General features: G+C 42.6%; 2 protein-coding genes across 7 annotated transcripts; one reads left to right on the top strand and one right to left on the bottom strand.

Annotated features, from left to right (window-relative positions):
- Positions 1-15,695: 15,695 nt before the first annotated feature.
- On the top strand, positions 15,696-18,245 carry LOC147633952 (pentatricopeptide repeat-containing protein At3g16610-like). The gene has a single exon (XM_086805608.1). It carries the CDS (start codon positions 15,696-15,698, stop codon positions 18,243-18,245), a length of 2,550 nt encoding a protein of 849 aa, XP_086661734.1.
- Positions 18,246-37,177: 18,932 nt separating this feature from the next.
- LOC147633951 (protein IQ-DOMAIN 5-like) lies at positions 37,178-86,022 on the bottom strand. 6 transcript variants are annotated; one of them, XM_086805030.1, is made up of 7 exons: positions 85,802-85,992; positions 85,443-85,456; positions 85,304-85,390; positions 84,664-84,882; positions 84,269-84,493; positions 55,263-55,385; positions 37,178-38,145 (listed from the first exon to the last, which is right to left on the bottom strand). In XM_086805030.1, the coding sequence occupies exons 3-7, from the start codon at positions 85,376-85,378 to the stop codon at positions 37,639-37,641; spliced, it is 1,149 nt and encodes a 382-aa protein (XP_086661156.1). In that variant the 5' UTR covers positions 85,379-85,390; positions 85,443-85,456; positions 85,802-85,992; the 3' UTR covers positions 37,178-37,638. The 6 variants fall into 6 exon arrangements, with proteins under 6 accessions (XP_086661156.1, XP_086661157.1, XP_086661153.1 ...); XM_086805031.1 differs by lacking the exon at positions 85,802-85,992 and adding an exon at positions 85,537-85,582; XM_086805027.1 differs by lacking the exon at positions 85,443-85,456 and having other exon boundaries at positions 85,304-85,414; positions 85,802-86,022.
- Positions 86,023-134,240: the final 48,218 nt, after the last annotated feature.

Here is a 134,240-nt window from a genome sequence, read left to right as displayed (position 1 = left end):
CCCTCAAAAGCACAAGAAAATTCAGAAAGCCTAGGATGCGGGTAAAAACTAGAACCTACTACTATCATCATGCTAGAGCTTTAGGGTTTGGGGAATTTCTAAGTAACAACATACACTTGTATGGTGATGGTGCCTTCTAGTTTTTGAACTCTCTTATTTCTCATGAGACTAGACACTGCCATTGTTTGGTAAGACCTTCTCATGGAGATGTCATCTCAAATCCTCATTAAAAAATTCAATGGCCATGACTTCCACACATGGCAAGTCAAAATGAAGTTTTTGTTGATGAAAGATGGTGTTTGGGGCATCGTCAATGGATCTATACCTAAGCCCAACACTAGAGAAGGGGAAATCTCATGGCAAACCAAGGATGAGAAAGCTCTTGCTCTCATTGCTCTTGGATTGGAAGATAGTTACATTCATTACATTGGTAATGGTAACTCGTCACAAATAGCTTGGAACACACTTGACAAATCTTTTGGAGCACAAGGTCTACACAGTAAAATCAGTTTAAAGGTTGACTTTTACAGCTTGGAGCTAAAAATGGAAGAGACACTTGCGTCTCATATCAACAAAATGAAGAGCATAATGGCTCAACTAGAAGCCATAAATGAAACAGTCAAAGAAAGTGATGCCATTGCTATACTTCTCAAATCTATGCCTCCTGAATATGACACCATAATGCCCACTTTGAAGTATATGCAAGATCCCACTTTAGAAGGCATTGAAAGTGTCCTTCTAGAAGAAGAAAAGAAACTTAAAGGAAGGGCCACCACAGAACTTATGACTCCTGCATATCTTGTTCAAAAACAAAATGGTAAAGCTCTTCAATGCTCACACTGTGGAAGAATGGGACACACCATAAAGAACTGCTACCACAAAGACAAACCAAAGCGTCAATGCACCATTTGTGGAAAGCCAGGACATCTAGCAGACAAATGCTACAACAAAGTGGAAGCAAACATTGCTAGCACTTCAACCAATGCAGCCAGCACTACTACCACCGAACAATGTAATCATATATCCACCTCTTATAATGATGAAGAGGTACCTGATGATGAATGGGCTTTCTAAAGCCATGATGATGCTCTCCTTTACTCAAGATGTATGTTCACCTCTGACCACCGATGATGTAGGTCATGTGATATGATGTATGCTCACAGTTCTCATACGTTGGCCATGTAGCCCACAAGGGGGGGATTGATGGGAGTTGGGTCTCCATGCTCAACACATGATGGTGCACATGAGGCACAATGTTCATGGATATGGAGTATTGGAGAGACATGTTTTCATGTTTATGTTTTTTTCAGTTTGTAGAGCTATGCTCCCTATGAGCTATGCTATCTCTTTCATGCAATGTAGAGCTATGCTCCCTATGAGCCATGCTATTTTCTTTTATGCAATGTATTGGTCAAGGAAGGGTATTACACTATGACATGCCTTGATCAAGGAAGGGTGTTAGAAGGAATGATCCAAAGTCATGTCAAATGAACTAAGGTTGAAGGGTACTTCATGGCCTAAGGTTAAAGGCAATGTAAAAGCTAGAGGATCAAGTAAATGAGGTAGATTCTGTCATGACATAACTGATGATGTATGTAGTACCTCTTGGGTGTGTGAAAGGACAATGACCTTTGGGGAGATGGAGAGATTTTAGGAGATGCCTTTTGGCTCTTTGTAAAGGTTGTATCATGCCTATTTAAGAGGCTATTCCTAATGAAGAAACACGAATTCTATTGCCCCATTTATGTTGTTATTATGCTGTGATTAAGTCTCCCTAATCATGCTTAACTAGTGCTTAATTACTAGTTTTATGATATGGCTCATTTCCATCCACCATAGCTCATCCATTGAGTATGAGATCAAGCTCATTCATACATTTAGTATTCTAACATGTAACTTTCAGATCTTGTTTATAGTTTCTTTTCTTTAGAGAAATGCTTGCATGAAGACTTTGGGAATATCAAGAACTCCAATGTATTCTATTGTATGCAGATGTTTTACCTTCAACATGTGTGGAATGGTAGCCTCTAGAATGTTTTACAGTAGGGACCTTCGAAGCATGCCATGTTGATCTAGGTAGGCTTATGTATGCTGGGGAAACAAGTTTGGAACTTGCAAATAGAGGAGCTATTTTCTTTGCAGCAACATATGTTGTGCCACAGAGAGGAAGGCTTGGAGCACTTGAGCCAATTTCTCCTCCTGCACTAAATAGCTCAGAATGGCCCATTCCAGACCCCACCACAATGGAGAGCTTTTAGCGCAGGATTTTCCATGACATTCAGTCAAGCCTAAAGGCTGCATATGGATCCCACAGTATAAGTGTATCTCTTTTCATGCCTTTACATGTGTTTATTGCTATTTTCAAAGTAGGCAAGTTCCATCGCACCCCAACAATGTGGATAAGCAAAGATGGGACCTTTGAAGCTCTAGATACATTTCTAAAAGGCGATTGGACCACCAAGGTGGCAGAACATCAGGGCGATGTAATAAAGGTAATGTCAATTGGTAAGATAGGCAAGCAAAATCTAACTATGGTGTACCCAATTAGAAGGTGGAAACGCTCGCATGGTGAATGGGAAGCTTTGGACTCTGATCTCTATACTAAGGAGGAGGTAGAACTTCATATTGAAGTTCACCCAGGAGAGGAGCATACAGTGGTAGTTAATGATGATTGGAATTTCGCTCAGTTGAGAGAGTGTATTGTCATGTCCTTTAATGTAAGGAACCAATTCAAGTTTGTTGTTTTTAATCGACCTGTGCATCACAGGTCAGAGAAACATACACTCTGTGTGTCATTGGAGCCCCCTAGGGTCCTTAGCTTGAAAGACTATTAAGTTGCAGACTTAGGTAACATTTTGAGTGATTTTTGGCGATAATTTGTAGTGGTGTACTTTTGAATACAAAAATTTTGATTGCACCATCGCCCCAATGTCCTCTGTTTTTCACTCCAATTTGGATTTTAATTTTGTTAATTTTGAAATTTTTAAGTATATTTTTAAAAATTTATTAAATGTTTAAATGGAATGCTTTATAAGAAAAAGTTTTGGTTTCTAAAGCTCATTTCATTCTTAAGATCTCACAATTTCTATTTCCCTTCAATATCCCACCATGGCTTCAAGCTCTAACTCGGTACGCACAAAGCTTGAGAAAATTGGGCTCTCAGCAGGTGCAGGTCAAAACATCCCCATTTTTGAGGGGGTGATTGATATGGAGAGAATTATAGACCTTCACGCAGAGGCTTTTCAAGAGCAGGTCTAGTACATGAATGATGTAGTGGCACAATATGTCGTGCGATTGCCTAATTCCACCACTAAATGGGTTCCAGTGGACTTAATCAGGCATCTGTACCATGGTGACAAGTCATTCCAATTCAGGCTCAACCGATTTTTGAAAGGGCTTACATCTAGCAATTACAGGGTCGAAGATGATGATACCGTTTATGAATTGCAGGTTGGTAATGTAGGCACCACCTTCCTTTTATCGGATATGACGTTAGCACTATTTCTGCAAGAAGCTAGGGATGCAGAAAAAAAGAAGGGAAAGGCAATGAGTAAAGAAGTAGCTCTTGTGAAGGAATCCAAAGGCGAGGTGGAAGAGGTTCTCTCAGATGAAGCTGAAGCATCCATGGCCTTGGTGCTTCTCCAACAAGGGTCAACTGAGGATGAAGAGCCTCAACGAAATTGTGGAAGAGATCGGATGTAACCACTTTGAATCCCATCATCATGGATAACAAGGAATTTCTTTTCCTTGATGACATTTGTAAATCCTTGGGGTTAAGGGAGGATGAGGCCCTAAGCATATTAGCAATTGGGTCTGGTTTCTGCAAAGAAGACACACCTGAGCAATAGACTGCAGGTGTACAGATAGATTTTGATGACCATGATCTTACCAAAGCGCTAGCATTCCAAGGTTATGATACAGAACGTACAATTGAGGAAATTGTTTCCAATGCTCTTGTTGCTATAGAAAATGTAGCAGCAGAGTATGAAAGTGTCCCTCAAGAAGCATTTCAACCGACTAGCCACCGGTAGACATGAACAATGTAGTACCATATACCCTCTGTGTTTAGTAGAGTAGGTAATAAAAGAACATCATGTTGTGTATGGACTAAAGCCTCTTTGTGTACATGACCTCAATATCCACCACCTATGGTAGAGCCTCTTTGTGTTGCTAAAGCACGTCTTTGATTTGGAGTTATTTGGTAGAGGGCTTGGGTCTCCTTACCCAAAGGATTCTAGCTCTCTAGAGGATTTGTGCTATCTCATGGAGAATCTTATGGATTATTGGTGCTAGCATGCCATGGGATTGGGTGCTCGCTTCATGGGGTCATTGGGCTCTATCACATGAGCTATTTGTCCTAGTGGGTCTCACATGTGATGTGAGTTAGGGCAAATGACCACTTAATTGTGAAATCCAAGATATCTAGCACAAAAGGCTATCCAATGGGTCGTCTGGCATCATTGCCACACCCAAATACAAATCTTGCTCCTTGGGTTATCTGGCATCCTAAAACTAGAGTATGCCCAATTAAACATTACATAAGCAAGATAATGATCAATTCCATTCAATATGAATATATACAATGAAGAGGGCTAGAGGTACAATCTGTAGCATTATATGGTAGTGATGTGTGTGAACACACTTAGGACTATCGAGGCACTTTTTCCCTCACTAGGAGGTTTCTTTTCCCGTGCGTATGTACACCCTCTTATCTACTCATTTTGGGGTGTGTACCTATCTTTTGTATCTAGCACACATTTGTTCATTCTAATCTAGTGAGTTTGTGTGCTCTCATTCTTCTCTACCTTGTATGTGTGCATTGTTACAACCCTAACCCTAATTCCAATGATTGGTATCAGAGCTAGCTTCCTTGACACTTGATCTAGTAGTCTGTCTCTCTCCTCACGACCCTATTTTTCTGTCTCCAATTAAGATACCCTCTTAGGAGAAGAAGGTATATACTCTAGTGTGTAGTATACGAAGTATACAAACTTTTGAGGTTCACGGTACGATTCGGGAACGTTTTGGGCACCGCAAGGTATATACTCTAGTGTGTAGTATACAAAGTATACAAATTTTTGAAGTTCGCGGCGGTACGATTTGGGTGCGTTTTGGGCACCGCAAGGTTTTTGTAGACGTTTTGGAGAGGCGTCATTTTGGATTGGTTTTGCTCGATTTTGGATGTTTGTGCTATGCAGCGGCAAAGATTTGGTGTGCAGCAGCATCTACAGTGTCTTCAATAACATCGACCATCATACTTTCTCTAGTAACACTCTATTCTCTACTCTGGGTTATTTTTCATACATTTTGCAGGTGATTCAGTCAGTTGGCAGCCATCCAAGGGTGAATACTGAGTACTTGTAGTGTGTTGAAAGATTTTGCATTTGGTAGATAGTTATGGCTGGCAGTAGTGATGTATTCAACATATTGTCTGCTGAGAACAAACTTGATCGGACTAACTACCCATTGCGGTCCTATATGATGAGGCATGTACTGGTTGCTAAAGGCCTTTGGAATGTGGTCAGTGATAGTGAAACTTGTCCTGTTTAACAACTTCCAATGCAACTAGGTGCTACAAGTATATCTAAAGTAGAATCTGATACAAATGTGGCTCCTCCACATGCACCACCAGTACCTCCCACTGCTGCTCAAACGAGATGGGATGGAAGAGATGCACAGGCATGCATTGCTTGCACTTTCTATGAAGCAAAGCATTATTCTTCATATTCGATCATGTAAGACTTTAAAACAGGCATGGGATGCACTTGCTACATTATACCAGGTGCGCAATGAAGCACGTGTTGCATATCTATAGAAACAGTTGGAGTCTGAGCACATGAATGAGGGAGACTCAATGGACACCTTCTTGACCAAGATCAAAGATTTTAAGGAGCAACTCACTAGTGTGGATGAGATTTATCTTGATAGTACATTGGTGCCCATAGTTCTTAATGCATTGCCGGATTCTTATCAAAGTTTTGTCTCTACCCTTAGACTCATGATGATGACTTACATTTGATGAGCTGGTTTCAGTACTCTTGCAAGAAGGACAATCTAGGCAAAATAGATCTGTTATGCAAGTTGGTGACCAAGCTTTTGTTGCTAGTCAGAAAGGCAAAGATAAAGCTTCTTCGCATGGTAGCTATAAGCCAAAATCTGAATCCTCTAGTAAGGATGCAAAGAAAGAAGGTGATAAGCCTAAAAAGAAGGGCAACTGTCACTATTGCAGGAAACCAGGGCACTACATAAATGAGTGCAAAAAAAGGCTAGAGAAGGAGAAAAAGAAAGAATCGGACATGGCTGTGGTGGCTGATGCATCTGTACTAAGTGCAAAGAAGAAGGAATCTGTAAATTTTACTCAAGATGATTGGGCATGGACTGTACATTGCAGTTATGACCCTTATATTCATGATGTATGCATGTCAGTGCAGAATCGGATGTTTGGCACAAGTGGTTCTCATCTCTGGAATTTGTCCCAAGTGCAGGAACCATCACATGTGCAAATGGTTCCTCATATCCTATCAAAGGAGTTGGTAGAGTTGTGCTCATCACTGCTGCTGCAAATGGGGGCGTATTTACTCTTTCTAAAGTTTTATATATGCCCAGGCATTAAGAAGAACTTGCTATCAGTTTTTTTCAGCCTTAGCCTTGTTAGGTTTGATGGTGAAATTTGTGGATGACAGATGTACAGTTCATGATAGAAATGATGGTTATTCTATCATTGTCTCAGGTACCTTGTTTCATGGCCTGTACAAGATGGATGTATTTGAGAAGTTGCAACATGATGCTTTCTCAATCTCTACAACTTGTGCTATGAGTGATGTAGAATTATGGCATGCACGATTTAGCCATCTAAATTATGGCAGTTTGTTATTCCTTCAAAGGCATGATATGGTGTCTGAGTTGCCAACTCTTGAGACCCCTGCTAGACATGTATGTGAGGGGTGTATTCTTGGTAAAATGCATTAGGTATCATTACCAAAGGATGGATCTGTGAGAGCTATTAATAAATTATAGCTTATACATAGTGATGTATGTGGTCCTACGAGGACAACATCTATTGGGGGATATCTCTACTTCGTCACTTTTATTGATGATTACTCCAGATATAGCAGGGTGTATCCATTAAAGCAAAAGTCAGAGGTTTTTATGTGCTTTAGGCACTTTGCATCCATGGTTGAAAATGCATATGAATGTAAAGTTGGCACCGTTCATTTAGATCGAGGGGGGGAGTATATGTCCAAGGAATTTCATGCATATATGGTTGAAAAAGGCATAAGGCATCAATGTACAGTGCCATACATACCTCAGCAAAATGGTGTGGCTGAGAGGAAGAACATGTCTCTCGAGGAGATGGCACAATGTGTATGGTGAAAGCCCAAGATTTACCGCATAGTTTTTGGTTAGAGGCAACTATGTGCGCAAACTGTGTTGAACAAATGCCCTACCAAGGCCTTACAGTCTAAAACTCCTTATGAAGCTTGGCATGGCAGGAAGCCTTTTGTGGCTCATTTGCATGTTTTTGGTTGTCTTGCTTATGCTCTTGTGCCTGAGCAACAACACGGTAAGCTTGATGTGATAAGGCAGTTAAATGCATATTTGTGGGATACAATTCAGAAAGCAAGGGATATAGACTCTACCATCCAGCCTCAAAGCGGATTTTGGTAAGTAGAGATGTTGTTTTTGTCGAAAACTCAGCTCAGCCCATGCTTTCATGCAAAAAAACAACAGAATGTATGCTCACATGACATGTTTGATTCGCTCCTACCTTTGTTTAATGGAGGGAAACCATATGTAGAGCAATTGAATGCTCAACCAAGTGCTGAAATTCAGCCTTTGGGGGTGCAAAATCAGCCTTTTGATGAGGAAATTATTGAGGATGTAGTTAATGACGAGAGAGTAGCCATAGAAGAATCTAGGCATATGCGAAAATGGCTTGTGCAGAAATTGAGGGATAGCAAGTTGGAAGCTCCTTTACCTAGCAGAACTCGTGCAGGTTCTCATCATGCATATTATTCTCATGTGTATCATGTTCTCATTTCTACTTTATGTAATGAGGAGGAACCTGATTCTTTTGAGGAAGCACATGATGATGATCATTGGATGCATGCTATGCAGGATGAGTATAACTCTATACTCAAGAATGACACCTCGTATTTGACAAATCAACCTCATGGCAAGAAGGCCATTGGTACTAAGTGGGTTTACAAGTTAAAACACAAAGCAGATGGTAGCATTGATCTCTACAAGGCCAGACTAGTTGCAAAGGGCATGATGAGACCTTTGCACCCACATCTCGTATGACTACCATTAGGTGTCTCATTGCTTTGGCAGCACATCATGGATGGAATGTACATCAGTTGGACATTCATTCTTGAATGGTGATTTACATGAGGAGGTGGGTGGAGTCTAATAGACTTAAGTGGATGGAGAGAGATATGGAGTTCAAAAAGTGTTGGATAGCCTTATAGAATCTAGTTAAGGAAAAATCCCCAGGGTGGGATGGATTGATTGTGGAGTTTTTCATTTCCTTTTGGCCATCCATAAAATATTTGGTGTGGGTCAAATGCAAGGAGGCCACAGGTATGATGGACAAAGATTTGAAAGAGGGGATTGTGAAGTTAATACCCAAACAGGCAGCTTGCCACATGTTTAGCCATTGGAGACCTATCACCTTGCTCACAGTTATCTATAAAATCTTGGCCAAGGTCATTGCTATGAGGATTGGCCCTATTCTATAAGAGGTGATATCCAAAAGGTAATATGGGTTTATAAAAGGGAGGTCTATCTATGAAAACATATTTGCTACTCTGATGGGAAAAGAAGTGGCTCAGAGGTTTGGACAAAATTGTGTGCTTCTACAATTGACTTTGGAAAAAGCTTATGATAGAGTGCATTGGTCCTTCTTGGATAGAACTATGAAGAAGTTGGGATTTGAAAGAAGAATGACCACAATCATCTACACTCTCACCACAGGGGCTCAATCTAAGTTATTGTTGAATGGAAGACTAGTAGGGGGTTTCATATTAATAGGTCAATAAGGCAAGGGTGTCCTTTGGCTCCTTTGTTATTTGCAATTATATCTATTTCTTTGATAGTGACTCTAGAAAATGCATGTGAGAAAGGTTTGTTGGTGACAGGTCTGAGAATGAGAAATAGGGAGTAATTGGTGGTACAATGTTTTATAGATGACTCATTGCTATTCTTAAAGGCTGATAATGACAATCTAAGACATGCCTTGAAAATAATACAGTTGTTGCTTCTAGATCCAAATGTAACATCCATAAGTCTAGAATTATTAGCTTGACTGAAGATGATGATTTTGATTTTGACATGGAGAGGTGGGGGTGTGAGGTTATAAGGAAGGGACAAGTTGTTAGGTATTTGGGGGTTCCTCTTGGGGTGGGGGTGACCAATAAAGATGTAGCTAACTGGGCAATAGAGAGGTTTTTGGGCAAAATAAAGAACTGGGAAGGAATTAAGGTGTCTTTTAGGATGGCTATAGTAAATTGAGTCTTGAATGCATATGTGATGTTTTTATGCACAATGGTTGATTTCAAAAAATGTCATTGGAAGAGGATTATGGCTCCAATTAGGAAGTTTATGGCTCCAATTAGGAAGTTTATCTCAAAAAGTAGCAGGGATGGCTGAGGATATCTAGCTTGGCTTGCTTGGGAGAAAGTTACCATGCCCAAAGACTTGAGAGGGCTTGGAATTTTGCATCTGCCCACTCATGCAAAGGCCTAAGTGGCCACTAGCCTACCTAAATGCTTATGCAAGAGGAAATCTGGACCAAAGTGGTAAGAGAGGTGATAGAGGAATCTAATGTTCAGTGCAAGGGGAAATGGACAGGATCAGATTGGAAAGAAAAGCTATTTTCACATGCTCCATTGAGGATTCAAAGCTCTCCCTTTTGCAAATTCCTTTTTCTCAACTCGAAGGAGGTGACGGGGTTGATGAAGTGGGAAGGATGTACAAGGATCATATGGAACTCTTTATTTAGTTTAGGGATATGGTTGTCACATAAATTTACTCCTCCCTTAGTCCAACTGAATGTAAGAATAACCATGAGATTGAATAATAAGGGATTGAGATGGATTGAATAATAAGGGATTGAATAATAAGGGATTGAGATGGATTGAGATGGATTGGAGACTAATGGGATAGGTCTCAGGTGGGGTGGAAAGGGATTGAATAATAAGGGATTGAGATGGATTGGAGACTAATGGGATAGGTCTCAGGTGGGGTGGAAAGAGTTGGGACAAATAAGGGATGAGTTTGGGATACATCAGAGTGACTTGCAAGTGGCAAGACAAACCTTGGAGAAGGTGGGGAAGGGCTAGATCTCTACATCCTTTAATGAGGCATGTTGGTTGAAGGATTAGACTTGGATTAATGGGGCCAAGCTGGTGAGGGTGACTACCAAAAAGTACTTGTATGAGGAGATGATTAAGAGTCAGCTGCTGCTGAAATGTGAATTACTGTAACAAAATCTAGAGGGTAAGGTGGATTATAGGCACTTGGAAGAAGAGGTGGAAATTGTTATGGGGTCTTAATATACTTTGAAAGCACATACCTATTATGGAGTATCTTGGATACAAATTGGTACACATAAACTTTACCTTAGGGATTTGTCCTAGTTGTGGATCAGTAGTTAAGGATGGTAGACATGCTTTCTAGGGATACCCTGCTATCAGGGGACTGTGGAGCAGAATCGATAAGTGGGTATTTACTAGTATAGGTGTAAGGGGGTCTTGGGGGGACTGGTTGGTGGGGAAGTTGACTGAACCAAAGGGGTCACTTGATTTGGTGTTTAACCTAGTTAGATATACTTGTAAAAGGGATATTTGGACCTCTAGAAATTGTCTAGTATTTTAAAAGGGATCAAGGTAGGGATTAGATACTGTAGAATTAATGTATAGGTGTGTGCATCACTGTTGGTCTGTATATATGTGAATAAGATGAATGAAAATACATTTGTAGAGTTGCTGCAGGCTTTACAAGTTGGAATAGGATGAGTCACTCACATGATGATGGGATGGATGCATAGATTGGGGTAACCTAACCATTTAATGGCATGTGGCAAGTATATGTAGGGAAATATTTGAAGAAGTTGGTGCCTAACAGGAATAATAGTATTGGTTTGCCAAAGTTTGAGCCTAAAACACAAAGATGATATTTGAAGGAGAAGCAACCTGTTCACACCTTTATGGCATTGATAGAGAACCCTATTGGAAGTAGGCCTAATGTGAAGATATGGACCAAGAAAGAGTTTATGGAGAAGAAGACCCCTGTGAGGGGTGTAGCTGGGTTGCCACATCAGTTGGGAAACACTCATCTTTATTGGGTTGGCTTGTAGTTGGGATGCCACATCAGTTGGGGAACACTCATCTTTTGTATGGGAGGATGAGAGGTGGTGTTACAGGACCATGGTGCATGGAGATTAGATTATTCTACAAATTAAATAATAAAAGAAATAAACCATAACATCAAAGCATAAAATCAAGAGGATGAGAGGTGGTGTTACAGGACCATGCTGCATGGAGATTAGATTATTCTACAAATTAAATAATAAAAGAAATAAACCATAACATCAAAGCATAAAATCAAGAGCATGAAAATCAAAGAACACAAGATTGGGTGCAATCTCCCCCCGACGTGTGTGGCTCCAATCCCACACGTAGTATTTAAATCATATTAATAAATTTAGCCCTTGGAGCCATAAATAGCGTAGCTTTTCCAAAATTGGGCTTTTTACAAAATTGAAACTTAGTCCAATGCTTTTAAAGCATCTCATCAAAAATAAACCTTGCCCAACATATATACAATGGGCCAAACCATACAAAATTAAATATTTAACATACATGTGCTTGGCTAGATAATCTCGTCCAATGTCCACCTTGGTTGTCTCGAACTCATGATCTATACTCAACATAGTCCACAATGTTAGATCGTAATTACATTAGAATCACTCACAAAAATAATTCTAACAAATGGAAATCATTCACTACCATGCTTCACACATGAACCATGCATCACACATAATTAATTGGATTCACTCCCATGATAAAATATTCAGAAAAATCTCACTCCCATGATAGCCCTCCCATTTGAGAAAACAATCGTCCTCGGTTGTAACTATTAGCACACACGATGGATTCACTCACAATGCCATTATGTATTTAAGTGGATTCACTCCCACATATCCTCACACGCATCACACGTGTCTTAGAGTTGATCGGATTCACTCACAATAAAATTCACAGAATCTTTACACGCATTACACGTGTCTTAGAGTTGATCGGATTCACTCACAATCAAATTCCTACATTGGATTCACTCACAATGTTTTCATACATGACACGTATTCACAGAGTACACTGAGCACGTCTCACATGTGTCATAGCTGGTTAGATTCACTCACAACTAACTAGGGTAACCCTCATCAAGAATTAATTCAAAAGAGTTGATTGGATTCACTCACAATCAAACTCACACATTTCTTACATGCGTCACACATGTCACAATTGGTTGGATTCACTCACAACAACCAAATTAATCACACTTGGGTCACCCAAGATATTCTTTTTACTTATTGGATCACCCAATAATAAATTAATTACCATAATAGGTGGGATCAAATCTTTGGTCTACTTAATAGTAGAAGTGAAGAGTTATCCTAGGTCTTCTGATGAGATATGATGAGTTATGAGTTGGCTTTTGTAAAAGGTGGATTGTTGTATATGTAGCTGGACGGCTTATAAATATAATTATAATTATATTCTCCAAAAAAGGCCAAGTTGGCCTTATCTTCAAAAAGAAATGAAACTTAAGAGGTGGTAAAGGTCAATATATAACCTTAGTGATATACATTCAAAGAGGGGGGTACACTAACGATGAGGTCCTATGGGTGATAAAGATCAATATGGCAGCTACGTGAACAAGATGAGGTGGTAGCGCTTAAAATTCCCAAGTTGGCCTTACTCTTCCAAAAGAAATCAACCTTAAGAGGTGGTATAGGACAATATATAACCTTAGGGATATGCAATAAAAAGAAGGGTTGTTCACACACTCACTCTTCTCATAGACTTGAGTAAAGAACACCCTCCTCCTTATGTACACAACCTATATCAACACCAAATTCATCTCCCTCGAAAAGGCACCCACCACAATGACCCCACACAATCATATATATAACAAGGTTCAAGTTCTCAACTTCGTAAAGCACATACGAGTCCTCCCTCACACTTATGATGCCAAAGAAAATGCTCATTTAAGATCTATACCCCCCAACCAGGGCGACCCAAAAGAAAAATTGGAATTATATGTACAAGTGCAAAGGCATGTAATTGAAGTCCACCCCCCCCCCCCAAAAAAAAACTACGAAGACAAGAAAAGAGAAGAACCTCTCTGTAGCCACCATAATCCAAATTCTATCAGGATCTATCATTCACTTTAGTCCCTGGAAGTTATCAGCTTTGCACTTCAATTTAAAAGAATCCAAGAAAATCCACAACCACAACTAACCACTTACACTATCCATTTCCTTGGATGCACCTCAATCACTACACTTGATTGAAGGAAAGCTCATGGATTACCCTTATGTGTGTCCTCCTTAGTAACACCTTGTGACTGTTATGCACCATAAAACCTTGGAAATCAAATATGTTTACACTCGCAAAATATTTCAAGCATAGAAAAGAAATCCCTCATACTTAGCCCCCCCCCCCCCCCCAAAAAAAGGCAACCGGGTAAAATCTTTGAGCTTGCAACCATGACAACAACCAATGAGCCGTAAAGCTTGGCTTTGGCCTCTACCCACCTAGTGGTTACAAGTAGATTGGTTGCATATATGCTCCTTCTCCTTTCTAAAGAAGAGTAGCACCAATTGCACCCGAACTGACACAAACATAGAAATCCTCTAACAAGCTAGGAAAGGCATAAGCTGTGAATAACTCAAGAAAATAAAATTCTTAGGTAACAAGTAAGACTAAAATCTCCTTACAACAAAGATCATGACAAACCCATATTTTCTATGTCTGAATAGTGAAGTTCATAAGCCATCATATGCCTTCTAGCAAAGTAGATCTGCTGCATATATCCTCCTTCTCCTCCTAGCAAAGTAGATCGACTGCACATGAGTGCCCACACTGACACTAACATAGAAATCATCTAGCTAGCTGGAAGACTCAATATTGGAGCTTGAGAAACTAGTTCCTTAGTTTCCTTGAAAGCAACTTGGTGCTCCTCTTCCCATACAAAAGCCTTCCCTTGGTGAGTGAGTTGATGAAGAGGATGAACTGCCTGCGCTAAAACAACCAAGATAATTAATCTTTTGCAACATGTACATGAGTTGTTTAGCTGTGGAGCGTGGCTCTAGAGCTAGAAATCATGGACTTTGTAACCTCCTTCTCCCTAGTGTGGCACTTCTCAAAGTTTAAAGAACCCAAAGCATCATTTAACCTCTTCAAAGCAAGGTAAATCTTTTCCATATAAGTCAATATTGAACTATAAACACAAGATTCATCAAGAAACACTCGTATATGAACTTATCCAAATATGGCCCAAAGATCCAATTCATACTCCTTTGGAAAGTGGATGTGGCATTGGTACGACCAAAAGGCATTACCTTGTAAGCAAAGGTGTCCCAAGGTGTCACAACCGTGGTTTTCCTTTGGTCCTCCTTAGCAATACGTATCTGAAAATACCCACTGAAACTATCACACGTAGTATACATTTCATGCCTAGCAACTTCATCCAATATCTCATCTTGGAATGGCAAAGGAGAATGTGCAGTCTTGGAGATTCGTGAGTTGGCTTTAGAGGCCTGAACCTACTTGATGATTACTAGGAGGAGCTTTAGGGCTCCTCTATGTCTGTATCTTTTTGGTTACTGTACAATGTGTTAGATTTGCTGGCCACTGGCCCATGTGAGACACTTTGCCATCATATTGACACAGCGTAAACAATGTGATTCAATACATCTTTGCATTTTGTGGTCTTTTCTTATTTCGTATTTGGTTTGCTAAAGACGTAATATAAGTTCTATTGTTTCAAAAAAAAAGAACAAAAGTAATTTTTGGAGAGGAAGTGTGGAAACTCTCTACCCACATGATCATGTATATATATACATATGCACTCATATATTAATGGTGTGTTCACTGTTGACAAGAAAATGTGTGTGCTAATACAAAGCTCTAATATTAATTTTAGATTACTTTATGAATTTGCTGAGTGTTGCTCTGATGTCATATTCATGTATGCCTTTTTGAAGCTCTCAGCTCTCATAGGTTGTGTTGGGCGTGGATGACCTGAGCGGACCGGGCCCGTAGCTATGGAAAAGTACGACACGAAGATGCTGTTCATTGTGTTCAACGGTCAAGCGTCTTCAGTTGGGCGTATGTAGTTAAGTTAAAACACTACTTAGGGTTACTTCAAACGTAGGAAACCTTCCTTCATGTTGGCATTTGGGCGCACCAGCTTGAGTTACGGTGTACAATTGGGCGCATATGAAACAGACATGGCATACAATTGGGCACATGTAAAGCCGACCCATTTCAGTACAAGTGATGCTGAGTGCAAAGGAGGTATCCATACACTTGGATCAATTGCCGTCAGTGGAGGTACTCATCAGCACTTTGCAAAAGTGCAGGAAGGAGAAGAACCTATCTTATGCCACCCACATACATGTGCTGATGTGTCACCATGGGCTGGAAGCACATGCTGCCCTCGGGAACCACCTAGTCCCAACGTTCGTTGAATGTGGAGGCATCTCTTCTGCCCTGCAGGTTTTCAACAGGCTGACTCTCAGAAATGAGCATTCTTGGACCTCTCTCATGCAAGGGTTTATTGAACTCGGGGAGTCGCAGCAAGCCCTCTCCCTCTATGAGGCAATGCAGGATGATTGCATACCCCCTAGCAAGCACACGTTTGTCGCCACACAGAAAGCATGTGCTAGGTTGAAATGTGTGGAAAAAGGCCATGAAATACACACATACATCACCAACAATGGTTTCGAAAGCGATATTTTTGTTGGAAACACATTGGTTGATATGTATGCAAGGTGTGGCCTACTTGTGGAAGCACAGGAAGTGTTTGACAAGCTGCGTGGTCGGGATGCAGTCACTTGGAATGCATTAGTCACAGGCTATGCTGAACAAAGGCATGGTAAGCAAGTGTTGGATTGTTTGGAAGAAATGGAGCTTGAAGGTGTGTCTCCTGATGCTGTCACTTATCTTTGCAGCTTAAGGGCGTGCAGCAGCATAGGAGCCATAGAGAAAGGTCGAGATATCCACTATCAGATCACCAAACGGGAACTTGAGAGTGATTCTTTTCTCAGCAACACATTGGTGGATATGTATGCCAAATGTGGATCACTTCTCGAAGCACGGGATGTCTTTGACGAGCTGCTGTATCGAGACGTTGTCTCATGGAACGCTCTTATCACACAGTATGCTGAGCAGGGGCATGGTCAGGAAGCATTGGACTCCTTAGTAGGAATGCAAGTGGAGGGTGTCTCTCCTGATCCTGTCACATTTACTGGCATCTTGAAAGCTTGTGGTGACATTGGAGCCTTAGAGAAAGGTGCAGAAATGCACAGTGACATAGTTAAGAGAGGATTTGAGTCAAATTCTTTTGTAAGAAATGCTTTGTTGGATATGTATGCCAAGCGTGGGGCACATGCAGAAGCAGGGAAAGTCTTTGACAAGCTACCTGTTCGTGATGTGATCCTATGGAACACGCTGATTGCAGGATATGCTGAACATGGTCTTGTGGAGGAAGTTTTAAACAGTTTGGAGGAAATGCGATTGGATGGTGTCTCTGCAGTTGCTATCACTTATCTTTGTTGCTTAAAAGCTTGTGGAAAAAAAGGAGCCATGGATAGGGGCCAAGAATTACACTCTGAGATAATCAAACAAGGAGTTGAAGGTGACTCCTGTATTGGCAACACTCTTGTGGATATGTATGTAAAATGTGGATTACCTGCAGAAGCAAGGGAAGTGTTTGACAAGTTGCCACTTCGGGATGTCATCTCCTGGAGTGCACTTATTACAGGGTATTCTGAAATGGATCTTGGTGAGATAGTGATGGACTGCTTTAAACAAATGCAACAAGAGGGCGTGTCAGGAGACGCTGTCACATATGTCCATGTTTTGAAAGCTTGTGTTAGCACAGGAAGTCTGAAGAGGGGTCAAGAAATGCACAGTGAGATTGTCAAGGAGGGATGGGAAAATGACTTTTGTGTTGGCAATGCTTTGGTGGCTACGTATTCAAAGTATGGCTCACTTTTGGAAGCGGGGAAAGTATTCAACAAGCTTCTTGTACGAGATGTAGTTGCATGGAACACACTAATCACAGGATTTGCTGAACACAGGCTTGGTGAGGAAGCTCATAGCTGTTTGAGGCAAATGCAACTAGAGGGCACCTCTCCAAACCTAGTCTCATGGAACATGGTGATATCGAGCTATGTGGAGCAAGGAGAAGGTGAAAAGGCTTTCGAACTTCTTGAGCAAATGCAAGAGCAAGGTCTGTTACTAAATCATCTAACCTATTTAAGCATATTGAAGGCATGTGGGGACATAGCAGCTCTTGACCATGGGAAAAGGATACATGCCCAAGTCTATAAAGTTGTGTTTGAGGCTACTGAAGCTATCCTAGGAACAGCCCTCATTGACATGTATGGGAAATGTGGGAGCATGATCAATGCTCAGCGTGTGTTTGATACAATGGACATTAGGACTCTAGTGACGTGGAATGCATTGATTATAGGGCACTCCCGCCAAGGAGAGACAGAGTTGGTCCTTTATTGGTTTGAGAGAATGAGGGAGGAAGGCCTACAGCCTGATGATGTCACATATCTAAGTATTCTCACTGCTTGCAGCCATGCAGGTTTAGTAGATACAAGCCAGAAGTACTTTCAGTCAATGAGAAGAGAGTATGGGATTGCGTCATCCGTCAAGCACTACACTTGCTTAGTTGATCTTTTTGGTCGCACAGGCCAGCTTGATGAGGCTGTGGCAATGTTGGAGAAGATGCCTCTTGAATCTGACTTTGCAATTTGGTGTACCGTGTTGGGTGCTTGCCAAAAGTGGGGAAACGTAGAGCTTGGAAGACAGGCCTTTGAATGTGCAGTAAGGCGGCATGAAGAACTTGGTCCAACATTTGTCTGTATGTCCAACATCTATGTGGATGCCAACATGTGTGAGGATCTGAATGATGTTGAGGCAGCTCAAGAAAATGTGTGAAAGAGTGGGATATGGAAATTGTTAAAGCTGTTTGCACGCTTGGAACATGTGGGATGGGGGTAATTGAAGACATCCTGAAGCAAACAAATCATGGGACGCTACAAGTGTGTTCTCCCAAAAGGTGCTTGTTAGACTTGGATTGTTTGATGTGGTGTATTTTGTACCGCCCTCGTGTAGGTAATTGGGATCAACCTGCATCCAGAACACACAAGAAATGCACACATACGCACGTTGCACAGAGAACACAAGACACGCAGTTGACCACCCTCGAGTGCAGGAGAGATGGAATGGGTGAATACAGCTGAGTGCAAGGCCTCCAGAACAGAGAACACCTTGCCCTTGGATGACCAATGACTAACGACTAACGACTACCGTTCGTGTCCCACGCAAGGCCTGGCAACCACTAGGGGATTTGGTAATCCTTTATCCACTCAGGGGCTAGATTGGATCCAGATTCATATTATATTTTGCACCACCCATGGAGCATTAACTCTAGCCCTTAGCTGATCCATGCCAAGATTGTAACATGTTTCATCATGTCGATACAGAAAGATGCTGAGTATCTCATTTAACCAGACAAGACACCTCTTGTGTTACCTGAATTGTTGGGTCTTTAGCAAAAACAACATTACCATCTTTAAAGACAAGTCATAACTTTGCTTCCTTCTCCATCTCATCTCTCCTTCGGGCACAAGTGCAGTGCAATACTTTCATGAAGGTGTGACTCTTAGTTGGAGAAGGCCTTCCACTGAATGAACAGGCCCACTTGACAGATAGTGCTGGAGTTGTTACTGTTAGAATTTGTGCATCTTTGTGTTTTGGGGCTTTACCATTTATTTGGTATTTTTTTGGATTTTCTCCTATTTATTTGTCCAGGGCCAGTCGGCCAGGTCCCTACTTTACTATATAAGGAGTTCCCCATTATGCACTCATTCATCCACTTCCCTTGCACATAGTTCAACACTCAGTTGCTAGTTGCTGGCTATTGCCATTGTAAAGCTTTATTGCTGTTATAAAAGGTGATCTTGTCCAACTCTCTCAATCTCCTTGGCACTCTCTCATACGTTTACTGTTTATGCTTCCGCCTGTGCTATCTCCTTCATGGTATCATACACTTAGGTCCAGGCTGCTCCAAACTCTGCAAATCTGCTCACCTTTCCCTCTGCTGCTGTGCGTTTTTCTCTCAGTTGCTAGCTATTGCCATTGTAAAGCTTTATTGCTGTTATAAAAGGTGATCTTGTCCAACTCTCTCAATCTCCTTTGCACTCTCTCATACGTTTACTGTTTATGCTTCCGCTTGTGCTATCTCCTTTATGGTATCATACACTTAGGTCCAGGCTGCTCCAAACTCTGCAAATCTGTCCACCTTTCCCTCTGGTGCTGTGCGTTTTTCTCCATATCTCTCTCGGCGGCAAATCCGGGACAACAAGTGGCTGTGTTTCACAACTGTGCTGCGTTTTCAAGTCCAACCAGCTGTCAGAATGCGCAGCGAAAGACTAACGCATGTAAGAGACGCATCACCATCGAGCTCCACGAACACCCCCAATGGGCACTGCAGCATCCCTCCACCGGACTCCAATCTCCCGGTGAGCTGCCTCCCAAAACACCGGCCTGAGGAGATGACTATGACAAGGTGCCACTCTAGTCTATATATGGCTGTTCAACTTTCCATGCTTCCACTTATGGGATAATCCAAGGCACCTTCTAGCCATAGATCACAAGCTCGAAATCGCCAACCTTCCAACACCCTTCCACGATTCAAGCTCCGCAAGTCACCGAGACGCGAGGGGGTCACCCAGGACTACACACGCCTGAGCCGCCCAGGACCACATACGCCCGGGCTCTGATACCATGTCAGAATGCGCAGCGGAAGACTTAACGCACGTAGGAGACGCATCACTATCGAGCTCCACGAACACCCCCAATGGGCATTGCAGCATCCCTCCACCGGGCTCCCATCTCTCGGTGAGCTGCCTCCCAAAACACCGGCCGAAGGAGATGACTATGACAAGGTGCCACTCTAGCCTATATATGGTTGTTTAACTTCCCATGCTTCCACTTATGGGATAATCAAAGGCACCTTCTAGCCATAGATCACAAGCTCGAATTGCCAACCTTCCAACACCAGCCTGCTATTTGCTGCCGGCCAGTTTGGTGGTTGTATTTTCTCCTACAGAGGCAAGCTGGCTAGTTTACTTGGCTGCGTTTTTTTCTACAGAGGCAAAAGGTGGAGTTGCGGCTGTGTTTTCTGCACTGGCATTTGTTTTTTGGTGAGTTCTTTGCATGGAACTTGGATTGTTTTGCTGCTGTCCCGTCTCTTTCTCTCTACGGTTGAGAGGGGGACTGATTGTTCTTGGTGTCTCGCTTTGTTGGAAAGCACTTGAGAGAAGTGTTTGAGAGCTTAGATTTGCTCTTTGCTATTGTGGATATGCTCTCCTCTGTACTATTGTGGATATGCTCTCCTCTGTACTTACGAACAAGGATGACAAGTTAAAAGGACCCAACTATGCTCATTGGAAGCTTTAGATTGCGGATCTGGTTCATCCACAAGGGTTTGTGGGACATTGTTCAGGGCACTAAAAGGAAGTCCGAGCATCCTCAAAACTCTAGGAGGTGGACTCAAGATCAGGAGGAATTTGCCGTGGAATTACAAGACTAGGAGAATCGGGACTCGAAGGTGCATTCTGTGCTTGTGCAGACCGTTACCAAGGTCTTCTCACCGTCGGCAGTGCAAACTCTCACCAGTGCTCAGGTATAGTCAAAATTAGAGGATCTCTTTGCACGAGATTTATCTATGAGGGCAGTTACCTTCCCTGAAGATAGATCCATGCAGTCTTTTCTCATGAAGGCCAAGGATATCCATGACCAGTTATACTGGCTATGGGTGCTGCTTTGTCCTCTTCTCAGCTGGCAGCACTGAAGCTTCCTCCAGACTATGATGTGATTTCTCGATCTTTGCGGTGCCAGGTCACATCCACTCAGTTGGATTTTGATTATCTTAGCTCCCTACTTTTGGAGGAGAACGGAATCCGTTGTCGTCTCACAGGGTAAATTGAAGGTGTCAGTCAACAGTTCTAACCGAGCACTTTCCTCAAATCAAAAGAAAGGTCTGAGTCATTGCTTTACTTGTGGACAAAGACGCCATCTGTTCAAAGATTGTTTGTCCAAGAAGAAGGACAAGACCAAGGGCAAGGCTTCATCTCAGAGAAAAGGCAAAGACACGACACAAGATAGTGATACAGATTCTAGTACCACTTCTAGGGCTCCCAGGGCGCTTCCGGCTCAAGAGAACCCAAATGGTGTACTTCTCTAGTACACATGCAGTTTGCTTCCAGCCAGAACATGCTTGTGGGCGGGAGAGGGGACTGATTATAGCTCCAATTACTAGTGCATGGGGACCGTGATTCGGAGTTCCAAGCATTAGACATCTGACAGGACATGGTTATCTTTGGTACAACAGAGATTATGAACTGGATCTGTTTCAATTTCATTGTTCGAGGCTTTTGGGACGTGATTTGTTCCGTCCACTGTTGGGGATTATGGGCGCAGTGTGTCCAACAGCTCATCATCTATTCTTGGAGTTCACTGCACACTTGTGTAGGAATTTATGGCCAAGTAAAGTTCCTTGTTGTTCGTGGTGGCATCTTGTTTCGAGGAAACAGGTTGACGGGTGCTCTCTGTGAGATGATTCCAGTATTCGCTGTGCTGGAGGGTCCATGGTTGCATATTCATCGACGTATCTTCTTTCGACTCTGTGAGATGATTCCAGTATTCACTGTGCTGGAGGGTCCATGGTTGCATATTCATCGACGTATCTTCTTTCGACTCTTGCACACTATGAGCTGTAGAGGGGATGTTAGAATTTCTGCATCTTTGTGTTTTGGGACTTTACCATTTATCTGGTATTTTACTGGATTTTCTCCTATTTGTTTGTCCAGGGCCAGTCTCGGCGAGGTCCCTACTACACTATATAAGGAGTTCCCTATTATTCACTCATTCATCCACTTCCCTTGCACATAGTTCAACACTCGGTTTGTTGGCTATTGCCATTGTAAACCTTTACTACTGTTATAAAAGGCGATCTTGTCTAACTCTCTTAATCTCCTTTGCACTCTCTCATACGTTTACTGTTTATGCTTCCAAATGTGCTATCTCCTTCAGTTACTAGACAAGCTAGGTGGACTAGGCAAAGTCTTTCATGATGTGTCTTTTGAAGCCATGAAGGGTACACTAGACAAAGTCTTTCATAATGTGTCTTTTGAAAAAGAACCACCTTTCAGGTATGCTAAATTCGATGATGTGTGGATTTGCCGGAGTGGTACTGGAGACCGATTCTCAATATATGGAAGGGAGATTAGCGGTTTGTTTGACAAAAGCTTAATGTTCCATTTCACTACGTTACAATGAAAGGGTTTTGAAAAATATCATACTTTTGTAATCAATGTTTATGAATTACAAAGGGGTATCGAGGATCATATAGGTTTTCTTGTCTGGTAGCTTATGTTTAGCTTGTGTGTATAACACGCAGACTTGAGAGTTAGAGTCTATGTTTGGACATGATTTTTCTTCATCTCAGACAATGAAATGCCGAGTCTTCAGTTTGTTTCTGTTGATATGCTGGTCCAAAGAGAGAAGAAAGAGAAGATATGCAGAAGTAAGACCTCTAAAGATGCTAGAGAGGACTGGCTTCATCAGCAGCAATCTCAAGACGTAAGCCAACAGAGGGAGAGAGATTACTAAGAAGTAAACTTTTGAGAAGATTTTTCAAAGTTCTTCTCTAATTTTTTGAACATGTTTACTTTAAGTTATTTTTTGAGAGGACTTTCACACACCAATTCTTTTCTTGAACCTTGTCGATGCAAGGGGTTGCAAGACTCCACTATAGCTACAAATTAGTGAAGCTTGGGTATCTTGGCATCTCATAGCAATACATACCACGAATGTTGCTAGGGTAGCAATTACTCTTAATGCTGTAGGAAACCCTCCAGCACTTTTTTTAAAGGACGTAGCTGTTGCTCTTCAAGTTGTAGAAAACACTCCAGCACGGTTGCTTTTAATGTTGTAGAAAACACTCCAACATGTTTAAAAAACTAGTGGGCTGACCTATGCTTCACACTTGTATAATTCTCAGCTTGATATTTTTCAAATTCCTTTTTCCTAGAGTAATAGAAGCTTACTTCTCCTGGAACTTCCCTCTCGAACCTTCAAATCCTTTTTGCCACATGGCAGTTTCGTGAAACTCTTTCTTTATACAATATATAGAGAAGTGGAGACTATGTAGAGATTGAAAAGCCCAGTTTTATGAACACTACATCTAGAATTCACCCTTGTGCCAACAAAAACATGGTCTAAACCTCTTGGCTTTAATGTAGCACCCATCTTTTTGGTGCATGCCAACAAGGTTTGTAGGACTCCTTGTATTAAGGGCTCGCAGTGATGTTCTCTATGGGACAATACCACATTGGGGTTAACGAAACCTCATTGCCCCCCGCTGCTCATAGCGTGACTATCATCAGGGCTCTTACAAGCAAGGCTGAAATTTGAAGGTCTACCCTAACCTTCAATTTGAAGGCCATAAACTAGGTTGACCTTCAAAATATATATATTTATGTTTAAAATTTTCAAAAATAGTGGCCTTTTTTATAACCTTATTTTTTAAGAGGCCTTCTCTAGAAGGTTCAAAGGGCTTTCACCCAAGCATACTAGAGAGGTGCCCCTTCAGTTCCCAGTTGATGTAGCACCTCCTCCCCCCGCACTTTGGCACAACCCTTTTTCGTCCTCACTCTTTTTGTCAGCCTCCCTTTCCTTGTCTTCATAGCTGCTTTTCAAGAGGCATCACGCTCGTTTTTGAGCATTTTGACCATAAAATACTTGTAAAACTTTCACCAAACCCATCAATAAGGTGCCCATCCTGCTCCCTTGATGAACCTACTCTACCACCTTTCTCTAGCCGTCGTGTCTCTTTCCCTTTCGTTTGCTACTTTTGAGTTGCACCCTGACTTCATGATCGACTCCGACAGATTCCATGCTAACATGGTTGAGCTCACTGATGAAATCAGTGAAGACATGGATACAATGCATCTTTATGTAGCCATAGCTGCTTCAAGCACATGATCGACTCCGACAGATTCCATGCTAACATGGTTGAGCTCACTGATGAAATCAGTGAAGACATGGATACAATGCATCTTTATGTAGCCATAGCTGCTTCAAGCACACCTGATCGCACCACTTGGTATCTCGATACTAGTGGCACACACAATATGACAGGTGAGCACGAGTGGTTGCATGTTAAGGGCCCTAGCCCATACTCGTTCCCTCGAGTTTAAGCCACTCTTGAGATTGCACCCTTCCTCACAACACTCTTTGGGCACTGCAATTGTTAACTAGGTTGTTTCAAGAACATGAGTGTCTTTCTAGAGGTTAGCCTCCACCGCCCCCCTAGCCAGTTAACTAGGTTGATTCGAGCACTTGTTTGACTAGGTTGTTTAGACCACACAAGTGTCTTTTTGGAGATTTGCAATTTCGTGGACAAGACCTAGACGACCTTGTTGCATCTACTTGTTCCTCCCTCTTCTAACTATCACTTAGGAGAGCTAGGACCATATACAAGGGGGGGGGGGGGGGTTGACAAAACCACGATCTTACCTCTCCTAGTCCTACTCTCTCCTCTTTCCTACCTACACTAAATGACAGCTAGTCCATCCTAACACTCCTATGCCACTCATTATAACATGCTGCAAAAGGGCATCGAAGATAGCACACAAGAGCCTTATTCTTAAGCCTACTTAAGGTATTAGTCTAGTACTACTTACAAGGGGTAATTCCTCCAAAGTTATAAGTCTTTGGATCCTTATAAACATGGAGAGCCATGAAGTAAGGATTTCATCAGGACATGTCCACCGTCCACCATTCAGAGAGTGAACATTTTCAAGCTTAATTTAAACCAAATTTAGTTCATCTCATGCTTGGGTGTGTAAGCAAGTAGATGGAGATTACAGATAGCTTGGTTTCATCATTGATGTAAAACCTTCTATAAATCTACATGCTCTATTGTTACATCGCCATAGCCGAGAAGGGCATGGAGCTCTAGTCACCACCTAACCATAGAGGGTAGTGTGGATAACTCCACACTCTCGGGCACTTATATAGGCTTGCCCGCCCATAAGTCTGCCCGACTGCCCAAGTGCTCCGACTTAGATGCCCTCACCCCTAGACCCCGGATGTACCGCGTCGTCCACACTCTGGTGTTTGGGCTTTGCATTTGGTCAAGCTCCCCACGCACCTTTATAGGCTACATGACATTACCCCTCCTTAAGAATAGTTTTCATCCACGAAAACAAACAGATTTGGTAAATGTTCTTAGCTGGTTCCAATTTGAGGATTCCTCCGGCCCATCCTTCCACTTAATAAGTACCTATCGATACACAGTATACCTTGTGTTCCAATCTCTAAACCCAAGAATCGTTCTTGGTTCATGTGGAAGTGACTGTGACTCCAAGAACTTAACCAAAATTTAGGATGAACTATGTTGTCTTGATGGATCACTGTTTTTTGCATTGTCATGAAAAACTGGATGAACTAGAGAGCTCTTCGATAACTCAAGTTTGTAGGCTATGCTACCATCTATAGCTCTATGGCTATACGAGATCTAGGCTAGAATCCATATATAAAATAAACGGAGTAAATCCAATCGCTCACTTTTCCAAATTACTCTAAGAAAATTCTAAATATGGTAAGCACTCCTTCCAATTGGGTTGCATGTTTGCTAACATATGCATGAAGCATATCCTCTAGCACTTGGTTGACTCTCTTTGCCTGACTTTTGAGCTACAAATGGTTAGCCATACTCATACTCAGAGTAGTTTCCAACTTTTTGAAGATTTCCTTTTAAAAGGACTATTGAACTTCCTATCTCTATCACACACTATATCTACATGCAGGCCATATAGTTTTTAGAGATGTTCAATAAAGACCTTAGCAAGCTTTGATGTTTTTACATCATTTTAAGTTGTAATAAACTTGGTCATCTTAGTCAACCTATTCATTTTTCCCTGCAAGAAGAGTTTTTGTCCGCAAAAATGGTCAAGAAACCATAAACAAGTGTTTGTGTGCAAACCGTATGGCCATCTATACATGTGACTTCCCTAAGAACTACGATAAGGAAAATAAGAAGCACAACTTGTATTTTCCTTAAGTACTACGACAAAGAAACATATAACGCTAGTGTTCCACTTGGAAGCACTAAGCCATAAGTGCCACTTGCAATGCAACACAAACCACTACTAAGGCATCGAATAACATCATGCCTATTGTGCCTTAGAAGTTTTCAAATTCTCAAAAACTTCACTGAATGTTCTTTGACATCCAAGAGATTTCTTTGCATATTCTGTGACATCAAAGATCTTTCTCTTGTGGTTAGAAACCACATTAGCACAACCAATTTGCGTGACTATTTACAAGCCTTTAGCAATTTGGATTGTATTGTGTGGTAAAATGTTCAATTAAAAAAGTACATAGTTTGAGGAAAGCTACACTTTTTCCTCTTTAAAAAAACATTCATGTGTTTCCCCAAGAATAGTTTTGAGTCCTTTGTTCCTTATAGGACCATGCACACATCTTACAATGAAGATGATGTCCACATAGACAACATCTATGTGATCTATAGTGTCTACGCACTACTAGAAATCAAGAGTAACATGCAAACAATGAGAGTAGTACAAACCCTTAAGCGATACATACCTATCTACATGTCTATATTGCAACCACTCTGGGTGCCTAACACTACAGCCATGCAGCTCCACAATCACCCATGTCTAGAAGACATGTATATGGGCTATCCATGCTCACATCTAAATGCTAGTAGTACTACGCTAGTAGTACTGTCCATACACACTTCTAGAAGTGTGGGCTCATCGGACACCTCAACCAAGTCAAACAATACACAAACAAACTGCAAACCATTCTCAACCACCACAAACAATGGTTTAGCAAGAATTGAGAATTCCTTTTTTGTTTAATCGGTTTGTATATACATATGCTACAATATGTGGTTTAGGTATGTCTCCAACACACCTTACACAGATAGACACATGGAACATACCAATTTTCAGGTATCTAGCTCATGTAGCTTTCCCATTATACACTCTAACTAAGAAGGATGCAATGTTTATATGGTCAGGAGAATCCAATTTTCACGTATCTAGCTCATGTAGCTTTCCCATTATACACTCTAAGAAGGATGCAATGTTTATATGGTCAGGAGAATACAAAAAAGCATTTCAAAATCTAAAAGATAATTTTCACAATGGCACCAATTATGCAACCCTTAGAGTGGGATAAAATATTCCACATGTTTGTCCATGCATCTAAGGTGGCCATCAAAAGTGTTCTTATATAGGAATTAGACAAAGGCTAAGGATGATTTTGACTAGTTTATTAAGTAGAATGCAATCTAGGGTTAAAAGGAATTACATAACAAAAAAGAAAGCTCTCGGACTGTGGTTTACTCTGCCAACAATTTAAGACATTGTTTATTGGGTAATAAGTTCATGTTTCATGTGAATCATCAAGTCTTGCTATATTTAATCAAGAAGCCGAATTTGATAGGTAAACTAGCAAGATGGATGCTACTATTGCAATACTGCACTTTGAGAATTCATTTCACAGTAATAGCATACACCAAGAAACGAGCATATGTTGTGGAAAATTTCTTATCTAGAATTGAGCCAAGAGAACAATCACAAAGGTGTTCCAAATCAACTAACACTAGATGTCGACTAGCTTGATGCGGAAGTTGGTACTATGACATGCTGGAGTTTATCACATAAGGGACATTTCCATCTAGTATCCATAGAAAGTAAATGGCTCTAAATAGAAAAATCTAGATATATTAAGTCAATTATGTAGAATGGAAATTAATCAAATCATCCAAAGGTTAGTGCTAGACCATGAACAAAAAGAACTCTTTGTGGTAACACATAAGGGAATAGCAAAGAAGTCACTTTTTCAGTGACATCACAAGCAAAGGTTAGTGCTAGACCATGAACAGAAAGAACTCTTTGTGGTAACACATAAGGGAATAGCAAAGAAGTCACTTTTTTAGTGACATCACAAGGAAGAAAATTCTGTGAGCCAGATTATGGTGGGGCCACCTCAATACTAAAAGTTACATGGGAGTCGCGGACTAGTAAAGCCATCATCTTAGAGAACATAGGTAAAATGCTCGTACATGTTGATCGCAAATAGATTATTACACAAAGTGGGTGGAAGCTAAAGTGTTGAGGGGTAATACAACCAGGTCAATAGAAAAATTCCCATGTGAAAATATCATGATAAGATTTGGATGTCTGATTGAGCTGGTAAGTGAACAAGGAGGACGATTTCTAATTAATGTGATTCAAAGCTTAATAGAATAACATATTTGCACTCATAAGAAGTCTGTAGTGTATTATCCTTAAAGCAAATAGACACGCAAAGTCCACTAATTAGAGGTGTTGTAGAGAATCATGAAGAAAATAATTGATGAAAATAGATTCGTGACACTGCGATCAAAAAACTACATTCAAAATTATTATGGGCTTTTCAAACATCTTATAAGGTGTTTACAAGGCACACACCCTTCTCATTAGTGTATGGACTAGAGACCATTGTGCCAATGGAGTTTTTAGTGCCAAGTCTAAGGAATATCGTGTCTAAAAGATTAAGTTCGGAGAAATCTTGAATCATAAAATGCAATAGTTGCCAAAGTTAGATGAAAAAAGGCTTAGAAGTGCGTGAACATAAAAAATAGTGCAACAAAGAGAAAAGCATGGGTTGAACGAAACAACAAATTTAAAATTTTTAAAGTCAAGACGATGTTTTAGTATTCAACTCAAAGCTCAAGATTATGTTGCAGTATTCAACTCAAAGCTCAAACCACACCCAGGTTAGTTTAAGCTCAGATGGATAGGACCTTATAGAATCAGTAAGACTATGGGCTCATGGACATTTTCAAGACAGTGACTAGTCTATATAGAATCAAGCTTTCAAATCCTATAACTGGTTTTAGAGTCAAGCCATACTATGGAAAAGTTTCATCAGATGACCTAACATTACATCTGTGTGCCATGTCATCACATGTCAAATTGACATCTCGGTCTCCCAAGATATACCTAAAGTTTCTGGAAGTATACATTGTGTGGGTGCGTGTTAGGCGCCAGAGAAAAATGCATGGGATGTAATGTCTCCATGTGAGTCGTTCATGCATGCATCTCCTTCTATTTTTGATATTTTTGCATCCGGAAAAGTGTAAATTTAATTTGCATATGGGAGTGTGCACTTTTATTGCCATTGAGCTCATATTTCAAAAAGATACCATTGTCGATGCGATTGTCTAAATGCTCATGCTCATATGTGGATCTCACCTGACAAGGGTCTTTAAGACCCCGTGGTCTATAGTGGCGGGGATGCACTATCCTTCTCAATGCATGAATCGAGAGTTCGAGTCGGTAAAGCTATCATTACCGATGTTGCCTTTCCGAATGCTTATGCCAGCTCTACCACGTGGTAGAGCACGTGGTAGAGCTGTATTCTACCTAGACCACATCGTAGAGCTGGAATTATTTGAGGTCTAGCTCTACCATGTGTTGGAGCTAATGCAAATCAATAAAACTAATTACTCCAAGAAGAGACCTACTTCACATGAGGAGGAACATAGAGGAGGAGCTCTAGCTACATGAACTGACCATAAACCATTCACTTCTGGAGCAAAGAAGGAAGAGAGAGTGGAGCTGACAGAGGCAGCTTGTGGCCAAAGTGTTTCAGTAGGCTACCTCTGGAAAAGAATTACCTGGATAAGCAAAAGAGTTTATAAAGAATACACAGCATAGATGCTTGCACAGATGAAGCCCAACAGCAGCAAAACTGGTGATACTATGGAAACATATAGTTGCTGCTGATCAAAGAGCTATACTGTGAGCAAAGTTGGCTACGTTCTGATCAAAGAAAACAGAAAAAGGCCACACCAGTGGCCCGGAGATACTCGTTGTTTGATGGTCTACCAAACTCAAAAATTATGAGGATGAAAATTAAGTAAAGAACAATAGAATGATGAACTGTAGCAGATGCTTAAAAAGCAAGAGGAAAAACTAAGTGAAGGAGAAATAAAATCTCTGATTCAGCAAGATGAGGAAGAAGAAGGAGTGCAAACTCAGATCAACAAGGAGTGCAAAACTCACCAGTAATAAGAAGAAGAGAGTACAAACCAAGAAAAAAGCATGCCCCCAAAACGTTCAAAGGATGCTTTAAGAATCAGAGAAAGTCATGCAAGGAGACCCTGAAGACTAGATTGAAATCTTCAAAAGGATTAATACTGGAGTCACAGTTATTGGACTTCCAGGACTGGTCTAGCAGTAGAAGTTTGTGTCCCAACTCTATCCTATGACGGTCCTTGTTATTAGTTAAAGTATATGTGATTTTTCCCATAGTTTTATGCAATCTTCTCTTATGTTCCTACTTGTTCTTCCTCATATAGTTTTTTATGTGTGCAAAAAATCATTGAGAGAGCCTAGCACTTAGTATCGGATTGTCTTGTCGTGTCCGATCATAGCCACTAAAAACCTTTGGTGAGCACTGTAAGAAGGTAGCACGAGCATTGACATTATACATGCACGATATACATGGAAACCTCATTTTGTGATGAATGTGGTCTTTTCCCTTTCTTCTAGTTCTATGCTAAGCTTATTATATCCATTGTAACCTTACATGAAACTTTACATCTCATGATCTTCTACTTCATCCAACATTGTGTTAATAAATGAAAGTGTGGGGAAAAAGATCTTTTACTATTTGTATATTCAACTTCCTATAATTTGTACTCTCAGCTTGCCATTTTTCTTTGGGACCACCAATATAAGGAAGAGCCAGCCACCACTACTGGTGGTGAGATACATTATGAATCTTACATTCTACAAGTTATCTATCTCTTCTTTCAATTTCTTCGCATCGTTCTAGTTCATCTTATATCTTTGCATTCGTATTGGCCTTGCATTAGGAAGTAGAGGATCCTACATTGACATATAGTTGGGTAAAGTCCTTGTAGATCTATGTTCCCAAGGGAACACATCTATGAACTCCCAAAAATAAGGCGTCTACTCCTTGCACCGAGGTACGGTTGGGTGGTGAGGTTTCATGTGCACCGGAGATATATGGAGTTAGTGGGTAGTAATTTTGTTAAGTCATCCAACAGTAAAACGACATGGAGCTAGTAGGTAGTAATTTTGTGAAGTCGTCTAGCAGTAAACGACATGGAGTCGATCAACGGTGACAACTTTAAGCAAATCAAGCCACTGGGATGGCTAGGATTATACCCGCCACCACCAGCAGTAAGGTTGGAAAAAAAACAGGAGCATGTTATCTAGGATCCCCTAAGGGAGGATAGTACTGGACCCAAGCTTGATGGGTGATTGTGATGGAATCTATTTTGTTGCATGCTCTTGTTTCTTTTTCATGGGTGTCAAAAGGGGAGTGGATACCATGCTTTACCACCATGAACCCTTGGTGTTATATCCGGATAGCCACTCGATGGTAGATGGCTGGAGCCAGAGTCTTGGTGTTATATCTTAACCCAAGATGGGATGTCGGGTTAGGCAAGTCTTGTGGTGATGGTCATAATCTAGGATGCTTGGGCTGAGAATTCTATATGGCTTAGACAGCCAATGGAGCTACAGGCTGGGTTATAGGGGGGAAAGTTAGCCATTCCACCTATGACCATGCTTAACGGAGGTGGAGTACAGGACGCCAAAGTGTATTCTCATGTAGGATCTCCCGAGGCTTCGTCGATTTCTTATCTGGGACACTCTGTGCTTTGGCATAGTTAACCTCTTGTAACTATAGGAGCAGTGCTAGTCTAAGAGTGACAATAAGATGAGGGACTTTCTTGGTTGTCTTAGCATTGCCATGTCACTCATAGGGTTACAAGTTTTACAATTCATCACACACTCTTTCGTGATGGCCAAATGATATTGATGCATGAGGCAGCCTCAAAATTGTACACGAGAGAGAGAAGTTTGGAACTACTCGGTCTTAGATTGAATATCTGGACCAAGACCATTTGTGCTTCAAGGTGGATGTAATTCCATGGGGTTATTTTGATTCTAATTTTTTGGAGTCATGTGGATTTTCCACCTATTCGATGTGGTGTAACCCATGGACATGTTAGAGGTGGAATACTATTGTTTAGGATCTTTGTTAATGGAATTAAGTGGACCTTTGGTTCATCCTAATTTGGTGGGGTGAAAGTGATTATTAGCCGTATGTTGTCTTTAGGCTATTCGAGGACGTAGTACATATGTAGAAGTTGATGGGAAGTTTTATGCTTGCCCTAGAGAGTAGATATAAGTATCCACTTGATGAGGCTTGGACAAGAGGATATATTGTACTAGAAAACACAATCTCCGTTCAATCTAAGATGAGGATTGGACATGGGATATATTTTACTAGAAGTACATGGCACTAGGACTTGGTTATGCATTCAATGGACTAGTGTTTGTCGATAAATAATGCAAGATGCCATTTCGTATGACACTTGAGGTGTGCTAGGGTTGTTTTTTACAGTAGAGCTTGTTGCACTTTCTGACTAGATGTCCTATTGAGATTCAGCTCTTGGAAGAGAGTAGGATTGACAGTAAGCAATTGGATCTTTATAGCACGATCTACAAAAAGAATCTTATACTGGCCTAGGTAAGAGGCAATATTACTTATGCTATGGATAGAAGTTTGGATCTGGGGACTTGCTTACATGGGCTTGTCTCCTTATGCATTCATGAGGATGTGAATTGAAAAGGAGGGAAGCATGGGCTTGTCTCCTTATGCATTCATAAGGATGTGAATTGAAAAGGAGGAGGGAAGCATGAGCTTGTCACCTTATACATTTACGAGGATGTGAATTGAACAGAAGGAGGGAAGCATGAGCTTGTCACCTTATACATTTACGAGGATGTGAATTGAACAGAAGGAGGGAAGCATGTTACATCCTAGCCTAAGATTAGGATTATAATTAACCCAAGATTATGGTTAAGAGCTGAGCTAGGGCATGGGGACCTGGAGAGTTCACACGTGGGCTAAGGGCACTCGTAAAAAAGATTTATATTGGCTAAAAGCTTATAATTAATAGCCTAGGACTAATAATGGCTAAAAGCTTATAATTAATTGCCTAGGACTAATAATAGCTAAAAGCTTATAAATCTAGCAGGAAGGCTAATAAATAAAGAAAAGGCCAAAAAAAGCATGGTTATTACTGTATAAGTGACCTTGGCGCCACTTATTAGACACAAGAGGTCAAGTAGTCACGCGGTGGCCTGTGTCTAATAAGTGACCTTGGGATCACTTATTAGACACAAGAGGTCAAGTCACGTGGCGGCCTGGGGCTACCAAGGAAGCGGGCAAGATCTTGTGGCCATAGAGCTGCAAGGTAGATGGTTCGGACTAGTGGTATAGGATGCTAGGTTGGGGCCATCGCTACCGAGCAGGCTCAAGGTAGACCTCAGGCTCAGGGGGTGGTTCGAGGTATTGAACCTATACAATTGAGTGGTGAGTTGCTAGCCACAATCCATCATGGTCATGCGATGTGTATGACAATGTCGGGTCTATGAAACCTTAATAGGGTTTCGATTCTAGGTAAGGTAATCCTTGGGCATGGTCTATGGAGACCTTAAACCGGCCAACCCCTTCAACCAAGCCACCATAGATTCGCCTCTTAAATGCACTCTCCTAAGCCCGCTACCCCCACAGCCCCTCCCCCGTGCTTTAGATACGCACGCCTAAGCCCACTACACCCAAATCCCTGCCTCATACTTCACCAGACCTACCCCAGCCATTCCCATACTCACCCCTAGAGCCCCGACCTACCTCTTCTCTCTACTAACAACCTAGCCCCCCGCCCTAGGAATGCCCGCTTAAATCCGCTACCCATAACCCGCCTAAACTCGCATACCCTACTACAAGGTTATGGTAACCCAAGATTGCGGTTAAGGGCTTAGCTAGGGCATGGGGACCTAGTGGAGAGTTCACATGTGTGCTAAGGGCGCTTATAAAAAAGGTTTATATGGGCTAAAGGCTTATAATTAATAGCCTAGGACTAATAATGGCTAAAAGCTTATAATTAACTGGAGACCTTAGGTCGGCCAAACCCCTTCAACCAAGCCATTGCAAATTTACCTCCTAAATACACCCTGCTAAACCCGCTACTCTCACAACCCCTCCCCCCTGCTATGGATACCATGCCTAAACCGACTACACCTAAACCCCTAGCTCGAACTTCTTCACCAGACCTACCTCAGCCATTCCCATACCCACCCATAGAGCCCCGACCCACCTCTTCTCCACCCAGCCGAGCCCCCCACCCTAGGAATGCCCACTTAAATCCGCTACCCACAATCCGCCTAAACTCGGATACCCTCCCAACTTGTTCCGGTCCCACCAACGATTCCCATGCCTAGTTGGAAAAGCATTTGCTCAATGCTCCACGCTCGTGTTGTCATTGTGGGTGAATGTGCTCTATTTTGTGATGAGCATCCGGGCACCCGATAGTTCAATTTAGACATTGATGGTGAATGGTAGACAAATTTGGCCAGATGGTCAAGAGATGGCTTATGTAGACTTGGCACTCTACCAAGTAAGATGCTCGTGTGGGCTATGTGACCACAATTGATTGCTAGATAGCAAACTAAGGACATTGTTCTCAAGTTGTGGGACTTGTTTAAGAGTCTATACAGTCTTAGTTGGCCATGGGAGCTATACGTGGTGTTCCCATGGTGCCTTGTTGTAGTCTAATATGGTCTCAATCAGATGACATGGTTAGTTGGTTGTTTTGGACCAATTGGTCAACGTGTCCAACTTACGTTCATGTTGACGTCCAACACTATATATAGTCTAGTTTGACAACCTTTGTTCATCATCGAGTCCATTGTGTTCAAGCACTCCCGTAAGCAAGACATCCTCCATCCAGAGTCTGTCAATAGATCACATGGATGGAAACGCAACCATTAGTTTGTAATAAAAAATTACAAGCAATAATATTGTTTACTCCACTTATTTCTTTACTCCACTTATTTCTGCAATTTAGCGCTTTATGTTGTGAAGATTATGCTTCTGCTTTATTGTGTGTTCTTACATACCCACCCCCTATCCCTATCTACCCACCTCTTAACTCTCAGCCAAAACTTACCCTAACTTACTCTTGCCCCCTCACTTAGCAAGAGGAGAGGAAGGAGAGGAGAAGATAGAAGAAGAAGAAGAAAAGAGAGAAGAAGAAGAAGAGGGGAAAGTCAGGAATAAAAGGGAAGAAGAAGAAAGAAAGGTGGAAGAAACAATGAAGAAGAAGAAAAGGAGGATCTCTCATTTTCACCCGGTCTTCAACGAGAACCGCGACACGAGCATGCCCAACATCAACAGACAAACAGATCTGAGTTGCAGCGACGATCATCATGGAGATCACCTTCTTCCTCCATTTCCAGAGTGGATACATTAGATTTTGTCAGATGCTTCGGTTATCTTGATGATTCACTGTTGTGGTTGCCATTGCAAGTGGATTTCCTAGGCCTATGTGAATGTCGACAACAGGTAGTTCGCAGCAAGGGGCGATTGTGGTCCCATAACCATTGATGGAAGATTTCCTACATATGTAATTCAGAGTAATTACTCCCACTCAATAGGGCTATATGTCTTAATTAGAGTGTGATCACAGAGTAATAATTCGCTCATTTAGATGTAATTTAATACTATAGCATATGTAATTAGAGTGAGATCACAGAGTAATTACTCCCACTCAATAGGGTGATCACAGAGTAATTATTCGCTCATTTAGATGTAATTTAATACTAAAGCAATAAAACAGCTTGTTGACCCGCACTCAATAGGGCTGTGTATTACGTCTTCAAAGCGCCCATATCGAGATCCCATTTTGGTTGGGAAACGGTTTTCTGGTAGTCTCTTGTTAAAGAAAGTGCAGCTAACTAACTGTTAACTGTCAGTATTTCCTACTGTGACTAGGTTTCACATGTGTCTGGACAGCTACTATGTGTCCGGATGGCCACATAGTGTCTGGACAGCTACTATGTGTCCGGACGGCCACCGTCAGCTAGCTGCATTAACATTTTGTCAGCAATATTGGGGAAAGAAGGTCAAGCTAGGAATCTCAGCAGAGAGATTACATAACATCATGATTGGCACAAACACCCCATTAACCTCTGAACCTGGTAGCAAACAACATCCAGTGTTACCTTATCAAGGACACTTGTATGTACTTGCATATAAAGTGGCAAGACTACAAATAAGAACTACCATGGTGTATGTGCTTTAGTCCAATTGGAAATTATGTGAAAAATCCAACTCTACATGACCATTTACATAGCAGACTCTTGGGAAGGAAAAAACACATACAGTTTGGAGCCCTTTGTCTCTCCCCATCCTTATGGTGTTATAAGAGCTTTTAGAAGATGCAGCTGGAAGATCAGATTCAATCAGAGCTTCAAGGTATTTGCCTAGATCCTTCATGATTGTACTCAGGTGGTTAAGCCCTAGATTGAATGTGTGTAGGCCAGGGTTTCATGCCTCTTCAAATGGTATGAATGTGGATAGTTGTATGTATACAAAACAGTATGATTTTTCTACATCACATGGTGAAGCAAAAATAAATAATTTAAATTTTAAGCACACCATGCAGTAAATCAATTAACGATATTTTGGCATGAGGGTCATATCCTTCATTCTGCCCACATTGCAACCAATAAATAGAATACATGTGGATGTCATCCACAAATCAATAACATCATGTGATAGTGTTAAGATTTTATTTATTTTTTAACTCATTTAAAAGATGGGCATCCATATGATTCGGAATGTCCATGATGGGGCCATAGAAAATGCATCCCAGTCCGCATGGCATCATTCAGTCTTTTCAAAATAAATAAATTATATAAACACACACCTTGGTGCAAGCCCAGTTCAAGAAAGCCGTTACTGTAGAAACAACATAATTGAAGTTACAAGCCCAGTGCCAAGGTGTGTGTTTATTTATAATTTATATAAATAAATTATATAAACACACACCTTGGTGCAAGCCCAGTTTAAGAAAGCCGTTACTGTAGAAACAACATAATTGAAGTTACAAGCCCAGTGCCAAGTAGTAGAACAACCTGCAAGCACTCTCATGATGCTAGCTAGCTTTGCATCCAAATCATCAGCTTGAAACCTAACATGCCTCCTGACATGTGCCACTACACAATCATCACTACACAATATGATTGGCCACAACACTCTGTTCATAACATGTTATAGACGTCGTGGACTGCTACTTCTCTTGCATTTCAATGGTGCATTCTTTTCTTTCTTCCTCAGACTAAAGGGCACCATTTCAGGCTTGGTCATGGACTGCAGATTGCGGAGTTGCGGGTTTCTGGACAGGACTGGGTAGCGAATACCTCCTTTTCACATCCTTACTAGGCCGCTGCTTTGGGTTACTCAAAGATCTCCATTCACGCCCTCTGGATGGTAGCTCACCATTGGGCTTTGCGGCCTGTTTTTTGGCATATGGTTTGTTTGCAAGTGATGTTTGAAGACTGCTTCCTGTTCCATGTGACCTTGCCCTTGCAAGTGCACTATGATTTCCCTTGGATGCATCAAGGGCGACTTTGGAATTAGCAGGTTTTTTCATACCGAGAGAGGTAGACTTTTTCAGTATGAAATTTTTCCCTGCAGTGTCTTCCACTGTCTGTTCATCTTGCTTGGAGATTGGATTTGTAGAATGACAGTCACCAGATTGACTGCTTATCCAACGATCTAACCAAATCCAGCTCCACGTAGAGTTATCAAGTTCATAGTCAAACAACGAATCCATATTTAACTTTGAATTTGCCCGCCACTGTGACAAGTTCAACTTACACATTAGAAAACTCTCTCCCTCTCTCTCTCTCTCTCTCTCTCTCTCAACCTTCTGGGTCTTTTGAAGATGTTAATCTCTCCATGGGCCATCATAGAGGAGGCAAGGTCACAGAAACAGCATGTATACTACTGCTTTGTGGATTTTCACGAAGCTTTGATTCCGTTCCCTAATCAGTTCGGACGTTTGCAGGACCTTCAGCTTCCACCTGACATGATTTGGGTGTGATGGGCTTATATCAAGCAGTGACTGGCCGATTCATTGAGATGCCAAGATACATACATATACATATGTCACATGCCATGCATATCATGATTGGCCAACTCAGGGTACCCTCTCATCGCCTCAGAATCGAGACTGGCAAGCCTCACATGAGGAGTGGATATGCAGAGTATGCAACACAGGATAGGTGGAAGATGAACTCGCTGGGGCTCAGACATTATAGGGATGTAGTGCTGAGACAACATACCGAGATGCAGACCCCTCCCCAACCCAGAGCATTCAACCCTCCGCCCCACAGATATGGATCCAGGAGGCTCTTTGTTTTGATGCCATCACATGTTTCCATCACATATGCCTGGTATTCTCTTAGCCATCAAATCGGTATTGGCTGAGGTGGGCATTACCGTTAGTTGATCATGGCTAGTTTACCTCATATGGAGGGTCATATGCTGATATCACATGTATATATATACACTAGTGATAGTTGTTTTTCATTTACTTTTCCCATGGCTCAGTATACCCACCACTGTCGGCGAAGTTAATGACAAAAGCATTTCTCTGTTCAAGTCCAGGGACGGCTCTGGCCGCCCGTGACCCCGGCTCAAAAAAAAAAAAAAAGTATACCCATGGTCTCATAGACCCTTGGAGGCTTTTGTAGACGTTAAAATTACTTTCTCTCCTCTCTCTCTCTCTCTCTCTCTCTCTCTCTCTCTCTCATAGACCGTTTTTTTGGCTTTAGAAGACGTTAATAAAATATATCTTTCTCTCTCTCTCTCTCTCTCTCTCTCTCTCTCTCTCTCTCTCTCTCTCTCTGTGTGTGTTCGTGCTGTTCACTGTTCGTTGTTCGTGCTGCTTGCTTGCTCCTCGCCCACCCACCTCGCCCTCCCCTCTCGCCCTTCGCCCTCCCCCACCCCCTTGCCCTCGCCCACGCTCCTCGCCCTCCCATTCGCCTACCCTCCTCACACTCCCCTCTCGCCCAGCCCCTCCCTCGCCCTCGCCTACCCTCCGCCCCTCCCCTCCTGCCCAGCAACACACCCCCCCCTCACCTACCCTCTTCCCTCCCCCCCTCTCGCCCTTGCCCCTAGTCGCCAGCCCTCTCCCCTCTCTCCTCTCTCACACAAGCACTCCTACCTCGCCTGCTATGCCCAGCCCACCCCGCCATCTCTCTCTCTCTCTCAAAGGAGCCACCAACGTTGAAGAGGAGCAGCCAATGCTGAGGAAGTAACAACATGGACGAAGAGGAGATTGCCGCCGAACTCGGAGGAGCCGCCGATGCTGCATTTCATACACCGGTAAAGTCCCCTTCTGTTAAGAAATTTTATGTGAGAAAAGGTAGGGAATGGACACTCTCCCCAGGGTCAAAGCGACTGGGGAAGACATCCAAGAGAATCGATGAAGCAATGTATGATGAGATACACAGATTGGTCAGGACAGAGATACGCCTCCTGCGTGAGGAAGTTAAGCAAGAAATGCACAGATTGGTCAGGACAGAGATACGCCTCCTGCGTGAGGAAGTTAAGCAAGAAATGCAGCAAGAAACACATGCCTGTTTGGCTGAAACGTATGCAGACATGTATGCAAAGATGAAGGGCAAGATGCAAGCCCAAGTACGGGTGGAACTGCAGGTTGTACAAACTCTCATGCAGGCTGAAATCAGAAAAGAATTGCAAGAGGAAATGCACGGAGGCATGTCTGATACAGTGACTAGCACCATCGGGGTGAAGCAGGGATGCCCACTATCACCCACCCTTTTTGGACTTTACATTGATGAGATATCCGACTACATTGACAGCCCCGCAAGGGTTTGAATACCCATACTGCTATATTCCAATGACATTGTACTTATTGCAGACTCCCCATACTGCTATATTCCAATGACATTGTACTTATTGCAGACTTCCCTGAGGGTTTGCAACAGCATTTGGATGCTTTGCAATCGTTTTGTGCAGATAGGGACCTCACAATGAACCTTGGGAAGACTAAGATTATGGTCTTCAATATCGCACAGGCTTGGGTGACTAGATCCGACCATCAGTTCACTTTTAGAGGTGAATCAGTGGAGTACACCAGATCATGTGTACCTAGGAGTCACATTCAACGGACCACAGTTCTCTATGAGGCAGGCAGCAGAGGCTAGATTGGCACGTGGATATGCAACCCTAGGGGCACTAGAGAGACAATGTGTCTACATTCAGTTTCAGGAGCCATGCACCAAACTCTGGTTGTTTGACACATTGGTCACACCTACACTCTTATGTGGCTCACCTATATGGGGACCCAGCCTCTACCACACGAGGAGGGAGCCGCTTGTCGGCCAAGTCAGACCAGAGAGAGATTTCTATGATGGATGGCACGTACTAGAGAAACCATTGGTGACTATGATCGCACGCATGATTCGGAGCAAACCATCAATACCTCATGAGATTGTCAGAGCAGAGATAGGAGCCGCACCAGTGGTTATCGAAGCCCTGTTCTAGTCAGTGACATTTTTGCAGAGGATATGGGAGCTCCCCAGACAGAGATACCCACACCTAACACTTATCTCTTCCAGACAGATAGCAGCAGACGGCGATACACGATGTTGGTACACCCATATGTGTACATGGCATGACGATTGATGCACTCCCTACATTTGATTACAGCCTAGACTGCCCCTTCTTGGACCTTAGTCGCTCTGAGCAGAATAGGGTGATCAGGATGGACATCAGAATAGGGTGATCAGGATGGACATCGTGAGGCTAGATGCAGAAAGGACATGGTCCAGTCCCCTCCCTACCACCAGGCACGAAGATGGCCCACTATCGGGACCATTTTCTACATCTCTCCCCAAATGGCTTTGTGACACGGTCTACATACATGGACACCCATCTCTCACATGGCATTCGCAGTGCCATTGGACAGATCCACACTTCATCACATCAGCTGAGGGTAGAGACTGACAGATACAAGGGGATGAAGCCGGAAGACCGCATTTGTCAGCTATGTCACCAGGAAGTGGAGTCAGAGGAGCACGACATATGCCGATGTACTTTGTACTATGAGATACGAGGGAGATACTGGTCTCTTCCGAGAGGGTTTTGGACCATTACGACATGTGATGGAGTTTGAGGATCAGAGGTGTTTCGGGCTTTTCTTATTGGAGCTCAAACGCCATCAAGAGGCTCTCCTACAAGCCAGGACAGCACACCAGGATCCACCCCGACAGTGAGCCACGACAAATTTTTTCAGGGCCAAGACCACCCCGATAGAGATACGACCACGACCTCCACTACCCCCTCGGAGAGCCAAACGTCCTTCAAGAGGAGTCACCCTTGACATAGCCATAGCACTTTGTCAAGCTAGATGCCCACGCTTACCAGGACCTCGTCCACGGCCGCTTCATCACCGGTGGATCATCATCACCCGCCATAGGAGACGACTGCCCTGCCACTTTAGTCTCTCTATCTTACAGCACCCCATGAGAGAGATACTGAGATGAGCAGATTACACCAGTCTTATGCTAGTTGTAGATATTATACACTTTTGTTGTACATCAGTAGGAGTATTTTCCTTTCATAGCTGTTTATGACTGTTTTAGGACTTTTTTTGTCCTTTTTGTCTTACTTTTGATGAGACACCATCAGCTGTGTACTATGTTTTGGTCTCATAGGCCACTTTGGCCTTTCGCAAACGTTAATATATCTTTCTTTCTTTCTCTCTCTCTCTCTCACACACACACACACACATTTCTTTTTTACACTCACATGGTTCCATGTGCATCTATATCATGCTATATGCTGGTGTGATATGCACACATGGATGTGTCTGGTCTCCAAGGCTAATCCCTGATTAGGCAGCAGATAAACAAAGGTTTAGAGCAGTAACCAGGCCTTGACAGGCACTGGAAGTTGTTCTTTGACCATTGAGGGTGGTAGACAATGGGCATCCTTGTTTGACCCCAACATCACTAGTAAACATTTTGGATGTGCTCCCTTTCATGCGTACTTGACAGATAACATGTTCATAAATCCTTGCTACGGCATGCATATGAGTTCTTCCATCCTCTTCCAAAGAGTGTCACATGGCACCATATCAAAGGCTTTTTGAAATCTACAAAACAACAATACAAGCCTTTCCCTATCAAGCATTTTGCATCAGGATATTCCTATCTCAGTGTTCAGGGCTGAAAGAAGACACACAACTTCCGCCACGTAACAGTTCGCCACCTTAATTAGCTTTCATATTTCTCAGTTTCTACTACCAGTAATCAATTCATTCAGTTCATCCTGACGATTATACATTTGATGCATTATCTTGGTGTCATAGTGTTTGGTATTTAAGTATACTCCAATCTCTATAAGAGAATCAGTGGGTATGAGGATTTAACGTTATGTTCTTGAGGCTGGTTCAATTGCTTGGATGTGCAAGTTGACCGATGCAAGAACTTTGAGTACATGTGGATTAGTTTGAACTTGGGTGTACACTTTAATTTGTGTCAGAGATCCTTATGTATCTAGAGTTCTCTTAGGGTAATCATGCTAAAAGGTTTCTAGGTTTATGCTGTAAGTATTGAGATTTAAAGGTAATTCCCAAGCAAAAGGTCGTTGTAAGCTGTCAACTGGTTTTTTGAGAGCCATTGAGAAGTCAATGATGGTTTGAATGAGAGATGTGTTTAAGACATTGAATGAGACATGAATCCTTGAGAGGTTACCAATGAGCCAAAAGGATTAGTCCAATTAGCTTCGTCCCTATGGAGGTGAGCTCTAAAGAAGGGGGGGGTGGATAGGTTTATTATTATAGGATTACCGATAGGACAAGTCAAGTACCTTGATGGAGCTGTGAGCCCCCCTGTACCAGCACCCTTCTCTGTACCCTTCGTGGGGTGTGCCTCTCCCCCCAGCCGTTGCCCCTTCCTCCTCGCCTGCGTGATTCCCCCTTCCGCCTCCCCGCCCGTCCTCCAGCCCCCGCCTCTCTCTCCTCCTCCTCTCACACACTGCCCGCCTTCCCCCCTTTCCGCCTCCTGCCCGCCTTCCCCCCTTTCCGCCCCATGTGCCCCTGTTTGGGTGTCTCTCTCAGCTTTCTGCCCCTGCTCCTCTCTCCCTCGCAACTTCATCCCTCCAACAGGCCTCTCCTCCTCCGCACCTTCTCCTTCGCTTGAGCCTTCCCCTAGTGGTCAAATGCTCGGGGCTCGCCCGCACATATCATGGGGAGCTTTGAGCACGGGCCGCCCCGCTAGGTCACTTGGAGATTGGCTCACATTCAGACAACTGCTCCCTGAGGCCCAGGAGAGGAGCCTTACTTGGATCCGGGGCAAGGACAGACTTAGCCTCAACATCATCTCCGCCATCCCCCTAGAGTGGCTGGCCCCAATACCGGACCCTCCTCCCCCGCAGTGGCTGGGAGTGTTCACCACGCACGATACACCCCTGGCAGTTCATGGCGCGGATGAGAGCTCCGCCTTACTCACCTTTTCTATCAGGTTTCATGGCAGATTGGAGAGAACAGATACTCAAGCTTGCAGAGGGTGAGGATGATTGGTTTTCATGCACATGATTGGCACATCGACCCTCCGCTGGCCAAGGTGGCCACAGAGAGACTCTCGCGGTTATGGATTTGGGAGGCACGAGTCTCTAGTGGGACCCAAGAGAGTGGACATGGCAGGATCCAGAGGATAGTGAGGAGACGCCTGACACCCCCTTTTTCGCTTCTGCTGCACGACTAGGCTGTAGGATTCAAATGTCACAGCTAGAGGGCACTCTAGCAACAGCACGACATTGGCGGTCCCAAGGCCTCCCACCGCGCGCGCACTCAAATTTTTGGAAGCGGTTGTAGGATAGTTTCAGCCGCGGAAGATCACCCTTTCATGTGGCAACTAGCACACAAGAGCTTGGCAGTTGGCACGTGGTTGGCCATTGAGGGTCGACCAGCATTATGTCCACGATGTGGCCATCCCCAAGAGTCTCAGTGTCATTGCCTTTGGGATTGGCCGAAGGCTCTACAAGTTTGGCAGAGAATTTTAGGCATTTTCACTATGGATAGGGCCCCTGCCCGTGTTGTTACGTGGGGCACACTTGCTTTGGCCAGTGAGGCCATGGTTGTCACGTCATATGAGGAGGAAGGTGGGGGACTAGCCCTTCAAGTCTCTCACCTTCGCATTTCTGCAGTGCCAATCCCAGCTCTATCCACAAGTTGCTGGTCACCAGGTTCTTGCCAAAGATGGGAGATTTGCAGCAATATAGCTGCGTGGCACATATGGAGAGCTCGATGCAGCCATCAAAGGGACCCTCACCCTGCCAATGGAGTCCATCTAGAGCATCCTGCTCGATATCATTCATACCCTCCATGTTCAGGTGGGGGCAGCTTCAGGGTGGCTCAAATCAGCCGAGAGGCCTTCCTGAGGATCTCATGTCATGGTCCCTTTGTCACTGACAGCGGTGGCAAGCCCACTTGACATTACAGAACACCTGTGTGGTTGTTTCCCCCTCCCCCCATTGTATGAGATAGCCTTCTCCTCCTAGAGCAGCCAGCTGGAGGAGGAGCATCCTCCCCTTTTAGGCCTCTTGACTCTCGTTTCCCATTTGAGGACGAGTTTGTATGTAGCCATTTTGGCTGTTTTCTTGGTAACTAGTAGAAGGATCTTTTTGTCAGGGGAAAAAAAATGATTATCGATAACCCAAAAGGATTTCATATTATCTGTAACAACAGCTGGAGTTTCCCCCTTGCGCATCCTCGCAGGCCCCTTAACACCTTCCCGCCATCCCTCCCCCCCGCCTTGTTTCCTCCCTTCACACCCCTCTCTGTGCCAACAAACACCCCCCACCTCCCCCCCATCCCGGTCCTGCGCTTTCCTCTATATCCCCCCCCCCCTCCCTCTCTACCTCCTATCTCACCCTGTTCCCTTGTTGTTGCTTGAAGGTGCTTGGACTAAAGAGTCTAGAGCAGGGCTCCATTTGAGGAGTATAGCACTGGACTCGCTTTTAGCTCTCCCACTTCCATATATTAGCCATCCCGCTAGCCTCCGTTGTGGTAGTACCTCAACCTTAGAAACCCATCATCGGCATCTCTGCCTAGCCCATCTCGAATGCCAGATGTCGCAAGGCCATTGATGGCTCCAGCACTCCACCGGCACAGACCGTCCACCACCACACCTGACCGACATCATTCACACCCTTTGGGAGATGGGAGCACCTCACAGGTGATTGTTAAAATATGCACCATACACATCCCTAGAAGGATGGGGCCAAATGGACCATGTACATGTGAAAGGGACCAAATCACTTAGCTTGTGGGTGAAGCTTCTCTAGCACTTAGTTTTGTGTTAAACCACTTGTTTTGATGAGACCACTAGGTGGTATTGAGTTGTATGGAATCTATAAAAGGGTGGCAGCCATACCCACAGCTGGTGGAGGATTCAATGCTCCCCACTTGCTCTAGTAGAGCTCAAACTGCTTTGTGGGCTTCTCCTAACACCTCAAGGCAATTTGGCTTGTACCACCAATTGCGTCGATTAGCTATCTGTCGCCACGGCATTATCTTTTTCCCCAAATCGTCTCTGTTTTCTACACAGTTGTGGTCGTACAACTCATATAGCTCAACCAGTTCAAATCCGTGTAATTCCTCAGAGGGGAGAGGATGCACCAAGGTGTACTCTAGCCTCTCCTAAGAGGGCTTCACGATTGGTGCACTTTGGAAGCCACCGGGAACTCCAAACCAGGCCCCAGTCTCAAGGTTTCCATAGCCACAAGCTCTTACAATCATAATTAGTGATTAAATATCACTAATATTACCTTGTTTTTTTGGCTAATCAAGTGTTCTCTCTAAGCCTTATCACTTGTTCCATCTCAATGCTAGTCTTAGTCTCTCTTGCAAGGCCCAACAAGTTTTTTTACATCAAATCCAAGCCTCTTCCAAGCCTTTCACAAGCTTCTAGATCAAATCTCTCATTCACTAAGAGCTTCAATCTTCAAGGTGACTCAAGTTTGAGCCAAACCCTCTTCAATACTTGCTCTCAAGTGTGTTGTTCAACTCTCTCAACCCTAATGGCCTCACATGATACTACCTTCTGCTTCAAGGGGAAAAACTTCCACACTTGTCAAACCCACATCAAGCTCGTCCTCATGAAGAAAGGCCTACGGAGCATCACAAGTGGAAAGGAGAAGAAGCCAAGGGACCAAGCTACTATTCCGGCATGGGAGACCAGAGATGACAAAGCAAGAGCTATCATAACTCTTTACTTGGATGACACATACATTCACCATGTGGATGGGTGTGAATCTTCCAAGGCTTCATGGGATCAATTGGATACCCTATTTGGGGCTCAATCTAGGAGCTCTAAGTTTGGTTTGCTCATTGAGCTTTTTAAACTTGATATGAAGTCTATAACTTCTCTTACATCTCATCTTAACTATATGCAAAGTCTTATGACCCAACTTGCAGGCATCTCACTAAAGGTGGATAAAGACATTGCCATTGCGGTGCTACTCAAGTCATTGCCTCCCGATTTCGACAACATTGTGACAACTTTGACCAACATGCGTATCACAAAGTTGTTGATGTTGATGTTGAAGCTTCTCTTTTGGAGGAAGAGAGGAAGCTGAAGGTCAAAGCAAAAGAGGATACCTTGTCCAACACTTCATCAAATGAAGTGGCTCTCTACACATCAAACAAAGGCTAAAAAGGAAAGGCTAAGTACAACTCTTCAATCATTTGTGATTTTTGTTATAAACCTAGACACATTGAGAAAGATTGTTTCTTTCGAAAGAAGGCTCAAAAGGCCTACATTATGCATGAAGAGTATGGAGATCAAGAAGAAGAGCATGGAGAACCAAAGGAGAACAACAAGGGGCATCATGAAGCTCTCACAATGCAAAGTGACCATCTCTTCTAGATCATGTCTTAGGACCGGCCCCAAACTCTTAATGCCCAGCTTTACATAAGTGTTGTAAATCTTTGTAAATCAGCCATTAAACCTCTAGCCCAACTACTCCTAACTAGCCTCAAGCTTAAATTGTCATCCTAAACTTGTATGGTCATGGTAAGCAATCATAATAAGAGGAAAATCATCTAGCATGGATGTTAGGTAAGCATAAGTTGTGGTGAGTCATCAAAGATTATCAATACCATTGTAATGATTGTGTTTGAAGGGGGGTGTTTAATATGCACCAAACACATCCCTAGAAGGATGGGGCCAAATGGACCATGTACATGTGAAAGGGACCAAATCACTTAGCTTGTGGGTGAAGCTTCTCTAGCACTCAGTTTTGTGTTAAACCACTTGTTTTGATGAAACCACTAGGTGGACCGTGGTATTGAGTTGTATAGAATCTATAAAAGGGCACTTGCCTATGAAGTAGTCGATCAATCTATTTTGCCCAATATTGTTGTCTCTCTTGTCTATAAACAACTCTTCTACTATTTCTTACTCATCATGTGTTTTAACCTTGAATTAGTTTCACAAACCATAGCCAACTTGCACATGCTATTCAATATTTTAACAGCGATTCCAACAGGATGCATCAGCGATGAACAATATTTCTACTCAAGTGGAGTCAAGGTCCCTTCTTCACCACGAGACCTGACCATACGACTTGGCATTATAGGGCTTTTCCCCCTTCCTTCCTAGATGTAGCCTTCCTCCAAGAGCAACCAGCCGGAGAGGGAGTTCCCGCCCTCCTCTTTATTGTTTATACATCGCTCAAGGGAAGTACTTTGTTGCTCCTTCTGGAATCAGGAGCTTATTAAAGAAGATCATTTTCCATTTTCCTTTGTCAGATTTACATGCCTGCGGGAAGTCTGGACTACTAGGAACATTGTAGTGTTCAAGGCACAGGTTACCAAAGAACTGACCACAAACTTTTTCATGATAAAGGCTAACATTGTGCAAGTGAACAAGTGGACCTCTAAAACGGTGTCCATTCTCGTGCAAAGAATCATCTTTTGACATGCTTCAGGTAGAAGCTATGTACTATGCAAATAATCCCTCTTTCTTGAAGGCATACTCAGGTGCTATTATTCCTTACGCAAGAGGATATATATATATACCTAGATGAATCCAGGAACATGCCCAAATTCACCTTTTAGGAACGTGCATGTTATATACTCATGGTAGTCAACCCACAAGACTATATAACTATCAACTCCATTATGCATAGTATGGACTAGATACTACAACATCCCCACTAACATCATCAGTGCCCAATAGTGGGTGTAGAACTCTGTATCAAGATAAGCTCTCACACATGCACTCCACACACACACACATAAGAGCATATATTCACACAAAGCCCTTCGTACTGAGTTTCTGTCAAACCTCAAGAGATGCAGGGCAGACTCAGCCATAATGAAGCCTAGCACGCAAATAAGTAGTTGATAGGGAAAATGCACCACTAAAGATAGAAAGAATTAGCACAATATCAAATGGCCACAACTCAAACGAAAACTTCACAATGTGAAATCTGCATGTCCGCTAATACGGCTGAATTATATACCTAGATGAATCCAGGAACATGCCCAAATTCACCTTTTAGGAACGTGCATGTTATATACTCATGGTAGTCAACCCACAAAGACTATATAACTATCAACTCCATTATGCATAGTATGGACTAGATACTACCACATCCCCACTAACGTCATTAGTGCCCAATAGTGGGTGTAGAACTCCGTATCAAGATATGCTCTCACACACGCACTCCACACACACACACACACACACACACACACTTTTTTTTTTGTAAAACCAGTTGAAATTGCATTATATCATAAATGTACAAAAGAGTTTGACATCAAGAGGATGTCTAAACCCTAGAACTTAAAAACAACAGTAAAAAAGTTCTATGCAAGATCAGGGCAGTGCTCAAGAAAAGAGCCTATGTCCTATCCATCAGAAACAGTAAAAGAAAAGCTGAACACAAGAAACATCCAAATCTCCCTCATGCACGGCATCATATAAGGACTGCCGCAACGAGGCTCGGAAGAACTCATAAGGGTGCTGAAGGGGTGAATTCAGATATGCATGATTTCACTGTAGCCAGAGGGTCCATAAGGCCTTGTATCTGATCCAATGGAAGAAAAGAGAATATTGTGACAAAGAAGCTGATAAGGTGCCAAACATCCAGAAAAACTTGTAGAACCTGTGTGCATGAAATCTGAGAGATAAAAAATAGGAGATCTTGTCCAGAAGGTTTCTGGAATATGAACAAGACCACAATAAATGCGGAACACTCTCAGTAGTATGATGACATCTTGGACAAATAGGAGAGGCAATCCTTCTTTGAGCCAATTTCACTCCCACTGGAAAAATACCGACAATGCATCTCCAGAGAAAGAGTCTCTGTTTCAATGGCATTTTCAACTTCCATATCAATGTCAGTTTTGCTTTCCACCAAGCTAAAGACTTATCTAGATGCCAAAGAGAATTAGCATGCTGAGCAATCCATGGAGGAGGTAATATCAATCGATAAGCCTGTATAGAAGTCAATAGATGCAAAGATTGAGAGGATAATCTTGAACTTGAAGACTGAAGATGCCAATCTTGAAGCCTGTCTCTTACATCCAATGTTGGAATCGGAATGAAAGGGTGTAAGAGATCTGCAATAGCTTTCCATATAGATCTATGATGCATCCCAAGATTGTATTGTTGGCATGCTGCCGGAAAAGAAAGAATTTGCCCTCTAGTATCCACTACGTCGTCAATGAACCGGATGCCCAATTTCATAAGATTGTAAGCTCCGATTGGTTGTTGTACAGCAAGGGGAGAGTAAAAAACAGCACTTCAATGTATGCTTTCCATTCGAAGCGAGGAAGCTATAGAAGCAGGATGGGGAGACCATTTGATGCGAGCGAGCACTTTCTTCCAATCCTGAATCAAGGAAGTAGAAAATGGACAACCAGGGATTTTACCTTGAAATTTGCCAAGCACTACTTCCGATGGATCAACCAACCAACGACCATAAGCATTTGTGCACATCCGACCACACAAAATTGCCAACATGATAGACCAAGGCTGCTCTTGTTGAAAAAAGGTTTTGAGCATAGTGATCTTTCTTGCCAGCACATGAAATTTGATGTTTATAATATTCAAACCACCATGCATTTTTGGCGAGCAAAGCAAGTCCATTTTGAGCAACCTTAAAGCTTTTTTATGAAGCTTAGTTTTCCAAAAAATCTCCATGGCTTGAGACATAAAAGAAGAAAGATCTCGAGATGACCAATGTAAGAGAGGAAGGTAGAATTGGACATAAGCCAGAACAATGGAGAGAACAATTCGAAGCCGTACATGTAATGGCCAAGTGGAGATCTTCCAATATTCTAATTTGTCCTTAATTTTGTTTAGCACCCAAGATATTTGTTGCTTATTTCTAATTATCCAGCCAATGGAATAGCCCAAGTGTCTTACTATGCTTTCCGGATAAATAATCTGGCCGGGCCACAGGATAGCATGCCAGTCACAATGCTTGAGAGGTAAGAGTTTTGATTTCTGAAAATTAATTTTTAAACCAACTGCCAACCCAAAATCTGAAAGAGTATCCATCAATAGACGAAGCTCCAAAGGACTGTTCTTTGGCATGAAGAATGAATCATCTGCATAACACACACACACACATATGAGCACACATATGAGCATATATTCACACAAAGCACTTTGTACTGAGTTTCTGTCAAACCTCTGAAGATGCAGGGCAGACTCAGCCATAATGAAGCCTAGCACTAAGCGAAGTAGCAAATAGAAAGAATTAGCACAGCAAATTAGTTGATAGGGAAAATGCACCGCTAAAGATAGAAAGAATTAGCACAATAACAACTGGCCGCAACTCGGACGAAAACTTCACAATGTGAAATCAACATGTCCACTAATACGCTGAACTATATACCTAGATGAATCGAGGAACATGCCCGAATTCACCTTTTAGGAACGTGCGTGTTATATACTCATTGTAGTCAACCCACAAGACTATATAATTGTCAACTCCATTATGCATAGTATGGACTAGATACTACGACATCCCCACTAACGTCATCAGTGCCCAATAGTGGGTGTAGAACTCTGTATCAAGATATGCTCTCACACACGCACTCCACACACACACACATAAGAGCATGTATTCACACAAAGCCCTTCGTACTAAGTTTCTATCAAACCTGCAGAGATGCAGGGCAGACTTAGCCATAATGAAGCCTAGCACCGAGGGAAGTAGCAAATAGAAAGAGTTAGCACACCAAATAAGAAGTTGATAGGGCAAATGCACCGCTAAAGATAGAAAGAATTAGCACAATATCAACTGGCTGCAACTCGGACAAAAACTTCACAATGTGAAATCTACATGTCCGCTAATACGGCTGAATTATATACCTAGATGAATCCAGGAACATGCCCAAATTCACCTTTTAGGAACATTCAAGGGATGTACTTTGTTGCTCGTCCTAGAATCAGGAGCTTATTAAAGAGGATATACCTCGCTCAAGGGATGTACTTTGTTGCTCCTCCTAGAATCAGGAGCTTATTAAAGAAGGCCATTCTCTATTTTCCTTATCAGATTTACATGCCTATGGGAAGTCTGGACTTCTAGGAACACTGCAGTATTCCAAGGCACACGTTACCAAGGAACCGACCAAAAACAAATTCTTGTTTTTTTATAAAGGCTAACATTGTGCAAGTGAACAAGTGGACCTCTAAAACGGTGTCCATTCCCCTGCAAAGGATGATCTTTTGACATGCTTCTGGTGAGAGCTATGTACTATGCAAATAACCCCTCTTTCTTGAAGGCATACTCAGGTGCTAATATTCCTTACACAAGAGGACAGCTCTCCCCCAAAGGCTGCTTGCAGGCGAACTCAAGAATGGTTGGGGGGGAGAATATTTTTCCCTATTTGGAGGCCTTTTTAGGGCACGATATATATATATATATAGGGTTTGGACATTAAGGATGACTTTCTGGGGTCAAAATGGAATCAAAATGTGATTCCACAATGGTGCAAGTTTTGGCAAAACAGCGGCTGCCATTTGAATATTCTCTTCTTGGGAGAGGAAAAATAGAAGAAATATGCATATGTGGGTGGTCCCCACGTTTTTTTTTTTCTTGGAAATTGTCCTTGAGCATTTGATGTAACCATTCTATCCAGTAATACAAAAAATTTTAAAAAATCTCAAAAAAAAAATCAGCCCAGCATACTCCACTGTTCATGCCACTCCACTCCAATTCACTCTTGAACTTCACGATTTAGCCCGGCTAAGGTGACAAGCTTGAGGATCCAGCCCCATTCGGCTTAGTTAAACGCTTTGGACAGCCCACCATTCACCTGTCCAGCTCAATGGCTCACGCCCACCCCAAATGCAGTGCAGCAATCGTGGACCCAGCCACTCTATCTTCATGCCTGCAGGTTTTCTTTCACTGCTAGCTGCACTAGATTCTATTACTGATTTGTTTGAAAAAAACAAATCACTCCTAGCCTTCATATTTCTGAGCATGGCCTTCCCTAACCTGTCCATCAGAAACGCAAACATTCCCCCATTTCCAGCAGTGCCCAACAGCATCAAATGCTGGTCTTCCATTGCTCTTTCATTCCCAGTCAGCTCATTCTCACAGGCTTTTTTCCTCCAGGCACTGATTAACCGTTTGCAGGCATGCACCTAATCTACCCGGTGCAAACCCTGATTCTCTCGGTAAACAACTCTGTCCCTTCATAAATTAGGGCTCACAGTGGCCTTTCTCTTCCTACAACTACCCTGTAGATGGCCTCTGTAGCCATGACACGTGTATCAGAGGCCTCATGCATGTGACTCTACAATGCCAACTGATGTCCACTTGCAGCAACTCAGATACAGCTGCCTAAGTCTATCCCATAATTATGAGAAAGCTGAGAAAAGAAAACCAGCAACCTTGGTAGCTTCGAATATGAAGAAAAAACAATTTTAGAACCTGGTAGCACCTATCTTACTCAACTTTAGGGTGTCGAGTAGACCTAGCAGCAAGGATCTTAGCAGACCTAAACCCTGAAATCAAATAAATGCAAGGATACTTGCACTTAATGTTTATAAGAGAAGATAGCGTGTCAAGTAGACCTAGCAGCAAGGATCTTAGCAGACTTAAACCCTGAAATCAAATAAATGCAAGGCTACTTGCACTCCATGTTTATAAGAGAAGATAGGCAACAGCAAACACACATGCACACGCGTGCGCACACATATACCCACACATGCACCCCTTCCCCACCTCACCCCACCCCAAACTCAAACACACCAGGTACCTTAAGTACTAATATGTTAGTGATGAAATTATGTCCTGCCTTGGCATAAGTTGTATTTTTTGTAGAGTTGTTTATGCCTGCTTTGGCTACTTGCTTTTATTTTATAAGAGAAGATAGGCAACAGAAAACACACATACCAACCCATGTGATCTCCCTACCTTTTTGTTTGAGATCTCCCTTTGTATGATTTTAAATTGATTGGCCACTCACATCAGTTGGAACTTTAAAATTTGGTCAGCTAAGTGCCAAAAGCTCCAAAGTTGGTAAGTTGCATTACTTGGCAAGTTCTAATGGCTATCACTTGATGAATAGCCAATCCACCTACCCTGACATGTCCAGCATAAACATAAAAATGGCTGACTTGAAACCCAACTATGGCTTGGAAACTTCATCATTCTTGCTGCTTGCCTTCATCTCTGCTATGAATCTCTATCCTGCAGAATCCTCCAGCTGTCAATTGGCTGTAATGTCACAACAGCATATGTCAAGTAAATCCTCAAAAGATGACAGATTGTTTAGGCCACCTAGTGATTGGCCACTCACAATAGTTGGAACTTCCGAATTTGGTCAGCTAAGTGCCAAAAGCTCCGAAGTTGGTAAGTTGCATTACTTGGCAAGCTCTAATGGCTATCACTTGATGAATAGCCAATCCACCTACCCTGACATGTCCAGCATAAACAGAAAATGGCTAACTTGAAACCCAACTATGGCTTGGAAACTTCATCATTCTTGCTGATCGCCTTCATCTCTGCTATGAATCTCTATCCTGCAGAATCCTCCAGCTGTCAATTGGCTGGAAATGAATCATCTATTGGTGCAAATGGCGGGACTGTTGTAAAGGTGAGGTGTTCTGTAAATTATGCCTGTGTTATTGTTTTGATCTGCTTTAAACCAAAGCAACGGATTTAAAAACAATTGGATTGCACTTGAAGCCTTGTGTAACCCGAAAGATGAGTTAACCCTAGTAAAACCAGACTTATGAGCTTCCACACTTCTTGAAAGGCTATTCATTCAACTAGAAAGGAACGCTAGTACAGATGGTGGACTCCTACACTTATATAGGGACTGTTTCTGCAGTTTGGGATTTTCCATGAGGATTGCTGCCAAGGCTAGGCTTAGTTAAGGCCTATGGCTGTAGACTGCAGTATTGACTACTCCGGCTGAAGAGGAAGGGAGGATCCATCTCCCATTAAGCACAGTCGTTTGTAGATTGCTTGGTTCTCGTAAACAGTGAATTAAACTTCTGGAGTTGGGATTGAGGCCGCCATCCCTCTAATCAAGACTAGATGCCGTAAAACCAGATCCTCTAACAAAGGCATGCTACCATGATCAGGAAACAGCATGCCTCAATCACATCCCACAAATCATCATTCCAGATTCAAATGGCCAAATGATACAAGGTTCCATTTTGGAGGTACCCCTTACTCCTGCACACTCTATGTGTGTCTCTATCAGTGCATGAGCACCAACATTTGCACACATAATTTACATAATGTTAGAGACAGAACAGCCAATAAAAGCTAATTTAGGTCACTGTATGCATGTGCTTTGCTTCTTTTCAAATAAGTTATCAAAGCTTGACTTGAGATGATCACAAAACATTGCAAGACATCAAACAAACAGCATATTGGGTGGGAGTGAAGTTTATTTACTGTCTTTACTTGGTTAGTGAAAGCATATGCCATGGCACGCTCCCGCTTGATTGCTGCCTCTTGCCTCTGTTGCACCCTAGCTTGAATCTCTTCAACTGTTCCTATGCTATCACACCACCCTTCCTGTCAAATGTAACCACCCCACTCATAAGGAAATCGCATGATTATAAATCAAATGATTTGGCAATATAGATTTTTTCTTTGTTTTCATCACAATGCCATCAATAATTTGTGGTTTATAATTGGAATATACATGTACTTACACGCCCATGTATGTTTATCCAAGAGAAATTTGACATAATCTGCAACAGAAAATAACATTTTCACAAACTAACACAGACAATTTTGTGGCTATGAAGTTTTTGCCCCCATTTTATCCTTGTTCATATGCCCCATCTTGAACACCTGGCCAGGCTGCTTTGGGTCGCCCAAGGGTCACAAAAGCCTTCCCACTTATGCCGAGTCAATGTTGAGGTCTATGGGAGGGCGTACCCAATCTGATCCCCTTGCTACATCCTTGGTCTCCATGCTGATTTTTTCTTTCTCTGCTGTCCATGAATGTTCCTTTGGTTTTCCAATCTGTCGTTATCATAGGTTAGAACTTAGAAACCCATCAAAGAGGTGAACCTAATCTACCTGTGTGCACCCCTAATCCTGACCCCATGGAGTCTCTACCTTTATAGAATAGGTCTCACTAATTGCCAAATGCTCTGGTAAATCCCAACTCTAATCACCCATGGTTCCCTACTAGCTGTGATGCGTGCATCCTAATTTGGGATGCTACACATGACATTAAGATCCTCTGCAAATCAGAGAATCTAACACTCAGGTATCATCCTATTCCCAAGGGTGTGATCCCTACGATACACAAAAGCCACTGGCTCATGGGGAACATAGACAAATAGATCCTCAAGTCTTGCAAGCTCCTGGTCAAAAACCAAGTTATTTTTTGCACCCAACACCTCTTTCAATCAACTAACATGAAGAAAGAAAGGATGCACACATACTCCATCCGGGAGATACAAATTATAAGCAAACTCATCAAATCAAATAAGGTCTAGCATATCTTGGAGACAACTTATAGACTTTTCCAATCTGCGTTACCTGAGAATCTGTTGGAATTTTCAAGTAAATCCATTGACCTTCTTCCAAGACTCTAGCTAATCGCTTCTGGTTAGCATAAAATTGCACTCTATCATGGGCACTTCTTTTTATGCCCTCTCTATTAGAGAACAAGCCTTATCCAAGTAACAAAAAATAAGTGTGTGTGAATAGCCTCTAAAAAAGCTTCATATGTATGTGTGTGTGTGAACCCAATCTTAGAGGGTGGCACCTAAATATCTAGATATTATACCTATACTGACCTAAGCAGTGACATCATATAAGAGAGGCTCTAAGCCTATAAAAGCATTGTACTTGATTGAAGAAATACAACACAAGTCACATCATGCAAATCTATCTCTTTATTTGTGCATTTTCTTTCTCTCTATTCTCTCTCTCTTTCTCTCTCTCTCTCTCTCTCTATTTGCTCCAATGCCATACCCATGTTTCAATACAAGCCACCATACACAGCAGCTAACCCTAAGGCTGTGGTTTAACAGTTGGTATCAAAGCCTTGTGGCTGCCCTGTGTGTCCTGTTTCAACCACCTACACACATAAGTTGTTGCTCGCTACTGTGCCACGCTGCCTACCCACAGCCAACACTAAAACGCTGCCACCTCTGTGGCCCATCAGCCATTACTGACTCTAGTCCAAAGCACTATCTCCAACACTGGAGTGAATGCAGCCAAACCTAAGGCATCCGGCTCACAGCCATGTCAGCAACTCTACAATGCATTGCGCCTATTGTTCTGAAGCACACTAATCACCTGCCTGCATGCGCACCCTTTTGCTGCTGTCTCAGAAGCCGTCACCAGAATCGGCTGCCTCAACCCTATGTCAAGCTACCTTTCGCCATCGTAACCAGCCAATCAGCATTGCTACAGTCAACACAGCCATGTGGATATACACATCAACATTGGTGGCAGACTCCAACTAAACAACAAAAAACGACATATTCAGAGAGTAGCTTATTTGAAGAAAAGAAGGGGGAGCTTGTAGAAAGTGTTCCATCTATGGAAGGAACGATCGTGCAGAGGAATTCTGAAACCGGCCTTCAGAAATTTGCCGGGTGGTGAAACAAACACTCGCACACAAAACACTTCAACACCCTTGAGGACCTGGAAAAGAAAAACAAACAGGGGGAGCAAGAGTGCTCCTGCAAACATTACACGGACACCGATTGGCCCCAAAACGCAGTGGCGCCCCTTGCGGTATTTCTTTACTTGATCAAATTTGAGTACAAAGTACAACTTGTTGAATCCTCCACCAATAGGATCCCTTATAGTTTCACCCACAACTTCCACATGAGTGCTTAGCAACCAAAAAGTTACATCATGGTGGATCTGATACAATGAGAGAGAGAGAGAGAGAGAGAGAGTCTAGATAGTAGAGAGTAGAGCCCTGTGTGAGAGGCTTGGAAGTTGGAAGTCACTAAGTTAGAAGAAGCTTGAGGGAGAGAGACTAGAGAGAGTAGATACACTCATAGAGTGTAGCTTGAGGCTTGAGGTTTGAACGTTGAGAGAGAGAGTTGCTTGAACTTTGAAAACTTGAAGGGGTGTGTGTATGCTTGTAGCCTTGTAGCCTTGTTCTTATATAGATATTAGATAGGCAAGAGAGAGAGGCAAGGGCAAGACTCGAGAGAGAGAGGCAATGGCCAAGCCTCAAGGCCCCAAGGCTCAAGCCTAAAGGCCAAGCCTCAAGGCAAGAGAGAGGCAAGGGCCAAGGCCCAAGGCCCAAGCCTCAAAGGCTCAAGACCTCGCCAAACGGCTAGAAACGGCCAAGGCAAATGGCTAGAAACGGCCAAAAAAAAACCAGTCTGACTGCGCGCAACGGCAGCCGTCCCCGTTGCCTCTTAGCCACATCTCGCCTTCTCAGTCACAGTCCCGAGAGTATAGATCCAGAGAACACCGAGCAACGTCTCAAGCTCACGAGGCCCGGTGCAACTCTAGCACAAGGTAGATAAAGGCGCATGCAAAAGGGGGGGGCAAAGGTGATGATGACGACGCCGGCCTGTTTCACGCTGCAGAAAACCGCCCGCCTGGCTGCTTCCACACACGCAGCCGCCACCAGCATGCGGCCTGCTCCAAGTGTGCGCCCATCCCCTGCACCGCCTTCCTAAAACTGAGATACGCCTTCTTTGACTTGCTTTTTGGCGACTGGCTGCTGCCGTGCACCCCCACCCGCGATGCCTTCTCTCAGCCCTCGTGACTGGCTACTGTCATGCACCCCCAGCCAACGCCTTGCTTTTTACCATGCTACTTCTCTCTTCTCACCGGCGCCAACACCAATCGCTTGTGCTTCTCTGGCGACCAGTTGTCCAAGGAGAAGCAACCACACGCCTCTTCGAATTCCGCCACCCTTCTTTATAAGGAGGCGCCTCAACCTGTTTTTCTCCAAAAACTAAAAGCAATAGCAAAAGCACATCCTCCAAAAATAATATTATTTTAAGTCATCAAAGGTTATAAAACCTTTAAACTCAAAATCCTTTTGTCCCTTTCTTTAAATCCTTTTGTCCCCTTCACACTTGAGCTAGCCACATAAACTATACATCCACGAAGTACTTCCCACATATGTCTCATGGCCATCCCGCAAGAGTCGCACTCAGTGATGCATCCATGAACATAATAACTACTTGATGTATCATACCAATATACATGCCTCACACGACACAATCCAGAGTATTACCCATGTATTCCCAAGGGTACCAGGATCCAATGGCACCAGAATACAATAATACCTCAGAAAGTGTATGCATACATGCACAAATAGAGTTCGATCCATATATCCATGAACCAAACCAACTCTAGGATAGATCGCAAGACTTATGCCCTCCATAGAGTCTCGAAGTGTTAGCTCAAGTTGCCGTCCAACTCAAAGGCATCAAGATAAAGCTGCAATACCTGAGGTGAATCTACCAAGTCACCCTCCTCCATCCACTTCGCATCCATCGGTGAATAGTTCTTGAACTTCACAAGATAGCGACGGGAAACTTTACCTTGTACCTTTCTTTCCTTGTGTGCCAATATCTGCTCGGGAATAAGAACCTCATCAAGTTCCTCCACTTCCGTCTGAGCCTCATCTAATACATCCACAAGCACCCAAACCCTGCTTGCACTCCACCCAAGCGGTAAGCACAAGTCCCTAATGAAGCATAGTAGATCACCACTGCTAAACATAGAAAGAAGCTGCCTTGGTTGTGGAAGCTTTTCTACGCACCATCTTATCCTTACCCTAAATAAGAACAACCAAGCTCGGACGTTTAGCTCGCTGAAGCTCCCGCCCCCTCTCCCTGCTCGCGTTGCTGCACTGCGCCCCCATCGCCTTCCCTGCCTGGCAGCATGGATTTGACCCAGCAGCGGCGGAGCAGGGAGAGCGCCTCTTCCATGTTACAGTTTGTTTCCCTGGTCTCCGCCGGGAGTATCTTCCGCTCCTCTCCAGGCTCGGAGCATTGGTGGGCTCGGTACTAGAGACGGGCCCCTCAGCAGCTTCAATGGTGGCCAGAGCAGCTAGGCTACCTTCGGTCAGAGTGTTGGTGTCTGACATCTCCTCCCTTCCTAAGGTCATTCAGCTACCTAGGATAGGGGGGGGTGGATAGATCAAAGAGTGGAGTTCTCGGGGCTCCCGAACCAGTGCTTCATTTGCAGGCAGGTCGGACATCTGGCCAAGGCCTACCCTCACAGGAGACCTCGACCCTCACCACAGCAGCAGGCCCCTGATGGCCCGCCCACAGATGCGGCACGGCAGGCTACCTCCGGGACACCTGCTCAGGCCACAGAGACCTCGGAGTGGCAGCCTGGACAGGGGCGCCGCCGAGGGAGACAGCCACAGCAGCACGCCCAGAGACCGCTGCAGTAGCAGCCACAGTCTCAGCCTCACTGGGTCCCCGTGAGGAACAGCTTTTCTCCCCTCCAGGAGGAGACCCTCGCGGCGACGTCTGAGGACCAGGAGATGCCAGCACCCCCACCTTCACCCCCCCACCCCCGTCCCCTACTCGAATCAAGAAACGTTTCATACATGTTCTTAACAAAAGAAGCATAAACATCATCACAATATTGCACTTCATCTTAAGAACACAATAAAGAACATCACATTCTTCATTGCGAAGCATTTCAACGGTTTCCAAAGCAATACATACACGACTATCATCATAAGAAATCATTGGATGCTCAATAAAAGAAGACATTTTATTCGTTGGGACCGGAAAGCTCTCCATACACTATAAATCCTTCTCATTATATACAAAAGTGGTTACATGAAGCATATAGTCAATAGATTGGGGTCCTTGTGGAAAAACCACTCTTTGCTCAGTAAAACGTCTATCCTATCTAAGTGCATGATAAGAAAAGATAGCTCCTTCTCGTAGCCTTGAATCTTCAACTTGAGCTAAGGAACTTTTCTCTGCTAGCACAGCACTGGGTCACACCATGCTCCATGTTTACAATGTATCGGTGGTCACTCCACACCGTCGGGATATGTAACCTCTCGACAAGAGAAGCATTAATGAAATTGTGAGTGCTTCCATCATCAAATACCATAACTTCACCCGTCACTCAAATTAAGTCATGTGGACATAAAACTCCCTTGTTAAAATGGCAGTTCTCACACAATTGCATTGAATGAACAACCATCAATAGAGGAAATAAGTGGACTACCAAGAACTGATCTAGATTGTACCAAACATGCATGGGTCTATGGTTGCGTTGCTCCTTGCTATAACCACCATCACCTGAAGGCTTCTTGTTGAAAGGACAATTGTAGGCAAAATGGTCAAATCGAAAAGATACGACCTTTCAAAAACATTTCCATCCCCAATATTTTGTGCTCCTCCAGATAGTGCACAATGGAGAAATGTGAATCCCACGTACTCGTAAGAAAATCTATGTGCCTCTCATTCACTCTCTAGAGAACACTTCTTGAGTGAAAGGGGGGGTAGGCAACCAAAGAGCTAAATGGCCCTGGCTGAGGGATAGCCTATAGTTGCTACCCAAGAGAAACTCTAGTCTGCAGATTCTATACTTGCTAATATAAAGCTCTCAGCTCAACAAGATCCACAAGAACCATTTGTAGTTGCAGTTGGGGTATACCCCTCCTCACCCACCGTGGCCTATGAGACTGCGGGGATAGGGCCACCCATATCCTGTTCCATGGCACGGGTCTATGATCAATTTGGTCCTCAAATATAACCTCCATTTTTTGTCAATTTAAATTGGCAATATTATGAAATAAGCTAGGGTTAGGGTTTGCAAGTACAGTGCTCAGCTATGGTGGTTGAAAGATCTTCATGTCATATGTGTGTGTAGAAGGATAGAGAGAGAGAGAGAGAGAGAGAGAGAGAGAGAGAGAGAGAGAGAGAGAGAGAGAAAACAATGCTCTTAGAGAGAGTATTTGCACTACTACATGATGTGACTATTGTATTTTTTCAAACAAGTACAAGACCTTTATAGGTACAAAGGTTCACTTGCTGGCATCATTGCTTATTATGACATAGCACACACAAATATTTAGATATTATTCTTAACCCTCTAGCAAGTGGTTCACATACAAACAAACACACTACCACACTCATAAGAGTGGGTTCACACACAGGTAAGACCTTGGTTCCCAACGTACCCATCATATTAAACCCGAAATTCCAAAAGAAATTAAGCTTTAACCCTTCGTTTTATTTTTCAAAATTATGCAAGGATTTTTGGGAAAATTTTGCAAGAACCTCCCCACTCCGCCACCATGTCCCAAAATTCTCAAATTTAAACTAAATTCCATGTGCCGATTCCATAGCACAAAACCACGTAGCTTTCCCACACATTCACATGCATAAAAGCATCCCACATAATAAAAAAATTAAATTTATGTGTATAAATGTGACGGTGTTGAATCACTCAACTCCATCCAAAAATTCATTAATTAAAGTATCCAGTTATACAAGAAAAATACATATTTTCACCCCATCACAAGAGCAAATTATGTATTTTCTTTCAATTCATGTGCAATTAATTGGTTTATGCATCAAACTCAATTAATATTCAAGGTTTCAATTTCAACAAATTAAAGAAGCGAAGTCCAAGAATTAAACACACTTCCTTGGATTTTTAAATCTTTTCTTTAGGTATCAAGGATGATGTGAGGTTTATCGATGCTGAAGGCTCCGGTTTCACGCACAGAGCACAAAAGAGCAGTTGATTTTTGTGAACCTTGGTGTCTTGGGTTTGAGAATGGATAAAATCCATTAGTTTTGGAATTTAGAATTTGATTCAACAAGGTTCATATACAACCAAATGCTCCCTGATATGGAGTCCTACCAATGTTAAATGAATGAGTATCATTGAGGATTGCTTGCACCAATAGAAGATATTTGGTGGCTCTATAAGCCTGTAAATTAGTGCAATCCTTCTTACCATGGCCTACTTGATGACAGAAAAAATAACGATTCTTTGTTTGGTACCGCTTTTTCTCATCTGGCTAGAGATAACCTCCAATAATGCCCTCCTTGGCCTTCTCCTCAGACGTCTTTTTAGGCTTAGCCTCAATTTATGTACCTATGCTTCTACATACTATAATATGCTTTGTATATGCACCTAAAGGACTGACTTAACATGCCCTAATCCTCAAATGACCTAAATGCTTGTTCCCCAAGTGGGTTAAGGGACTAACCTTGACATTTAAGGCTAGGAGACTGACCTACTTAGCTCGTGCCTGACATGTCCCGGCAGACTAGGGCTCATAATGGGGCCACGGCGTACGACAAATATTCCTAAGAAAAAGGTACTAAATATTTGTATAAGTATAGCACTGTTGATGAGACAGTGTGTCACACTAAACCTGAATGCATGGTGCATGTGACAGTCCGCTAGGAAGCAGGATGGTAGAGATAGTACCCTTTACTCTCCGAACTATAGCCCACAAAGATACATTTCACCGCCTTGTTAACAAGCTTTGTGTAGTGCTGCTGACGCACAATAGCATAAACCAAGCAACCAAAGACACGCATATGAGCCACTGATGGCTTTCTGCAAGGCTTTTGCACATATGCGGCACACATAACAGCTGCCATCCAAAACTTGTGAGGAAAATTTTGGCCTTTGACCATACATTGTGCCGTCTCCATAAGAGACCTATTCTTTCTTTCCGATACACCATTCTGTTTAAGGTGTATATGGCATGGTACATTGGTGCTGAATGCCCCTCCCTCTCAAACAAGTATGCATTAAATTCTTTGGACATATACTCCCCTCCTCTATCTATACGTAGAGTTTGCACTTTGCACCCTGACATGTTTTCAAAGTGCACCCTAACATGTTTTCAGCCATGTGCTGAAAATACTTGAAACACATAAATACCTTTGACTTCTGCTTCAAAGCATAGCCCAACTGAATCTGGAAAGGTCATCGATGAATGTAACAAAATAAAGGCATCCTCCAATAGATGAAGTAAATAAGTGGTGTTGTGACATAATGTGCTTGCTAGCACCACTATCAAAATACCACACGTGTATCTGTCGACCGACGTGCATGTATCATGAAGAGAAGGATCATAGCTACACTGACTTCCTCAGCATAGTTAGTAGATCCCATCTTTTCAACACTAGGTGCTGATGCATCGGCCATAGACATACCCGAGTCTTTCTTCTCTTTCTCTTTTGCAAGCCTCTTCCTACATTCATTCATGTAATGACTTGGTTTGCAAAAGTAATTACATTTTCCCTCTCACTTCCCTTCTCTCATTAACTATGCTCTTATTTCTTCCAAAAATCAACAACAAATCATATCCTTACAAAGGTGTACACGTTTTCTTTACCCACATAGCGAGCAACCCGTTTCTCATCACTTCTTACGAGGATGGTATGGTCATCATTGGAGGCCAACAAGACCACACAGACATTCTCAAAGATCATTGAGTCAGTGAAGGAGAACCTAACCAAAGCACAGGAAGTATACACTAGGCAAGCCAACAAGTCTCGCAGAGATGTCAACTACAAGGAGGGAGATTGGGTATTTCTCCACATCATGAAGTAACGGTTAAAGCAAGTGGGCAAGCGTTGTCCCAAGCTCTCTATCCGTTTCGGTCCGTTCCCTATTGTAAAGAAGCTCAGTGATGTCTCCATTAAGTTGAAATTGCCGCCCAGTTGAACTATGCATAATGTCTTACATGTCTCATGGTTAAAGCCGTATGTTGGACCATCCTTACAAGAGTTTTCAAATGAGCAGCACCATGAAGTGGTCGACGAATCAGAAGTCATCGAGCCCAAGCAGATTCTCCTCCATAAGTGGAAACGTGGTTCTAGTCTACGAATCAAACAACTCTACACAAAGTTCAAGGACCGAAGCATTGACGAAGCTGTTTGGCTGGACGAGGATTTCTTCCAGGAGTACCCGCAGTTATTGGTGGACTACTCAGTGGTCATGCAACTACAGCCAAGCTAAGGAGGAGGAAATGTCACATGCATCATGCACTGAGGTGCAAGGTGGCACACTTGCTCATCAACAGTGCTATAATTATACAGATATATTTAGTACCTTTTTCTTAGGAATATTTGTCATACGCCGCGACCCTTGTGAGCCCCAGTCCAAGACATGTCAAGAACCAGGTATGCTCCCCCTTATTTGTTGATATTGTCGAGTTTGCCCGACAAGGAGACATTCTCCTTTTGGGAGACTTCAATGCTCTGACCGGCACGTACAAATGTACGATTTTCACAAAGATCCTCCGATATTAACAGCTATGGCAAACATCTTTTGGAGATGGGGAGCATGAATGAGCTACTTTTGTATAACGGCATGCTTGGCCAGCTTCTAATAACCTAACTTGTTTCCCACATGGATGTGGACTCTTCGATGGGGTCTCCTGCTCTTATGCGGACATCTAAGTTTACCATTCCACCCAACAAACTTTTTTTAAAACCTAAAACAAAAAACGAATGGTACGGGCTGCATCCTTTTCCACAAGTGACTGTGAAAGTACACCAGCGTTCAATACCCACCGCCTTTCTTCCTGAGAATGTCGACATTTGGCATCTGCACTCCTGGGACCAAGAGAAGGTGAGCCTGCTGCCTGTCACCCTTGGGCCTTCACCCACTCCCTTCTTGTTCTTGCCTGCAGCCTATTCTCTCTCTCGAATCTCATCATGCCAAGGAAGAGCTCTCCTCTGTGGGACAACGTGGCCTTCGATGCTGTGAATGCAAGATATGGTGGGAACGGACCCAATGCAAGTTTTGTTCCAAGAAGCACCGTGGAGTTGCTCAGAGATTGAAGGCTCATTTTTCCTGCAGAAAGGGCTTTGGCATTGGCCCTTGTACAAAAGTGCCGAGGAATGTTTATGACAGCCTCAAGGCCTGGAAAGTTGAAATGTTGGGCATTTCTATTGATAAGAGTGCCTGCATGGGATGAGCCTGTAGACATCTCTCGCAGCTATTCCAGCATCTCAAAGGTCAGTGGTTGATGTGAGCAATGATGTTGAGAGCATGTTGCAAGCTGCAAGCTCAAGGTCCTTGCCAACAACCAAGAGAAGTGCCCTTCCTCTATTCAAGCGAGGAGATATGAGAGCAGCCATGCAAAAGACAGCTATGAAGGAGGCAACTAGGGAGGTCGCGAAGTTGTTTGTGCGAGTTGATTGCGAAACTTTCTATAAAACATCGACGCTTGTCTCGTTACTATCCACAATGCAATGGGTTAGTGGAGAAGACCAATTTGATCTTGAGTGGAATTATTTTTAAGATTGTCAATGACAAGTCTCGTTGTTGGGACAACACTCTTCTTCATGCTTTGTGGGCTTATCGCACCACACATAAGGTGGCTTTGGGTTTTACTCCTTTCTACGTTGTCTATGGTATGGACACTATTCTTCCTATTGAGCTCAAGGTGCCTAGCTTGCGTGCATAGTTGCTAGGCGCTTTTGAAACGAGAGGTATGAAACAGGTTTCAAGGGTTTCATACGAGTTTTGTAAAATGTAAGAAATGGGTTTCATTTGGACTAAAAAATAACTGTGGAAATTTATACATATATAGAATATGACTCATACATGATACATAGCAAACACAGATTGATCATGATTCATCATTGTATACAAAAGCATGCTACCTAAATGAACATTCAACAGACAACAATGATCATAGCACTAAGCAGAAGCATAGACGAATAATGACTCAAGCGAGACAGGGCTAGGAGCAGCGGGTTGGGCCGCCGCTTGTTGTCCTTGAGCCACCGCTTGCTCAAAACGAGGATATTTGCGACGATTAAACTTTGCCACAATCTCTTGCACAGATTTCATAGGAGCTTTTGACAAATTGTGGATTTCTACCCACAACTCTGTAAGCCTCTAAACCAGCCCAAACCTCGTATGGAAAGCCTGACCAATGCATCCAAGTCCTGACGAATGGCTTGGGGCAAAGAAAAACACCAATCTTGAGCATCATCCTCAAGCCAAAATTTGAAGTATTGTATGCATTTTGGAACACTCCATCTATCTTTGACACTCATATGCATTTACTTTACAAGAAGCACATCCACAGACAAAAGACCATTGGGGTAAAACACTATTGGCCCTCTTGGATGCTAGAGTTCAGATATGGATAGCAATGAAGCACACATACACTCACAGGAAGCAACACGACTGGGAGCAAGAGTGGGAGAAGTACTTGCACGTATATTAAGTGACGAGAAAATGAAGTCCAAGTACAAGATATAAAGTGTAGTGTCCTTTCACACTAGATGTCCAAGGGGGGAAACCCAATGGGAAAAAGTGCCCCTAGTAAGCCCATGTTCACACAGCATTACTGATCTATAAGATCTATAAGACACCTTCAAATCCCACCTATAGTAATGATGTGAACCTATACAAGGTAGCAGATCACTCCCTGTAGAAGAGTAAGCCTAAAGCTTTGCGGAAAGCTTCAAACTTCTCTCGAGGCAACGCCTTGGTAAACATACCTGTAACATTGTCCTGTGTAGGACAGTAGGTCAAAGAGATATCCCTTGCATGAAACCTCTCCCTAACATAGTGATAATGTATCTCTATGTGCTTGGTACGAGCATGGAAAACTGGATTCCATGCCACGGCCATAGCACTCTGACTGTCAATGAGTATGGTGGTGGGTGTCTGTTGACACTCACAAAGATCTGCAAGTAGCCTTCTTAGCCATACACAATCTACCGTAGTAGTGAAGGCTACCCTGTACTCAGCTTCACAGGTGGATGTGGCACTTAACCATGATATGCATGAACTGTCCATAAAAATACAATTCCCACTGGTAGATTGCCGAGTGGTCATAATCACCATCCCAGTCTAAATTACCGTATGCATGGAGCTCCAAACTGACCCTTGGGATAGAACAATCCAAGTTCCAAGGTGCCTTGATAGCGAAAAATGCGTTTCACAGAATGCCAATGCTTTGTCCCTAGGCTATGCATGAATTTGCTTGATTGGGACACACCAAACTGAATATCTGGGCGTGTATTGCACAAGTATATGAGATAGTCTCAGGGAGGTTTTGACCGCATGCGGGAGCAGCGGGAAGATTTCTTGAGGCTTTGGAGGCCTGGCCCTTTCCTCACAAATAGAGGCGATGACCCCGTTTGGCATTACAGACCACCTGTGTGGTTGCTCTCTCTCTCTCTCTCTCTCTCTCTCCAGTATATTATGAGATACGAGGCCGTTTTCACTGCCTGTTGAGAGAGGGCTTTGGACCACTTTCTAGAGTCATGAGATACCAGGATCAGAGATGCCTCGGATTGTACTTGCTGGATCTGCGTAGACATAGAGAGGGTCTCCTGAGAGGGAGGGGATCAGAGAGAGAGAGACACCTACAGAGGCAGATTACAGACTTCTTTCGACCAGAGATTGAGCAGTCAGGTCAGCAGGCATTGCAGCTAGCCCCAGAGTACAGCCGCACCAGAGGTACACTGATTGATCGGGCTATAGAGCTGGGGCGGTCCAGGCGCCCCAAGATGAGAGGCCCATCTCGACACCGGCGGAGACTACAACAGAGGATCAGGACCATACTAGCACGGCATGGGAGACGTCCAATCAGAGTACTCACCATGGAGGACATTGAGGATATCCGCCATCGACCGATGAGAGACATCTTTGGATAGTGATGTGTATGATGCTTACCTTTGTTGCTGGAGTTTTCTTCCCAGATGTTATCCATTAGGAGCTCCTAGTACCGTACTTTTCCTCATAGTTGTTTCAGTTTCAGTTAGTTGTTTAGTTGTTTTTAGCTTTCCTTACACAGACATTGTATCAGATCCACCAATTGTTGTAACCTTTTTGGTCTCATAGGTCATTTTGGCCTTTTGAAGACATTAATATATCATTTCATTTCTAGTGACATCACCTATGCTTTATGGAGTGCAGATATGGGGACCTTCAGTGGGCCATCACAGCGCAAGCGGGTGGAGAGGTATGGAGAGGCCTTTGGTATCTATGATTGCTAGGCACCCTCTCTCACTCTCACACGGACAGAGATTACCAGACTCATCCATCAGGATTTTGTTCAGCTGGACATTAGGAGGACATGGATACAGCCCACTAAGAAGCTGGGCACGAAGATGGCTTTCTACAGAGAGCATTTTCTTCAGCTCACAGCAGATGGTTTTGTGATCAGACCCAGTTACATGGATGTACACTTGTCTCATGCAATACGATGTGCTATTGGTCAGATTCGCACATCCTCACACCAGCTTGAGATTGAGATTGGCCGATATAGAGGTATACCAGCTGAGGCCAGGATATGTCGAGTATGCCATGGGGAGCCAGAGACAGAGCTGCATTATATATGCCATTGTACTGCATACTATGAGATACGTGGTCGTTTCCACTGTTTATTCAGAGAGGGTTTTGGACCACTTTCCAGAGTCATGGGGTACCAGGACCAGAGGTGTTTGGGATTGTTCTTGCTTGAGCTGCGGAGATATAGAGATAGCCTGCTTAGGCGCACAGAGAGCCAGACTCAGAGGCACATTACAGACTTCTTTAGTCCAGCCATCACTGCGCCAGATGGACCACAGCAGCAGCAGGACATGGATACTGCCCACACCAGTGGTACACTGATTGATCGTGCCATTGAGCTTGGGTGGTCCAAACGCCCACGACTACGGAGGAGGGCATCCCAGCATAGACAGAGGTTGCAGCGGCGGATTCGGATTATTCTTGCGAGACATGCGGGACACCCAGTCAGGGTGCTGACCACAGAGGATATTGAGGAGATCCGCCAACGTCCGATGCGGCACATATTATGAGATGGAGGCACCTCCATAGTGTACCCCCCCGTCCCACATGATATTGTATCCCCTCACTGTACTCCACTCACCTCCATAGCGTAACCTCCCCCCCTCACTATATTCACACCCTATAAGGGTTTCTGTTTACCTTCCAGTTCCAGTTCCATTTTCTAGGTGCCAGTAGTATCATCTTTATTTTCATTTTCTGGTTTTTTATCCAGACATTGTATCAGATCCACCATGATGTAACTTTTTGGTCTCAAAGGTCATTATGGCCTTTTGAAGATGTTAATATAACATTTCATTTCTCTCTCTCTCTCTCTCTCTCTCTCTCTCTCTCTCTCTCTCTCCCCCCCCCCTTGTATGAGATAGCCTTCTCCTCACAGAGCGGCCAGCCGGAGGAGAAGCATCTCTTCTCCCTTATGATCTGTGATTCCCGCCCTTAAATGAGGCGAGTCTATATTTAGCCCTCCATGGTTGTATCTAGCCCTCAATGGCTATTATTTCTTTAATAGAAGGATCTTTTTCCCGAAAAAAAAAAAGTATATGAGGCAACCCACTACCTGGCTATACACGCTCATGTCATAAGACTCTCCTACATCATACATGCTCAATTAGAGCCCAGGTTCTACATGTGTAGAAATAGGCTTACAATCCTGGAAACCAAATTTATGCAGGAGTTTCTGTATGTATTTGGATTGAAGCATAAAAATGGCTTCATCCATCTCCACAAATTGTATTCCCAAGTAATAGTGCAATAAACCCAAATCTGACATTTCAAATGAGGCCTTTAATGTAGCTTTGAAAGCTGAAATTGCATCCTCATTATTTCCAGTTAAAAGCATGCCATCCACATAGAGTATGACCATAATCAAAATACCATGATCCTCTTTGACATAGAGGGTGCTCTCAGTTGGACTATTGTTAAATCCCTGGCTGGTCGAGTATGCATGAATTTTCTCATGCCAAGCTCTTGGAGCTTGTTTGAGACCATAAAGTGCTTTGCGGAGCTTACACACTCTGCATTTTTGACCATGCATCACAAATCCAATAGGCTGACTTACATAAACTTCTTCATGCAAGTCCCCATTAACAAAAGCTGTTTTTCTATCCAATTGATGCACTTTCCATCCATGATGGGCAGCCAATGCAACAACACATCTAATAGTCGTACGCTGAGAAGTAGGTGCAAAAGTCTCATCATAATCTCTGACTTTTTGTTGGGCATAACCTTTGGCCACAAGATGGGCCTTGTACCTGTCAATTAATACCATCAGATTTCCGTTTGACTTTGTACACCCATTTTGTGCCAATGGGTTTCTTGCTAAGAGGCAAGTCAACGAAATCCCAAGTGTAGTTCTTATGGCTAGCATCCATCTCTGATTGCATGGCTTCCATCCAATGCTCATTCTCTTGAGCCTCTTCAAATGAATATGGCTCATCTTCATCACAAATAGTACTCATGCATAATACATTTGCCTACTCTTGAACACTTCTAGAGTCCTCCCCAGTAGAAGAGCTGAAATTTTGCTCTCTTGCAAAGTACGAACCAGCCAATGAGGCACTGTTCTAGCTTCTTGCATGGCTGTCTACTCTTCCTGAACAAGCTTCAGGTACAACATGAGGAGTAATAGGCTGATTTGGGGGATGGTTTTCAGTACCCATAGGCTGTCCAATATGTGTTTCTTGTGGTTGGTCTGATGTTCCATCTATGCCCAATGGAATCAGCCCCTCAAACATAACCTGTGGACCATTTTCAAAGTGTTTGCTAAACTCTACAAGTGGCTATGCTGAATTTTCAGCAAATACAGCATCTCTACTTTCAAAAATCCTTTGACTGCATGGATTGTAGAGATGGTATCCCTTGCTGTCTGTTAAAATTTGGAGCTTTTTGCATCATATGCAAGATTTACACCCAAAATCACAGGTTTTTCTTGGATTTGTGCCTATTTCACAAAGTTTTCCAGGTCTATGTGAGAAATTTTGGGGATTTCTCTCAGGTTCACAGGATTTACAAGTTTTGGCCTAAATTTGTGCACTTTTGCCCAATTTTTTGCAAGTTTCCTTGCTTGAGACAGTTTGTCATATGTATATGTATTAAGTAAACATTTGGGGCTGATTCAGTTGCAGTCTTTGTTTGAGTCAGACTTGTGTTCAATCCATGAATACATATTCTTGGAAAATGTTTGGAAACACCGGTGACTTGTTTGGCATGTTGTCAGTTGAGGATAAGTGTCATGTGCACAGAGTGTATCTAGTGCAGCACACACACAAGACTAGCTTCGAGGCTTGGGGTAGCTTGGAGCTAGGCAGGCTGATTGGCGAGCTAGGCTAGGGATGGACTAATGGGCGGGCACCCAGTGACCGGCCAAGAGCCTATAAAAGGGTGGCCAAGGTCAGTCAGTTAGTGAGAGTCTCAGTCCATGCGAGAGCTTTGCAATCAAGAGCCTCGATCTAGTGCAGACATGCACCTACTTCATGCAGCCGAGGCCGGCAGCAATCTCGAGGCCGGCGAGGGTAGCTCCATGGCGGTATGGGACGTCATGGGGTAGAGATTGGTTGGTGCGTCTTGCTAGTTAGCTCAGCTCGCGGCTCGGTAGGGACAGCCAGGTCTTGTGGGTTTTGCCCACGGTTGTCATGGTTGGGTAGTGAGTTAGGCCTGCACCCCCTTCACGATTTATGATTTGTTTTTGCAGGTTTCGGGTCTTGTTTCAAGATTGCTCTACGACAAGACCCTTGGGGATTTAACAATAAGTTGGATGGTACCAATTCTCCCATGTGGGCATATATGATGAAGCATGTATTGGTTGCAAAGCATTTATGGGTATATGAATCTGATGCTAAGTTAAGACCTGATGGTCTTGCACCTATAGCTAGCGCGTCAGGGGGTCCATTGTTGGGACTAGTGATTCTGGTTCCAGTGGAAGTGTACCGCCTCCACCTGTCCCTTCTACACAGGAATAACTCAGATAGAATGCTAAAGATGCACAGGCTCACACATTGATTGTTGTCTCATGTAGACAGCAAGTCATTCCTCATATCCATTCATGTACTTCTGCTAAGGGTGCATGGGATATACTTGCCTCGTTGTATCGGATCCACAATGAAGCTCGTGTAGCTTATCTCCAGAAGATGCTTGACACGGAGCATATGACTGAGGGTGATTCTATGGATGTATTTCTCACCCGTGTTAAGGATTTGCGAGAGCAGTTAATCAATATTGATGAGGTGATACCTGACAGTTCACTTGTTTCTACTGTTCTCAATGGTTCGCCTGAATCCTATCAAGGATTTACTACCACTCTTCGGCTCTTGAGGAAGAGAAATTCAGATTTGTACACATTTGATGATTTAGTAGCTCTCTTATTACAGGAAGAGAAATCCCGGTCAAACCGGAATAGCATGATTGCTGGAGATCACGCATTTGCAGCCTCTTTTCATGCCAAAGGGAAATCTGGGACATCTTCCAGTGCTAAGCCAAGGGCAGGGCACCTACCCGTTCAAATCCTCCTGCATCAAAAGAGGGTGGGTACAAGAAGAAACGGTGTAACTATTGTAGAAAACCTAGACATGTCATTGAAGAATGCAAAAAGTGTATTGCGAGTGAGCAAAAGAAAAAGTAGCAAGGTTTGGCTGCTACCACAAATGGCCAACTTGGTCCATGATGGCTATGCATTGCTTGTCACATGTAGTACTCGGTCTATGCCTTCTTCCCGTATGTCGGTTTCTCATGCTGATTGGTAATTTGATAGCAATGCTACAAAGCACATCACTTCATGTAAGATGTTGTTTACCACTTTACAGGATGCACGTAAAGGTGGTACAGTGATGTGTACTAATAATGCATCGTATGCCATTAAAGGCATTGGGAATGTAGATTTGACAGCATACAATGGTGACATTTTCACTTTACATGACACGTATGTATTTGGAATTCACAAAAATCTCATCTCTGTAAAATTGCATTTAAAGTTCAGTTTTCTGATCACTGTTGCTTAGTGCATGATCGTCGAGATGTCGATTCTTTTGTACCTGTCAATGGTACCATCAGACTTTCTTTTGACTTTATACGCCCACTTTGTTCCAATGACATTCTCTTGCAAGGTTTTCAACAACCATCTAGGCACAGATTTGGCTCTTGCTATTTTCTCTTCCCTGACAACATCTTCAACCTCTTCCATATAAGGGGGCTTATCCGTTGGCTGTTCCATATGTCTTACATCTTGTTCAACGTGAGGAATACCTTAAAAAGGGGCAGGCTGAACTGAATCCCCACTAATGGCTACAGGTAAAAGCCCATCAAACATGTCTTACGAGCCTATATCATGACTTTTATACAAGCTAAGCATGGGCTGAACTGAATTTTCAGCAAATACCACATCTCTATTGACAAAAATCTGGCGTGTCACTAGATTATAGAGACGGTATCCCTCGCTCTCATTACTATAGATGCATTTGATTGCTTTATCACCTAGTTTTGTTCTTAGTTGCTCTAGCACATGAGCATATGCCAAACACCCAAATGTACGCATATATCCACTCTTGGCTTTCTTTTGTACCAAGCCTCAAACGGTGTTATAGTCTTCAAAGTTTATGTTGGGCACCTGTTCAACACATGATGGCTTCCATCAAAAAAGTATGAGGCAACTTCTGCGCTGTCACCATACATCTCGCCATCTCCATGGGAGACCTGTCCTTTCTCTCAGCTACACCATTCTGATGTGGTGTATAAGGCATAGTGCTCTGATGTTTGATGCCCTTATCAAGCAAATAATCCTTGAATGCATTAGACATGTATTCTCCCCCTCTATTTGAGTAGAGTGTCTGTACTTTACAATGTACATCCAGACATATTTTCAACCATTGCCACAAAGTGTTGAAAGCATGTAAACACATCTGCTTTTGCATTCAACGGATATACCCAAGCAAACCTTGAGTAGTCATCAATGAATGTGACAAAGTAAAGATGCCCCCCCATGGATGGTGTCCACATCGGACCACTGTAATTTATTTTCAGCTCTAACAACTCCATCCTTGGGAATGGTTTGTGGTGCATAATACACCACTCTCATTGGACACTCAAGAGGCGACATATTGTCAACCATATGATGCTTCTACAAAAGCATCAAACTACCAAAGTTTACATGCGCACGAAAGGAGCATGCCATAGTTTTGCATCTTGCATAGCAAGAGAGGGGCAGCCATTGTATGTGCATCATATGAACACTTGTTATAGCTGTCCAGCTTATACAAGCCATTGCATCTTTCTTCTTCTCTTTTTTCATCTCCTTTCTACATTCATTTATGTAGCAACCACGCTTATGACAGTAGTGACATTTTCCTTTCTTTCTGGGCTTGCTAGCATCCCTTTTTTCAGATGTATCACCTCCAGAAGAGGGTTGTCAATGACCAGCTTTATTGGACTGTTGTCCTCCGTGCTTAAAGCTCTTTCTTTTCCTCTTGTCCTTGGCTTAAAAATGCCGTGTCACCACCATGGCTGCTTGATAGATTTTCTCTTGTTTGTTCTTTGTGCAAGAGCAAAACCACCAACTCTTCAAAAGTGACAGGTTCAGCACCCCCTCTCATAGAGAGATTGAGAAGAGGTGTGAAAGCCCAAATACGAGGGAGGCAAAGAATGCAGAGTATTGGTGACCAGATGTTTGTCTGGGATAACCTCATCAATGTTCAACAACTGTTCTTGCAAATCTTTCACTTCGGTGATGTGATCTGTCATAGAGTCACCCTCATCCACAGAATTTAGAAAGAGTATCTAATCGCCCCTTCAAGTAGGCAACCCTTGCCTCTTTGCGTCCTTGGTACATCGCTTCCAAAGTGTTCCATGCAAGCTTTGCTATCTTGCAAGAGAAAATGTGCGGAATGATAGACCTCTTGACAGAAAGGGCTATCAAAGACATGGCCTGTGTTGCATCCCTGGTATCCCATCTTCCCTGCTCTTGTGTAGGAGCAAGATGCTCTACCTCAGCTCCTGGAGATCTTTGAGCAACTCCCCTCTAAGGTGTTGCTGATTGCAAGGTAGGCGGGCATGTGTCATCACCACACACAATGCCCAAAATCCCTTTGGCTACCAGCAAATTCCAAATCATGAAACTCCACAAGTAGTAGTTTGATCCATCTAGCTTATCCTCTTGGTATAGCACACCAAATACATATGTCGCATTTTGAGCCATGATGTCAGAATACACACTTTAATACCTGCAAGCAAATCAAAAAGCATGTACATGCACTGCCAGGCAACCCAATTTTCCCGTGCAAACGTTTTGCCTACAAAAATGCCAACCTCAAGCAAGAGTATTCTTGCAGATTCTCTGTACTATTCAGAAAAACACTCAATTACGCGTACATGTGTTTCAAATCTCTACCCTATAACCCTGATACATGCTGCAAACAAAAAAGCCCCAAAAGTTGTATACAGATTTGGCTTCAATTTGCACAGATTTGAGAAACCCCAAAAGATGTCACTCTGTACTGTAGTACCTACGAGCTTTCAAGCGACGGCGTGCTCAAGGTGACAGCGACCTGTGGCCGCGTCGGGGAGGCATAGCAGGCAACAACAACAATCTGGTCAGGTAGGCACTCCAGGCGACGGCAGCTGAGTTGGGTAGGTACAACAGGCAACGGCACGCAGTTGAGTCGGGTAGGTACTCCAGGCAACAGCACACAGTTGAGTCGGGTAGGTACAGGAGACAACGGCAGGCAGCTGAGTCGTGTAGGTATAACAGGCAACGGCAAGCAGCTGAATCGGGTAGGTGCAAGCAACGACAGTTGCAACGGCGACTTGAGACGGACTGGCAACCGGTGACGGGATGAGGCAATGGCAGACGGACCAGCAACAGTTTCCCACGTAAGCCCCAAAGTGGGCTGCGCGCTGCCCGCTATGGTTGCAAAACCACCCACTGGTTGGGCGGCGATAGTTCTCCCCACACTAGTGCCGCCCGGGCAGATAGCAGAAAATGGGCGGCAGCAGATCACTCCACACTAGTGCCGCCAAGGGGGCTGAGCAGAGGGGTGGCGGGACTTCACAAGCGCACACACGTCCATCCACAGTAGCTTGAAGGCGGGCAGCTCCCACCAGGAGAGACCAGCTCTGATACCAAATGTTGGACAGCCACAGCAAGAGAGAGAGAGAGAGAGAGAGTGTGTTAAGGTTTCAGCTCTAACCAAAACAGAGATGGAGGTAGACAGAGTGAGAGTGAGCATTAGTGGAGGTGATGGAGTCAACCATCCACATATATCCATCCATCATAATAATATGAAAGTACAAAGCAATAGATAGAGTGTCCTTTCACATTGGACATCCAAGGGGAAAAACCCACATGGGAAAAAGCGCCCTTGGTTAGGTCCTGTTCACACGTAGCACTACCATAAGTGTGCATTTGTCTTCACATACTGCCTTAGAGTGAACCCGTGGCATGTCACATCCAGTGTATGGGCAGGCCAGCCTACAGGTGCGCTAAAAATTTGGCAATCCTGCTGGGGAGCTCTTGTGATAACAGGAGTTTCTTGTAAGTTTTGATTGTGGTACTTAGGGTTTGGTGGAACTCCTAATTGTTAGGGTTTTGTGTGCTCCCAACACACTGCAAGTCCAGTGTGCATGCTGCGTGAAACCTACCAAGCAACTGGTTACTGCAGAGTGTGGAGTTCTTGGAGCATGCTCTCTTGGTAGTTGCTTGGTCTGAATGTCCTGCAAAAGGTGTCCCGGAGAGCCGCCTGTTAGCAAAATGGTTGGTGGTGAATTGGCTAAACCATCAGTCAGCCGAAATTTCTAGGGTTGATGGAAAGAGAGCCTAATAGGCATCCTCTCTACCCAAACCTCAACTTCTGCACGTTGCCAAGAAGCGCCTCACATCGTTATCAGTGTCCTCTGTGGCTGAGCCCTTGACGCTTAGCAATTTCACATTGACCCATCCAAGCACAGTGGCCAAGGGTTCAGTTGCAGGAGGGTGTGCATTAGCCATGGGTGTGGGGGTGGGTAGAGGCGGAGGTGGAGGTGGAGGTGGAGGTGGAGGGGTCTGAGGAGGAACAAAGTTAAAATGTGGTCTCTTTCTACTATAGCAACGAACCGACAATGGGCTCCTTAATGGACTAGCTGATCCAACACGTGAACAGGTGTTGCTTCTTGAATCTTTTGCTGAGTGGAGCGCCGGAGTGCCTGGGTGACCCACCAGTGAACTCTCCCAGGTGTGCTGGTAGTCGGGTGACCAATACTGTCTTACGGGTCATTAGCTCAGTTACAGTCTTTCCTGGAACCACCTTGGAGGAATTTCAATAATTTTCCACACAACTGGAGAATGCACGCCTTCTTTTTGAAGGTGATACTGGCACTGGCACCACAGTGGTGGCAACAGACAACCTAGTGTCCAAGCTCAGGATGGAGATGGAGACCCTCAAGTTGCAGAAAACTCAGAAGGAAGAAAGCAGCCTCGCACAGCTGAAAAGGGAGATTGAGGAACTGAAGGCCCAACAAGAGGTCAAAGGCGGTCTGGTGCGCCATCTGTCAGATAGCTGGTCACGCCCCACAGGAATGCCCAAGAAGGAAATATTGCAGCTTCTGTGAAAAGGGGGCCATGAAGACAAGGACTGGTATTATGTTCCTCCACAAACAGCAGCAATTTCCTCCACTCCTCCAGCAAATCAATTGGAAGCACCATACGCTTATTATGCCTCACCTATGTACCAGCCTGTGGTGGCATCCCTCGATCACTCAACCCTTCCACCACCTGCCTCTACTCTTCCACACCTCATCACCACTACCCCTGCTGCTACCCTAGCCGCAACCCCCATGCCCACTCAGGTGGGTGCCCGTCAGCCCCATCCACCTGCTCCGCCTCGAACGCATCCAGTCATGTGCTACAGGTGTGGGGAGTACAGGCATTCAAAAAGCAAGTGTTCTCCACCAGAAGGGTCTCCCCCGTGTTTCAAAGCAAGTGTTCTCTACCTGAAGGGTCTCCCCCATGTCGTCATTGCCCCAACAACAAGAACCATTATACTTGGGACTGCCTAACCATGCAAGCCAGCACTTCAGCCTCCCTCAACTGACTTTGCCTTTCCAACCACTCACCTGGTCTCTGTGCAGACATCCCAGCCATCACCAACCACCCTCATTGTCCAGCCTTCCTCCATTTTTACATTCCACTTTCCTTCTGCATCATCTTCCTCCTCAAATGAAGCTTCCCCCACACATCCTGTCCAATCCCTACCTGTGCTGCAGTGCTTACCCATGCCCAGAAGAAAGCCATGGGGATCACTCCTGTGAAGAACCAGGAGAGGACCAACTTCCTGTTTCCCACACCCTGGTGGATCATGCCTTCCTTCAAGCTTACAAAGACATGATCCAAGAAGCTCCCATGTTGGATACCAGTACCCCAATATCTTCCCAACCTGCTCCACCACAACGACACATGCCCCCTCTTCCCTCTTTCTTGCGCCAAATCAAACAAGAAGTCTCCCTGTATGATCTGCTCCAATGGAGTCCCGTGGTCCGCCAACAGCTCTCCATGCTCCTGGCCCACCTGGAAGATCAGATGACACCTCTGATCCCTCCAAGCGGTGGCAGACAGATGGGCAACACACTTCCATGTGCATAGGGGTGGACACTGGAACCGGGCATTTTATGTAAGTCGTGGGTCTTAATGCAAGTCGCCCACATACTGGATCCCTATTTCATGTAAGTCATGGGTCTTAATCTCATCCATTGTAACGCCATCTGCTGTGTAACGCCATTGTAACCTTCTTTGCTATTGAATAAAGTGATCTTGTCTGCAATCTCTCTCACCCTCTTCTCCTCTCTCTCTCTCTCTCTCTCTCTCTCTCTCTCTCTCTCTCTCTTATGTGTGCTTCCGCAACTTTATCATGGTATCAGAGCTTCTGGGTTGCTGATCAAGGCCGAGTTCGCGGAGGTGACGGGTCACGTGTGAACCAGCTAGAGTCCTTAAGAAGAAAGTTCTGAACGTTTTTTTTCTTGGAGGCCTGGTGGCGGGTCACTGTGCAGAGAAGTCGCACACGGCTGAAGCATGGGCACAAGGTATGAGTGGAGCAGAAGGCACAGAGCAAGTCAGCCCTGAGTGGCAGGACAGATTTTCTTGGGCTTGTAGGAGGCAAGCTCTGCAGAAGGCAGAGCAAGCTTGATTCACTTGGCCAACGGCAGCAACATAGCATGGGCCACTGGGTGCACAGGCGCATTAGCGTTCTTGGTAGAGGCGGCGAAGGCATCTCAGGGAGGCGGCGCAGTTATCTCAGGAAGTCACAGAGATCGTTTTTTTTCCTTTCTTTCTTTAAGGTCTTCAAAGCCTTTTATAATTAAAACACCTCTTGTTAAGCAGCTGTTCACACCCTCTCTTGATTTTAAAAGAGGAGTTGGCTCATTTGTTCTCGTGGCTCATCAAACCTTCTTTGAAGTCTTGATGTGCAAGGTGTGGTGATCGAGGAGTTGCCAAGCCGCTTACAGTCTCCACCCATGCACCAAAAGTCAGCCTAAGGAAGGGACTGCCGGACTGTACTCTACCTGCTGCGACATTCAGGGCATAAACATTGGGGAAGCCCACACAGTCCTCTCCAATCCTAATGGTAACCCACTGAGCTCGCCCAGTGACTATGACACCTGAGCCAGCCATTGCCGGCAAGAGCTGCTCACTGACAGAAATACAAACTCTCCCCTGCGTCCCGGAGGGGCTCAAAGAGGGAGACCAAAAAGTGTGACTCCTGCCTGGTTCCTACAGCAACGGGTAAGCCCCTCGGAAAGATGGTGCTCCTGGAGAAAAAGAATGTTGATGGGTTCCCCAACTCTAGCTCTCTGGAGCTCTCCTCTAAGAACGCCTCACCTCTTAAAGCACTGAGGCCTCCCCAAACCCTGAATGTTCCATGAGGCTATCTGCATATCAATCTCTGTGGGAGGCGGAACTATTGGAACTGCCCTCCACTCGTAGAGCCTTGGGCGTGGGTTTCGCCAGGGAGGAGTAGTCACAGTCGGTCCTAGGGCAGAGGCGCGCCAGGTGGGTGCGGATCCTGTCCTCCATGTGTCACCACTCTGTCCGAGCACGAGAGAAAGCATACTCTAAACTCCATCGATCACAATGAAGGTATCTGTAAGAGGAGGGAAGGTATACTGCAATTGAGATATGAAGGAACGCAAAGGGCAGCAGCTCCAGGCTGGAGGACACCACCTCCCCGTCCTGATCTCTATGGCCTAAGCCTCCCAGCTCCATCTGCGCCAGGGGCCAAAGATGGGTGAGGCTTGAGCACGTCGGTGATGCACAGATCGTGAAGATGGTGCGAAAGTTATACTGCCTACCCCTAGATGGCGGCAAGCACAGACTCCAACCACTGGGAGAAGAGGAAGGTATTCCTTCTTGAGGCCTGGGAAGTATATTGTCATGGGAAGCCTGAAACGCCAGCCAGTGGGCTGGATGCAGGGTTGAAGCCGTGCTGCCACATCGCAAAGAAGGCTTGGGCCATACGCAATGCGACGGGGCTCAGCCGCATGACTCTATCTGAGCTGTGCACCAAAGGATGAATGTTTGTGTTCTTTACAGGCGCTCCAAGGAGGCTAGCTTGTAGAAGATCTCTAAGTTGTCCGCACGTCGGGCGGCTACCAACAATCTTGCACACCAGAGTGGAGGCCTCTAGGGATGCAACTGTCATAGCGAGGAGCTGTAGGTCCTCTTCTGAGAAGGATAGGCAAGGGATGACGGCCTCAATCGGGGATGATGGAGCGGCTGCCATGGAGTCTTCCTAAGGGATGAAGACCAGAAGGGGCCGAGGCTTGCCAAATGAAAAATTCTCAAGAACTAAAGAAACTACCAGATGAAACGGAAGGGAAGGAGAATCAGAGCCGAAGGGAGACAAGGGAGGGGGGGGTGCGAGGAGAGAGAGAGAGAGAGAGAGAGAGGCTCAGGTGGAGGCGGAACGGAGGGAGGAGGGCGTAGGCAGAGAGAGGGGAGCGGATGGGGGGCAGCGAGAGAGAGAGAGAGAGAGAGAGAGAGAGAGAGAGAGAGAGAGAGAGAGAGAGAGAGAGAGAGAGAGAGAGAGAAATGAAATGAAATGAAATGAAATGATATATTAACGTCTTCAGAAGGCCAAAATGACCTATGAGACCAAAAAGGTTACAACAATTGGTGAGAGAGAGAGAGAAGAAAGGGGAGGAAGAAGGGAGCAGCATGAGAGGGGAGAGGGGGTAGAGTGAGAGGAGGAGGCACTGGCAGAGAGAAAGGGGGAAGGGGGGTAGGGTGCACAAGCGGAAATAGAGGGGTGCAGTCATGAAGAGGGGAGAAGGTTGCGCAAGCGAATTTCGAAAGGAGGGGGTGCAGGTGGGCAGCAGGTGAGAGAAGGCGGCCGTGAAGGGGGGATGTAGGTAGCTCAGAAGTCCACAAGGGGAGCTCACAGCTCCACGCTCGCTAGTCGGGGTGTGATGAATGTATGTTCTTTACCAGACCGCATGTTAGCTTCCAATGAGCATAATTTGTCCCATCAAGTTTGTCCTCCTTGTTCATATAGGGGGGACCCATCTCCAAAGCAAACAAACTCCGATTGTGACCCCTTTGCAGCTTCACAAGTCAACAGAGGACAGATTCCGAGATGGCACAGCTATAGTCTCAAGCACAAAGTACTGAGCTTGGGAGGAGTTGATCCTGGCAGTCAGGGGACAGGACCCTTGGCACCTGCCAGAGTTTGGGCGCAACCTCGAGAGCCTGCGCTTTTCGCGGTCTGATAGGAGGAGCACTGGCCCTAACCTCTCTCAACTTGATAGATTCTATGTGGATGAGTGGGCTTGCGGTCGCGCGGGACCACTTTCTCTGATCACACTTCAGTTATTCTATCTTTGGAGGACCCTTGGAGGCAGGATAGGCATCAAAGCACTAGGGTTCCAAACAACCTCATTCAGGACCCTGAGATTTGTAAGAGGATAGAGCAGATATGGGAGGGACTGGATTTTTACTCAAGTTCTGTCGTCGTGTGCACCTTGCATGCGGGCCTCGGCGAGATGCAAGAGGTAGCACAAAGCAAATTGGAGGGATTTCATGAGCAGGAGAGGAGCATTCAAAGGGGTCTTACTTCTCTCCAGCATCTTCAGAAGAGTTCCCCTAATAGTCCGTGGATTGAGAGTCAACTTGTTGCCGCCTGTACAGAGATCAAATCCATCGAGGAGAGGAGGGTGGAGTACAAATACCATGCCAGACCTTCCTTTTGGACCCAGGCTAGAGATAGAGTAACTAGGGACTTCTTTGAGATTGCAGTCCCTCACACGCAGAGAGATGGTATTCGCAGGTTGCATGGCCAAGATGGAGCTATCGTTTCTAACCCCCATCATGTGAGAGCCATTGCCACGGATTTTTTAACATCCCTCCTCATGGGTGCCCCATTATCCCCACAGGTGGTGGATGCACGAGAGAGGTTCTAGAGGCACATGAGAGAGGTGGGTGGTTTTCCCCGCTCTCTAGACCTTCTTATTGACTCCCTTCACAACAAAGCAACTGGCGGAGGACTTGACGGCTCTTCCTAGGGGCGGATGGGCTTCCAATTTCCTTTTCTTCGCCACTGGGATCTCATGGAAGGCCTTCAGTGAGATTATGACTATAGGTGCCATACCAGAGAGGCTCTCTAAGGGGTTGATTCACTTGATTCCTAAGGAGGAGGATGACAGATTGGAGATCCAGCAATGGAGACCCATCACCCTCCTTCACACAGCTCCCCCCCGGAGGCTCAGGGGTTGGGATCCGGGGTACACGAGAGGATCTGCCGGTTATGCCACACAAAGGTTGAGACAAAGGCGCATTACATATGTGGCTAGCCGCTACTCAATATACTGTGAAATCTGTGGGAGGTTTCCCTGTCTGTTCCATGAGGGATTTGGCCCACTTTCCAGGATCGTTGACTTCCCGGCCTAGCATTGGCTAGGGCTCTTCCGGCTCGAGCTTCGTAGACACAACGACACTTTCCGTGAGAGCTTCGGCCCCAGCCACCCCGACCCCTTCCTCACTAGCCAACCATCACCAGCTTCTTCCAAACCCGAGAGGACAGCCAAACAGTGGATCGCGTGGACCCACCTCGGGCTGCTACAAATCCACCTCTTTTGAGAGGAGTTACCTCGGACCAGGCCTCCACATTCCGACGTGCTCAACACCCCCGGCCTCCCCGGACGTCCACCACGACATGCTTCATCGCCTCCAAATCCAAGACATGCTTCATCGCCATCGAGCTACCTTACCACGTGACGTAGATGAGGGAGACCTCTCGGGCATACTCATTAGCCCCATGCTTGATATTTTGGCGAGTGGTATACCATCTATTGGGTGATGATGATCCTCTCATGTTTCATGTTTCATGCTACTGGTATTCCATGATGAGATTTCCATGGACAGTTTTGTATCACTCTGGTGAGATAGTTTTGATTTGTTCTATTTTATTTTCCATTCCATGATGAGATATGCCATGGACATTATTGTATCACTTTGGTCTCATAGGCCCATCAGGTCTATAGTAGATGCTTAATATATTTTTCTTTCTTATCTCCTCTCTCTCTCCTCTCTCTCTCTCTCTCTCGCTCTCTCAGACGTTAATATATCTTTCACTCTCTCTACCCATAAGTAACAAACCATTCAAACAAAATGGTAGATGTTAATTTGACAAGTGCATGGTATCAGTCTATGACAGGTGCATGTATCAATCTATTACCTCAGTTTCTGTAGGTCGAGATTCAACTGTGTGGCATGATATTTTCTGAGGTACTCCTTGACCTCCTTTATTTTTAAGTGCACGATGTGCCCGAATTCTCGCCTGCACTCGTACGAACGCTTGGATAGAGCGCAGACTTCCATTAGATTGTTTGTGGACACTATGCCCATTGATAGCTGCTTGTAGCCGCACGAGGCCTTTCAAAGCACAAAGTGCCCTCCTTGCCTGTTCACGCCCCCCACAAAAATGCTTTAGCTCAGCTCTTATCTTCCTCTCTCATGTGACTCTGTACTGAGATGGCTTGAAACCACAGAAACCGAAAGAGCCCGCGAGGGTACATGAAAAATGCAAGATACAGTTGCAGAGACAAACACAAGAATTGCGGCCAGACTAACCAAAAACCCTCGGAAGGCTGTTTGAATGCAAATGGCCGCCCACTCTTCCCGATCGGCCTGGCTGATGACAATCTGAGGAGCTGTCAAACTGCTGCCAGAGACACTGGCCCCATTTTCTATTTCACTATCATCATCCCCACCAAGAGTTGATCCTTTGCCAATAACACGACACGACTTCCACAGATTCCACCTGCTAGGTTTCGTATTGAGTGCTGCCTCCTGTTTGAACAAGAAAAATGTACAGTTACTGCTGTAAACTACTGCAGACTAAGAAGTCTTTTGACATCATAGCCAAGCCAACTGACCATATGTGATCTGTATGACGTGGGGAATGGGATCACTCTACTAGGAAACCGATGAGTAAACCACTAAACCAGCACTCCAAAGAAACTAAATGAAAAACATTGTCATTAAGAAAGACGCCAAAGAAGCATTACCCACATCATGGGATGTAGTTAAATCTCTGGAAACCAATCACATTACAAACACAAGGTAGCCATAAACTCCAGAGAACAATGAATCACGATTTTGCCTTATAAGTGCTGGAATCAAGGTTATCATGCGACCACTTGAACATATAAATTTGATTTGCCGTCAATGAAAATCATACATGCAAGTGGGAAAACCATGAAAAGCTTACACTGTCAGCATTCTTTGCCTGTGGTGATCTCTTCCTGCTCACAAGAGTCTTAAGCCACTTCTTTGAGGTACCCATCAAGCTTGATTATTGCGTTTGGCAACAGTGAAATACCTACGGCAAAGATTAAAACAAACACACACAACAGTGAAATACCTACAGCAAAAATCAAAATAAACAGACACACACACACACACGCACAATAAATGCTAGAAGTAAAAAATTCGTCTGTACACCTCCATGAACGTGTTCATATTACTGCAAAGGAAGAGGTAAGGCACTGAATTGGATTGCATTTATCACATTTATTGTGCTTTTTGCACCCAAAACAGGGGGGCTAAAGCTTACAGTCTAGCATTAATATGTCCAATAAGATCTAGCCTGACTTCAGGATTAGAGTATTGTATTCCATGTAGAATTGATTTAAATCCTGAATAAACAGCTTCAGAGAAGCAGATTAATGAAATGGAAATGCTCCCCAACAGATATCGAAAAACACACCTTGCGCTTGGCTAAAATGAGGCTTTCTTAATCGAGAGCGCTGTGTAAGGGGGGCAATTTGGATTAAGTCATGTGTGTTCGATGTTGCCAACCAACTAAGGTCTCCTTTAGAGCTGGTTGGTAGTGCGTAGAGACCTAACAGTCTTAGCTATCCCTCTTAAGGCTAGCCTCTAGTTGACCCTCCTCCCGTTCTTCAAGCCTATCATTATTCCCATAACTATGGGGAGTCTCTAAACTAACCCATGTTTGACCAAGGGCCTTTTCACATTGGGATGAATGGCCATGGACATAGTTGACGTGGGTGATTGTTGTTGTTTTATGAGGTCTTTCCACACTTGGATGCAACTAGCAAGGAAATGACTTCTAGACACACAAGGTTGCTCACCAATGGCTCATGACTTGTATAGATCATTGTGTTTCATTTTTCATGGGAATTGTGTAAAAGCATTAATAACCTATTGAGGTGACATACTTTCAATATGATTGAGAAAAATTCATGATACCTCTGTGTTGGTGCATGATATCTTTCAATGTGATTGAGAAAAATGCATGACACCTTTGCATTGGTGTGATTCTTTATTTATGGGATCGATCTGTAATTCTCAAAAATCGTAATGTATTGAGGTGACATACTTTCAATATGATTGAGAAAAATTACAAGAAAAATTGTCCCTTGAAGGATCTTATAAATCATCATGCTTTCGTGTTTCATGTAGAGTGTGCTAAGGCATCAAATAGCTACCATGTGACACAAAATCACCCTTAATAAGTTTATGTCTCGACATCCCTTTACTAGGATAAGAGCTAGGTCTCTAATTCTCTAAAATTGTTGGATTTGTTTCAATGATAAAATTTCATTCAATGGATGGTCCTCCTTCTAAATGATTAATGGATGGTCCTTCTTCAATGGATGGTCCTTCTTCTTAATGATTAATGGTAATTCTTATGACTGTATTGTTTGGCCAACTTGCCCTAATCAGTTGGTAACCACTCTTATATGATTGATGGAAAGAAGTGCAAGGCTAGTTCTTTGCCCTCTACAATTAGTAAGCCTATAAACACATGATTAATAAGATAAAAATAAATCAACCTCATTGCTAGCTAGTTGAAGTTTTTTTATATTAGATATGGCAATAATTGATGTGCCACTCAATCTATATTTATGGGTGTGCACTTAAACCCATGTGTTGACAATCTTTCTTGACTGGAAAGTTGAAAAATTCATTCAAACCACTTACTTTTGAGTGCAATAGAAAACCCATGTTTATTATCATTAGCTATTATGTCATTGGTTAATCCCATGATTATGGCCTTGACATGCCTAAACTACTATGCTAGGTCCAATTAATTGGTGAGCCACTCTCCTCACTTTGGACATATCCCTACACTTTTCCACTTCACCCATGTCCCCCCCATTTCACTCCACACCTAAAGGCTTTTTCCATGTCCCCCCCACTTCCTCAAGTAAACTATATCAACAATGTGGACCCTCAATATATTAAAGTTGGACACCATTTTTAGCTTTATATAAATAGAAGACTTTTAAACTATTAATTTATATGGTACTCTTGGAAATTTGTAATATCTTTTTTACTTTATAAATGTGATCATCATATCTACTGCACCTTTTGGACCCAATTAAATTGTTCATTTAGTTACAAATGTTTAAATAGGGGAGAATTCAAATTTTTCAACTTCAAGGCATATGAAGGAATGTCATTTTCCCATCTAGCACTACACCTTATTTTGTTTCACACATAGGTTTCTTGAAAGGCATTCTTTGAACCACATACCTACTGCTTCAGTAGGCACATCTTATGTAGATAGAATGTACTCATGTGTTGCTCTTACTCTAGTAAACTTTTTGAGACATTTATCAAATGCAAGGTACATGATAAGTTATCCTTAAATAAGCATAAACCTCTCTCTCTCTCTCTCTCTCTCTCTCTCTCTCTCTCTCTCTCTCTCTCTCTCTCTCTCTCTCTCTCTCTCTCTCTCTCTCTCTCTCTCTGCATGCGGAGGGGGGTGGTTATGTGTATGGGTGTGTGTTTTATACATGTGTGCACCTGTGCATGCTAGCTACAAGTTACCTTGCGCACCTATGCACCTCTGCATGCTACCTACGATTTACTTTAGCCGTTACCTCATAGTTTACTAAGGCCTTGATTTAGTTAGCCAAGCTTTCTCTTATTTAGCTCCATGTCTCTACTTTTCATGTCCCTTCATCTCACCATAATTTGTTGCTTCACAATTTTCTAAAGCCTTGATTACTTAGCTAGTCTTTCTCTTCTCTAGCTCCATGTCTCTACTTCTCCTCTTCAATCGTGTCTCTTCATTTTATTGAGTTTACACTAGATGTTTTGACTATTGCAAAAAGACTCATCGGAAGTTCTCATCCATAACACTTGTGTATATATCATTTTAGTCTTTCGTCTATATTTTTCCTAAAGTTCCCACTTTATCTTTAACCTATCAATCATTTAAAACACCTTTCATTTGTTGAAACTCGTGTTTTAGAGTGATTAACCAATAAACTCATGCTCTCGCTGTTGTAACTCATAATTTATACTTTATTTTTATTAGCCAATAGACTTTCATGCTTTATTAGCCAATAGACTTTCATACCCCATGCTTTCACCATCTTAACTACATTCTTATTTAAAAGAGTCGAAAACATAAGATCATTCTTTCGGGTCATGCATTTCTTAAAAAGAAAAAGCACCTCACTTCTTCACTTTACCACTAGGCTACCCATCATAAATAGCATTGTGATATTTTTTAAATTAATTCACCGCCAAGTTCTTAGAAGATATTCACTTTAGCCTATGATCAAGTTCATCTCTCTCTCTCTCTCTCTCTCTCTCTCTCTCTCTCTCTCTCTCTCTCTCTTACACACAGACACATACACACTCATGAATTTCTTGTAAAAAGAAGATGATGAGTAGCAATTTCTTAATATCATGTACTTATATCAATAGCTCTAAAGCATTTTGGATTTTCTCCCCCACAAAAAAAACCATGTGACCATGATGCTCCAACATAGAAAAAGCATACACAAAAATGCTCCTAAATGTAGCCAACCAATTTGCCATTCATATTGGAATATATTTTGTGATACTCTAACCTAATAAACCCACTCTCTTCACCATCATGTCTATTGGTTAGGTCATTAGAGACAGGTTTATAAGGGACGAATGACGGTCTTTGTAATCGCGGTGGTATTGGTTCCATCATAATCACCAAGGATTGATGGGAGGCCCACCACTCATAGTACAAGCCTCATGGTCAATCTTGCTGGTATGAACATAGCTAAACCATTAAGCATCCTTCAAGATGTAAAAATTATGACCTTCGGTCTAAAGCTTCTACCACTCCATGGTGATGGATTTTCAAAGAATAGGGGCATACACTATGATCCTCATAAGCCTTACATGAAAGATGTAAGGCTGATTCACGATTGGGAAACCAATCACATTCACATGGATGATGAAGACATCCGCCACCACCTCCATCATTTCTATCATCCTCTCTAAGGTGCCATGGGCCTCTTATGAGTTAAAAGATCATAGGTCATGGCTAGTCTATTTGAATGGGCATTAGAGGCATACTTGAGCGAGTGGGTAAAGTGGTAAAGAGTTAAAGACATGGGTCTCTTGTGAGTTAAAAGATCGTAGGTCATGGCTAGTCTATTTGAATGGGCATTAGAGGCATACTTGAGTGAGTGGGTAAAGGGGTAAAGACTTAAAAACATGGGCCTCTTGTGCGTTAAAAGATCATAAGTCATGGCTAGTCTATTTGAATGGGCATTAGAGGCATACTTGAGTGAGTGGGTAAAGTGGTAAAGAGTTAAAGACATGGGCCTCTTGTGAGTTAAAAAGATCATAGGTCATGGCTAGTCTATTTGAATGGGCATTAGAGGCATACTTGAGTGAGTGGGCAAAGGGGTAAAGACTTAAAGACATGGGCCTCTTGTGAGTTAAAAGATCATAGGTCATGGCTAGTCTATTTGAATGGGCATTAGAGGCATACTTGAGTGAGTGGGTAAAGTGGTAAAGACTTAAGACATGGGCCAACTAGGCTTTTCGTAAGACCACCACTCTACATCAGACCATACTTGGGGGCATCATTGAGAAGGAAAGACATAGAGAACATAAGAAGTTATATTGGTATGTCATTGTTTTTCAAATGGCTAGACTATAATTATTAGTAGATAGGCATAGGGAATATGGTCATTTGGTCCATATTCTTGGAGCAAGTGATACACATTGCATAAGCTATTATCACGTAGCCTGTAATGGCACATGGGGGCTCGACCGGATGTGGAGCCTAAACGTCAAAGTGCAGGACGACAAGTGCATCTGGGGTCTAGGGGTGAGGGCATCCAAGTTGAAGCAATTGGGCGGTTGGGCAGACCCCTATAAGTGCCCGAGAGTGTAGTGTTATCCACACTTCCCTCTATGAATGGGTGGTGACTAGAGCTCCAGGCCCTTCTTAGCTTTATAATTAGTAATTATTATAATTAAATCATGAAATCTCCCTCTCCTTAATCTCTATGCTCCACAACATTCAAGATTTCTAAGCTAGAAATTTCATTGATGGCTTACCCTAGCTGTGAGATGGATATTTATTTTCTTGTATGTTGATGATGCAGCACTAAAAGCACATGTTGTCTAGATGCATTGTATTCTTTATGTTGACAGTCAATCTTAGAAAGGCAAAGTCCATGATCTACAAAAGGACAAAATCAATGTTCCACTATGCAAGTTATGGGTTACACTATTTTGTAAGGCCCACCCTTAACATTGTCACTATGGAAGTGATGGGTTACACCCACAAAATCAATGCTCCAACCTTGACATTGTCACTATGCATGTGATGGGTTGCACTATTTTGTAAGGCCCTCTGCCATTGCATTGTGTACACTTACACACCCACATCTCCCAATTTAGACACTAGATGCTGGCGACATGTGGCCGGATGGTTAGAAGAGTTAGCTTATGTAAATTTGTCATAATGCCAAGTAGGATCTTATGTACCCATGTACAACTTGTTAGCTCATGTACCCGTGTACCCGTGTGCCTAGTTTGGGGTATGGTCTATCTTGACTTGTTGGACCCAATCGTGGACGACGATGACCGACCACTAGGAGACTATATATAGCCTAGTTGTTGGATCATCTCTTTCATATCTTTATCTTAGAGATATTGAGATCTATCTTCAATGTTGTTGTGCATGATATCCTTTGTCTAGATTCTACCTAGATCTATATTCATTGCTATTGTGCACCCTTGTTAGACCCAATTATGGGTAGATGAAAATGGCCGACTGGTACATTGTTGCCACTAAGAGAATTTATATAGTCTAGTGGTGGTACCTCCCTATCATATCTTATCTTGGAGATATTGAGATCTATCTTCAGTGTTGTTCTACACCCTTGTTGTGCATGATATTGCCTATCTAGAGTCTACCTAGACTAGCCATTAAAGCTCTTTATCACAGTGCACAATGGGTAGACCATCAATTTGCAACTTTGGTTTGTAACAATAATTCATTATTCCCATCTCTAATTTCATTAAGGTATTTTCTCTTGTGATCTTCTATTGGTATATTATCTTACATGGTATTGGTGCTTAGGACATAGACAAAACTTGTTAGAAAGTGATCCTTTAAGAGTAGACTTGGAGAAATAGCTCAACTTTTATAGCCACAAGGGCTCACCATCACCATTCAATGATGGGAAGTTGGATGAAACCAACTATACACTCTAGAAGTTCAAGGTAAGATCCATTTTGGATTTTTATGAGTTGTGGGAGACAAGTGCTAGGATTGATATGAGGCCGAGTCAAATCCTAGATGTGATAGATACAACTTAAATAATATTTGATCGAGCTCTTATTTTAGTGTCGAGGAGAAGGAATGCACAAACTTTGTGTGCCATCGTCATTGATTATGTGATAACTTTGATTTAGCATATGACTACCACCATAATAGGTGTAAGTGGTTCTAATAGTATCAACAATGAATCAAACAAGGATACATAGTCCGAACAAGGTGCAACAATCTATATAAGTTATCAACCTTTTCTACTTGCATGGATGTGGGCTAGTACAAGATGCAAAAACCTATATGAGTTATCAGCCTTTTGTGCCCACATGGATGTGGGCATAAAAGGATACAACCTATATGAGTTATCAGCCTTTTCTACTTGCATAGATGCGGGTGCTAGTAGGTTTTGGGGTATGAGAGATTTGGGCACTCAAGCTATGTGGTCTTGAAAAAGGGATGCAAAATTTTGGGATTGTGGAACATCTACCATCATTTTTATAGATATTAGATGCATGTGAAGCTTGTAGGATGGGCAAGTAGCATCGATAATCCTTTCAGCAAGAAAGCATTGACATAGGAATTCTATTTAACAAAAGCTTCTACATGATGGTATTTGTGTGTGAGAAAGATGTCCATCACTACACTAAGTGGTTCTTCCTATTTTTTGTTACTGACCACCAACAACTTAAATAGGAGTATGTGGGTGTATTTTCTTTGGGATAAGGCATATGCATTTTGAGAGGTTAAGTTACGGCCCAAGTTGGTGGTGGTCAAGAATGAGACAGAAAAGAAGCTTAAGAAGGTTTTGATAGATCAATGTGGAGGGTTTACATTTGATAATTCCTAGCATGGATCAAGAGGCACTGCACATACTCCCCCACAAAAATCGTATGGCAAAAAGGAAAACCTGCATAGTCGTGGAGATGGTATGGTAATAGGGAAAGGATTGCCAAATACTTTTTGGGCGCCAAGGTAGTAAACACCGTGGTGCATATACATAACAAGAGTTACAATACGGTGGTAAAGGGGATGGCTCCTCACTCCTCACTAGTAAAAGAAGCCTTCAATGTCATGTTTTGGAACCTTTGGGTGTGATTGTTTTATGCATGTTCTGAAAAGATGTAGGGGGAAAGAGAGTTTCAGGTCTTGCAAACACACACACACTCACACAAACCCTAGAAGAGAACACATGAGAGGCTGAAAATTTCTTCTTCTTCTCAACAAAAGGAGGTTTACCAAAGAGATAAGGAAAATACAACAGTACTAAAGTACTATATACATGCATACATAATGTGAACATGCTAAGTGAGTGAGCTAGCAAGATAAGTATGCCATAATCAGTGGACGGTGGACTAGTAGATGGTATAGTCCATTTGTAGATCACTGGCGAAGATCCAGTATGTTAGCATCCTACCAAACATGCCACTAATGTAAGTGGCAAAAACAGTCACCCAGGAATTGTTAACAATCCTAAAATGGGATTGATCATGGTGATAGACATAAGATTAAGCATAAGATTAAGGTGGGTTATACCACACTAAAAACTCCATGACTAGAGAGAGAGAGAGAGATTGCACACTCTATTGCATTCATAATGAACCATACAATGATATAGGCCTTCTAGCCTTATCCCACTTTACACATCATTATCCATGTGGCACTCCCTTTTCCACTCTTTTGGTCAACACTCACACACCATACAATATCACATGTGGCATTCTTATCTTACCACAATATCTTGCACCTTTAGGGTGCTTTTCCATATACACACAACACCACGATTACATCTCTCAACACCCCCTCTTAATCAAGGTGTCCCACAACTTACCCATCACCCATAACACCAATTTAACATCGCCAAATGCAACGCATATCTCAACACTCCCACTTAATGCAAAATTGGAGTGTTAGCCAATGAACGTGCGCGCGTGTCTACCGTCTTAGACACCTAGTCCATTTTGAGCCGACTTGCTCACAGTGGAACCACCGAGTCTGCTGATTTGAACATAGAAGTTCGAGTGGGAACCAACCCATGTGCATGCATCTCGCACCTGCATCGCTCATGCACACATCACGACAACCATTTTGAGCTTCTCGGTGAGCTCGGGTAGGGCAATCCTCATACCAATGGGTGAGTACACATCTCGTTTTGAGCATGCAGGCTCAGGTACGTGGCAACCCTCATACCAATGGGTGAATACACATCTCGTTTTGAGCACGCAGGCTCGGGTATGCGGTTACCCCTAACTAAGTACATGGGTGAAATGTTTTACAACTTCCGTTTTGACCGTAGTTGGGCAGGTTACCCACAAATTCCAAGTGGTCAAAAATACCACGGCATTTGTTTAGCCGATATTTGCCCGCTATTTCAGGGCACTATGAAGAGAGATAAAAAAAAACATGTGACACACACTAGTCACCAAAGATGACATACATGGTGGTTCTCCATATCCAGCATACTCTAAAACTGCCCCAACTTTGCCATCTTCACATCCATGTGACTCATCAAGTCACATCTAAATCAACAACATGTGAACAAGGGCTTAGCGTGGAGGATTTTTTATATCTTAGGATTTTTATACTCTCTGATTTCTCCTTCAGCAAGGTCTCACCACTCATCGTCGCTGATCTCCTTGGACTACAGCACCTCCAAGGCACATCGTTGTAGTTTCATGCCAACCAATCCTTTGCGTGCTTTATCAAGTGCTGATTCATCTTTCCTTGCAGCCTTCTAGGCCGCCTTCTTGCTCATTATCACTTGCCTTCTTGCACCAATAAATGTATCTGCTCACATGATTCTCCTTTTCATTTTGAGAAACGAGCAGTTGTCGCTTGTCCCTCTATTGGCAATGTGGTCGTGTGGAGGCTGCCCTTTGTTTTTTCTCTTTAGCTGCTGCTAGTTTGCTCTCTACCTGTAGCATCAACGGCCATATCTCTTTCTCAGAGCCTTTTATCATTGTTGCTATGCTCTGCTAGCTACTACTATGCTCTACCATGCTATGTGGCCCATTGTTTCTTCAGCTTTGCATCCACAGATGCTCTAGGTCTCCCAACGCCAATCTTTGACGAGCCCTGCCTTTAAGCGCAGTTTCCTTGAGACGTCACCAAGATGGTATTCTACATTGCCACGCCTCCTTGACTTCTTTTATTTTGTGTTTTTTTTTGTTTTACTATATTGATGAGGTCCAATTCTTGCTTGTTGTTTGCTGCAGTGTGGTCATCAGCCCCACCCCCTTTCCTATGTGCAGGGAACAGGCTTGCTTTGGATTGCCTTCCCTCTCATTAACAACCCCAAGGTGCTGATCTTCCATCCATGACCTTCTTAGCCATCTAAATGGCTTTCATGAGCTCGCAAATGAGCTCAAAAACACAACTCTCTTTACTGCTTAATTCTTTGCCTCTTTAAGACCTCCAAGTTGAGGTCTTGACCATTGACATGGCCTTCATGATCTCCATGATGTACATGCTCCAACCATGCATGCACATTCAACAAGGATGCTTTCTTCATGGATTTCTCGCAAGAAGTCTAAGGTGCATAACCATTGTGAAAGCGCATTTGCTTCCACCACCTTTGCCCATCATTTATGAGCACATCCATGAGTGCATCTTCCTCTTGATGCACACACATGTGGACTCCATTGAGTCCACCATCTGACTTGTCATCATCTTGACAAGTATGTACCTCCACAAGAGCATTCTCCCATGCTCAATAACCAAAAATTGAGGCAAAATTTCATAAAACCAATCTTCTTCAGATACCTTTGTCTCCTTGGTAGCTTCCTCGTTTTGACATTGAAGACTCCATAGCCTTCATACTTGCTGAAATCTCCATTTCAGCTTCCATGGCAACTTCAAGACTCTCTCCAATCACCAAAACATAATCTCTCTCCAAATGCAATACTAATAGCAATGAGTGTGCTAAATTTTTTCATAATAAAATGAAAATAATGCTTAATCAAACAACCTCATAACCAGGAAAACTATACATAAATATTCACATGACCAAGAGCCCACACAAGCTCTGATACGATGTTAACAATCCTAAAATGGGATTGATCATGGTGATAGACATAAGATTAAGCATAAGATTAAGGTGGGTCAGACCACACAAAAAACTCCATGACTATATATTACACCACATCATCCATGTAGCACTCCCTTTTCCACTCTTTTAGTCAACACTCTTTTGGTCAACACTCACACACCACACAAAAAACTCCATGACTATATATTACAACACATCATCCATGTAGCACTCCCTTTTCCACTCTTTTCCACTCTTTTGGTCAACACTCACACACCATACAATATCACATGTGGCATTCTTATCTTACCACAATATCTTTCACCTCTAGGGTGATTTCCCACATACACACAACACTGCGATTACATCTCTAAAAAATAGGCATACCATAAGTGTCAGCTCATGTTGAGCTTGACATCTCAACACTCCCCCTCAAGCCCAACTCCATCTTTGGGACTCCAAGCATAGTCTGGAATCTGTGAAGCTTCTTTGCTCTTAGAGCTTTCATGAAAATGTCAGCTATTCGCTCCTATGTGCTAACATACATGAGATCAATGTCTCCTGCTAAGACCCTCTCTCTGATGAAGTGATAATAGACCTCTATATGTTTGGCCCACGCATGAAAAATTGGGTTCCTTGTTGTCAACTATATACTGTTAAGGTTGTCATAACAATAGATGATAATTTGCTTGTCAACCTATAGCCCCAAATCACCAAGTAGCTTGCGCAACCAAGTCGCAACCAAGCTACCTCACATGCTGCGAGATTGCAGCACCCCTATACTTTGCCTCCATACTCAACAAGGTAATTGTTGGTGGCCTGGCTGCTTCTTTCTGCTCCATGTCACAGCACCACTCCCAAAGAGAGAACATAAATCCGATGGTACATCTCCTATTTATGAGACTACCAGCCCAATCTACATCGCTGTATCCAAACACCTGTAACTTCGTGCCAGCCTCATAAAAGAGGCCATAGTCTAATATGGACTTCACATAGCACAATGCCATCCAAACACCTGTAACTTCGTGCCAGCCTCATAAAAGAGGCCATAGTCTAATATGGACTTCACATAGCACAATGCCATCCAAATGTAGCTTCCAAACAAGGAACCTGAATAAACTGACTCTCCAATCCAACTGTATGGTTCAAATATGGCTTGGTGATCATCATGTAGATTAAGCTACCCACTATCTTCTTATACATAGTGGGGTTCTCCAAGATCTCACCCACAACTACACTCGACTTGCTATTTGAATCTAATGGCATAGAATTTGGCTTACAAATAGCCATACCATATTTGGACAACATGTCCAATGCATATTACCTCAATGAAATTAGCCGTCCTTAATAACCTCAATGCCAAGAAAGCATCTCAGCTCACCCAAATCCTTCATGTCAAATTTCTACTTGAGGAGACATTTCACACTCTCAACTTCCTCTCCACTCACCTCCAATAATCAAGTCATTCACTAGATTTTGATGACTACAAGCCCTTATCACTCTTCCTCACATAGAGTAAATGATCAATATCTGCCACATGAAAGCCAATAGTGATAAGATATTGTGCTATCTTATCATGCCATGCTCTCGGTGCCTGTTTCAAGCTATATAAGGATTTACATAACTTGCATATAAAATCAGGGTGACCCACATTTTCATAACTTGGTGGCTGATCCATATACACTTCTTCTTGCAAATCACAATGCATGCATGCCCTCACCTACTCTACCCAATCCTGTCGACTTCAACATGCAATAGTCCTAATAGCAACTTATTACATCTAGTTACAAGTGCACAGATATTCATGCAAGAATGTTACATTTCCTAAGGTCCTTAACCATATCTAATGTATTATTTTCTTCCCCTGGGGTTGGGATGATCATCTCCATTGATCATGTCCTCTTGGCCACAAAAAGTCATATCATCTCTTGCCAAACCCCCCACGGTTAAAGCATTTATGCTCAACCAGATGCTATGTACTCCTTGAAATAATCCTATGTAGAAAATACATCTAGGTCCCAACAAACTTCTTCATGTTCTTCTATAGTAGCTTCATCAGTAGATAATTCTTCTTTCACTATCTTTGAATCCTTTTGAACTGTCATGATTTTGCACCAATATGGCTTTAATCTGTAGCCATTCACTCTATTTGAATGTAGCTGATCATTCAAATCTATAAGCTGGTAAGAACCATTCTCATAGATGTGCACAACTTTGAAGAGACCTTCCCACTTAATTTGGAACTTTATTTGGAAAGTGTTGTCCAACTTTCTATTGTACCTAAGCACCAAATCCCCCTCCTTGATGCCTTTATCCTTTATTGTCTCATTGAAAAGCTTAGCTCTCTTATTACTCAATTGGATGTACCCTAGTCAGCTATAGCTCTTGGAGATCCAACAACCTCTCTTCATACTCATTTATGTCCCTCTTCTGATGTTTTAAAATAAATATCAAATTGGGAATCTCTACTTCAATGGGCATTAGGGCTTCCTTCCCAAAAACCAAGTAGAAGGGTGAAAACTCTATAGCTATCCTCACAGTTGTTATGTAGGCCCACAGAACTGAAGATACACGTAAGTCCCATTGCTTGGGATGCTCTTCCAAAAACTTGGTCAACATGGTACACAACTCTCTATTGAATCTCTTAACTAGCCCATTATGCTGTGGATAGTAAGGGGTTGAAAACCTATGTGTGATATGCAACTTCTGCATAAGCTCTTGTACAATCTGGCCTCTAAAACCAGGTCCTTGATTTGTCAACAACTCTAATGGCATACCAAACCTTGCATAGATATCCTCAAAGAAAAACCTAGCCACTTCCTTAGTTGTAATTCTTTTCACACATTTAGCCTCAGCCCATCTGGTTAAGTAGTCCACTCTAATTAAGATGTAGGTCTAGCAGTTGTGGGTAGAGGACCAATTGCATCTAAACCCTACTTTCCAAAAATCTCTATATTAAACAATCGTTTTCCTTAACTCATGATGCAACACCCTTCTTCCTTGCTTTTGACATGGTTCATAGCTTCTACACCAATGGTAAACATCCTTCCTCAAATTGGGCCACACATAACCTGTAGTCAAAATCTTTCTCAAAGTTAACTTTAGGGCAAAGTGCCCTCCACAGACCCCCTAATGACATGAAGCCATAATGGCAAAGAACTCATCTCTAGTTGGAACCCTTGTCATAACCAAATCCTTGCCCTTCATGTAACGTTGATCATTCACAACATTGTATTGCAGAAGCCTCCTTATGAAACCATATCACTATTTCCTGGACAAACTTGAAGGCACCAGACCTATGTGCAAGAACTCTTCAACCTCTTGTAAACTCTCCCTTCCAACATAACTAGAATGGGTTACAGTCATGGCATATGCATCCAAATCCTTGCCTAACCCCCCTTTGGCTAATGTATCTGCAGCTTGGTTTTGTTTCCTCTTCACACGTTGAATTTGGACCTTCTTGAAATTTCTACAGCATCCTTTTGATTTGAAAGCACCACTCCTTCAACTTGGGATTCTTGGCCTTTCAGACATTTTGAAGTTGTTTGATGACTAATAAATTGTCCCCTTTGATGATTTAGTTTGCTAATCTCTCTCTTAAGACACTGTTGAAGCCCATACTCTAAAGCAGCATACTCAACTTCATTGCTGGTCTCCACTTCGAGCTTTATACCTTCTTGACAGACTATTGTACCTTCTAGATTCAACAAAAACCACACTTCCACTGGCTACCCCCTGAGCTTCTCTTAAGAGCTCCATCAAAAAATAGAGTAAAAGCATTGGACAAGTCTGCTTCAGGGTCTTTCCACCTAGGCACTTTCTTCCTTATCAAGACCAAAGGATTCTGTCTATATGTTAAAATATCTGCCAATGTGGCCCTTGTACTATCTTTCCTAGACAATTGAATTGAAACTCTTGCAGCTCCACCAACCATTTAGATAGTCTCTTGGATGGAAGATCATATTGAATCAAATGGGGAAGTAAAGAGTAATGGGTCAATATAGTGAAAGGTTTTGGAAGTAAATAAGACGAACTTTCTTAACACAAACACCACAGCCACCATCACAAGCTTTGCTTCAAAATAATTCCTTTCCTTAATTGTCTTTGTTCTGCTAGCAAAAAATACTAGCCTCATATAGGAATGCTCCCTTCCTTGCTATAACAGGAGTGCACCTATGGCATCTTCTCCTACGCTAAGATTTAAAAGAACTCCTTACTCCAATCTGGTGGGGGCATAACAACTGGCAGTGTGCTCAAAATTTCCTTGCCACACAAAGGGATCTCTTTGGGATGCTTGTTGCAGTGGGTATAGAGCCTGAGACAAAAGATAGACAAATCTAGCAAGATATCTTACCTTATGTGTGAATGTCTTTAGTTGCTTCACATTTCGAGGTGACTCCAATAAGAGAAAAGCTTCTACCTTTGCAGCATTTGTCTCAATTCCATTCTCAAAAACCACATTTTTGAGTAGGGTGACCTTGGCTTGAGCCAAATGACACTTGTCAGGGTTCAACTGTCCACCCAATTCATCCAGCCTCTTCAATGCCATCCTCAACTTTTCACAGTGAACTAATCTGCCACTATAGATACAGAAATCATCAATGAACACTCTGATGAAGGACCCCAAATAGGGCTTAAACACCAGGTTCATAAATCTTTGGAAAGTGGCAGGTGCAAAGGGCATCACTCTATATGCAAAAAAACCCCATGGTGTAATAAAAGTAGTTTTCTTCTGATCCTTTGGGGCAATTGAAATTTGGAAATAATTTGAATATCCATCACGGACACTATACCTCTCATGCCCAAATACATTGTCCAAGATTTCATCTTGAAAAGGCAGTGGATAGTAATCTCTCTTGGTCACAGCATTTAAAGGCTTAAAGTCTACACATACTCTCCATTTTCCATTCTTCTTGGGAGTGATCACAACTGGAGAGGCCCACTCAAAATTGTCAATCGGGAAAATGAACCCTTCTTTCAACAACTTATTGACCTCTTCTCTCAATACCTACTGCTACACAACTCCTTGTCTTCTTAGTCTTTGCACAATTGGTTTAACTTTAGACTTCAATTGAATCTCATGTTGAACAACTGACACCCCCCTTACTTGAGTATAAGAAGAAATAAACAGATTTGGAAATTGCTGCAACATTGCCGGGTACTCTTTCTTCTCTACCATAGCTAGATCCTTGTTAAGAATTTTCTATAAGACTTCCTTCTTATCTGACTTCTCTTCAACCTCAGCTTCCACCTTCTCCCCCTCCTTTGTACATAGTTGTAAAGACATGCACACGAGATCAGTATTTGGTTTCAACAATTGAACTTCCCCCTCATCATCCTCTGTACACAGTTGTAAAGACATGCACACGAGATCAGTATCTGGTTTCAACAATTGAACTTCCCCCTCATCATCCTCTAAGCTATCCTCTTTTGTTTTAGAGTCCTTAGTGGAACCGGTTTCTTCATCTTCATTCTCATCCTCTCTAAAGTACTCTCTAGGATCAATTCTTTCCCCTTGGCCATGTCATACCTGACTTGCTTCCTGTGGGTTGATCCAGACCCAAGATAAGGTGCCCTCTCCACAATCTTGTCCTACTCTCATTGCTATCAACCATGGTCTCCCCAAAATCAATGGATAAGCTTATGTCCTTACTAGCATGACATGAACATCTAGTTCAGCCTCCTATCCCAGAATAGTCACCTGTAGAGCAGCCTCTTCACCACTCCCATCATTATTTGCCATCCTAACTTTAAACTCAGAAGCGACGATCACCTTAAGCCTTAAGACCTCCATAGTTTACTGAGTCATTACACAAACCTGGGCACCTCCATTAATGTACACTTTAGGAACTTTAAACTTGTTTATCCAGGCATCCATGATAGGTAGATAATGCTTGTCACCTTTAACACATACTATATTCAACTGTCCTGCTTTGTTCTCCTTCTTGGAAACCCTAGTGCTAACCAATTTTCTCCAAGTTCTTCTAAGTTTAGGGCACATTTGCAACAACTAGGGCCAAGACAGAGTGGGTCCTTTCTGCCACCATAGAGATCCCTCTTCAAATCATACTCTTCTTTGTAAGCCCCTAAAGGAAAATCTTGCATCCCAATCCACCTCCTGGGCCTGCTCTTCCTTTTACCCTCTTTGAATTGGTATTCTACTTGCTTTCCCTTCTTCCTTCTGGAAGGTCTTGCTTCATCTTCACCTTCTACACCCGTAGTTCTTTTTTTAGCTAACATATCAGCTTCCTCATCCATACCAATTAGATTAACCTCACTTGGCCTAGGCCCACCATTTGCTGGATGTGGTTGAACCTGAGGTCCCTGTCGGTTTGGAATCTCCTCTTCCCTTCTGACATCTGGACTTTGCGACGAGAGGATATACATCTCCTCCCATTCTTCTAGGGTAAGGACACTGAGGGGAAATATGACCCCTTTCAATACAACTGAAGCATTGAACATTTAGGTTAGGGCCTCCCGTGCCTCTCATTTCTTCTCTTTCTCATGCCCTAGGGGTAGCCCTGCCTCCTTGCAACAAACTCAAATTCAAATTCTCCATTTGTTGATTCAACTGATTGATACCCTGCATCAATTGGTCAGCAACCACTAGAGCTAGAGCAGGCCTCCCTTCTTTTGCCCTTCTCTCTAACAGGTCTATTCTCAATTGAAACCTCCTTTTATTTTTGAGCTAGCCTTTGAAGCTTCCATTCCTTCTCCCTTGCAATCCTCAAGGCTTCATTAAAGGTACCTAGTCTTTTTACCTCTACCTTCTCTTTCAGATCAACATGAAGGGACTGAATAAACATATCCTTCTTAAGGAGAGTAGGTAGATGCTCTGATCCCAATGAAGCATCCCATCTTCCCTTCTACAAATCCTCAAAATGATATACAGATCTATCAAATACATCTGACAACTATGCTTTAGTTTCTATATATCCTACCATATAGCATTTGGGGATTCACTTTTTTTGTAATGTTGCACCAAAGCTCCTTTTACATCCTCATAGGCTTGCCCTTGATGCTGACCCCTCCAAGTTTGGAACCACCTTTCTGCATCTCAGTCTGGAACAATGTCAATTTGTTCTCATCTCTGTCCTTTCCAAAGTAAAAGCTGCCAGCTCCATCCCAGCGAGAAATTTCTCTAGATCCTCATTAGCATGCCCATGAAACACAAGATAAGACATCAGTGTAGCCATATCAATAGCTAACACTTCTTAGCTTCTACCAACAGTCTGAAGGATGCCTTAAAAGTCCTCCTCTTTGGAGGCACCAAAACAAGGATGGATTTGGGAGATATCGCCTCTATAGCTTCGTCCAAACCAAACCATTGAGGGAGGAGAGTATTATAAGCACCACCACCCAAAAAAACAACACTGGAAGACGCCAGCACACCCAGCTAACTGCCCCTGGTCCTCAGCTGCCCCAATTGAATACTTCAATATCCTCCCAAACTCCCTATTCAGTTTGACATTCTATTCAAAATGTCCTCTAAGGACAGCATTGACCTCCAATGTCTCTTATCTATCGACCAAAAGCCTCTCCTGATCACAACTGACTCCCAACTTACCATAATAGTTTCCAGTTGTGCCACATAATTGACTAATAATTGCCTCCAAAATCCTCTCTTTGTTTCCTGTCAAAAATTCCTCTCTAGAATCCTAAGTGTCCTCCACCATTGTCACCTGCATCCAAATTTGGATGGCTTCCCCCTTGTCCAAAATTGATCATCTAGTATCCCCCACAATCCTCCAACGTTAGCGGACCAGATGGACACACGATCCCCATACCTCCCTGGCCGTCAACCCTCTTTTGATCTTTCCTTCACCTTCCTCCTGCAGAGTTCTGACTTAGAATTCTACCACAGAGCCTTTTGCCTCCAAAGTCTTTAGTAAATTCTGAAACTTCCCAACCCACAAACTATCAAACTTTCTAAGCTTTGCAAGATATCACCTTATTGGATCTCTACTGACTTCTACAAGCTCACAGCTCCCTCCGAATGAATTGTTTCCACTCAACTAGCCAACCTGACCTGGCTGACACAGATTCTTTCCCCTTTGAGCCACCTAACACCACAGGAGTTTCAAAACATTTAAACAAACCCAAAACCTAGCCTTAGAATCAATTAGCTTACCACCACTGGTGTCAGACTACTGCCAATAGAAACCCTATTAAGACACCCAAGCTTTCTGATAGCTGTCCGCAGAGTGACCCAAAACTATGCTGTGCCTCAGATCCACTTTTTATCAACTCAAATAGGTCAAGACAAGGTCCCAACACAACTTTTTGACCTTTCTAATGTCGTTGACTAAGAATCAACCCTTACTCAAGATAACTGGCCCAACCCAAACTCAACCATAAACAGTCCACTTATAGCCTTGTCTACAAAAGAACTCCATCCAGGTAACATATAATTGAACCAAGACCACATAAGAACTCTTTAATTCACACAACTTGATTCTCTGTGTATTTTAGAAGATTATGCAACACGTGAAAAACCTTGGGAATCGAGATTGAGCAAATGAATGAAAACAACAATAGAGCAAGAGAACTCTCACACAAATAACCACGAAAGAAACCAAATAGATGTTCTCTACTCCAACAAGATTATCAACAACTATATTGTTTGCACAACAACAGCTTGCAGGCTTATACTCGCTAATACAACAGGGAGATGCTTGAGCAATCCTCAAATCTGGTCCAAGTTCCAATAGTATTGCACTATGAGAGGTTCTGAGACACAATATCCCACAAAAAACCCTCTCCCACTCCTGCCATCCCCTGCTCTGGATAGATCTTCATCTTCTCTCACAAACCCCACATCGCCTTTCACATAGAACAAACCCACAAATAACCAGCTTCACAACAATCTCACAACCCAGGACTAACTCCCTTAGTAATCACTTCTTCAACACACCAAAGCTCTCATAGTGCTCTCACACTTACACAATGCAAAAAAAACTCTTTACCCGCTTCCCTCATGTGCAACTACGCTCTACCTCCATGCATGCCCTCACCCACTCTACCCAATCCTGTCGACTATTCACCATGCAACAGTCCTAAAAGTAGCTTATTACATCTAGTTACAAGTGCACATATATTCATGTAAGAATGCTACATTTCCTAACATCCTTAACCATATCCAATGTATTATTTTCTTCTTTTGGGGTTGGTATCAGCATATCCATTGATCATGTCCTCTTGGCCACCACAAAAAGTCCTATCAACGTGCCAAAGCATGCCTTTTAAGGAATGCATATTATTTGTCAAAGGATGTGACGAGTGCCAAACCACAAAAAAAACATGATGTCTTTGCACCTTGTCAAAGTTTTAGAACCCTTAATAAAATGGGACATTGATTTTGTAGGACCTATTAGTCCAACCAAATGTAGCACCCAGGAAAGATACATTTTAGTAGCCCCACAGACTATGTCACAAAATATGCCGAAGCAAGTGCTTTGAGGATAGTAGACGTTGTGGCCACAGCTAAGTTTCTTTACGAAATCAATATTACCCATTTTGAAGGATTGTTTTAAAGCCAATCGAATCTGTTATAAATGGCATTTTCATATTGGGTGTGTACGTGGTATGCCTACCTTAATTTTTGCATGAATCACCGGCTAGGGGGCCTCGGAACTCTTTTCCTCGGTACTCGAGCAAAAACACAATCAAATCTTTATAAAGGAATCCCACCAATACAGTGGTGGGTCGGCGGGTGGTTGGCTAACCCATGGGCCAGATGGGGTTAGGCTTGATCGGAGGATTCATGTGAAACAACTAGATACGATTAGTTACGTTAATTAAATTAAATCCTGAGAAGACCTTGTTCTGTGGGAGGGGATCAGCGACGGGCTGTGCCTCGTAAATGAGGAAAAAAGCAGTGATTCCATGGACCAAGTGCAAGCCTCTTCTTGATCTGACCATGTGACTTCAATTTTGGTTAGATCAATTTAATTAGTTAAGACTTTGACTCGTTTTAGAGTAATTCCTCTTCGGGGCGAGGGGAGTTTTTTTGGGTCTGATTTTGGAGGAACCGCTCGGGCTAGCCTCTCATCCTAGACATCCGCAGGCGAGGCCCCGACGAGTGTGTGGATCCCCGCCCCGCGCGGGAGGCCGATGCCGCTTCCACCGCCCGACAAGAGAAAATTTAGTTAAATTTATTTTTTTGCATAAATAAATTTAAATGATGAAAGAGGAATTCCCACCATAATTAGAATTCAACCATTTAAATGAGAAAAGTGAAATTTCTAGTGTAAAGGAATTAATGGAGAATTTTATTTAATTTTTAAGAGGAAATTTAGTTAAAATTTGATACTGGATCTCGTTGGTTGGCCAGCTAGTCTTCAATGGAGAGTCCGGAGGACACATTTTGTAATACAATGGACTCCGAATTTTGGAAAATGATGATCAGAAATATTATGATTTCTATTAAAGGATTGTTTTAAAGCCAGTCGAATCTGTTACAAATGGCAATTTCATATTGGGTGTATACGTGGTATGTCTACCTTAATTTTTGCATGAATCGTCGGTGGCTAGGGGGCCTCGGAACTCTTTTCCTCGATACGGGAGCAAAAACACAATCAAATATTTATAAAGGAATCCCACCAATACAGTGGTCAGGTGGTTGGCTAGCCCATGGGCCGGATGGGGTTAGGCTGGATCGGAGGATTCCTGTGAAACAACTAGATATGATTAGTTACATTAATTAAATTAAATCCTGAGAAGACCTTGTTCTGTGGGAGGAGATCAGCGGCGGCGGGGCTGTGCCTTGTAAATGAGGAAAAAAGTTGTGATTCGATGGACCAAGTGCAAGCCTCTTCTTGATCTGAACATGTGACTTCAGGTTCGGTCGGATCAGTTTAACTAGTTAAGACTTTGACTCGTTAGAGTAATTCCCCCATTTAGTAGATTTTTTCCATGATAGAATCGTCGTGTTTTCCGAGCGAGGGGAGTTTTTCCGCGTCCAATTTTGGAGGAACCGCCCGGGCTAGCCTCTCGTCTTAGACATCAGCGGCGGCGGGCGAGGCCCTGAGTGTGGATCCCCGCCCTGCGTGGGAGGCCAACGCCGCTTCCGCCAACACCGGCAGGAGCCCTGGAGGGGGCAGGGGTCTCATAGCTGGTATCAGAGCTTTGTTGAAAGCTAATAAGGATAAGCAAATTCTTATCAGAAATTGATAATAAAAACTTAGAAAAAGCATTTTTAAATTGTATTTTCATTCTGTAAGCTTCATTAATGAAGAATTTTTAATCAAAGAAATTGTTCTTATAGATGGAAGTTCCATACTTATCTGGTGTTCCTGACCTCACCCAGTCATCACAAGACATGACTACGTTCGCCTTCGAGCATCCCATCTCTTCTGCTACAACTCGAACGAGCCGAGCAAGACTCGCACGCCATTTCAAGGATCTATATTTTCCTGACCCAGCGGAGAGATAGTAGTACAAGTGGTTTGTAGGAGGGCAATATGTCCACGCCTCTTGCGACCAGCGTGCTGAGGTAGAATCTCTCATTAACAATGATTCTGATGAAACTGAAGGTGATACATGGCGTTATTTTATATCATTCAACGCCTCGAAATTTCAGACTTTCATGCCAAATCTAGAGACTCCTTAGTTGCTTTATTCCTAATAAGGAGAAGATAATAGTAGCTCCCTTAGCAGTAAGGGAACGTTTATATCAGGGCATTGGCTATGGCCCAGTACCGCCGTCTTATGCGTCTCCAGAGGAGATTTTGATTTCTAGAGCCGAGCTGCTCTATGTACATATTGTAACTTTCATATAAATAAAGAAATGTTTTTTGGAGAAAAATTCCCTATTGTATAAGTGATTGTTTATGGGATGAACTGATAAAGAAAAATCTGTTACCAGACATATCTCATAGATCTCCAATAAGATTATTTATCTTGTTTAAGAAAATGTTTTTCAAACCTCTTAAGTCTTGAATCTCGTGGATGATATCAAATTAAAAATTTAATAATATATCATTTTTGGCAGAATCATGAGATGAGGAAACCGTGGCCGTTAGCCAGACCCTCTCCTCTGAAGATTCAACGTCCGTAAGGCTCTTCACAGAACTCAACAGGACCCTTCAAAGGTGAAGGGGAGAACCTGGGCGAGGCTGTGGAGAAATAGGTGGAAGCTATGAAAGAATATTTTGACGTCATAGGCTACAATGAGTAGAGCAAAATGGCTCTCGCGCCATGCTAAAAACTGTGGAAACAACCAGGGTGGCATGGAGGAACCATTGTGACACCAACCATCTAGACAAAAATACTCAGTCCTGGAACGACCTTAAAACCTATTTGAGGAAGAGATTTTGTCCCCCTGGGTTTTTAGAAACCAAAATGAATGATTTTTTAAGAACTAAAACAGGGGAGCAAAACCATCGAAGAATATCACCAATTTGCTCTTCTACTTAAGTATTCACCACCCCTAGATGAAGAGCAACTCATGGCCAGGTTCATTCGGGGAATGAACAAACCCTTAGACACACTGGTCAAAAATGCCAAGCTAGTGTCCATGGCAGAAGCTGTCAGGATGGCGAAAGACTTTGCCAAGCTAGTGTCCATGGCAGAAGCTGTCAGGATGGCGAAAGACTTTGCCAAAGCTTTAATCGTCAAAGTCCCGCTAAAGCTAGCTCCCTCATCCTTCAAAAGATTCCAGACACCGGGGATTTCTTCCAACCTTCCGCCTCTAAAGACACACCAAGGTCCCAACCAGAATGTGGAGATGGGAAGCTTCAGGAATGAAGGAAGACCTTTCCCCTGAAGTACATTCTCAGGAACTCCAGCTCTATCAAGAATGCAAAGGAAAGAGCTTCGAAGCCAGAACAGATGCATCAGGATGTCAGGGATTTGGGCACCAGCTCAAGGATTTCCCATCTCTTTTTGTGGGCCTTGAGGGTCCCAAAATTCAAAGACAGACTCCTTCGTATCAGTCCAGGGTCCCCCGTGCCAAAATCAAGACAACCCCAGAAGAGTGCCAGCTCAGCCTGCACCCTCCATGCAAACCAGTCTCTGAACTCCCTCCCAGAATTAGAATAACCAAAGAGAGAGAGTTCTGCCTCAGACTGTAGAGTAGCCAGCGATGTCACTATTGCTGAAGAAGTGGAGGAAGAGAAAGGACAAATCTATGCAGCAATAGAGCATCAGGGGAATAACCATCAATTCTCAGTCCTCCAGACTCTAGCAGAGTACCAGGGTAAGCAATTCAAGCTTTTGATTAATTCAAGCAGTACTCATTCTTTTATTTCCCCAGGATGTCTGCGTAAATTAGTCCCAAATCAAAAATCAGGGAAACCTATGCAAGTGGAATTGGCCAGTGTGGAAAGATTCTTTTCACACCTTGAGATAGACCTTATTCAGTTTAGCCTAGATCGGAACGTAACAGAGTGCCAGTTGTTGCAAGTCCTACCCTTTGGAGTCTATGATGGAATCCTTGGAATGGATTGGCTCCAAAAGAATCAGGCTGACATTCATTGTCACAAAGGAACCATCTCTTTCCTTGACCTTCACAGGAATAAAGTTCAAGGGATTGGAATTTCTGGATCCCCAGTGCTACAATTAGTCAAGGCTTCCAAATTATTAAAAGGGCTCAGAAAGAGGCAAGCTGTGTATGTCGTTAAAATGAATCTAGTAGACATAAAATGCAAGGCTAAAGAACTAGAGTGGTTAAGTGAGTATGTAGATGTTTCCTGAAGATTTGACTAAGATGCCTCCGTCTCGTGAAGTAGATCATGAGATCGCATTAACCCTCGGAGCTCAGCCAGTAGCCCAGCATGTATACAAAATGCCAGTCCCTAAAGCCATAGAACTTAAGGAACAGTTAAGACAACTGTTAGAGTAGGGATTCGTCAGACCCAGTGTCTCACCTTGGGGTATGCCCGTTCTCTTTCAAAAGAAGAAAGATGGAACGTTATATCTCTGTATTGACTACATAGGACTGAATCAATTAACAATTAAAAATAAGTATCCTATTCCTAGGATTGATGAACTTCTGGATTGGTTAAGTGGGACCCAAATGTTCACAAAGATAGATCTCAAATCCGAGTACTACCAAATCAGAATCTAGGAGCAGGACATCCCAAATACAGCATTCAATACTCGTTGTGGGCATTATGAGTTCATAATCATGCTGTTTCGATTGACTAATGCCCCGACAACGTTTAATCGTCTTATGCAAAATATTCTCAGAGAATACATGGATGATTTTGTTCTTATCTTCTTTGATGATATCTTGGTATACTCAAAGAATGCTGCAGATCATGAAGATCATGTACACAAGGTCCTAGAAATCCTAAGGAAACACCAACTCTTTGCAAACAAGAGCAAGTGTTCTTTCTCTGTTGACCAGGTGGAGTACTTGGGATTCATAGTGTCAAAGGATGTGATTTCTCCTGACCCCGCAAACATCCAAGTAGTAGTAGAATGGCCTGAACCTAAGTCAGTAAAGGAAGTCAGAGGATTCCTAGGGTTAACCGGATGGTATAGGATCTTTATACCTAGGTACGCTCAGATAGCATCCCCTTTAACTAACTTTTTGAAGAAGAGTACACTTTTTCACTGGACTGCAATGTGTAAGAGTGCCTTTGATAAGCTGAAGATAGCCTTAGTAACCTTTGATAAGGCTGAAGACAGCCTTAGTAAACCAACCCTATTCTTCAATTGCCAGATTTTACCAAACCCTTTGAGGTAGTTAGTGATGCCAGTGGATTTGCCTTAGGTGGTGCTCTCATGCACGAAGGTCATGCAGTGGCCTATGAATCTAGAAAACTCAGAACACATGAGAGAAATTATGCCGTCCATGACTTGAAGTTACTCTCAATAGTGTATGCTCTGAAGTTGTGGAGACATTATCATTTGGTCTAAAGGTTCACCTTGATGTGATAAATCATCAAAGTCTGAAGTGGATCTTCACCCAAAGGAATCTCAACATGCGTCAAAGGAGATGGATGCCTCAAAGGAGATGGATGCAGACCCTGCAGGAATTTGATTTTGAAATTAAGTATCGACTGAGAAAAGAAAATGTGGTTGCAGATGCGCTCAGCAGAAGAGCCTCCTTGCTTGCAATTACAGTGGTGTCAAATCCATTGATCAGTGAAGCAAAGGAGAAAATCATGCAGGATAAATTCTTTGCCCCTATCGCTACCCTTCTGATGCAGGAAAGCAAGACTCCTCGGGAAATGAGTCAAGTTCTTGGATACAAATTGGATGAAGGATGCATGTATTATAATAATCGGCTATGTATTCCCAATGATGAGGGAATAAAGAGAAGAATTTTGAGAGAAGCCCATGATAGCCTGATAGTTGGACATCCAGGGTTTATAAAAACCTATATGTCTGTGAAGAAAAGCTTCTTCTAGCTAGGACTCCAAAAGGATGTACTTGCTCATGTGAAAAAATGCTTAATGTGCCAAAGAGTCAAGGCAGAGAGAGTCAAGATGCCAGGGAAACTGTAGCCTCTATACATTCCATAGATGAAGTGGGAATGTATTAGTATGGACTTTGTCACTGGATTACCTTCAGTACAATCAGGTTACAACTCTATTTTTGTCACTGGATTACCTTCAGTACAATCAGGTTACAACTCCATTTTTGTGGTAGTTGACAGGCTAACCAAAGTTGCCCATCTGATTCCAATAAAAGAAACATACTTTGTAGTGGATGTTGCCAGAGTTTTCTTAAGGAGATCTTCAGATTGCATGGTTTACCCCCAGGAGGATAGTAAGTGACAGAGATCCCAAATTTACATCGAAATTCTGGACTACATTCTTCGAAGCAGTAGGAACTTTCTTGGATCTCAGCACAGTCTATCACCCCGAAACAGATGGCCAGACTGAAAGAGTGAACCAAGTATTGAAGGTATCCTTCGGTCATGCTGTGTGGCAGGGAACCCAAGAAGTGGTTAAGTCATTTGCATCTAGTTGAATTTGCTTACAATGCTTCTTATCATCGAAGCATTGGGATGAGTCCTTTCAAAGCTTTGTATGGACAAGATTGCCTTACACTCTGGTCTGACCCATTGATCAGAGTCAAAATGTCCAGACAAATGCTTGATGAACGGACCAGCAGATGCAATCAATCCGTAAAAACAAGCAAAAGCAATATGTAGATAAAAAAAGATCAGAGAGAGAGTTTGAAGAATCAGATATGAACTTCATTTGGGTAATGACCAAAAATAAGTTCCTTATCCTTATGGAAGTACAAGAAGCTCTCTTTCCTAGATACTGTGGGCCATATGCTATCATAAAGAAAGTGGGTGATCTTGCCTACAAACTTCTTCTTCCTTCACATCTCAAGGTGCATGATGTATTCCATGTCAGTTTGCTTAAGAAATATATACCCACACATGCTTGATGGCGAACAATTAATCTCTCCGACTCAAGGCTAGATGGTACTCCAACATGAGGAAATCCTTGACGTTCGGGAGAAGATTCTCAGGAGTAGAGTCCTCAGAGAATTCCTAGTAAAGTGGAAGTTCTTCCCTCGAGAAGACGCCACCTAGGAGAAAGAAGAGTAGTTGGCAAAGGATTACCCCCGCTTTGCGAGATGAGGACATCTCGCATTTTTTAAGTAGGAGAGGATGTAAAATTCCTCCTCAGCCTAAATAATGAATAAGCCTTTACCCTGTAATCATTCCCTATTTCTGAATACAAGAAAATATTTTTTTTCCTTGTTTTACCTAGTGAGAAAAATTTCTAGAGAGTGGTAAATTAATATTGAGATATTTTTAGATATATAAATTCTATAAATATGAAAAATATATTTCTTTGAAACAAAAAATCAAAATAAATTTTCCAAGGTGCAATTGGAATTAATTAAAAATGATTTAGAAGACCCTAGCCTAAGGGTCAAGATTTTTTGAAAATTTTGGATTATGGTCCAATTAAGGTTCCTATGGACCAATACGATTAATCCAAGTGTTGGGATGAGATAAATCCAATGAAAAAAAGAAAATACCCAAAAATAGAGTTGATTGAGTACAAGATTTATTAGTTAAAAATTAGGAAATATTACTAAAAAAATGAGATATTTTGAAGTAATCATTTATTTTTAACACCTTAGTAAGGAAAAGGGGGACCTTCAAGGAGGCGCCTATTTCACATGTGTGAGGAGTTTAAACTAAAAAATAATAGGATATTTTTATCTCTCCTCTCTCCTAGATCAAACCAAATAAAAAAGGGAGCCAAACTGGTCCAAATCTTGTCCAAATTTAGCCAAACTGAAGCTGGAAAATTCTAGAACTTAGTTGGACTCAGTAAGTGGCCTCCCTCTTCTATAAATAGACCCTCATTCTTTTGTATTCTCATCTGTGAACTAAACTATGCCGGTATTACTCTAAGATAAGCTTATTTTCTAAAAATCCTCTATACAAATTGAAGAGATTGGAGCTTCTCTCTCTTTTCAACATTCCTTGGAGTCTTCATCAACATACCAAACCAATTGATTGGTTGGGGGTCTCTCCATTGACTAAAGAATCAAGCAAATTAAGAGGTAAAGTGTGGTTTATGGTCTTTTTTCTTAAATCTCAAAATGTTTCTCACTTCTCAATCCCTCTCAAGCTTGAGAAGCATTCAATTGAATGGCTCTTTAATGCAATTGGAACTCTCTAATGAATTTTAGTGATAAATCTTATAAATTTTACATTGATTAAATTAAAATATTTTTTTAAGCAAATCTCTCTCTCTCTCTCTCTCTCTCTCTCTCTCTCTCTCTCTCTCTCTCTCTCTCTCTCTCTCTCTCTCTCTCTCCCCCAAATCATTCCTATGACCTATTCTAAATTCAAATGATGCTTCTCATGAAGCAATTCTCAAATCTAAAAGTAATTTCCATGCTTGTCAAATTAGAGGCCAAAGAAGTGGCTTTTTAATGCTTTTATGCTACTTAATTTATGAAAAACTTAGGAATCAAGTCCATAATTGGATATTGATCCTAATAATAGTTATTCTATTATATGGTATTACTTAACTTTATGCTTTCAAAATTATTAAAAATTATCAGTAATAGCAGCGGAGCTATGGTAAAATTTTTGAAAAATTAACACATAAATCATTTTCGTACATAATATGAAAAGAGGACTTCCCACCATATTCTGGGATAATCATCCTAGATTAATTGAATAATTCTCATCATAACCATGAAAAAATTGATTTTAATGTTTATGCTTAAATAGTTAATTAGGAAAAAGATAAATTTCTAGTAATTCATTTAAATGATAAAAGAGAATCCGCATGAAAATGAAAATCCATGTATTCCAATGAAGTAAGAGAAAAAAATTTGGAATACTAAAATAATGTATATTTTATTTAAAAATTAAAGAAGGATTTTAGTTAAATTTATCTTTTTTCATAGATAAATTTAAATGATGAAAGAGGAATTCCCACCATAATTGGAATTCAACCATTTAAATGAGAAAAGTGAAATTTCTAGTGTAAAGGAATTAATGGAGAATTTTATTTAATTTTTAAGAGAAAATTTAGTTAATTTTTTTTTTGCATAAATAAATTTAAATGATGAAAGAGGAATTCCCACCATAATTGGAATTCAACCATTTAAATGAGAAAAGGGGAATTTCTAGTGTAAAGGAATTAATGGAAAATTTTATTTAATTTTCAAGAGAAAATTTAGTTAAATTTATCGTTTTGCATAGATAAATTTAAATGATGAAAGAGGAATTCCCACCATATTTGAAATTCAATCATTTGAATGAGAAAAGTGGAATTTCTAGTTTAATGGAATTAATGGATATTTTATGTAATTTTTAAGAGAATTTTAGATAGATTTAATTTATGGTAAAAGAGGAGTTCACATGATAATTGGATTGCACTCATTAAATGAGAAAAAGAGGGATTTTCAAGTTTATTCAAAAAAATAGGTAATTGGTATTTAGTTAAATGAGAAAAAGAGGGATTTTTAAGTTTATTCAAAAAAATAGGTAATTGGTATTTAGTTAAAAGAAATTTTTTTATGATATTTAAGAAAAGATGGATTTGAATTAATTTTTAGGGTCAAAAAGATGAATTTCCACCATAATTCTACCTTATGAATTAAGGTCGAGAAATTATATGGCAAAAAGAATATCTTGGACATTTCAATTGGTAAAATCACTAAATTGATATTTACCCAAAACTAGATGTTTATATGAAGGGAATCCTCGTTAGAACTAAACCGAATGAATGTGGTTAGACTACAAGAGGGACGGATAGTAAACCTACTTGTCCATCTCTCGATCTAAATCAAGCAAAAACTTTGTGACCAATTCCAGTTCCTAAATACAAAGAATAGACTACTAAAACTAAACTAGTTTTTCCTTTGACCGAATTCACCAAGAATCTAGTTGGACATCATGAGAGATCGAGGATCCTCATTATGAAACCGAGAATTATGGAGAAAAGGGTTTTGTGAACCAATCTCAAACTGGGATTTTTACTTGCATTGGAACCTCTGTTTTTCATTTAAAGGATTGTTTTATGCCAGAATGGAGGAAGCATTTGGCATATGTTTTACTAAGAGGAGGTTTGTTGTGGAACAGATGGCGGGGAGTAGTCAAGGGACATCGCTCGCGGCAAAGCCTGCCGAGCCTCGGTACGGTTAAAATGGTGCACTTTCGGTACGATGGGCGAGGACCGACGAAGCGGTCCCTGAGTGAAGTGATAGGACACCTAAGGATGATCCTCGAGAGGGTTCTGACCAGGCGATGCACGGGCTCGCGGTTGCTAGGACACCCATGCGTACATCGAGGAAGATTTCAGATGGACTAAAAGGAAAGATTTTTTGGGAACCAAATTTGATACTGGATCTCGTTTGGTTGGCCAGCTAGTCTTCAACGGAGAGTCAAGAGGACACATTTTGTAATACAATGGACTCAAAATTTTAGAAAATGATGATCATAAATATTATGATTTCTATTGAAGGATTGTTTTAAAGCAAGTCGAATCTGTTATAAATGGCAATTTCATATTAGGTGTGTACGTGGTATGCCTACCTTACTTTTTGCATGAATCGTCGGCTAGGCGGCCTCGGAACTGTTTTCCTCGGTACCTGAGCAAAAACACAATCAAATCTTTATAAAGGAATCCCACCATTACAGTGGTCAGGTGGTTGGCTCTACGGGTGGTTGGCTAACCCATGGGCCGGATGGGGTTAGGCTGGATCGGCAGAGGATTCGTGTGCAACAACTAGATACGATTAGTTACGTGAATTAAATTTAATCCTGAGAAGACCTTGTTCTGTGGGAGGGGATCAGCGGCGGCTGTGCCTCGTAAATGAGGAAGAAAGCAGTGATTCCATGGACCAAGTGCAAGCCTCTGACCATGTGACTTCAGGTTTGGTCAGATCAGTTTAACTAGTTAAGACTTTGACTCATTAGAGTAATTCCCCTGTTTTAGCAGATTTTTCCCATGGTGGCGGAATCACCCGTGCCTTCCAAGGGCGAGGGGAGTTTTTCCAGGTTCGATTTTGGAGGAACTGCTCGGGTTAGCCTCTTATCCTAGACATCCGCCCCGAGTGTGGATCCTCGCCCCACGTGGGTGGGAGGCCGACGTCGCTTTCGTCTCGCCGGCAAGAGCGAGACGGCAAGAGCCTCCGGGGGGTAGGGGTCTCACAGCTGGTATCAGAGCTTTGCTGAAAGCTAATATGGATAAGCAAATTCTTATCAAAAATTGATAATAAAAACTCAAAAAAAAGCATTTTCATATTGTATTTTCATTCCGTAAGCTTTATTAATGAAGAATTTTTAATCAAAGAAATTATTTTTATAGATGGAAGTTCCATACTTATCTGGTGTTCCCGACCTCACCTAGTCACAAGACATGACTGCGTTTACCTTCGAGCATCTCATCTCTTCTGCTTACAACTCGAACGAGCCGAGCAAGACTCGGACGCCATTTCAAGGATCTATATTTTCCTGACCCAGTGGAGAGATAGTAGCAAAAGTGGTTTGCAGGAGGACAGTATGTCCACACCTCTTGTGACCAGCGTGCGATGTTGAGGCAGAATCTCTCATTGACAATGATTCTAATGAAGCTGAAGGTGATACATGGCGTTATTTTATATCATTCAACGCCTCGAAATTTCGGACTTTCATGCCAAATCTAGCGACTCCTTAGTCGCTTTATTCCTAATAAGGAGAAGATAATAGTAGCTTCCTTGGCAATAAGGAAACGTTTGTATCAGGGCATGGCTATGGCCCAGTACCGCCATCTTATGCGTCTCTCGAGGAGATTTTGATTTCTAGAGCCGAGTTGCTCTATGTACATATTGTAACTTTTATATAAATAAAGAAATGTTTTTTGGAGAAAAATTCCCTGTTGTATAAGTGATTGTTTATAGACGAACTGATAAAGAAAAATCTATTACCAGACATATGTCATAGATCTCCAATAAGATCATTTATCTTGTTTAAGAAAATGTTTTTTGAACCTCTTAAGTCTTGAATCTCGTGGATGATATCAAATTAAAAATTTAATAATATATCATTTTTGGTAGAATCATGAGACGAGGAAACCGTGGCCGTCAGCCAGACCCTCTCCTCTGAAGATCCGACGTCCTTAAGGCTCTTCACAAAACTCAGCAGCACTCTTCAAAGGTGAAGGGTAAAACCTGGGCGAGGCTGTGGAGAAATGGGTGGAAGCTATGGAAGAATATTTTGACGTCAGAGGCTACAATGAGCGGAGCGAAATGGCTGTTGCGAGGCTAAAAATTGTGGAAACAGCCAGGGTGGCATGGAGGACCATTGTGACACCAACCATTTAGACAGAAATACTCAGTCTTGGAATGACCTTAAAACCTATTTGAGGAAGAGATTTTGTGCCCCCGGGTTTTTAGAAACCAAATGACCTCTAGATGAAGAACAACTCATGGCCAAGTTCATTCGGGGAATGAACGAACCCTTAGACATATTGGTCAAAAATGCCAAGCCAGTGTCCATGGCAGAAGCTGTCAGGATGGCGAAAGACTTTGCCAAAGCTTTCATCGTAAAATTCCCGCCAAAGCCAGCTCCCTCATCCTTCAAAAGATTCCAGACACCGGGGAATTCTTCCAACCTTCTACCTCCAAAGAGACACCAAGGTCCCAACCATAATGTGGAGACGGGAAGATTTAGGAATGAAGGAAGACCTTTCCCTGAAGTACGTTCTCAGGAACTCTGACTCTCTCAAGAATGCAAAGGGAAGAGCTTCGAAGCGAGAACAGATGCTTTAGATGTCAGGGATTTGGGCACCAGCTCAAGGATTGCCAAGGGCCAAGGAAGCCAGGGTCACAGAATTCAAAGACGGACTCCTTCGTATCAGTCCACCAATCAAGGTCCCCCACACCAAAATCAAGGCAACCCCAGAAGAGTGTCAGCTCAGCCTGCAGCCTTCATGCAAACCAGTCTCCGAACTCTCTCCTAGAATTGGAATAACCAAAGAGAGAGAGTTCCGCCTCAGACCGCACAGCAGCCAGAGCTGTCACTATTGCTGAAGAAGTGGAGGAAGAGAAAGGACAAATCTATGCAGCAACAGAGCATCATGGGAATAATTGTCAATTCTCAGTTCTCCAAACTCCAATAGAGTACCAGGGTAAGAAATTCAAGCTTTTGATTGATTCAGGTCTCATTCTTTTATTTCCCCAGGATGTGTGTAAATTAGTCCTAAATCAAAAATCAGGGAAACCTATGCAAGTGGAATTGGCTAGTGGAAAGATTCTTTTCACACCTTGAGATAGACCTTAGTCAGTTTAGCCTCGATGGGAATGTAACAGAGTGCCAGTTCAGAGTCCTACCCTTGGGAGTCTATGATGGAATCCTTGGAATGGATTGGCTCCAAAAGAATCAGGTTGACATTCATTGTCACAAGGAACCATCTCTTCCCTTGACCTTCACGGGGATAAAGTTCAAGGGATTGGAATTTTTGGATCCCCAGTGCTACAATTAGTCAAGGCTTCCAAATTATTAAAAGGGCTCACAAAGAGGCAAGCTGTGTATGTCGTTAAAATGAATCCAGTAGACATAAAATGCAAGGCTAAAGAACAAGAGTGGTTAAGTGAGTATGCAGATGTGTTTCCTAAAGAGCTGACTAAGATGCCTCCGTCTCGTTAAGTAGATCATGAGATTGAATAGCCAATAGCCCAGCATGTATACAAAATGCCAGTCCCTGAAGCCATAGAACTTAAGGAACAGTTAAGACAATTGTTAGAGCAAGGATTCCTCAGACCCAGTGTCTCACCTTGGGGTGTGCCCGTTCTCTTTCAAAATTAGAAAGATGGAACGTTAAGACTCTGTATTGACTACATAGGACTGAATCAATTAACAATTAAAAATAAGTATCCTATTCCTAGGATTGATGAACTTCTAGATCGATTAAGTGGGACCCAAATGTTCACCAAGATAGATCTCAAATCTGGGTACTACCAAATCAGAATCTAGGAGCAGGACATCCCAAAGACAGCATTCATTACTCGCTGTGGGCATTATGAGTTCACAATCATGCCGTTTGGATTGACTAATGTCCCGGTGACGTTTAATCGTCTTATGTAGGATATTCTCAAAGAATACTTGGATGATTTTATTCTTGTCTTCTTTGATGATATCTTGATATACTCAAAGAATGCTGCAGATCATGAAGATCATGTGCGCAAGGTCCTGGAAATCCTAAGGAAACACCAACTCTTTGCAAAGAAGAGCAAGTGTTCTTTCTCTGTTGACCAGGTGGAATACTTGGGATTCATAGTGTGAAAGGATGGGATTTCTCCTGACCCCGCAAATATCCAAGCAATAGTAGAATGGCCTGAACCCAAGTTAGTGAAGGAAGTTAGAGGATTCCTAGGGTTAACCGAATGGTATAGGATCTTTATACCTAGGTACACTTAGATAGCATCCCCTTTAACTAACCTTCTCAAGAAGAGTACACTTTTTCACTACTAGAGTGCAATGTGTCAGAGTGCCTTTGATAAGTTGAAGACAACCTTAGTAACCAACCCTGTCCTGAAATTGCCAGATTTTACCAAACCCTTTGAGGTAGTTACTGATGCCAGTGGATTTGCCTTAGGTTGTGCTCTCATGCAAGAAGGTCATGCAGCAGTGGCCTATGAATCCAATAAACTCAGAACACATGAGAGAAATTATGCCATCCATGACTTGGAGTTACTCTCAGTAGTGTATGCTCTGAAGTTATGGAGACATTATCTTTTGGGACAAAGGTTCACCTTGATGAGACAGATCATCAAAGTCTGAAGTGGATCTTCACCCAAAGGAATCTCAACATGCGTCAAAGGAGATGGATGCAGACCCTATAGGAATTTGATTTTAAAATTAAGTATCGATTGAGAAAAGAAAATTTGGTTGCAGATGCGCTCAGCAGAAAAGCCTCCTTGCTTGCAATTACAATGGTGTCAGATCCATTGATCAATGAAGCAAAGGAGAAAATCATGCAGGACAAACTCTTTGCCCTTATTGCTACCTTTTGATGCAGGAAAGCAAGACTCCTCGGGAAATGAGTCGAGTTCTTCGATTCAAATTGGATGAAGGATGCATGTATTATAATAATCTACTATGTTAATGAGGGAATGAAGGGAAGAATTTTGAGAGAATCCCATAATAGCCTGATAGTTGGACATCCAAGGTTTATAAAAACCTATATGTCTATGAAGAAAAGCTTCTTCATAGCTAGGACTCCAAAAGGATGTACTTGATCATGTGCAAAAATGCTTAATGTGTCAAAGAGTCAAGGCAGGAGAGAGTCAAGATGCCAAGGAAACTCCAGCATCTATACATTCCAAAGATGAAGGGGGAATGTATCAATATGGACTTTGTCACTGGATTACCTTCAGTACAATCAGGTTACAACTCCATTTTTGTGGTAGTTGATAGGCTAACCAAAGTTGCCTATCTAATTCCAGTAAAAGAAACATACTCTACAGTGGATGTTGCCAGAGTTTTCCTTAAGAAGATATTCAGTAAAAGAAACATACTCTACAGTGGATGTTGCCAGAGTTTTCCTTAAGAAGATATTCAGATTGCATGGTTTACCCCCCCAGGAGGATAGTAAGTGACAGAGATCCCAAATTCACATCGAAATTCTGGATTGTATTCTTCGAAGCAGTAGGAACTTTCTTGGATCTTCGCACAACCTATCACCCCGAAACAGATGGCCAGACTAAAAGAGTGAACCAGGTAATTGAAGATATCCTTCGGTCATGCTGTGTGGTGGCAGGGAACCCAAGAAGTGGTTAAGTCATTTGCATCTGGTTGAATTTGCTTACAATGCTTCTTATCATCGAGGCATTGGGATGAGTCCTTTCAAAGCTTTGCTACAAATTGAAGAGATTGGAGCTTCTCTCTCTCTTCAACCTTCCTTAGAGTCTTCATCAACATACCAAACCAATTGATTGGTTGGGGGCCTCTCCATTGACTAAAGAATTAAGAAAATTAAGAGGTAAAATGTGGTTTAGGGTCTTTTTTCTTAAATCTCAAAATGTTTCTCACTTCTCAACCCCTCTCAAGCTTGAGAAGCATTCGATTGAATGGCTCTTTAATGCAATTGGAACTCTCTAATGAATTTTAGTGATAAATCTTATAAATTTTACATTTATGCTTAAATTAAAATGTTTTTTAAGCATATATCTCTCTCTCCCCCAAAGAACGGTCATTCCTATGACCTATTCTATATTCAAATGATGCTTCTCATGAAGCAATTCTCAAATCTAAAAGTAATTTCTATGCTTATCAATTAAAAGGCCAAAGAAGTGGTTTTTTAATGCTTTTATGTTGCTTAATTTATGAAAAACTTAAGAATCAAGTCCATAATTGGTTTGATTCTAATAATAGTTATTCTATCATATGGTATTACTAAACTTTATGCTTTCAAAATTATTGAAAATTATCAGTAATAGCAGCGGAGCTATGGCAAAATTTTTGAAAAATTAACACATAAATAATTTTTGTACATAATATGAAAAGAGGAATTCCCACCATATTCTAGGATTAATCATCTAGATTAATTGAATAACTCTCATCTAACCATGGAAAAATTGATTTTAATGTTTATTCTTAAATAGTTAATTAGAAAAAAGAGAAATTTCTAGTAATTCATTTAAATGATAAAAGAGAATCCCCATGACAATGGAAATCCATGTATTCCAATGAAGTAAGAGAAAAAAAATTGGAATACTAAAATAATGTATATTTTATTTAAAAATTAAAGAAGGATTTTAGTTAAATTTATCTTTTTGCATAGATAAATTTAAATGATGAAAGAGGAATTCCCACCATAATTGGAATTCAACCATTTCAATGAGAAAGTGGAATTTCTAGTGTAAAGGAATTAATGGAGAATTTTATTTAATTTTTTGAGAGAAAATTTAGTTAAACTTTTTGTTTTACATAAATAAATTTAAATGATGAAAGAGGAATTCCCACCATAATTGGAATTCAACCATTTAAATGAGAAAAGTGAAATTTCTAGTGTAAAAGAATTAATGGAGAATTTTATTTAATTTTTAAGAGAAAATTTAGTTAAATTTATCTTTTTGCATAGATAAATTTAAATGATGAAAGAGGAATTCCCACCATATTTGGAATTCAATCATTTGAATGAAAAAAGTGAAATTTCTAGTTTAATGGAATTAATGGATATTTTATGTAATTTTTAAGAGAATTTTAGATAGATTTAATTTATGGTAAAAGAGGAGTTCCCATGATAATTGGATTGCACTCATTAAATGAGAAAAAAGGGATTTTAAGTTTATTAAAAAAATAGGTAATTAATATTAAGTTAAAAGAAGATTTCTTATGATATTTAAGAAAAGATGGATTTGAATTAATTTTTAGGGTCAAAAAGATGAATTTCCACCATAATTCTACCTAATGAATTAAGGTCGAGAAATTATGTGGCAGAAAGAATATCTTGGATATTTTAATTGGTAAAATCACTAAATTGATATTTACCCAAAACTAGATGTTTATCTGAAGGGAATCCTCATTAGAACTAAACCGAATGAATTTGGTTAGACTACGAGAGGGACGGACAGTAAACCTACTTGTCCATCTCTCGATCTGAATCAAGCAAAAACTTCGTGACCAATTCCAGTTCCTAAATACAAAGAATAGACTACCGGAACTAAACTAGTTTTTCCTTTGACCGAATTCACCAAGAATGTAGTTGGACAGACATACAAAATGATGGGTAGATTACCCTCATGAGAGATCGAGGATCCTCATTATGAAACCAAGAATTATGGAGAAAAGGGTTTTGTGAACCAATCTCAAACTGGGAATTTTACTTGCATTGGAACCTCTGTTTTTCATTTAAAGGACTATTTTACGCCAGAATGCTGGAGGAAAAGCATTTGGCATATGTTTTACTTAGAGAAGGTTCGTTGGAACAGCTGGCACGGGGAGTCGCAAAAGGGACGTCGCTCGCGGGAGCAAAGCCTGTCGAGGTCTTGACTAGCCTTGGTACGGTTAAAATGGTGCACTTCCGGTACGATGGGTGAGGACCAACGAAGCGGTCCCTGAGTGAAGTGTTAGGACACGTACGGAGGATCCTAGAGAGTTTTGACTAGGCGATGCACGAGCTCGCGGTTGCTAAGACACCCATGCATACGTCGAGGAATGGACTAAAAGGAAAGATTTTTGGGAACCAAATTTGATATTAGATCTCGTTGGTTAGCTAGCTAGAGAATCCAGAGGACACATTTCGTAATACAATGGACTCGAAATTTTGGAAAATGATGATCAGAAATATTATGATTTCTATTGAAGGATTGTTTTAAAGCCAGTCAAATCTGTTATAAATGGCAATTTCATATTGGGTGTGTACGTGTTATGCCTACCTTAATTTTTACATTAATCGCCGGCTAGGGGGCCTGGGAACTCTTTTCCTCAGTACCCGGGCAAAAACACAATCAAATCTTTATAAAGGAATCCCACTAATACAGTGGTTGGGTGGTTGGCTAACCCATGGGCCGGATGGGGTAGGCTGGATCAAAGGATTCCTGTGAAACAACTAGATACGATTAGTTACGTTAATTAAATTAAATCCTAAGAAGACCTTGTTCTGTGGGAGGGGATCAGCGCGGCTGTGTCTCGTAAATGAGGAAACAAGCGATGATTCCATGGACCAAGTGCAAGCCTCTTCTTGATCTGACCATGACTTCAAGTTCGGTCAGATCAATTTAACTAGTTAAGACTTTGATATGTCCAAGCCATATTACCTCTGCAATAACAAAATTCCATAAGGTGATCTCACCACCTCTATGTCCAAGAAATACCACAACTCACCCAAATCCTTCATCTCAACCTTTTTCTTCCAAAAGCCTCCTGACATCATGTACGTCAACATCACTATCACCAGTGATAATCAAGTCATCCACATAGATGACTAATAGCATGATCCCTCTATCTTTTTCACATAAAGTGAAAAATTTGCATTGGATATCTAAAATCCAATGGTAACAAGATACTCCCCGATCTTGTTTAACCATGCTCTGGGTGCCTGCTTTAAGCCATACAAGGCTTTGCATAACCTGCACACAAAATCTGGGTGTGCATCACTCTCATAACCCAGTGGCTGCATCATCATGTAAACTTCTTCTTGCAAATCACCATGCAGGAAGGCATTCTTTACATCCATCTGATGTAAAGACCAACCCTTTGCCACAATCATAGCAATGATAGCTCTCACGGTTGCTATTCTTGCAACCAAGCTGAATGTCTTTTCATAGTCAATGCCATAAGTCTACGCATAGCCTTTGGCCACCAATCTTGCCTTATACCTTCTCATTGAACAATCAGCGTTATGCTTGACTTTATACACCCACTTACATCCAATTGCCTACTTTTCCTTAGGCAAAGGCACTAACTCCCATGTTGCATTTGTATCCAATGCTTCCATCTCCTCATTCATGGCATTTTCCCATTTCTTATTTCCAAGTGCCTGCTCAAAACAAGTGGGCTCCAATTCCTATATTGCTTTAACCATGTAAGCATAATGATGGGCTATATATCCATCATATCTCAATTGGTCAACAGGGTACCTAACCCTCGTAGACCTGCGTACATCTGGATCACTGCCAGGTGTCCTGAAAAACAACCCTCGTTCTCCTTGCACCAGGAGTAACCCCAGATGGAATGCCAAGCTTCTCATTAAGGCTCTACTCAGAGCCACTAGAGTCACCATCCATGTATGAGTGACCTACTGACAGATTAGGCACAAAGGGTTGATCTATCTTTTCCTTCCCTTTGCATGATACATGTGTACCTACATCTATCCTCAACCTGCCTCACCATGGGCTAACATTGGATCCACTGGTAGAGGACTCTCCAGGTCCACTAAGAACCTATGATTGCTACTCTACATGTGGTGTAGAATCAACACTTCTTACATCTGCATCTTCTATTGCCTTCATTGATGGTGCATACTAGCTACTCATCTCGTCAAAAACAACATCTCTGCTTACTGCATCTCATGAGTGGTAGGGGTATAACATCTATAACCTTTCTTCTCCATAGCATACCAATAAATATGCGTTTCTCTGCCTTTGGATCCAACTTTTTTCTCACTTCATCAGGAGCATGCACATATGCAATACACCCAAACGTTTTCAAGTGAGACACATCCAGTCTTATGCCTGTAAACTTCTATTCAGGCATCATACCATGAACAGCTGTAGTGGGCATCCTGTTCATAATGTACTGAGCAGTTACTATTGCTTTTGTCCAAAAAATAATGTGGCATATTCTTTTCAGCCCCATCAAGGAAGTGCCACTTCTGCAATGTGCCTATTTTTTTCTTTCTGCAAAACAATTCTATTACGGAGTGTACCTGCATGTAAACTGTCTCTTAATTCCCTGCTTCCTCAGGAAATCATTGAACTCATTGGAGAAATATTCTCCCCCACCATCTAATCTTAGGAATTTTATTTACATTCCTTTTTCCTTCTCAACCAAGGCTTTAAATCTCTGAAAGTAAGCAAACACCTCACTCTTCTCCTTCATGAAGTAAACCCACACTTTCCTAGTGTGGTCATCTCAATGAATACTGCAACCTGCAATTGTTGCAGTCTTGGTCTAACCCGGGGGGACAAAATCTCTTCCTTAAATAGGTTTTAAGGTCGTTCCAGGACTGAGTATTTTTGTCTAGATGGTTGGTGTCACAATGGTTCCTCCATGCCACCCTGGCTGTTTCCATAATTTTTAGCCTGGCAAGAGCCATTTTGCTCCGCTCATTGTAGCCTGTGATGTCAAAATATTCTTCCATAGCTTCCACCCATTTCTCCACAGCCTCGCCCAAGTTCTCCCCTTCACCTTTGAAGGGTCCGCCTTACGGACGTTGAGGTCAAGCTCTTCATCTTTAGAGAGAGGGTCTGGCTGACGGCCACGGTTTCCTCGTCTCATGATTTTACCAAAAATGATATATTATTAAATTTTTATTTTGATATCGTCCACGAGTTCTCCCCTTCACCTTTGAAGGGTCCGCCTTACGGACGTTGAGGTCAAGCTCTTCATCTTTAGAGAGAGGGTCTGGCTGACGGCCACGGTTTCCTCGTCTCATGATTTTACCAAAAATGATATATTATTAAATTTTTATTTTGATATCGTCCACGAGATCCTAAGACTTAAGAGGTTTTCAACAAAGCTCTGATACCAGTTGTAAGGTTCCTCCCTTTAAAAATGGGAGAAACACTTAAGATAGTCCGCTAAGTCTTATCTTGGGAAAAATTTCCTATTCATCGACACCTTGACCCTGTAGAGATTCAAGGATACGATTCATAGGTATGACCTAGCTCTATCCCGCGCAGGGGGAGCGTGATTTCCTAAACATCAAATCACCCATAGGGCAATTGATCAAAAATTGGGCAACTACTAGACTTGATGTCTAGAGACAACGCTTTTTTCCTCATCTTATGCAAGGCACAGCCCGCTAACCTAGTTTTCTAGAATAGAGTTGCCCAAGAACCTAACTATCTAATGTAGGGCTTTCACTTAATCTATTGGAAAGCTACCCGACTAATCGGGTCCACCCGTCCGTAGGATGGTGCCGTCAGGGCATTCCATCCTCCCACTTTCCACCCTACTCACGCCTCAATTTGTTTTCTAATTAATACTACCACACTGTTTGACATGAATAAACATATTCCTTAATTAGGGCCCTTCTTCACAAGGTTCGTTAACAGCCTTCTTACACAATACAATCATACCAAAGATAAGATGCAATTATATAGAAAGTTTATACATGAATCCATTTCCATACAAGCCAATTCGGCTCTCTTATTCTTATTCTGCCGCCCGATGATCTAGAATTCGGCCTTCTAGCCTCTACATGCTGGGCATAACCCTACGGGACCATACACCTCATCGTCCGGCTGCTGCTGCTGGCGAGGACTCAAGCCGGCCTGTCGCCCTCTCAGGCTCCATCGCTCGATCCTCCCGCCCCTCAGAGGGATGTCGCCGATTGAGGCGAGAGATTATGAGGCTGCCTAGTTCTGAGGGCCCAGGCTAGTGCGGTAAATAAGCCCAAAGGTATGAGGGATACCTTGGGCCATTCCCGGGCTTTGCTAATGACGCCGCCCGGCTACACAAGCACGGAACGGAGTTAGCGTTGAAGCCAAAAGAAATCTTGAATTCCAAAGATAACAACTTCAATGCAATTTTCTAAGTATAGCATTCACAATTCATGAAGATAGCAATTTCAACGCAATTTATCGAAAACAACATCACATAATTCGTAATTTCATATAAGTTTTATGTCCTTGTTTTAAAAGAAAAAGACACCATTCATTAATACTAATTTAAGAAAAATTCTCTTCTTTTGAAAATTAACCAAGCTAACCTGGCCACCGTTTCCTTGAGGGACTTGAAAAGGGAGGACTGGAGCCGCATTGGGCGCATCTCCCTCCATCTCGTTGTTACGTGCGCCTCTTGTAATTTTGCCATCTCTGGGATGAGGCCATCTTAGGCGTCGCCTTGTAGAGCTCGCTGCTGCGATCGAAACGCTTCAATCGGATCTGAATTCCGAGCTCGTTTGCTCACCGTATGAGCAAAAGAATATGGCGCACGAACCCTCGCTTGAGCCAAAAATCCCTTGCTAAAGTCTACGCAAACGGGGGGGGGGGGGGAATTGTGAGATGTCCTTAAGGCCAAAGCCAAAAACGTGGAGAGGGCTGGGAGGGGTCGCTGCAAGCCTCTCTGTAAGTCTATTCACACCGCGGGGGGGGGGAGGGGAGAAGAGTTAAGGACACTGGCCTCTAGCAAGAGGGGGATGGAGGAAAATTGGCTTATCTGAAAAGAGCCAAATGAGGGGGTGTGAGAGGGGTGGCTGCAAGGGCGGCTGTACTTGCAGCAAGTACGCTACGGTGGTACGGACGGCGGCACAGCAGGGCATACACTACATAGAAGTGCGTGCCGACTGAGGAGCACCCCGGGGGTTTATATAGCTGAGGGGTGAGGGTACGGGTGCTGCGCAAAGCAGGGACGAAAGGACGGTGTACCTTCAAAGGCTATGGATCAGTGGCTTGCATGGGTCTACGGGAAAGGTACGGTGTCGGTTGTCTGTGAAAGGAGTGGTACGCATGTACCTTATCTGGTCTAGTCCACCTAAGGGTGCGCGTGGACCATACAGTGGGCGGCCGTCCTTTGGTTCTTGGGCGGCCATTGTACGGGCACCCTAGTAAGTGTGTACGGACTGGAAATCTAAGGAAACACCAACTCTTTGCAAAGAAGAGCAAGTGTTCTTTCTCTATTGACTAGGTGGAATACTTGGGATTCATAGTGTCAAAGGATGGGATTTCTTCTGACCCCAAAAAGATCCAAACAATAGTAGAATGGCATGAACCCAAGTCAGTAAAGGAAGTCAGAGAATTCCTAGGGTTAACTGGATGGTATAGGATCTTTATACCTAGGTACGCTCAGATAGCATCCCCTTTAACTAACCTTCTCAAAGAAGAGTACACTTTTTTGTTGAGATTCAAGCTCGATGTCAGTGTGAGCCAGCTATGCTATGTGCTGGCATGTTAGGTAGGAACATGTGTGAGACATAAAAGACCGCGTGTCCAGCTGGTCATAGTGTGTGGACATTAGCTAGGGTTAGTAGTTTGTGGACACAACTCATAGTGTTATGTGTATTATGGATTATGGCATTATGCTTTGTGTGTGAGTGGAGATGGCTTCCCTCTATGGTTAGGGTTTGCAATATACATTAGGGTTTGCTCCTGTGTGTGTGTCTCCTCCCCCTCTACCATTCTTTCAACATGGTATCAAAGCCTTGTGCTGTTTATTAGGGTTTATGAGTGAGTGAAGAAAAGAGGGAGAAGAAGCTGTGAAGAGAAGCTGTGAAGCTTGCCATTGAAGCTGTGAAGCTTGGAGCACACCAAATACTATCAGATCTGAAAGCTTGGCCTACTGGGTAAGGTCTTCTAAACATCCTGAGCGGATTGTAGGTGATACAGGCAAAAACAAAGCAATTTAGAGCAACTCAAAGCAAAGCAAAATTCTCGTTTTTGGAAGCTTTCCATTAAAGCTTGGAAGCATTGATGTATGGTGGAAATACATGTAAATATGGCAAAAGATACATGTATCTGACAATGAGAGATGTATTGGCAACTCCTATGCAAGTCCTACTATGATTTTGGAGCAATTTGAATGCATTTAAATGTGTGAAAAATTTTGGTTTTTGAGCTCTCACAAAACAGAGAAAAGGAGGTGAAGATTTGATGCATTTGGTGCATATTTTTGGCTAAAATCAAACCATTTATTGGTTGCACACATACCTAGGTGTCTTGGGCACTCAATACCATCTTCAATTGTCAACACAAACTCTCCCAAAACCCTCAACTGCAGGCGGCACTGCCAGCACAGAGAAAACAGAGCAGAATTTGATTTTTTTTGGAGCGAGGAGGCCAATTCATACTTGGTTGGTTGATTACTTTCACAATTGCTTTAGCAATTGGTTTCTACACATAGTTGAGAAGAGGGCTACATGGTTGGTTTGATGAATTATGGTTAATTGAGCTGGGAATGAGCTGATTAAACAGGCTGTCCACTGTGCAGAGAAATAGAGCAGAGCAATTTTAATTGAGCAATTAATCTTTGGTCTTATACAATTGGACAAATTTCTCTTACATGGAGTTGATGGACACTATTGCTAACCTAATGAATGCTTGGTTGCTCAATTTGGACAAATATTGAAGAAATTAGAGCCATTTTACTACTAGTTTTTCTGGTTTTTCTAGTTTTTCCCAAAACAGAGAAAGGGGTTTTCAAAAATTGATCTGTACACATGTCAGATGGTGTTGATACTCTACATTGAGGTTGTTTAGGTGTCAATGCAAGTTGCCCATACTTGATTGCACCACTACATTGTGATTTGGAGCCGTGGAAGCGCATCAAAATAGGGTATCTCGGACTGCTTGAGTCAGTTCATTTTGGATGCGTATAGGTTGATTTTCTACATCAAATTTGAAGATTTGTGGCTACATTGGAGTATCTAGAACACTCATTGGAGTGTGGTTGAGTTGAGGAAGGCTCATTTACAGATTTGGAATTGTGCAAAAGGTGTTTTGCATTGAGTAAACATGTCGGATAATCCAGTACAGATTGTTGGTGAAAAGCTGGATAGGAAGAACTTCCAGGCATGGAAGTACAGGATAAAAAGTTTCTTGAAAGGAAAAGGAAAAGGATTTTGGAATCTCATTACAGGTGCTGAGCCAGAGCCTGAGCTACCTCGACAACCTACATAGCAGCAGCTTATTGCTCATAAGCAATGGTTAGAGAGAGCATTCAAAGTGCTGCATTATTTGTCTATATGTATTTCTGATGCTATGCTCATATACATACAGGATGCTGAGAATCCCAAAGATGCATGGGATATACTTTGGTCAAGATGTTTGATACAGACACGAGTGCTCGCAAGTCTCAGTTGTGACATAATGTGAAAAGGAATAAAAGGAGCATCCATGATTATGTGCAAGAAATAAAGAAGTTTGCAGATGCATTGGCCACAATAAATGCCCCCATGCCTGATGAGATGATTTGGTGGATATTACCTTGCGTGGTCTTGGCAAGGAATATAAATCTTTTGATACATCTATCTCAGTGAGGAGTACAGGTTTACTGGACTTTGATGAGTTGATTTTCCTCTTGCTTGTTGAGGAAATTAAACTCAGTGATTCATTTCTAGATGCATCTACTAGCCATGATGATGGTAGAAATCAGGCTTTCTATTCGCAGAGAGGCTTTAGAGGCAGGGGGAGATTCACATCACGTGGACGTGGTGGTGGTAATGGTCGTGGATGGCAGGACAGGTCTCCACAACAAAATTTTCAGCCTTCATATGGTGCTCGAGGTGTTCGTGGCTATGCACCTCAGAGAGGCAGAGGTAACCCCCGTGGTAGAGGACGTTGGCAAGGCCAACAAACATCTATGCAAGATGTTGAATGCCATTATTGTGGGAAATATGGTCATATGACGAGATATTGTTTCCGCAAACAGAATGATTTGAGAGGGGGTAGAGCACAACGTGGTGGTCATTATGGTGGAAATTATGCACAACATGGTGGAAACTATGCATCAAGCAGTAATGATGGCACTTTAAATCATTTGTTTGCCATGAAGCATGTTGTGGGTTCAATGATGACAAATGTTGAGAATGATGACACATGGTATATGGACTCTGGAGCATCAAACCATATGACATGTCATGGTGAATGGTTTGAGCATATGAAGCCTATGGATGTGAAAGGCTATGTGGAAACAGGTGATGATACCCAGCATGTCATTACACATGTTGGAAGTGTACCATTGGTCATGCACGATGGTCAAACAAAGTCTACGTCTGATGTATTGTACGTGCCTTCTATCACAAAGAGCTTGGCCTCAGTTGGTCAAATGGTCGAACAGGGATTACAGGTTCGTTTCAACGAGCATGGTTGCTTCGTTGAGGATTTCAAACATGGATGTAGAGTCATTGCTAAAGGCAAGAAAGAAGGCAGATTGTTTAAGCTGGATGCTGGAATTCCTGAGCTAAAATCAGCCATGTTCTCTAAAATCAGAAATGTGGTACAGGACATTGATATGTGGCATAAGAGGATTGGACATGTCAATATACAGAGATTAAAGAACATGCAAACAAGAGGCATTGTCAGAGGATTGCCTAGATTCAAATATGATGGAAATATGCATGTTTGTGAAGCTTGTCAGTTTGGAAAGCAGGCAAGGTTGAGGTTTCCTAGAGAAGAAAATATGAGTAGCAGGCCACTTGAGATCGTACATAGTGATGTATGGGGTCCTGCACAAAACCCATCTATCAAAGGAAGTTTATACTATGTGACATTCATAGATGATTTCAGCAGGATGACATGGATATACTTTCTCAGAGAGAAGAGTGAAGTGTTGGAAAAGTTCATGGATTTCAAAGCTTTTGCAGAAAAGCAATATGGCTGTTGGATTAAATGTTTGAGGACAGATGGAGGTGGTGAATACACCTCAAAAGCTTTTGAGAATTTCTTGAGGAAGCATGGAATAAGAAGACAATTGACTTGCAGGTATACACCTCAGCAGAATGGTGTGGCTGAGAGAAAGAATAGAGTCATATGTGAAGTGGCTAGGGCGATGCTCAATGAAAAGAGCATGCCAGATTACTATTGGGCAGAAGCATGTGCTACTGCAGTGTATATACTGAACAAAACACCTACAGGAGCCATTCATGGAAGTACGCGAGAGATGCGGCTTACAGGTTATAGGCCAGACATTGGACACCTCAAAGTTTTTGGATGCATAGCTTATGTACATGTGCCTGATGAAAGAAGAAGGAAGTTGGATCCTAAGGTAGAGAAATGTGTGTTTGTTGGATATGCATAGGATCGAAAGGCATACAAATGTTACAAACCACAAACTAGACAAGTGGTCATCTCACGAGATGTGGTGTTTGATGAGCTTGCTAGTTGGTACAAAGCAAAAGATGAGGGTGTCATTGAGTCACTTGAGGCTGATGTGCCTATGAACTTGCCACAAGCAAGTTCTAGTTCTACTACTATGTCTGGGCCAGCAGAGCAGAAGCTGAGAGTAGTACTGTACGTCCATGGTCAGGACGTTTGAGGCATGAGAGTGTGAGCACTGGGAGTAGTGCTGTGGATAAAGGCAAAAAGAAAGTTGAAGGAATTGGAATCACAGGTTATGAGTCATCTAGTTCAGAGAGTTTGGATGAGGAGCTTGGCATACCTGTTTTACGCACACCTGGTGCTAGGTAGGACAAATATGTGCCACCACATGCTAGAGTTATAGGTGTACAGAGTGACCCGCATGCATTGCAGAGATCCCAGAGAGTCAAATATCCAGTTGACAGATTGACATATCGAGATTTTGCTATGCACTATGCATATATGACATCTATGGTGAAGCATGTGGAACCTACATGCTATACAGAGGCTATTGGAGAGCATGTATGGGAGAAAGCAATGGATGTTGAGATGGACGCATTGGTCTATAATGATACATGGGACTTGGTTGCAGTACCAAAGGACAAGAATGTTATTGGATGTAAATGGGTTTACAAAGTGAAGTGCAAATCTGATGGTTCTATTGAGAGACATAAAGCAAGATTGGTAGCAAAGGGTTATGCATAGACCCAAGGTTTGGACTATGATGAGACCTTTAATCCAGTGGCCAAGATGGGCATAGTGAGAGCAGTCATTGCTATGGCTGCAGCTAATGGATGGGAAATGCATCAAATGGATGTCAAGAATGCATTTCTAAATGGAGATCTACAAGAGGAAGTGTATATGGCACAGCCAGAAGGGTATGTACACCCAAGATATCCCACTCACGTATGCAGATTGAAAAAGGCATTGTATGGTTTGAAACAAGCACCTCGTGCTTGGAGTGATAAGATGAGCAGATATCTTATCTCACTTGGTTTTTAGATTTCTACAGCAGATTCTTCACTCTATGTGAAGAAGACAGAGCATGGGATTGTTTTACTTGTCATCTATATGGATGACTTGATTATCACAGGTGATCATAGTGTAGATGTGATGCATGTCAAGCAAGCATTGAGTGGGCAATTTGACATGAAAGACCTTGGTGAGTTGAGATACTTTCTTGGAATAGAAGTGATCAAAGACCATGCAGGTACATGGTTAGTACAGCGCCAATATGCATTGGATATGTTGGCAAAATATGGCATGAAAGACCTTGGTGAGTTGAGATACTTTCTTGGAATAGAAGTGATCAAAGACCATGCAGGTACATGGTTAGTACAGCGCCAATATGCATTGGATATGTTGGCAAAATATGGCATGACAGGGTGTAAGCCTATGAGTACACCTTTGGAGCAGAATGTGAAGTTGCGGGCTGATTATGGCGAGGAATTGGATGATCCATCTATGTACAGAAAGATGGTTGGTAGTCTCATTTACATGACTATCACACGCCCGGATTTGAGTTATGTTATGGGGCTAGTAAGCCAGTTTATGCAGAGCCCCAGAAAGCCTCATTTGGATGCAATGAGACGCATTATGAGATATGTGAAGACCACTGCACATTATGGTCTACTTTATGAGAGTGGTAAAAGCTTGGACATACATGGCTACATAGATGCTGATTGGGCAGGTAGCTCATAT

This window comes from Cibotium barometz, chromosome 11 (genome assembly GCF_041138505.1).
Source record: "Cibotium barometz isolate CiBa-2024 chromosome 11, ASM4113850v1, whole genome shotgun sequence".
NCBI lineage: Eukaryota > Viridiplantae > Streptophyta > Polypodiopsida > Cyatheales > Cibotiaceae > Cibotium > Cibotium barometz.
Note: the sequence above shows the minus strand (reverse complement) of the source record. Positions and strands in the feature narration are given on the sequence as shown.

Coding starts and splice junctions, on each gene's coding strand:
- LOC147633951 (XM_086805027.1), bottom strand. CDS start 85,378: ATGGGTACCTCAAAGAAGTGGCTTAAGACTCTTGTGAGCAGGAAGAGA. Junction 84,494..84,663: donor CAGCCTTCCGAGGGTTTTTG/GTTAGTCTGGCC, acceptor GGGCGTGAACAG/GCAAGGAGGGCACTTTGTGC. Junction 38,146..55,262: donor TCACTAACCAAGTAAAGACA/GTAAATAAACTT, acceptor AACTTGTCACAG/TGGCGGGCAAATTCAAAGTT.
- LOC147633952 (XM_086805608.1), top strand. CDS start 15,696: ATGTGTCACCATGGGCTGGAAGCACATGCTGCCCTCGGGAACCACCTA.